General features: G+C 47.1%; 3 protein-coding genes across 6 annotated transcripts; 2 read left to right on the top strand and 1 right to left on the bottom strand.

Moving 5' to 3' along the window:
• Positions 1 to 3,312: 3,312 nt before the first annotated feature.
• FLNB (filamin B) lies at positions 3,313 to 74,672 on the top strand. 4 transcript variants are annotated; one of them, XM_054387358.1, is made up of 47 exons: positions 3,313 to 3,619; positions 27,463 to 27,711; positions 28,662 to 28,759; positions 29,609 to 29,756; positions 32,833 to 32,951; positions 33,730 to 33,807; positions 34,591 to 34,753; positions 35,992 to 36,189; positions 37,842 to 37,979; positions 39,187 to 39,313; positions 39,898 to 40,034; positions 40,379 to 40,572; positions 40,936 to 41,049; positions 41,582 to 41,725; positions 42,068 to 42,191; positions 42,448 to 42,608; positions 43,161 to 43,251; positions 43,481 to 43,650; positions 45,791 to 45,908; positions 46,398 to 46,660; positions 47,269 to 47,866; positions 48,082 to 48,255; positions 48,633 to 48,795; positions 49,187 to 49,347; positions 50,420 to 50,587; positions 51,184 to 51,273; positions 52,080 to 52,203; positions 52,476 to 52,632; positions 54,230 to 54,419; positions 56,215 to 56,462; positions 58,206 to 58,280; positions 58,993 to 59,095; positions 59,980 to 60,120; positions 61,654 to 61,782; positions 62,214 to 62,387; positions 62,542 to 62,700; positions 63,071 to 63,274; positions 63,847 to 63,999; positions 64,317 to 64,439; positions 65,010 to 65,276; positions 65,731 to 65,868; positions 65,958 to 66,073; positions 67,904 to 68,036; positions 69,087 to 69,263; positions 71,624 to 71,842; positions 72,762 to 72,965; positions 73,681 to 74,672. In XM_054387358.1, exons 1-47 carry the CDS (start codon positions 3,328 to 3,330, stop codon positions 73,866 to 73,868), a joined length of 7,902 nt encoding a protein of 2,633 aa, XP_054243333.1. In that variant the 5' UTR covers positions 3,313 to 3,327; the 3' UTR covers positions 73,869 to 74,672. The 4 variants fall into 4 exon arrangements, with proteins under 4 accessions (XP_054243333.1, XP_054243330.1, XP_054243331.1 ...); XM_054387355.1 differs by lacking the exon at positions 51,184 to 51,273; XM_054387356.1 differs by lacking the exons at positions 51,184 to 51,273; positions 58,206 to 58,280.
• Positions 74,673 to 83,838: 9,166 nt separating this feature from the next.
• On the bottom strand, positions 83,839 to 89,894 carry DNASE1L3 (deoxyribonuclease 1 like 3). The gene is made up of 8 exons (XM_054387516.1): positions 89,763 to 89,894; positions 87,983 to 88,071; positions 86,984 to 87,076; positions 86,573 to 86,685; positions 85,976 to 86,088; positions 85,466 to 85,623; positions 84,189 to 84,285; positions 83,839 to 83,967 (listed from the first exon to the last, which is right to left on the bottom strand). Exons 1-8 carry the CDS (start codon positions 89,892 to 89,894, stop codon positions 83,839 to 83,841), a joined length of 924 nt encoding a protein of 307 aa, XP_054243491.1.
• A 12,670-nt stretch (positions 89,895 to 102,564) lies between these two features.
• ABHD6 (abhydrolase domain containing 6, acylglycerol lipase) lies at positions 102,565 to 110,786 on the top strand. The gene is made up of 8 exons (XM_054387312.1): positions 102,565 to 102,698; positions 105,770 to 105,926; positions 106,339 to 106,452; positions 106,670 to 106,802; positions 108,061 to 108,218; positions 109,074 to 109,128; positions 109,611 to 109,711; positions 110,398 to 110,786. Exons 1-8 carry the CDS (start codon positions 102,580 to 102,582, stop codon positions 110,572 to 110,574), a joined length of 1,014 nt encoding a protein of 337 aa, XP_054243287.1. The 5' UTR covers positions 102,565 to 102,579; the 3' UTR covers positions 110,575 to 110,786.
• The last annotated feature ends 12,966 nt before the right edge of the window (positions 110,787 to 123,752 follow it).

The raw sequence follows: 123,752 nt of genomic DNA, 5'->3' as shown, positions 1-123,752 counted from the left end.
CTTTGTTTAAAATGTCTTCCAATTTTGTTCCAAAGGAAATCCAGGTTTTCAGGCCAAACATCACCTCAAGAAGAATCTAATCACTGAGCAGCACAGACAACTCTCTCATTAGTAGAGGAGTACAAGGCACTGATGCCAGAGGAGCTGCCTGGTGCAGGGGTCACTGCCACAGCCAGGAGCCACACCTGTGACCAGGCAGCTCCAAACATGATTCTTCTCCTGAATTCACTCATACAGGCAATGGGGTGCATGCAAGGGGCTGCACCTCTGCTGCCTGTCAACCAGAAATGTTGCTTAGACCATGTCTGTGAGGGTCATCTGTGAATGGGAAGGTGGAAGAAAGAAAGGAAACCAGATCTTTTCCTCAAAGCAGGAATTACTTTGCTTTTTTCATTCTCTTCCCATAAAGCAGGCTTTGTATCTCAATAACTGTCAAAACAATCAGGATGCAAGAGGCCAAATTCTATTCAAAAAGCCCTGCAATGTGGCAGGAAAAGCAGCTGTGACAATGGGCTGCTGCATCTAGACAACCAGCATCACACCAAATCTGTGCAGTACCAAGCAGCAATAGTCCTGACTGTGCTGCTGCCCTTCTCCTGATGGGGTGAGCTGGGCTTACAGCTCCTTGTCAGTGCTTCACTGGGCACTTCACGTCCATTTTAGTGCCTCAGTGCTTCTGGTGGGATGGATGGATAGATGGATGAAGTGGTGCAAAACCACTCAAAGAAACCACTGGTTTTATGCATGCAAAGCAATTAGTTGCACAATATGTTGTCACAATGAAAATGTTCTTTGCTGGATCTATGGAAAAAAAATTACTTTCATTGAATATTTTAGCTAAATGTATAAGCTAAAAAGTAAGGTCCTGAAACTGATTCTGCCTTTTTCCTATTTAGCTTTTATTCAATTCTTTTGTTACATAAAAAAAAAAGGCTCAATCTTGAACTTTCAGTGAGAGTTGAAGAAAGTGTGCATTCCTAGGTGCGGAAGTGGAAAGGAACAGAAATTAAATTGTTATAAGCAATCAGCTAATCCGGATGTGTGTTGCTAAGGAGTCCCAGCCCAAGCCAAAGTCAATAAGCAATTAGCATCTATTAAAAGATGAAGTATAGGATGATGGGAGAAAGCCCCTGAAAAAAGGTTCAGTCCCATGTTTCCAGCCTTCTTTCCTCTGGGCTGGACCAGCCCATGATAATGGCAGAAAGCTGCTGAGGGAGATACAACCCACCCTGGCTGTGGTACCTCCACAGCCTGTCACCTGTTTGCTCTGTAAATAAAATCCCCCAGTTAGAGCTAGTTTTTATTGTAATTATTCTTGCTGCTTGGCTCAATAATTTGAGGAAAGGACAGTGGCTGCTGTGCCATGAGGTACACCTCATCATTTCAGCGTATTAAAGCTGATCTCTGATTTCTTTGATAGGTGATGCTGGTTGGAGAACAACAGAAGTTTAGGCATAACTCCCACTTTTCCTCACCTTCATCTTTGCTTCTTCCTTATTTTATTGTGAACAAATTTATCTAATATAATTTAGGTAGTGTTGAGAAAGGAGCTGTCAGGTCACTGCAGAGAACCACAGTGCCATAGCTTAGTAAAGGCACTGGAATAAAACCCTTGAAAGAAAATAATTGGAAATCTGTATTCTAATTCCAGTGAGGAGTGGCTATGGTAATTTAATTCAAGTAGGTTTTATTGACTGTGTTTGAATGGATTTGTTGTCTCTGACAGACTCCTGGATCTTTCAGTGTTGCAGCCTTGATGTAAATAAGTTTGCACGCAGACACGTCGCTTGAAATTGGTGGAACGGATCCTGGCAGCAGAGCCAAGACAGTAAGTTTGTGTGGAATCAGCCTTAAGGGGAAGGTGAGCAGGTGGGCACAGACCTTCCCTGGGCAGGGACATGCAGGGACACCTCAATGCAGCTTTCGCTGACCCCATAAGCGTCATGAGACGCCTCAGCAACCTGCACAAAGTCAGTGTGTAGCAACTGCAGATTGGGTAGTTCTGTTGACTCTTCATTGTCATCAAATGAGTCAGCGGTAAGTCACACTCGTCTATGTCGGCTGGGAGTGGCATGCCAGGAAATCAGTCACTAAGCGGGGAGGAGGGGAGGATTCCAGCCTTACTCGATTGATTTTTGAAGCTTCTACTTTCTTTAAATGATTGATAAAATTCTGTGTACCAGAACGGAGGGTGCTATTGCTCAGCTGCATACTTCATCTTGTATGAGCACAACCGTGCTGAGCCAGGCTGTACTTTGCACAGTGCTCCTGATGGCTGCACTGTTCTACAGACTTGCAGAAATGGATCCCTACCAACCCACAGGACGACCCCTGCTGGGTCCTGCACACAGGTCTGCACTGTGAAGTGCTGGGTTGCCCACCCATGGCTGTATTTTCCACCATCCACTGCCTGGTGTTTGTCCTGCCTTTCAAAGAATCATTTAGGTTGGAAAAGAACATTGTCTACAGCCATTAACCTAGCACTGCCAAGTCCACTGCTAAACCATGTCACCAAGCACATCTACGCATCTTTTAAATACCTCCAGGGGATGAGGACTCCACTGCTTCCCTGGGCAGCATGTTGCAGGGCTGCCCCGAGTGCGCTCAAGTGGAGGTAGGGCTGTCCTCCTGCTTGTACTGTGGATTTCGGTGGTGTTTGTGGTGCAAGGGAGCTGGCATGCCTGCCACGCACCGGCACCAGGTAGGCTGCGCTCCTGTCTCTGCACCGGTGCCTTAGGGTGCGCTCCCGGCTCTGCCGCGGAGCAGTGCCAATGCCGCTTGAGCTCCCGCCCCTGCCCCGCCGGCCCCATCCCGTGCCGCGGGGCCAGGTTAGTCGGACTCCAGCAGTGTCGGGGGCCCGCGGCCAGATTGCGCCCGCCGCCAGGTGAGAGTCGGTCCAGCGGGGGCCCCCGGGGCAGGGAAAGCCGGGGCCACTCCCTGCCCCGCCCGGCCCCCGCGCACCCCCCCGCCCCCCGGGCCGGTACGGCAGGGCGCTCGAGGCTGATGCGGCCGAGGGCGTGCCGCTCCCCGCGGATAAAGGCTGGGCGGCGGCGCGGAGCCCGCGCAGAGCCAAGGAGCGGAGGAGCAGCGCGGAGCGGGCGGGCCGAGGCAGCGGGGGTGGCGGCAGCAGCAACAGCACCAGGCGCAGCAGCGCAGACACTGCTGATCTCCGCGCTCCCTCCCCGCAGGCGAGAGGGCGCGACCGGGCGGGCCGCGGGCGGAGCGGATCAACGAGGAGGCGGGGAGAAGGAGGCGGAGCGGGGCCTCGCCATGAGCACGCAGGCGCGCGGCCAGGGCGGGCGCAGAGCGGCAGATGCTGACGGCGAGATGCCGGCCACCGAGAAGGACCTGGCGGAGGACGCGCCTTGGAAGCGGATCCAGCAGAACACCTTCACCCGCTGGTGCAACGAGCACCTGCGCTGCGTCAACAAGCGCATCGGCAACCTGCAGCACGACTTGAGCGATGGGTTGCGCCTCATCGCCCTCCTGGAGGTGCTCAGCCAGAAGCGCATGTACCGCAAGTACCACCAGCGGCCCACCTTCCGCCAGATGCAGCTGGAGAACGTCTCGGTGGCCCTTGAGTTCCTGGAGCGGGAGAGCATCAAGCTGGTCTCCATCGGTGAGTGCATCTGCACAGAGGGTGCTTGCTTTTTTTTTTTTTTTTCTCGGTTTATTGTATTTTGTTGGGAATTTCTTTTTTTATTTCTTCGCCAGACGCAGAGCGTGGCCGAGCTGGGGGCGCTTGGCAGCCGCGGGGTGCTGCCGGCCGGGCCCCCCAGAATTGCGAGCTGAGGGATGCCTGGTCTAAAGAGTAAGCTTGGAAGCGTAGCTTAGCATTAGTCTAAGGCTGTGTGTGCCGTGAGGCTGTCAGGGCTGGGGTGCTCGCCTGTTCTGAGCTTCTCTTGCTGCTCTAAGGCAGGCGAGGCTTTGGTTTCAGGTCTTTTCCTGAAGAAGCCCCGCGCCGAAGTACGTTCTGCCCCCGTGCAGCCCATTTCCCCAAGCGCTGGCTCCTCCGACAGACACAACAGAAGATGCAGCTGGGACGGTGCTAGCTGGAGATGACTGGGCTGTGGCACGGTGCTGGAGCCAGGCTGTTGTGGATGAGCTGCGGGCAGATATGTGGTACTGTGGGTGGTAGAGGAGCGCGGGGAGACTTCTCCTGTTCGCCAGAGCCTAGTGGATGATGCTAGTGTTCAGGTTAGTTGGAACACTTCCCTAGGTATAGTTGTGGGTTTTAAGAAGGATTGCACTTCTTCATCTTTTTGCTGTGGTAGGTCGTGGGTGGAAAAGGTATGAGGACCTCTATTAACCCCAGGAGATAGGTGGCTTGAGATAATGCTCGTTTTGGCTGGCACAAGGATTGACTGTTCATTGCTGCACTGGAGGGTGCAATTGCTAGATAACTAGTGGGCTGCTCATGAGATGAAAGCTGTTGGCAAGCCTTTCGAATTGCAGATGATCCCTCGGGAATGCATGTGGTGACTGTTTTGGGAATAGTTTTGGGAATAGCTCAGGTGTGGCTGCAACCAAGTCTGTAAAGCAGTAATTGGAATGCCTGAGAGATCTGTGGGAAGGAATGTGAATGCGTTTTCTAGCTCTTTGCCAGATAACTCTAATTACTGCTTCTTGATGATTCTGGTCTCGATAAAGTTGCACGGCTGAATTTGGGTGAGTGTGGCTCTGCTTAGTTGCTTAAAACTCCAGGCTGTGGTGAAAACTGTTTCCCTTTGGAGGCTTTATCTACAGTAGTGAAAAAATACAAACTTTTCCACTTTGGAAGAGGCCTGGCCCCTTCTCGAAACCTGTGGCTGGGTGGAGGAGATGGGGGTATGCTGTTGTTCCTCAATACCAACATGTAAAAGCAGCTTTGGACAAAAGGGGACTGTCGGGTCTCCAATGGCTGTTTTTTTTTTTTTTTTTTTTTTCTCTTGAGGAAAGCAACTATCGAACTTGCAGCTGGGAGTGAAGCTGGTGCTAATTATTTACCAGAGATGCATTCTCTTCACACACAGTGGGGTTCAAGTTGCAGCTGATGACTCCAGCGCTGAGCTTGCTTTTGCTAAGATCTCAGCTCACCTTTCCTTTTCAGCCACTGGAATAGCTCCTTTCCAGTCACAACACTAACACCAGGCCAGTGCTCCCCTCCTGTTGTGCTGTTTCCCCTAAAAAAGTGTTGTCTTTCTATTTGTCTGTGGGACTTCTCTGGAGTTGTGGGTTTGGGAGATCAAGGTTGTTTGGTTAGGCTTGGCTTCCAGTGACTTCCTGTCTAGAAATGCTATTACAGCAGCATAGCTCCTTTACAGGATTAGGCTGTGGGGTGACCATAATTGTTTAAGATTTGACAAACTGTTTTGCAATTTACCTGTGTTGGGTGTTAAACCCAAAACCTCCAAGCAAACAAAACCAAAGAAACCCCAAACTCCAGAACTTTGAAAAACTTGAAGCTCTGGGAGAACTGAGTGACTATGGCGCTAGTGCCTTTGTAGCGCAAGAACCCTAATGTCCTGGATAAACCAAGCCACTCCTGAAAAAACATCCTGAACTCACTTTCCAAAAAGTGTTCCAAGTAAGCTTTGCAGTGCTCTGCTTGAAGGGGCTAAAGCCCACAACCTCTTTCTTGCAAGTGCCCATAGGCTGAGGCTGTTATCCATCTGAGATGGGATGTCCCTGGAGATTCTGAAGAACTCAGGGCTTTGTTTTTGTACCTAGTTTTCAGTCTTGTCTTTTGTGTTATTGAACAAACATTAAGGCTACTATGGGGTCTGGGGTTATGAACCACTAAAGGCTTTAAGGTAGAGAACTTTTATGTCCAGGTTTGTCTTCAGGGCCTGGGGTGTTTGGGGTCAGCTCTGAACTAGATCAGCTGGAAGATCTGACAGCTGTGGCTGCTGTATTTCTGGCATTAATAATGCCATCAGACCTCTGCTAAGTGGATGCAGTGCCTGTTCCAGTTATTATTTAACTTCCAGGAATGTTTTGGAAGCCATGTATTATGGCTCAGCTACTGCTGCTTTACTACAATAACACTTTTCAACTTTCAGTAGCGAGCTTTTGGCATTCAGGTTTTCTCCATTTAAAATAAGCTTGACTATACAGAGAGAAATCAGTTAAATTTATCTTGCTTGATCACAGCCCTTTCTGGCTGGACAACTTCTGCTGTTGCCCCTTGTTTTCTCTGCTCAGAGTTAGCTAGTTTCAAGATGCTTTTCTTCTATTCATGAAGCTCCTTCAGTGCAGATGTGATGACATGTGTGGTCTGCTGTAGAAACAGCCATCAAGTACATAGATGCTTTCTGCCATCCAGCAATGATGGCATTGAAAGTTCTGTGAAAGCTGCTGTGAGGAAAGGTGGCTTGAACATGGAGTCCTCAGCTCAGCATGAGGTAGCTGCAGTGCTACTCACGTGTTAACAAGTGTTAAGTCTGGCTTTTTTATTGACTGCTAGACTGAAGATAATTTCAGATTCCTGGGTGCTGAGTGGCTGTGGCGTGACAGGCACTAGAGAGTAGGATGCCAGGAATGCAGAACACAAGGGCTTTGCTCTTGGCTGAAGGAGCTGATTGACTCTGCAGATTACTTTGTACAGGAGCCACATCATGCCTTGGTAAAAGCAAGTGGCAGAGAAGAGAGGTTGAAGCTAATTTGGCACTGAGCTTGCCCCTACAAACTGTGATACCAGGCAACAGGAGCCAACTGATTAGGCTGAGAAACAGGAGTTCAGTGTTTGAAGCTTGGCAGGTGGTTTTGGGCTGTGACCTGCCAAGCTTGGACCCAAGCTTGCAGCTGACAAATCCTAGGTGTGTGCTCTGGTCCTGTTTGGTGCCTGTTGGTGGTGTCCTTGTAGCCACTGCTCACTTAGCAGCCCTGCCTCGCTGGCAGAGGCAGGATGGCTACTCAGTGGCTGGGTTGTTTGGTGTGACTGCAATCTTAGACTGCAGCAGTCAGATTGATCGAACTGAAAAACGTGTGGTTTCTCTTTGCCCGGTTGTGGTTTCACCAGATAAGGGAGCTGATCTGGCTTGCTTCCCAACTGCAGGGTGTCACTGGGATCTGGTGCTTGTCTCAGCTGCAGTGCTGTGGCTGGTTTTCAGGCTTGTCTTTGTGGTGGTCCTGAGTCCCACTGCAGTGCCTGGAGGAGGTTGAGTTATGCCAGGAGGGAGATGGATAAGAAGATGAGTTTATAAACATGGTCTGTTAGTATTTGCCTCATGGAGACCTTGGTGGTCTTGGGATGTCTCAACTGCAGGAGTACTTCTGGAAGGGTTATTTTTCTCTGACCAAGCCTAACCTGTATATCAAGTGGGTTTTGATGAATACTTGATATGTACACTGTACTCTAGTGCATGCTCTAAAGATGAGAATATCTTGACCTGTAAGTCATTTGAGTACTTTTGAAATCTCTCGCACTGAGGAATGATGAAGTGAATCTTAAATATTGAGAGGAGAATTTGTCTTTTCAAAACTTGGTGAATGTCCTGTAATGCCTAGAGCTAGGTGCTTGAAAACTGAAAAAATGGAAATGTTTGCAGCCTGTATACACTTAGGGTCTCTGTCTGTCTCACTCCAGGTGCTATTAACACATCATAAGGAGGTAGTCAAAATACACTTGCGTTTTGTCTGCCACTTGCCTGTGACTTCCCTGGAGGCTGTTTTCTGGAAAGTATCCAGTGTGTCTTGGAAGCAGGTTTCTGCTTCTTGGAAATGTGACACTTAATCTTTTCCCTCGAAAATTATTTTTGATAGACTGGCAGTGGGCCTCACTGCTGGAGACTGGAGGTGACTTTGGTTTCTGAGGGTGGCTGGTCTCCTCAGTACCTTCTATTTCAGTAGTTGGACTGCTGGTTGAAAGAAAAAGTAGCTTTGCATAAGCTATTTGCTCCAAGTTACAGGAAACTTGAAGGTAGGTTACACAGACTGTTCTTGCATTCTTTTACATATGAACGGAAACTTGTAAAGTGATCAAACTTCAGCAGAATTACTTGAGCCCCGTTAGACTAATGTGCTAAACAGCTTTTTTACTTAAGGCACCAAATGCCATGCCAGCTATTCAAGGAGGGCTGAAGTCTTAACTGCTCCATATTCTAATGCCATGTCCTGTATTGACTTACATGGAGCTGTTTAAATCTAAATGGGTCAGGATAACTCTTTCCCTAGCCTACAACTGTAATCTAAGAACATGCTTAGCCTTGTGTGTGGCCGTGCTGCCGTGTTGCCAGTATTGTTCACTGTCTGCTCCAAATGATGGGAAGTAAAACCATGATCTCTAAATCTCCCAAGCTGCAGAGTAATCCTGCTTTCTCTCTGCCTCTCAGAAGCAGACTTTGATGTGCAGTTTGGGATCTGAACAGGAGCCCACCAGGTTTAAGCCAACAATGCAAGCTAAGCAAGCACACCAGAGTGAAATAGCATGTTGCAGGTGATGCTGATGCATACAGACCTCTGCTGTACTGGGGCACTCACCAGGTCTCTGCCACCAGCATCAGGTGGGCCTCCCTGTGGACCTGTCTTCCTTTAATGCCTGGCATGGTGCACAGCTCATGAGTATGGTACCTGACCTGTTATTACAATGTGATGTGAGAAGCTCAGCAGCCTATGGTCTGGCTCTGTTACTGCTTGGTACTGATATGTCTGTAGAGCCTGTCCCAGTGGTGTTGCTTACAAAGCATCAAGCCTGATATTGATTCTTGATAAGGTGTGCAGGCTTTCTGTAGGTCCCTCTGAAAACTTCTTGCTTTTTGTGTGTGCGCTTCAACAGTACTGTGAGTCCTGTTCCAGAGCATCCCCTTATGGGAAGGAGGTCATCTTGATGCAAGTGCACCGAGGTAGGGATGAACATGCATGATAGGTGGAAGTGGGTAAGGATGTGTTGCTGCCATCTCCTTTGATCTTGGCAAGAAAAACAGAATCAGATGTTCCAAGTGTGTCTGTTCTGGAGGAAGGAAATGCTGTGTAGCTGACTGTTAACTGTTGAGGAAAGAATCCAAAGCGAATTATCTGTAGAAGAGACTAAGGGAAGGCACTGCCCCTTCTTGTAAGGAGATCTGAGCAATCTTTGGCTCAGCATTCATGGTATGGCACCTCTCACAAGATTTAGTTTGTGCAGGCTAAATTCATGCTACTGTTGGGGGAACAGATGTGTACCTTCACTTTTTTCTTTGGAGAAATAAGTGTAGCAGTCTTCATGGAAGTCCTGTCTGAAACCTGTGCTAGCTGTTTCTCTATTGCTTTTTAATTGCATTACTGGTGTGTGGCAGAGGTAGATACCCACCCTTCTTGTAACTGCTGCCTGGGTGGGGTGAGTGGAGCTACCCTTGTTCTTCCTGGGAACTTGACCTTGGGTTTAGAGTTGAGTCAACCCAGATCTGAGGTTATCTCTTCAATGGACTAAGCAGCTCTGCTTATTGACTTAGATTAATGCAATGAAACTCAAGTCTAGGTCTTGCTTCTGGGGACTTGATGCAGATTTTTAAATTATTTTTTTCCCCCCCACAAGGCAAAAATTACTGGAGCTTGCCTGTTTGTGTTTCTCCTGAGCAAAGACCAGTGCCCTGTAATCTAATAAGGAAGATGCTTTATTTTTTTTTCCAGGTTATCATTAGATGAATCCTAGTTTCTTTCAGGTCATCATTAGGAGATGAATCCTAGTTTCTGTACTTGAAAACCTTGGTGTAATCAAATTGTGTGTCCTATCCAGATGGTTCTCTGCTCTCTGATGTGGTCTCTAACCTGTGTGTCTCTTTCAGCTTTCTGTTCCTCCTGCAACTAACCTTGAGTTTGGGGGGTATCTCTATAATGTCTGCTGCATCATAGTGAGGTTTGGGTTTGCTGTGGTAGGCTTTGAGCTCAGCTAAAGGATTGCAATTCCTTGCATATATGTTCTTCCGCTGTAAGCAGTTGAAGTCTAACAAGTTGAAGTGAGGTGTGTGCCATGTCTAGTTCCTACTGTGCTGGTGCATGGCAACTGTAATGCTCACAGCCATGTCAAGAATAAACTGGATTTTTCTTGGGTTAGTGAAAACAAACTAGGCCACTTCAAACAGCCAAAGGAAGCTTTGCTCAAGTTCCTAGAGAAGCAAGGGTTGCCTTACCTGTCCTCCCTTGTGCTGAGTAACGAAGCAGACAGTGCCCTGGAGCTATCTGGGGGTGGGTAGAGGATGGAACAGCTGATCCCTGTCTCCCCTGGTGTGATTGGTTGAAGTTTTTTGGACCTCCAGCAGATACTGCCCTTGGAAGGAAGCAAGCATGGCTCTCAAAATGTCTGAGAAGATTGCACATGCACAGCTGTATGTCTGCTTGCTGATGGAATGTTTCCTCTGAGTCAAATAGGTGCTGGTCCTTGCAAGTTGCAGAAGTAGACTGCTAATCTGATGGGAAGGAACTGTTAAATACTGGAGGCAATCTCTAAATTTAAAGCATAAATTCAGTGGATACTTCAGAGTTTTCACTAGGTCACTGAAATATAGGGAGTTCTACTGATCAGGCTTGTAAGTTGGTAGTGGCAGTGCTTTGAGTGTCCGGGATGGGTTTTTTTCTTGCAAAGGCACAAGCTGTTTTCACCTAATGCAAGCTGCTGCTGTTAACTCTCCTGCCAGTCTTACCCAGTAAGAGCACAAAACTGGCTGTGGACTGCAATGACATCATGGGTTGTGGATCCTTCTCCCTTGCTTCGGGGCATGCTGTAAATCATGACGTGTTTATTTGTCAGAGCAGTGAATTGCTCCAGCATGAACTGGTGAGGCTGTGTGGTAGCACAGCACCCAAACCCTGGGTCCTCTGAAGGTGAGGTGGCCACAGATTGCCATTCTGATATCCAGCCAGCCTGCGGGCAGTGAGGGGAAACACTGGGCAAAGGCTGTCACAGCAGCATGTCCCAGCATTGCCCAGGTGCACACTGGCAGGTGGTGCATTGCTGCAGATGTGCTTGCATGGCATGGGTGCTGCACTGAGGCTGTCTTGCCATGCTGTCAGGGAGGCTCTTGGCATCTTCTACAAGCTTGAGTGGGATGCAAGCACCCTGGCCACAGGCACTCTTGCACTGCTGTAACTGAAAACAATGGAACCATCACAGCTGGTGTGTTACCACCAGCTTTGTGTGCTGAAATCTGAGGTCACTTCAAACTGCCTGCGAGGTGAGTTCTGGGTAGAGCTATTAGATGCTGCTCTGAAACACCAACTCCTGCGCCTTGCGTAGGTGCTGCAAACACGTCTGGACCTGGGGGCTGCTCCAGCCTGGCCTGGGGGTGGATGCTGGCTGCTGGCTCTCCTCCTTGGCTCTCAGCCCATGGCTGTTTGAGGCTACCCTGGGTGGTTGTGGCTGCCTACTGGTTTTGATTAGACTGTGGCTGCTCTTGTGAGAAGACAATGCATGTGTCTGTATTTCTGAGCCTATATTAAAGGGCACTCTCATGGTTGGTGGTCCTAAAATGAGCCGTAGGTGGCAACTGGTGAGGCATGCTGTGTAAACAAGCTCTGAAAGGTATCCTCTGGAGCCCTGCAGCAGAAGGCTCGGTGTATGGAGCTGCTCTGAGCAAACACCCATCATATGTGCATCTGAAGGTTATTCAAACACAAAAGAGGAAATACTATTCCCCTTGGCTAGATACTAATGTGCTCTATCTCTGCTTCCTTTAATTGGTATAATTAACTGGTTTACATTCCCTTTTTTTAACAATCTTGCAGCAGTGGGTGCAGTATGGTTTTGGTGGACTTCCCACAAGCAAATACTGACAAGCCAGCTAGTTTGGAGCTAGTTTAGATTCCAAGGCTAAAATGTCTTGAAGGAGACTTTCACCTTTGTGCAAGTCCTCCCTTTATGAGGCAAATGGTAGTAGCAGATCCTTCTTGCCGTGGACCGCAGAAGCTAAATGCCCAAGCTGGTGGTATGTGCAAGGTTCTGCATTTGTCTCTGATGCATTTTCCTGGCTGGGCACTGGCAGTATAATAATTATACTTTATATCTGTCATGGTCTAAGACAAATCTTGCATTAACTTGACTATTTCTGAGACTCACTACAGAATGGGGAACTCTGGCTTGCTAAAAGTTGGTGTCAAACTGCCATCTTGATGGTGTAAGAAGTGTTACTTCACCTTTATGGCTAATTAGTGAATTCCTGGAAGGTTTCCTTTTCTCAGCAAAGTAGCACTGCTTGTTGGTCTCCTAAATAATCCAAAGCCCAGGCACCTTTGAGCCTGCTCCAACACCTGGATGCTCCTGTGGAGCTACTGTTTTCTAGAGTCATTGCTAGTCACTGTGGCTCTCTGAGCAGTTGTGACTTTAATCTTATTATAACACAAATTATTTTACGATGTATTATTTTATCTCAAAACCCTCCCAGTTTGTGCATATTTTGAATAACTATATAAACGCTAATAATTTATATTAAAACCTTATATTATTATCCACTCTATCACTAATAATACAATCTTTACCATAACAGCACTAAAACTCCTAACTCTCAATTAAATAATCTTCAATAAAAAAATTTCCACAACTTAATATTACCCCATTCACTTCTTCTACTCCCCTTTATTATTCATTCTCCATATTATTACAATCCCCATTATCAAACATCTTATCTACCTTAATTCATTATACTCAACTTTCCCTACATTATAAAACCCCCCATTTTCTTCCATACTATTATCCCACCCCCCCACACAAAAACCCCCAAACCCACCCCCCCCCAAAACACCAACAAAAACCCCCCCCCCACCCCCCCCCCCCCCCACACCCCCCCCCACCCCCCCCCCCCCCCCCCCCCACCCCCCCCCCCCCCCCACCCCCCCCCCCCCCAAACCCCACCCCCCCCAAAAAAACAACCCCCCCCCCCCCCCCCCCCCCCAAAAAAAAAAACCAACCCAAACCCACCACCCCCCCCCATCACACATACCCCCCCCCCCCATTTTTTCCCCACCCCCCCTTCCCCCCCCCCCCCCCCCCCCCCCCCTAACCCCCATTTGTGGTAATGTAGTCTGTAAATAGTGGTGGCTGAAGTGAGCTGACCCTCCTAAAGGAGGATGCATGATGTGTGCTGGACCATTAAAGTGCTGCATCAAATATGGATGGCCAAAAGCTGGAGGGTAACTCTTAACACAAGTCCAGTGCAGCTATGTCAGAGAAGACCCTGGCTGCCCAAAATTGGCTGCATGTTGATAAACCTGCTCTTGTACTAATAGTACTTCCCTGACCTGTCCTGAGAAGTAAGCAAGAGCCAAGATTGCCAGCTCAATCAAGTTGCCAAAGAGCATGTGAGCATGTGGCTTGAGTAGCCACAAAATCAGGCTACTGAGTAGTGCTTGCAGATCACTGTGGCCCTGGGCTGCAACATGCCCTGGGGCTCTCCAGAGCTGTGCAGAAGCAGGTGCAGCTTGCAGGTACTCAGTTACTGTTTGCATCCAGAAAGTTAGAAAAGTCTGAGATAGTCTTCCAGTGGTCCAGATTCTCCCCCCAAAACATGAGTACAGAAACACCAACTGCGCTCACCCTGCTGCCACTGTAAAGTGGGGTTAGCTCAGCCTTGCCCTTGATGCTGTCCCACTAGACAATTAGTGGCTGCTGAGCATTACTGAGCATGCTAATGACTTGCAGACATTTGCAGTTATAGAGATAGGGGCATGTGGGAATCCTGGACAAGGATATTGCAAACATCTTGTCCCAGAGAATTAACCATATGGCTGCTGGGATCCTCACTTGAGTGTATCCTAGTATACTGCTTTCTGGGAGGAAACACTTTGGAGCTGGACTGCAAGGGTCAGCTCACAGGTGGTTTGCTCTGCTATGAAGGCACAAGGAGCAGAAGACTCCTGTGAGGAGCTGCTAGTTCAAGCCCTGGAAACAGCAGAGATTTCTGTGATTTCCCAGGTGGAAAGCTTTGCTGAAGAACCCTGACTCAACCAGGAAAGCCCCCTGAATTTAGTGACATAAAAAAACCTACTCTGATAAATCTATTTCAAATTTTGCTGTGGTTCTGTAGCCTAGCTCTGAGTTCAGTGTTTAAAACTCAGTAAATACTGCTTCCAATATAGTAAATAACTGAAGAAAATTACCTATCTTTAAAAAACACTAATTGCAAGGCAGAAGATTGAGCTCTTTCTCATGGAGTGCTGCAACTATCGGTTGAAAACACTGCCTAAGGCAGAAGCAGCTTAAATATTTTGATTAACCAGCTTTATTACTTAAGCATAGACTTTACCAAACTGTAGAGTATTTCATACACTACCTGCAAGAAAAGTAGCTCAGGCTTCTGAAGCAGTACCTGGACAGTAAGAACGTTCAACCTCAAAAGCTGAAAGGAGCAGCCTGTTCTTCATCTAGGAGTAGGACTAGCACCTGAGGAGCTCTTATTCTGTCTGGGTGGAGGTAATAGCATGTCACTGAATGTTTTTCGTGGTGAAATAGAGAAATTGCACCAGATAAGGTGTCTTAATGCTGTACCTAACCTGGTAAGTACCCAGAAGGGGTATGGGAGATCAGGCAGAGCAATGGAGCTTGCAGTGTTACTGCAACTGTTCCAGCTGTAACAAAATTGCCCCTACAGCAAATGCTTTCTTTGTTGTTTTGCTAAAAATACAAAATGTAATAGGCTTGCAAAATGTGAACAATGTGAGACCACAGATTAAAAATGAGATCTTGCAGCTGGTGAGGATTTGGGTAATTGCTTGTACCCTGCTCAGTCATCGTGTGTGTGGTGGAAGGTTTTCCCTGAAGACTAACGTGGTGGGTTGAAATCTCCTCCCCAGATTAACACCACCAGACTAGCTCAGCTTGGAAGCAAATGAGGCTGTGAGCTTGTGAAGTTTGGAAGGACTTGTGTGAGCCTACAGTTGGAAGATTTGAAGTCCATCCTCTGCAGAGGAAAGGTGCTATCTCTCTGAGTGCTGGCTAGCTTGAAAGTGCTGTTGGCCTGTTATGGCCAAGCAGCTCCTGACAAAGTTGGATTAGGTTGATGATGTCAAATGACAAGAGTTGTTACTGCCTCTTGCTAATAGCAGCCTGTGGAGGGAAGAGCAGGATGATGGCCCCTGTGCAGCTTCAGGGGCTGGGGCTAGACAGTTTCCAAGAGCTGGTGTGAGCTGGAGGGAGGGTCCCTTAGGCTACACAGAGGGATGCAAAGCTCACATTTGAAGCAAAGCTTTAGTGTGCAGTGGGCAGATCTGGGTGGGAGGAGTGGGTAGTGGTCTGCACAAGTGTCACACAGCTGTGGCTAATATGTGCTCAAGCTGTACCAGTAATCCCATATGGTCCTCTTTAAGGTGCTTGGAGACCACCCGTGCAGACACTGCCTCTGCAGATTCACCACCACCACTTTCCTGCTCATGAAAGCTCCTCTCAAAAGAGTTCTGTCTGATAGTGGCTGCCACTGTTGGATGAATTACCTGGGCCTCAGGCCAAGTGTCTATTCCTTATATTGGCTACTTGTAACTGAAACTGTGTAAACACAGTGCTGTCCTGTGTGGGATGTTAAACACACAGGGCTGAAATCTCGACTGTGCTGGGGTGAGCCTTCTGCTCTCTGCAGATGGAAGCATCTTTACTGCTGGGTTGCACAAGCATACAAAAGTAGGTTTAAATGATTTCTCTGCTTTTTCTAGAAAGAGCACAACACTGAAGGTTTTTATTTAAAGGTTGATATTGCAGGAAGGAAGTGGCCTCCCTCCTTCTTGGGTAGGAATGGAGATGATTTCCAGTGGAGAGGGAGGGTAGGTATTCCTGTGTGAATACTCATGAAGAATATACATCTAGCTGACTTAGGCACAAAAGCATAAGACATCTTCATAGTGGTCATGGAAAAGCAACAGTGCTTGCCAGAACTGCAGGGATGTGAGTGGATGCACGTGTTTGTAGTGACTGTAGAGCTGCCCTGAGCTTCTCCACCTGATCCATGGCTGCAGAAAGCAGTCTTGCTTGTGCAGATGTGCCATCACCTCCTGATGGGCAATTGCATGGCAATGGCCAGAGCTCAGAGGCAGGACTACAGCTGATTTGAGGCAGTTTTCACATCATGGCAGCACTGAATTGCAGTGATGTGGCAAGATGTGTTCTGGTGGCAGTGTGTGTGGGTTTAGGACTGCTTTTGGTGCAGTATGTTTAAGAGCATGTACTTATGTCTGAATGTCAAAATGAATTGCTGAAATGGCTTAGATGTTGGAGGGAGATTGCTCACCTTTCCTATTGCTTCTCTGGAAAATGGTAGGACAGATAGCTGACCTGGTGATAAATTCTGTCGTAACTTTGTCATTAAGGCACAGCATCTATAACAGGGTACCTGTGCTTAAATGTTTCAGAACAAACATGCATGAAGCCGTGCTGTCAGGGGCTCAGAATCACAGGCTGTCAAAACTGAGACAAACCACAAATCTTTTTCATCACTGAAGTAACTAGCAGGATATTTTCTGATGTGTTGCCAGTGCTGGACCACAAAGTATGCCCCAGTTCTGAGCTGTTTGGTGCTACAATGTGGAGTGGAGATGGGTTGAGCTGTACAGGCCTGCATGAATGGGGATTTCCTTCAAACAGCCCAGTGCACAGTGAATCACCAGTCAGTGCAGTTATTCTAGTTTCAAATGGAAAAATTGAATCTTCTTGTATGTTGTGGCCAAGGATTTCCCCAAAGAGTAATCACTTCTGATAATTTCCAATGTGTTGGTTTTGGCTTCAGAAGCTACATCCATTGCAGCTTTTGTGCCTGGCGTCTGCTGCACAGAAGACGTTAGACAGCCCTATCTGAATGGGCTCATTTATCTCGGCAGGATTTTACATGCTGTTTCTTAAAACTATCTTGACCTACCCCCCAATGTGAGTAAACACACTCTTTAACACAGAGGTCACTCTGGTGTCTGGAAGCCTCTGGATTACTTGTTGCTCTTTGGCTTTGCCGAGACTGTTTTTTTGCAGCCATACCTCTTGCACCTTTTCCATCTCTAGTCCATGATGGTGCTGAAGGATGGATCTTCTTGTTGGTCCCCTGCACTAAAGCTTGGAAATCTTCTTTCAGTAATGTAAGCTACAACACAAGCTAATGCTTTGTCACCCAATGTCTCTCCCAGCCCTGGGAGATCTGTGTAAGAACTAGCCAGATTTTTAACCTGGATGCAGCCTGAAGTGACCTGGTGAGATTTAGGATTGCTTTAATCCTATGGAGATGGTTACAGCACTCTCATGCTTTGTAGACAATTTTTTTTTTTTCTGGTTACACTTGCAGAAATATGACTCTAGCATTTTTATTAGTTCAGCTTTGTTGATCAAGGCTTGGCTTGCTTGTTGTGTCAGCATGTGTTGTGAGGAGTTGCTTTTTTGTTTGCCTGCATGCATGAGGTAACCTTCAGTTTATCAATTCCTAGACAAATATTTCTTGCTAAGGTTACACTTTCTCATTTTACTAAAATGTTAATGCCTTCAAGTGGAACTTTTTCTTTGAATTGAGTGGTGGTGGTGCTGCTGACTCGGGTGTAGCAGCCCTCTGTGGTAGGAAGGCAAAGCTTTGCAGTGCTGTGGCAATAAATGTGCTGACCCCCGCGGAGCAGAATTTCCCTTTTCCTTCCATCCCATACTTGGAGGAGAGAGGTGTGGTTTGTTTCACTTGGTTTCAAAAGCTAAGCCAAGGGTTTCCTAGCAAAGCATGGCAAAGACAGGAGGACTCCTTTCTTCCTGCCCCTCCCTGCACCATTTAACAGAAATCCGCTTTCCGGAATGTTCACTCCCCACCGCAGGGACTTTCCTTCAAGTCATTCCCGAATGATTAATCATCACTCGGGCAGCTTCCACCATGTCCCCATAGTTTCCTGGTGCTTCTCTGCTCTGGCCAAAGACCCCAGGCAGTGGTGAGGCACGAAGGGGTTGTAAGCCTGTTCCTGCCCTTGCCACCCAGGTCCTATTCCTTGCTCCCCCAAAATGCAGTGCATTGTGATTGAGGGTGCTGAGCTTCTGCTCATTCAGCAGCAGCAGCGTGGGCCACTTCTGTTGCCCCGGCAGAGGCAAACAGTAGCCACAAGGTCCTGGACGGGCCGGCACCAGAGGAGCGGTGGGATGAGCTCAGCAGTGGGGAATGCGCCATGGGGGCTGCACTCACTGGGCCCATTGTTGGGGCAGTTTTGGCAGCGGTGTCACGGGCAGCAGCATGCCGTGGCAGGCCTCAAGTATAGCCGGAGCTTGCTTCCTTACCAGCAGGCCATGGGGAGCCACAGGTGGGGCACAGGGGTTTATGAGAGTGGAGGAGTTTGATGCCTCCTGCCCTGTGGCCATGCTGGTTAATGAGCTGAGCTGGGGGTTCGGGGTCAGAGTGTGACAGTGGAGCACTGGCCAGCTGCCCTGCCGAGCTGGCGAAGGGTTCGCTTGCTGTGAACAAAGCAGCACTCATGGAAACTTGCTGCCGTACAAAGGCAGAACGTTCAGGCTTTTTTTTTTTTTTTCCCTTTTCCTGAAAAGGATCTCAAATAATTAGCGCAGCATTCCTGTGCGTGGCCTGGCTGGGTATCTGCACTGCGGTCCTGCAGCTGTGAGAGGGACCTGCTTGGCAGCGAGTGGCTGAGCCTGAAATAGCTGGTCTGAATGGCAGCTCTTGTTCCTCTATGTTTTGCATCCTTGCTTGCTGCTAATCCCATCCCTGCAGCATGGAGTCATGCTTCTGGTGGAGATGCTCCTCAGGAGTACTCATGGCAAGAGTTGGATGTGCACTAACACCTACCTGGGGTTTTTTCTGAACATCAGATCAACACATTCATAACATAACTTGGCGTATGGCTCCTAAAAGAACAAACTGTAGGCTTCCAACTGAAAATATTAAGGAATGTGGTCATAAGCCACCCGCAGTTTGACTTGTTTCCCCACCCATCCTAGCAATTTCTGATTTTGAAATTCTTGACTTCTTCCACCCCCCATGGGTGTTTTCAGTTTCTTTTGGAGAAGCTGAGTTGGTTGCTGTTGCTGTTATACTGCTGGCTTAGTCTTGCGTCATCTTATGCCTTTGTTCTTTGGTTGTGAGACATGAGTGATCTCTGGATGCCCATTAAGAAGTTGAACAGGACTATTTTCAGCTGTACTTCACTCCAGTGAGCTTCACTGGTTTGATTGTTTTTAATACAGAAAAGAATAAAGTCTGTTTTGTCTTTTTTCTTGCCAAATCTACATTGAAAGAACTGGATTTGAACTTATTTTTATAGTTGCCTGCTCCATCTCAGAAATCCTTTCTGGAGGCCCAACATGCACCAGTAGACAGTACAGGGTGGTGAATGCAATAATGGCCTGAAGTTCTCTGATCTGAATTGTTTCAGATCCAGTTGAAGTGAAAACTATTGAAAACCTTTGAACTGTAATGTTTAATTTATCAAATCCTAACATGAGTCTCACAAAACAATCTTAATCTTTTTTTAATAACCAGATGTCCTGGTAAGTGTGGAGGAAGATGGTTTCTGCTGCCTTGCAAAAAAAACCCCACAAAAACAAAAGCAAAAACAAACCAACAACCCCCAACCCAATTTTTTTTTTTTCCTGTCAGCACTCATTTACTGTCCTTACAACCCTTCAGTGAAGTGCAATCCCTCCTGAAAAACTCACCTGGTAAAAGCTTAGTGGATCTGCTGTGTACATGGTGTATCACTTACGCTTCCTGAAGATAAACTTCCTCAGGTAACGAATGCTCTGAGGCTCGTTAGTGAAGCTGACCACTGGCTATGCCTTGTCAGGGTGCAGGAGCTGAGCTGGGAGCCTACCGGCATTCAGGTAAGCTGGATGCTGAGGAATGTCTCTCCTGTGGGTCACAGCACCGGTTGCAAAGGCTGCTGAGGAGCAGAGATATGATGGAGCTGGAACATGCTGCTGTTACAGGTCAGCAGGTCAGTTAGCAATCCAGGGAAGTGGTTGCAAGTGAGCTGCTGGTGCCAGTTCTGCACAGTGAATGCAACTTGTGCTTTTGAGAGGTGTGCTGGCTCAGCCGTGTGCTGAGCCCTGAGAAGCTGTGAGGTGGGCCTGGGCTGTAAAGGTCACTGGCAGAAATGGTTGCAGTATGTTCTCAAAGCACAGAGGAACCTGCATAATTGATTTAAAGACATATCCCTACAGAGGATGTTGCTAATGTCTTTAGCAGGCACAGTAAGCCTGTGAACACATACTGTATGCCTCAGTGAAGAATTTCCTTAGACAACTTGCTTGCTCAGCTCTGTCTCATTTGAGTACTTCTGTTTGGCATGCATGCAGTGCAGAGCAGGGCTTTGGAAGAGCTTGGTTCGGTGTGGAGTTTTCACTGTTGGAGCAGATTAAGCCCTAATGAGAGCTTAAATTTTCTGTTCTCCAGTTGCTATAGCTGTTTAACAATAGGTGAAAATAATTAGAGGTGGGCAAGTAGTCAGAAACTTCAATGCATCAGGATTTAAAATTCCTCCAGTCTCTACATAAATGATCCATAACTGAGATGAGCTTTATGTTAGACAAAGTTCCTTCATTGTCTGGAAATACAGAGTAAGGGCTGTTGAGACCACTCCTTTGTTCTGCATTAAGGACTATGTGTTTTAGAGTTTTTCCTTCATAGAATGCATGAACCAAAATTGTAAATGGGCAAGATAACACTGGAGAGGGTGCCCGCTTTTTAGAGAGGCTGGGTGCCGAGATCAGTGCCACTTGTGACAGAACTTCTAGGTGTGAAAATCGAAACTTCTGAGATGACTGCTCAAACTAAACAAGCAGTATTGACTGTAGCCTCAGGCAGGGAACTGCTTTATAGAAAATAAATTAGTACTCAAAAGTTGCCTTTTCAGTCCTCAGTCGTTTCACAAGACTTTGTACAAGTCTGTATTGCTAGCTCGATTTAGCAAGGAAGCTGTCTGCTGCGGTAGCTTATCTTGCTTCCACTAATTGTCCAACAGAAAATGACTTGCAGCTCTGCTGTAGGGCAGAGTTCAAGGAGTGGTGCTGCAGTTCGGATAATACTTGTGCCTAATCTGAATGCAGAGCAGGCTTGCACATGAGCAAAAGGTACTGTTCACAAAGTTGATTGTAATTGTAGGGTAACTTAGTGTTGTAGAGATCTGCTAAAGGTTGTATAGGTCAAGCCATGTACTTGGAGCAGACCCAACTTGATCAGGTTCCTGAAGGATGCATTCAGTTAAATTTGCCTTGGAAGATGGAAACCTTGTGAGCTCTCTGGATGTCTGTTCCAGTAAGTGACAATCCTCATGGAAAAGACTTTTTCCCCAAAATCTGCCTGGAATTTTCCATATTACAACTTGGAAACCGTTTTGAGCAGATGATTGAGGGGGTTCCTAGTCTGCAAGATCTTTTGCATTTAATTCCCCCCACCCCTGTCCCCTCTGGTAACAGTGCTTCTTCCAGTATAGAGCTGACTGAACTAAAGGATGTACACTGGACTGGGAAAAATCAGAGCACAAGTGGAGCAGTTCTGAAAACTGCATAAAGTCACAAGAGTTTATCTTGCAGCACTAGCTCTTGAAATCAAGTAATGATAAATAATCTTACAGCTCTGAGAATGCCTAAAACAAAATTGTAATGTGCCCCTGGGTGCCTAGGTTAAAGGCAAAAGGTGCTGAATTTGCTTAGTCATGGATAGTGTGACTTAAAGGCCTGAAAGACAGCTCTGTTTAAAAAGCCAGCACCAAGTTGGATCTTACCATGCTGCTGGCTATGGCACAGCACTCCAGGTAGACTTTAGAGATCTCTACTCAAGTAGATGAATTTACAAGCTTCAGATCAATGCCCGATTTCAGTTCTGGTATTGGCTTCTGAGGCAACCGCAAACACAAAAAGAGGACCTGGCTGTATAGCATTGGTGGTTTTCCACATGGTAAGTTGGGTTGGGAAGTTTTCTGTGTGGCCCAGGCTGTAAAAATGACACACGCATGTCTTGATGGTCACAGCACTGGCTTAGGCAAGTCTTGCTGCTGGCTGAATACTAGGCACTTTAATGCCTTTGCTATGAGGAGTGTGATACTAACAGTCCAAGAGTAACATACCATATTAATATTTACTACAGAACAACAATTATAAATCAACTTCAGGACTTAAAACTTGGTTCCTTTTCAAGACAGACTGGTGGTGTGCGCTGCTCGCCTATAGAATTGCCATAATCCATATTTTTGGCCAAATGCCATTTAGTTAATAGGATAATAAAAATGTAAGGATTACAATCTAGACTTGGAGGTGTGATGGGGGAAGCAAGTAAGCTCTGGTTCAGCCTGTCTTCCTCTTCACCTTCCAGGCAGCCACTTAAATCCTAATAGGTGACTAAGGAGCAGGCTACTCCTACATAAAACTTAATATTGTTAGCTATATATAGCCTCTTTTCTTTACAGAGGAGTAAGTGCTCACTTGTTCAACGCTGGTATTGATTCTGCAGAGCAGCTTAAGTCTTCTTGGCAGGTTTTCCCCAGCAGTCAGGGTGCAGGTCCTGTTGAGCTACATCCTGACACCAGGATCTCTCAGCAGTGGGCTGGCAGCAGTCTGTCCCCACAGATAACATCTCTCTGCTGCTGAATGAAGGCTGCAGCTGACTTCATGGCAGTTGCTCTTTTGTCAGCATTGGGTTGCTGTTGGGTAGTTTTAGAGGAAGAAAACAAGTTAGTGGAGTAAACCAAATTTAAAATGTACATTGAACAGTGTATGTGGGAATGAAGATTTTTGTTTGAGCCAGACTTTAGTGTTTCAGCTTCTTGCTGATTCTGGAGCATGTGTCTACACATAATAATGTGCAGATTGCCTAAAAGTGGTCATCTAACAGCGTCTGCAAATTTGGAGTCTGCTGCTGAGTATCAATCAGCAGGATTTGCATGTAACAACCCAAAAGTTCTGAGTTCTAATGAAGAGAAAACACAAAACGCACCAGAACCTCTGAAACCCTTAACCTTTGACTGTTCTAGATGGCACTTCTAAAGCTGGTTCTGTTTCCAGCTGAGCTCAAGTCCTAAGTACTGTTCTGGGTCAGGTGAGAGATCCTGTTATGCCTCATCCATGGATTCATACTTTGTGCCTGGGCTCCTCATAAAAATGTTGTCTTTTCATTTGAAGCCAAGGAGAAACTTTTTTACTTTAAGGGTGATGGAGCACTGGAACAGGCTCTCCAGAGAGGCTGTGGAGTCTCTGGAGACTTTCAAGACTTGTTTGGATGCATCTTCATGTAACCTCATTGAGGCATATCTGTGTTAACAGGAGGGTTGGACTAGGTGATCTCCAGATGACCTTTCTAACCCCTACCATTTTCTATCATTCTTTGAAAATACAAGTCCAGTGGCTGTCAGCAGGTCTCCTGCTCTGCTGCTGGTACATGACTCAGCTGTGCAGAACTTTAATCTCCAAAGCATACGTCTCCTACCGGATACAGTGAACCAGTGAGAGAGTGTATTTCATATGTGTAACTGCATCTGTAGATGTTAAGTGTTGTAATACGAATAAAGGAAATTATGCAGATGACCACACTTTCTCCAAAAAAGGCTAGATTAAAGCTGTCTACAATGGTTCTGTGAAGAATTTGTTCAGCCCTGCTAAATTATCTTGGCGGATGAGATGTGACAGCTCACTTCCTCCAAGTGCGGGAAGGCTCACATCAACAACCCTTGTCTGCATGGAGAGGGCTCCTTTATTCTGCAGAAATGCCCCTGGTGCCATGGAGTAAACACATGCTTTTCAACTGAAAGCAGACTATTTCTTCCCATCTACCTAATTTGTCAAAGCTGAAAACCAAATGCTGCTGCCAGTGCTGGAGGCACATCCTTGTGAGACTGAAGCACTGACCGCAAGTGAGCATGGCTGCTGTAAATTTACAAGGAGCTCCAGAGAGGGAATTAAGACATATAGCTTGAAAGGCTCTGTAAAGCTTCAGAGCATAGATTGTGTGAATAATTAGAATGCATAAAAGTGATGTTTGTCCTAAGAAAGCAGTGCTGTAAGATCATATAGTCCATTTTCCAGCCTCCAAGAGCATGTGTCTTGAAGCAGACTAAGGAGTGAGAGGAATCCAGTGGAAAGCCAGTTGAGCTGGGGTACATAGCAGCACCTGCACTAATGATTGTTGGTGCTTAAGTGTTGTTAGAAACACTTTTTTTTGTCACTGTTCTAAAACCTTGGCAGTATTAGACTGACAGTGTGCACTTGGAGCTGGTGGAGGATGCCTGCAAATCTGGCTCTCGTAAGAGGGCTTCAGGGTTCTCTGGGCCAGCTTTGTGTTCCTTTTGCAGGACCTGGTAATGGATGCTTGTCTTCCTGGGCTCTGCTTGCTTCTTTGTGCCTGGGAGACCTCAGTGTTTTTAGTAATTTGATTAAAAAGGCAGCACTAAAGCAGAGGCTTTTCTGGAGAGACTGAATGCTTGGGTGGGAGCCAAGCTTGACACCAGTGCTTTGGAAGCCAACCCTGCTTTGAACTGTACTCTTCTCCCTTCTTGAACAGGGAGAGTCCTTTAATATGGTGACAGATTATGAGCCAGAGTTGAGATGCTGGTGGGATTCCCTGTAGCCAGGAGTAGAGTGCCTGCATTAAGGGCATGTGAATGGCACTACTGAGTGCTGATTAAGGTCTCCTGTTCTGCCTCAGGAGGAGTTCTCAATCCCTCTACCTCACTCCAAATGAAAGCAGACAAGCCCTTCCACAAGCAGGCTTGGAAAAAATTACATCATGAGATCCCTATGCCTGTCAGGAAGCTGGGAAGCTAGAAGAGCTTGTTAACTTTGGTAACAAAATACAGTTGTGGGGATGGCACCAGCCCTGCAGAGGAAGAGCTGTCCCATTCCTGTGGTGACCTTTTCCTGTCACCAGAGCAGTGGCCCCATGCCTGGCCTCTCTGGACAAAGCTGATGAGACTGGATATTCTTGCTCTTGATGTGAAGCTGTCTTCTATATGAGTGCCTTTTCCCTAGGTCAGAGAACAGCTGTGCCCTTGGAGATAGTGATGGGGTGCTGGTGGATATTGAGCATGTGGGCTGGTTGCTGCAGTAATTACAGCACATCCTCCTATAGACATTGTGCTGTAAATATGAAATAAGTTTTGGGTTTGGTTGTTTTTAATCTTGAGTAACCTGCATGTAGCAGTGTGCTTGAGGTGCCTCTATTCTGGCTGGCTTTCCTCCCTGTGAATGCTAGATGGCTTTCCAAAACAAGTTTACTTACATCATGTTAAACCAGTTGCTATGTCTACTCTAGTAAAAATGCTGATGTCAGTATAAAGTGGAAGCCTGGAGGAATTTCTGGTGCAGGCATGTGATGGCCAGTGGTGTGAGTAGGTGAGCCTGCTATGGGGATGCAGGATGGAGGGGCTGCAGACATGGGGAGCAGGTGGGCAGTGGAAGATTGCACCAGTGGTCTGGGTTTTGCACACTGTAGCCCTTAATTCCAGTTTGCAGAACTCAGGTGCTGTGGTGAGCCTGCCAGCCAGGCTTTGCTGCCTCCCTCTTATGTAAAATGTGGCTCTTCTTTCTACTCTGATAAGACTTCTTTCAAGAAAGCTTTCTATCATAGGCTGCAAAGGAGCATCTTCCTTTGGCTGACCAGTTTGCAACTGAACTGCTGAGAAAGGGGAAATGTGTAACAGCAGAAACTGTTTAGTTGTTGCTAGGAGACATCCTGCTTGAGTGATTCAGGCTATTACCTTGGAACTTAATTAAAACCCAGCAAGGCTTAATCATCTCATAGCTATATATTGCCTGTCTCAGACTGGGTGTGACATCAGCAGTGAGCAATCAAGTGGCAGACACTGATTTATCATAATCCTGTAAGATTAGTCAAAAGTGATATTTAAAACGCCAATACAAAGCTGAATAGAGAGCAGATGTTAACTGTCCAGAAAGGCCAGAGGCCACACAAGGTCTGAAGTTGCAGCATTATCTGTTCCGGCCCTACCGCCCGGTTGTGAAACCCTGTAAATATTAACCACTTTGCCTAAGCATTGGGTTAAAGGGAACACCCTGGTGCTTCCTGTTCTTGGTTGCTGTTGTGGGTTAAGGAATAGCTGTTTAACCATAGAGAGGTCCTCCTGGGGGACTGGACAGCCTGTCAGTCCCAAGGGGGATGGCACCAGAAATTGTTATTCCATCCCATAACCTTGCATTTTTATCTTCCCTATATAAACTGTTGTTTTCTCCCCTTTTTCCCTCTTTCCTGCTCCCAGCACAGACTCCTATCTCTTGTTTAATATTTCAGGGGAGGCTTTTGGCCTTGAGCAGCTTGGCTAATTTTTACTGTGTCATTCGGTCCTGGGTAGGAGGTATGGGGGTTGGGGGCTTGAGACCTGGTTGCAGGGGGGAAGGTATTGGAAGGTTATGGCCTAGTGAGTTTTTGGACTAGCCCAGACTCTTGTGTGTTTTTGTATTGTTGTATGTAGTTGTGAATAGTACTCCCATTTAAATTTTCAGTTCTTTGCAATCCTGTGTGGAGTGTTTTCTTTTACTCCTTTGGGGAGGGGTGAAGAGCATCTGTCTGATCCCTAAATCTACAACAGTTGCTATTCTGTGTAATCACTTCTTTTGAAAGTCAGGAGATCTTTTTGTGTTGATAAGATGGTATTGGGTTGCTGCTGTGGTCTCTGTAGTTGAAGAGGAGCAAGTAAGGGCATGCCAACCACCTGTTGGGCATGGTGAGGTTCAGCTTGGAGGACTCTACCTCTTAACACTCCAAACTTGAACTGAATAATGCGATCCAAGTATTGAACACTTTTCCTTTGCTAGCTAGAACTCACTAAAGAAGCCCTTAAGATGCCTCGTATATCTTGAAGTAGAGCTGTGATATGGCCTCTGTGGTGATAAACTTATGCTAAGCTAGAGTGTGCCATGGAAAAGCCAGAACTGATTTCCATTTTCTTCCAACTCTGTAGCATGAAGAGATGACTTTTTGTGTGGGCAGGAGTGTGATGGTGGAAAGGATGCCTGATAGGCTTCTGCTCTCCACTTTGCTCTGTGTACTCAGGTCATCATATGTGCAGACTTTGTTTTAATTCTGAACTCTGGCTTTGCTGGATTTAATCATACAGGACTTTTTTCTGCTATTATTTTTAATGTGGAGGCACATTCCTATATGTAAATGCAGTTTCATAAACAGTGCTTTTGGGTACATACTAAGATATTTTGACTCTTCTTGGGATGTTCTTGTGAACTCCACTACGTGCTGCCTGGCTTCTTTCAAAAGACGGAAATGCAGTTAAAAATACAAGGTGGTACTTATGGTCCAAATGCAAAATACAAGAGATCTTGAACTGTAAGTACTCCTGACCTCAATGTCGTAAAGCTTCAAGGGCAAGTCACACCACCCATGAAGAGAACTGAGCTCTCCAGACAGCTGGAGAGCATGAGTCCTTGGACTCTTCTTTTTCTAATGCAAGGCATGAAGAATAGATTCTGCGTGAGCATGTGCCTGCAGTGACCTAGGTTGCTTCTCTTGTCCTTGATTACCTGGACATGAGAAGACACAGTATTTTAAAAATAAGCCTCTTCCCTTTAGGCTGGGAATTACCACTTGTCTGTCTTTTGTCTTCCAGACAGTAAAGCCATAGTTGATGGAAACTTAAAGTTGATCCTTGGCCTGATATGGACCCTTATCCTCCACTACTCCATTTCCATGCCAGTGTGGGAGGATGAAGGCGATGATGATGCAAAAAAGCAGACCCCTAAGCAGAGGCTGCTGGGCTGGATCCAGAACAAAATTCCCTACTTGCCAATCACGAACTTCAATCAGAACTGGCAGGATGGCAAAGCACTGGGGGCTCTTGTTGACAGCTGCGCTCCAGGTAAGTCCTTTGCTTTCTGTCCTTGCGGCTGCTCTGCTGCTTCTATGGGAGGAGGTTTTTACTGCTGAGCTGGATACGAGATTGAGGCTTTCAAGAAAACCCAAGTCTGAAGAGGCCAGTTGTGGGTAGCAGCAAGTTGTAAACAACTTGGCCAAGAGAAATACTGGCCCAAAGCAGAATGTGTGATTGCATTATTGGAGGCGCCACGTCTAGCTTTGTATTGGGTGCAAGGGACAAAGGCACAAGTTCTGGCTCCTAAATGCAAGAAAGCCTTGTTCCCACAGCAAGTGCCAACAACCTTTCAACTTCAGGGCGCAGCAGGAGGCTTCATGTGTTCCCTTGAAATAGGATTGCAGAGGGAGCACAGAGCTGCCAGAAGCTGCACACTACCTGAAACTTCAGTGTTTAGCAAGCTGAGGCTGTGCTCCTTGTGGCAAGTCATGCAATGAAATGTGAAAAAGGCACAATTTCCTCACCTTCTTGTGAAAAAGCCTTCCTTGTGCTTATCTAATGCAAGCTGGGATGCTATGGCAAGCAGTTGAAATTTTCTTTTGCAAATTTGGTGCAGGAGAGCCAGTGAGATATAAAGGGTGGTTATATGTATCGGTACAGAATTTGGAGGGTCTCTTGTCCAGCTTAAATTTAAAGCAGTGGAGTTGTGTGGCTGACGGAAAAGCTACTTACCTGGTATGTTGTTGGCAAGCAAGGTGGGTGGGAGTCTCTCTGAACTGGCTGTTTGTGCCATAAGGGCTTGTGTTGATGCTAGTTGTTGTCACAGAAGCATTTCAGTGAGCAGCCCATGCTCATCTTGTTTTGGTTACTTCTGCAAAGCTCTGCATGTCTTTTCTATATAGTAGTATAATACAAGTGGCTGTGGGGTTCGTACTCAGCTTCTTCAGTTAAGGAAGCTCCTTTGCAGATAACACCTAACAACTGAAATGTATTTACAGGCCTGTGCCCTGACTGGGAGACCTGGGACCCGAAGAAGCCTGTTGACAATGCTCGGGAGGCCATGCAGCAGGCAGATGATTGGCTGGGTGTGCCACAGGTAAGGCTGTGCAGGCAGGCTGCCCGCAGGAAGCACAACAATTGGCTTTGTGCTGCAACTCACTGTAGATTGAAGAAGGCAGGTGAAATTGCTTGTACAATTCCAGAAGTTAGTTTACTCATGAAATTGCCTGAGAGAGGTCTGGTTGTTAGATTTTTGTGAAGATGTCTTTGAAGACAGCTGGTGTGTAGCATGTATGGTAGGGGAGTATGTGCATGTGTAGTGGTATTTGATCTGTTCGTCCATGGAATGTTTGTTTTGCTGCATTGAATTCCACGGAAGAAAAAGCCACTGGCTTAGGAAATCACCTGCAAAGATGACTTTCAAACACAGAACAATGAACAATGTATTTGTAAACTGGTTTGTTTTCACACTGGCCAAGTTGAACAGAACTGCTGAAGTCTCTGAAGCTGTTAGAGCAGCTTGTATTGTGGGAGCAGAAGAGACTGGTCACAAGTTCCATTTTGCAAGCACTGCAGTTCAGAGCTGTAACACACAGGGTTATGAATTACTAATTCTTTTAGTTATCCTCATCTTGCTTTTGGGGGGGACCTAGCTACTGTTGTTCTGCCTTGTTGCTGTTTGGTTTGTCGCAGTCTCAGGAGAACCCTTTCTAACTAAGACACAACAAAAAGCCCCCAAACCATATTTGGGCCGTAATGAGCTGCTTGGTTTGTCTTGACACGAGGTAATAAATGATGTTTTGTGTATCAAAGGGGAAAATGGATGTAAGAAATCTCATTAGCATGCGGGAGTTTTGAAAGTTAGGACTCTGTTATAACTGTGTTTCTGTGTTGACATGGGGTAACCAAGCACTGATACAATGTACTTAATTGTGCTGTCTTTCAGGTTATTACCCCTGAAGAAATTATCCACCCTGATGTGGATGAGCACTCTGTAATGACTTACCTGTCCCAGTTCCCCAAAGCCAAGCTGAAACCAGGAGCTCCTTTAAAACCCAAACTGAATCCAAAGAAAGCAAGGGCTTATGGCAGAGGTAAGGACTTGGTGAGCTTATGCTGCACAGAGCATTTAACTCTGTAGAAAACTGGGTGGGGTTTTTGCTTATGTTGAACTCCAGACCTACTGTAACTGACTTCAAAGTTTCACTTGTATACTCTTGGTGTGGTGCCTAGTTTCAGAAATACGTGGATATCATCCAAAAGACACTCCTAGTTCTAACATGTAAATTCTCCAAGGTCTCTGAACCTGTTCTGCAAGCTGCCAGCCTTGCAGTCCACAGCTGGAAGAAGCAGCATGTTATGGCGATAAAACAACCTTGGTGTGAAATTGAAGCTAGCAATATTACTGCTCAGGGTCTAGCAGTGAGTGCTGCTTGTGGTAAAGTACTCCTTTAAAAGACAGGAACCCTCCTTACATCTGCATGTCTCTTTGGGCAGACTCCCTGTAGAGGCAGGCTGGGTGGGAGATGTGTATTGACATCAGCTAATCCTAAGTAAGCTTTTTTTAATTGAGCATTAGGTGTGAATTCTTCGTTTGCATAGGCACAAAGGTGGGTCGATAACCCTTAAAACTTTAAATAGTGCTAAGCTTTTGTTATAAAGGCTTTGTTTGCTAATTGGGAGGAATTGTCCATAGAAGTTTATGCCACTGGTGATCTACATAGGTATTCATATTGTTAATTAGCCTTTAAATTGATAATTCCTATAACTTCTGATGTGGTTCTATTCTAGACTGGAATACAATCACAACTAAATGAATAACATTTAATGTACTTGATGTGTAGCAAGACAGCACTTATGCATTACAATTTGTTCACCATTTTATCTTTGTTTTTAGATCTGGGGCCAGCTGTGGTCCTTGGAGGTTTTTAGAATTAGTGAGATTCAGAACTGGGTGTACAAGAGTGTAATGGAAAGAAACAAAACTTTTTTATTCTTCTGTTTAAACTGAGGGTGTTCTTTTCAACCTGATTTTTCTACTGAAACTTTACTAGTGGAATGAATAGACTCGGATGCTATCTCTGCACTGACAAAACAGTTGCTGTATCAAAAGTAGGTTTAACACTTCCCACTTCTTGGGGTTATGTCTTTCACTGTTGCCATCCACAGCAAATCACAGTACAGACATGTTTGTCAGATCCCAAATGTATAGACTGCCTATGCTCCCCTTACTGTATAAATGACTGAGCAGCCTGCCTCAGTCTGGCAAATCTGGCTTTAGTCATATTCTTCTTTCAAAAAATGGAATTATTTTCTTGTCAGTTTTTGTACATGCGGTGCTCTGGAGCTTTTGTAATGGAAACTACAAAGGGTGAGTGATTTTTCTTAAATGATTGATTTCGTTTTTTCCTTTTTCCCCAAAGTTAATTGCTGAAATAGTCACTAAATAGAACTGACAATTCTGACTGCTAACACACGTCAGAGCCAAAAGGTGACTCCAGCAGCAAGGGGCTCGCTGCCAAGCTGAGCAGCTTCTTTTGGACAAATAAGCCACAGATCATGCTTCCAGAAAAAGGTGGAAGTTGGTCAGTCTTAGCTTTATTATTGTTTATCCATGTACCACAATAAGTTATTCATAATCTCCCAACGTGAATATTAATTGTAGCTCATCACCCTGGATACACCACCCTGCACTTGCCTGCTCCTGTAGTGTCTGAGTACAGACAGCATGTGAAGGGAGCCTGCAGACATGCTGTACGGAATCATGCAGATTGTCACTGACACAGTTCTCACTTACTTAGCCAAAGCAGATAGCTGAGAAGAGAGTGAAATCTGGAAGAATAAATATAAGGAAGTGCTGTGACTAACACTGTCCTGGCTGAAGCTGTCTTCTGAGCATAAGCAATCCTCGTTGTGCTTGCAGGAGGAGTAATACTTTACTTGAGTACCATGTCCTGGTTCTTGTGTGGTGGACTGAAGATAGGCAGAGTGAATTTATAGCTGTTTAAACTAGATGATAATCTAGGGCTTAGCTTGAAAGAATGAATATGTCAATTGTTAACACCTTATCAGAATGCTCAGATTTCCTAGTAAAAACATGGTCTTCCTTGCACTGCTCTCAACTTATTGTTTTCTGAAGATAAACAAGTTCAGGAATTCTGTTGTTCACAACCACTTCCTTTATAATCTATCAGACATTGCACTTTCCACTAATTGTGCTATGGACCACTAGTGCCCATGGTTTTATGAATAAGCTGAGGAGTAATTCTCTTGGACAGAAGGGTACATATGTTTGGGCTAGTCTGGAACCAGCAGCTCTGGGAAGTTCTTCCACCCACTCAGTCTGACACTACCATGACAGGTGTCATGACCTGGGGCTACATGCAGGGAGATGATGAAACTTTGCTGGGAAACGCATGCTGCAGCAGGCTCTGTGCTGAGGAATAAGGAAACTGATTAAAAGTGGAAGTGGCGTAGAACTGCAGGGTTTCCATGGTTTAAACAAGCTCCTGCATGCCATTTGTACGGTGTTCACTCTGGCACAGGGATTTGAGCACCCTTCAAAGAAGAATACATCTCAGCAGTGTCTGTACAGCTGAGTTCTGAAAGTGCAGTAAAATGGGACGCTATATGTAAGAACTGTCTTGCTGTCTTTTGCTCTTGGCTCTAGGGTATGTCTTTATCAGAAGGCTTCCTAGAATTTCTTTCCTGTCTCCCTGGTTGCACTTCCTGCAGCGCAGTCCTGTTGCAGCATTTAGATGTGTGAAGAGCAGCAGCTACTAAACGATTAGTGCACATACCCTACCTGCTGTCAGCCTCATCTTGGCACTCCCTAGCTGTAGGGGTGACCCTCATTGTGTTGCTCAGGTGAGCAAGGTAACTTGCTTTCACCTGAAACCAGATGCTACCTGGATTCCAAACCTGGCTGGAGATCCTAAGATGAGTTGAGTGCCAATGATTCAACCCATTTTCAAATATGCTTGTGATGTAAGAAGAAGGGTTACTGTGAATATGATGCTCTGGGCAGCTGGTGAAGTGTCATGGAATGGCCTGAGGAAGTTGGTGTGGGGTCTTGTGTGGGAGGACAGATTGGACATCTTGTAGGTAGCTTTCAAACTATGAACAACATGTTTTGTAGCAACAGTTAAGGTGCTGCTGTTTGTCTCTCAGGAATTGAGCCTCATGGGAACATGGTAAAGCAGCCTGCTATCTTCACAGTAGACACCATCAGTGCTGGGCAGGGAGACTTGATGGTCTTCATAGAGGATCCAGAAGGAAACAGAGAGGAGGTATATATGTTTAAAGTACTGTGTAGAATAGTAGTGTGGAATTGTGTGGAATAAACCAATAAAGCTGGTCTGAACACTGCAGTTTTTGTAGTAACTTTCATCTTTCACAGTGAAGATCTTGACAAATAAGTAATCTAAAAACAAGTTGCAAAATGCCATCTATCAAAAGTGCAAGCTTCAAGCTCTTGCTCATAATTGCTTTATTGGATGAACTTGAATAAAATATCGTTATCTGCAACTAAGCAACTCAACTCCCATGTCCGGTAGTTGCGGTGCTTTAGTTTGGCCAAGTACATTCTGACATGCTTTTAGATAACATACTTCACTAAATCACTGTCTGTCCTTAGTCATTCTTCAAGAATGGCTAAAGCAGCTATTTAGATGCCATGAATCATTTTGAGTTAAAAGCACTGGTTTTAATGTTTATAGAAACTTCTCATCCAAGTGCTCCACTTGATCATGTTACATTCCAGAAAAATACAGCTGTAATGTTGGACTTAATGTCTCCTCAATTTTGGCCTGCCTTAGTAGAGCTGTTAACAGCAAGGGAAGTGGCTGGGCAGGGGAGAAGATAGCTTGCTTTGTCTCATGTAAAGGCAAAACCAATGGGATTTTTTCTCCATGTGAGAAGAGGAGGTAGCAAGGATCCCTGCTTCCACAGCCACGTCTCTGACATTGCTGACTCTGGAAATAGTTTTCTCTGGGTAGCACTTGATACTGGAGTCTTAGGCTGATGTGTGTAGGCACAGCTCAATGATGGATTTTTTTTCTCTCCTAGGCAAAGATAACACCATCCAGTGACAAAAACAAGACCTATTCAGTTCAGTATGTGCCAAGGGTTACTGGACCTCATAAGGTAGGCTGTGAATCAATAACAAGAATTCTCTTGCTAAACACACTGCTCTGCTGGTTAATGTAGCCCCTGTGGGTTGCTTGTTAGCTGATGGCATAATAGCCTCTCTGGGCATACTGAAGAAAAGGTAACCTGTTGTGGCCTAAGTTTTCCTTCTGGGCTATCGGGCTGCCTCCTTCAGGGGGAAGGGGATGTGTGTTGGCAGAGTGTGTAGATGTTTTGGTATCAGGTGTTGCAGCTGGCTCTCCTCTCATGTGGAGCTGCTTCTTGTAGCTCATGAGGCCAGTTTTATGGGTCATCACAGACAGAGGAAAGTATCTTTTTTTTTTTTTCTGTTGGGCACGTCTTTGCTGATGATACTATGTACTGTAGGGTTTTTGCAGAGAAGGTTCCCCACCCGGTTCTGTCCCCAGATGCCTGCAGAAGCAGGTTTATGATGGGTGAATTCCATTGCTTGTCTGAGTGATTGGTCACCACAACCAGCCAGACAAGATAAAGGAAACTTCTGCCATTTCATTGCTGGATGGTGATCTGCCTCTTCTGGGCACATTCTTTCAGACATCTCTGCTGGTGTAACAGACCCTATGATCAGCAGCACTGTAAAGAGATGGCCAACAGTTATGTTGTATGGATAGGATGAAGGTTGTGGCATAGTTTGCCTCTCATGTGAGGCATAGACTCTCTGTGCTAGGAACACTGGTGCTTGACCTCATGCGTGGCTATATGGTGCTGTCGTTGAGCTCTGCTTCTGCCTCGTGGGTCAGAGCTGATGCTTTCTGTCTCCAGGTTTCAGTCCTGTTTGCTGGGCAGCACATCTCAAAGAGCCCATTTGAAGTGAATGTTGACAAAGCCCAGGGAGATGCAAGCAAAGTAACAGCAAAGGGACCGGGACTAGAGGCGACAGGGAACATTGCCAACAAGCCTACCTACTTCGACCTCTACACAGCAGGTAAGCAGGAGGAACGAGTGCTGACATCCTACATCTTCCTCGAACAAACAAAATAAAAAAAATGAAAAATGGGTGAGGATTAGCAGCCCCTTCAAGTTCAGAGGTAAAATAATAGCCAGGCTGTTATGGAGGCTTCAGCTGTGTATGAAACATTTGAAGTGTGGAGCTGAGCTGGTGCAGGAAGGTACTAAGTATTACCCAGAAATTTGCCATGAGCTTGCTGAATGACAGCAGGTAGGTTCCTGGCTGGTTTCTCCCACCAGTTAGTTCTAAACAGGAATGTGAAATGCCCACCTCTGAAGTATGAACTGTGAGTAAATTGTGAATGCCTAATATGTTCTGTATTGAGCTTTATGAGAAAATCTGCCACAGTGCTACTTAGAGTTCATACTTCAATGACAAACTTGTTAGAACCTCTACCATAATCATTAGAGGGCCACTACCTTCATTAGGGCATCTTCATCATATGACTTGTTGCTTCCAATTAGGCCAATGCTGTAGCCTAGAGGAATTGGTCAATAAGATGCTATGACTGTTAATTCATTTAGAATGTTGTGAACTACTTAGGGCACTTACTTGAAGTATTTAAACACCAAAATATGCTGAGTAGCATATTCTGGATTGCCTTCTGCCTGAGGGTTCTTTGCAATAAAATTAATTATAGTGAGGGAAAGTGTTATGTTCAGCCTCTAATTGGGAGAGGTCTGAATCATGTAGAGACATGTCAGGCCTCTGAAAGTGTCTGGAAAACTGTTGCTGTTGTGTGATGAGTTAAACACAGTGTGAGAGGAGCAGGTGTCTGAAGAAAAGTGAATTCATACAGTCTGACAGATAAGGATACTTATCCAGACCAGCCTGCATGTTGTCTGAGCTCTTAATCTAAGCTGCTTCAAAGCTTGAGAGACTGAACTGATGGGTGAAGTTGTCTAGTCTGTGACAAAGGTGCCACAGGATGGTAGCAACAAGGGTAACCAGGATTCATGTGTATCCAGTGCTAGGGTGCTGAAACTGTAGCAGGAGCTGCAGAGACCTGGCAGTTTGATGTATTCATTGAGATGCCACCATCCTGTTTCCCCTTCCCCACATCCAGTTGCTGTCAGCAGAAGCTGAATATTTAGGCTGTGCCCAAAAATGGTAACAGGGTGGCTGGCTGAGGCCAGAGAGCTGGCTGTGATCCTAAAAGCAGAGCATCTTGTTGTGAGGGAGCCAAGGCTCAGCTGTGCTTGTTTCCTTTGCAGGTGCTGGTGTGGGTGATGTGAATGTGGAAGTGGAAGATCCTCAGGGGAGAAGCCTTGCTGAAGTTGTGATAGAAGACAAAGGCAACCAAGTGTACCGTTGCACATACAAACCTGTTCAAGCTGGTCCTCATGTTGTCAAAGTGACTTTTGCTGGGGAGGCGATTCCCAAGACTCCTTGCACTGTTCTTGTCGGAGAGGGTATGCATCTTAAAACTGCACCTAAATGTAGATGGCCACTTTTCTTCTTGGATGTGATCACAGAATATGCTTGAATCTATACCTTTCAACGTCTCAGGCCTGATTCAGTGGGTCACCTGGGTACTCACAGGGTAAAACAGTGCTCTCTAACAATATTATAGCTTTTTGTTGCTAGAGTTTCCTTTCTGCCTAGACGTCTGAATAAGCTGCCCTTTGTATTTTTGGAAGTATTTTATGCAGCTATGCAGTGTCTTGCTGTTTTCCACCTCTGTTCCTCAAATGACTATATTTACTGTTTTCCTCCTTAACTGACACCTAACTTGCTTTCTGTTCCATCCTACGTGCTCCTATGCTTTTAGATCTCTGCTCATCTCTCCTGAGCTACCCTACATTTGTGGAATTTTGGACTTCACTGCTAATGGCTTCATAGTTGGTAAGAGGTGTGCAGGGTGCTCTGTTGTTTGCTTTTTGTAAGCTTCTAGCCTGCAGCTTGTCCTGGCCAAAAGGGTTTTGGTTTTGCTTGGGTTGGGGAAGAAAGTTAAAAGTGAGCTGAAGCAGTGTGACCCAGTGAGTGAAACTGGCTTAACCACAATCTGCCTGATCAGTTGTGTAAGAGCTCTGCAAGCTGTTCCCACTCCACATTTGTATGCTCCCACCAAGCTTCCAGAGCTAGCAGATGGCATGTGATCTTTGCTTACACCATCCAGTGCAGAACGTGGAGCAATGTTGGCTGCTGCAGGGTGAGGGTGAAACTTGCAAGCTCTTGAAACAAGTGGATACTTAATGAGCAACTTGGCAGACCTGTGCTTCTGCTGTAAGCAGGGTGTGTTTTGGGGAAATGCATGTTGGGCTTACACTGCTGGGAAGCTGCGATTGTTTGTAAGTCTCTTGAAACCCTGCAGGTCTTTTGGAGTTTAAGACCACATGATAGCTGAGGCTGTGTGATGAAAACTGTTCCTAAGGCCTGGAGAAGTGCTTGGAGTAAACTGCTCAAGTCTAAGCTTGAGCTCAGCCATATGTAACCTACTGCCCCTACCCATGGCTGCTTTGGTCTACCGAAGGCTTGATGGCTTCTGAAAACGTGACCTGTGGCAAGCAGGGAGTTTTGACATGACACTCTTAAAGAAGCACATGCAGAAATCAGCTTTGCTAATAGCAGTTATTCCAATCATGCGTTTCTGAAAGAACAGCACAGTAATAGTTTAATGGAGCCTACCTGCAAAAGGAAACTTCACCCCATGCTGCAGTGTCCCTCTCAGTGTGAAAGGTATCTAGAAGATTGTGCCTAGCATGGTGAATATCTGTTTGTGATAACAGTGCACAAGTTTTATGTTGATAATTAGCATCACATTGGAAAGCAACAGGGCCTCAGTGTTTGCTTTACTTAAAAAAAAAAAAAAAAAAAAAATGGCCACTGCAGGGGTTGGTTTTCCTGGCTGCAACCAATGCTATTGCCCAAAAGCCATGGGATGTGGACAGTGGCTAGGCAGATTTCTTTCTGCCTGCCTTAAAGCTATAACATTAAAACTTGAGCTGAAAGCTAAGCTGAGGTTGCCCTGAGTCAACATTAAACTGAAGGTTGTTGCAGGCTGGCTGAGCTACGAGTGTGTGGAGAATCAAAGACTGTATTGATGCCTGAAATTCCCTTGCAGCCTGCAATCCAAATGCCTGCCGTGCCACTGGTAGAGGCCTGCAGCCCAAGGGCATCCGCATAAGGGAGACAGCTGACTTCAAGGTGGATACGAGAGCGGCAGGGAGCGGAGACCTCGGAGTGACCATAAAAGGACCGAGTAAGTGTTTGGGTGAATCTGTGCTGTGGTTGTGTTTTGGAGAAATGGGGGAAGCAGACTGGGATGAAAGAGCAGTGAGGACACAGTGGCCTGATGGAACTGATGGGTTCTGTATTGCCATTAAAAGCCAAACTTTCAGAAGGATTTTCTGGTACTTCATGTCTACTGTGAAGGTTTTGATCTGCAGGGCTGAGTAAAACTATGCCTGGTTTTAGGTCTCTCTCTCTGTTTTAATGTATATCAGTCAGCAAAACCAAGAAAATCCATGTGTCTGCCTGTCTTGGCTTCTAAGCTTTATGGGTTTGCCTTGCATCTTTGTCTAATCTGTCAGAGCAAGTCATGCTCCAGGGTCTTGGGCAGGGTGGAAATCCTGCTCTCAAAGCTGAGCGTGGTTCAGAGAAGCACTCTGAGCATCTCATGCAGAAGTTGTGTACATGAACAGGGGAAGAGAGGGACAAGGAAAGCTTGTAGGCTGACATGGAGACCTTCTCCTAGGATCTGTCCCCAGGTCTCTTGTGTCCTGAGCTCTGGATGTGGCCCTCTGCCTGGACAGTGGCAGGCTAGGGTGGTGGGAATGCCAGCAGGCACTGGCTTATGCAGTGGGATCCTGTGTCTGCCAGTAGCAGTGGCTGTGCTGCTGCGCTTGTGTAGGACTTGAGAGCCAGTCACCTCCCCCTGACTGAGAAGGTTTTAAAAGGTGCATTGTATTGCCTTCACTTCCTCCACAGGCACACTGCTCTGACTGTGTGGCTTAATGCTGTTGCGGGGGGGAAAAAAAGCAACAGACGTATCGATGTAAATTTTAGCTTATTAAGCTTTTTCTCCCTAAATTCTTCATCTTGAAGAAAATGAAAAGTAGGCATTCCCTGCATACTTGTGGTTGCAAAGTCTGACAAATGTTAAGCTTTTTTGTTTTAACATATGACATGCATCATACTGCAGACTAAGAAAATAAAACACAAGGGAACCCATTAAGTCTGGTAACTTAAAATACTTTCTGCTGTATTTCTTCTGGAAGTGTTTGCTGTCTTTGTCCTACAGGGCAACTAGAACTGACTTGCCTTATAAACTCACCTTTTTTTTTCTTCCTGATGGAAGAAATTTATTCTTGCAAACTAAAATAAATATGAGAAAACATGAACTTGTCTGAGTAATTGAAAGCAGGATGGAAGCTGTTAAGTTTAATACTGTACTGATCTTTCAACAGAGGGCTTGGAGGAGCTGGTGAAACAAAAAGGCTTTATGGATGGTATATATGCATTTGAATACTATCCAGCTACCCCGGGGAAGTACATTGTCATGATTACCTGGGGTGGGCACAACATCCCAAAAAGGTGAGTTAGAAGTAGCTTCTTTTTGTGTTTGTCTTTGTTTTTGTTGTTGTTTTTTTGAGTTTGTGTCCTTTGGTGTGTTGTGTGGTTGGTGGGCTTTTAAAACAATGCTGACCTTTGTAGAAACTCTATGGGTTCAAAATTAGTGGCAAGCGCGTTTGCTGTGTCAGTTTATCTACAGTCTGGTTTAGGGCTGCAACTGCTTATACTGGGAAAGCTTTGAGTGGTGATTCACATCAGTCTTGCTAAACTCAAAATGATGAGTACAAAATACTTGGTGGATCACGCAGCTTGGACTTCGCTGTGTGTTTTTGAAGGGATCTTTTATTGTAGTGTCCAGGGCTACAGCAAGTGGTGCAAGCCAAGCACTTGGGATCTGTGGTGCAAGAATGATGCACGTGATGGACTGGATGACCTCTCAGCTTAGAAGGACAGTCTGCTGGGCACTGTGCCACTGCGTGATAGAATCTATTAATTTGGGAAATCCAATGTAAAGCCTCATTAAAATGCCTGGGGAAAAATATGGGTGCTGTATTTGTCCTCATTTCTAATCCTGTGCTTTGCTTTTTTTTTTTTTTTTTTTGTAGCCCCTTTGAAGTTCAAGTGGGTCATGAAGCAGGTCCCCAGAAAGTGCGAGCCTGGGGGCCAGGACTGCATGAGGGGATTGTGGGGAAATCAGCTGACTTTGTAGTAGAGTCCATTGGCACAGAAGTTGGCTCTCTTGGTATGTTACTTAGTTTGCCTGAGATATTTATATATTGCAGTGCTAGCAACAAACTCATGAGAAACAAGTTTCCCAGGAGAAAAAAAAAAAAAAAGCACCATGTCTAGTAGATGTTTTGGCCTATACACAAGCTTAAACTATCAAGGCAAGTTCTAGGGACATGAATGTGTATGAGGTAGAGTGTTACTCTGTGGTTTTGTGGGATGAGATCCAGAAAAGTGATGGATTATCTCTTATATTGCTGAACATTATAGCTAGGGCTAATACAAAGCAGCTCGGGGAAGTGGTGTCACATTAGCAACCACCACAAACCTAACACAAGGAACCTACTTGTTCACTTTCAGGCTTTGCAATAGAAGGCCCTTCTCAGGCTAAAATTGAGTGTGATGACAAGAATGATGGCTCATGTGATGTGAAGTACTGGCCCAAAGAGCCTGGTGAATATGCTGTGCACATAATGTGTGATGATGAGGATATAAAAGATAGCCCTTACATGGCCTTCATCCGACCAGCTTCAGGAGACTTCAACCCAGATAAGGTGTGTAAGAGTTCACCCATGGCATAATGCATCTTTGATGTAACTACAGTAGAGATGGTTTCTGAAGGCAGCTTGGCTTTTAAGCTGCCTGTACTTAAAGTTCTGAATTTACCATGCTCCAAACAGTTATTACTCAGCTTTCTCTAATAACACTGTTGTGGTTTTGATTTAATGTAATGAAAACCTGCTGAATTATTCCAAATTCTCAACTTCAGCACTAGCCTCTACTTGTATCCTATGCTTCTTGGGTTTTGTGAGGAGGGGAAGGTCTTAAAAATTAATTGCTTAGTTTTATTTGTCTTTTTGAACTGCAAGCTAAGACTTTTGGTGTGGGTTTTTTTTTTTTTGTGTGTGTGTGTTTAGGTGAAGGCTTATGGCCCAGGCTTGGAGGGGACTGGCTGTATAGTGAACAATCCTGCTGAGTTCACTGTTGAAACTAAGGATGCTGGCAAAGCACCTCTGAAGATGTATGCACAGGTAAAAAGCCAAAGGCAGCTATTTGAAACTTCAGCAATGGGGCTTTAACTCTGGTGATGAAGATGCATTAGGTATTTCTATGTACTTGCACACCCATTGTGGGAATGTGTAATTCTCCCAGAGCTCTGTGCTTTGGTCTGTGTAATGTAGTCAGGCAACAAACCCAGCTCAATACAAGGTGACTTCTCCCTGGCAAATGAAACAGCAAGGCTTTGCTTCCATGCTTGGAGTCTCCTCAGCTCAGCAAACTGTAATTTCCTAGAATTGTTATTTGGAAGCATCCAAAGTGTCTGTGAGCCTGTGAATTTCAGGAGAACTTGTTAAAATATGTGTTGTAGGATGGTGTTAGGAATGAGCAAGCGTTAGATGAGAAACTTTTACAGAGGTATGATTTGCACATTCCTTCAGTATTTGTGAGCTGCAGTTCTGGGCAAAAAAAAACAACCCCACATTTTGGAACCATGTTGGGGTGCTCAGACTACACAAACCCTTTAAAGTACCTGAACCTTGTGCTTGTATTGCTGGATTTTAGGATGGAGAAGGAAACCCTATTGATATCCAGATTAAGAGCAAGCCTGATGGTGTGTTTGCCTGTTCCTATGTGCCAGTTAAACCAATCAAACATACAATTTCTGTTGTCTGGGGAGGAGCCAATGTGCCTAATAGCCCATTTAGGGTAAGTACAGAGATGGATGTTACTGATTCTAGCCAAGTAGGGCACTCATGCTCACAACTACTTGTCATTACAATTACCATGATAAAACCCTTCTGTGAACTTCAAGGAGATGTGTTCTGCTTTCTTCAATTTTCTTAGGAATCTTGTTCTCTTGAAAAAAACTTTGTTCTTATAAGCTCACATGTCAGAGGTCTCCTGTCAGTCCAGCTACAGCCTTGGGGAGTTAGGGCGATTCACTCCTACTTTGGTACTGTTTTGCTGTAGCCTCTGTTCAGGCAATGCTCTGACTTGACTGATCTCAAGCAGGACATGTATGATTCTGACTTTTGTGAATCCATGTAGGTCCTTATAGGTCAAGGGAGTCATCCTCAGAAAGTGAAAGTTTTTGGACCTGGTGTGGAGAGAACTGGCCTGAAAGCAAATGAGCCCACACACTTCACTGTTGACTGCACAGATGCAGGAGAAGGTAAAGGCAGGCTGGGCTATTGCGGTGGTATCAGAGCCTCAGGTCCTGCAAGGGATTGGGGTGTTATGTACTGTTTCATACTGGTTTTCCTCGTTTTGTGGAAAAACTTTGGGAAGAAGAGCACTGCAGTGAATTGTAATCTGTTACATCAGTTGACATGGTGAATTGAACACTACTGCAAATGGGAATGTGCTTGGCTGGCCGGCTAGCAATGTCTGTACTGTCCAGAAGCAAAGCCTCCATCTGCTTTTCCCAGGTGATGTCAGTGTTGGAATTAAGTGTGATGCTCGTGTGGTCAGCGATGAGGAAGAAGACATCGATTTCAACATTATCCACAATGCTAATGATACCTTCACAGTGAAGTATGCACCACCTGCTGCTGGGCGCTACACTATTAAAGTGCTTTTTGCAGGAGAGGTTTGTAGCCTTTGTTTTACAGCCTGATGTTTCTAGTCTGCTCTTTGATCACCAAGCGTGTGCCGGTTCACCACTGGCTGTGACAGTTTATAGGAGGCTGCTTCCATTTCAGCTCACATACACTTTGGTCACTGTTATGAAAACACTTCTGTAAGTACTTGGAAGGTACACAAGTGAGAGTAGTTGGCTGGGAACACTGAAGTTCAGGTGTGTGATGTGTTAGGCTGGCATAACGATTGTGGCCTCAGTGATAGGGCAAAGCTCCTTTCTTAAAGGGTAGAAAACCTAAGTGGTTCTCCAAGGAACACAGAAAAAGGTTTTCCTCTTAAAAAAAAAAAAGGATGGGGGAGAGGACTCTGCAAACTCTCCAGCTGGTAACTTTGTCCTAGAATTTGCTCTGCCTTACTGGTTAGTCTCAGAATGTTTTAAGTGAGGTCAAACATGTTCAAGATGATGCTGGAGTAGAAGAATTAGTATCTTAAAATGACTGTTTAGTTTTGGCTGGTGCTGTAGTTTTGGCAAGTGATGTTTAGAGCTTTATTTCTATTGCAGGAAATTCCTACCAGCCCATTCAGAGTTAAAGTGGACCCCTCACATGATGCCAGCAAAGTAAAAGCTGAAGGACCTGGGCTGAACAAAACTGGTGAGAACTGGGTTGAGATAGTGTGGACTGTGAGGGGCTCTTGCAGGGTAGCCTGATCATTGCTGGGATGCAGGGATGCAGTGCTGGATACAGTGGGAATGGGGGTTGCCAGACGATTGGGAACAACTCTGTTCCCTTGACATTTTGCTTGGCTGGGCTTTGTAGGTACTGCATGCTTTCTGGGAAGAGTTTGTGTAAGAACTCAGCATAAATTAACATTTTTCTTCAGGTGTGGAAAATGGCAAGCCAACACACTTCACTGTGTTCACCAAGGGAGCTGGAAAAGCACCGCTGGATGTGCAGTTCAGCAGTGCGATGCCAGGAGAACCAGTGGCAGATCTGGATATCATTGACAACTATGACTATTCCCACACTGTTAGATACACTCCAGTACAGCAGGTAGGTCCAACCTCTGTAGAAATACAAGAGTGAACAGATCACGATGCCATATTACTGTGATCTTCCTTTTTCATAACCATGCACAAGGGAACGAGCAGATAGAACTTACTGGAGTGTTCTGTTCCCCAGGATCTCTAAAGCCTACAGGACAGTTGGGGTTGGAAAGCAGTAATACAGTTTTCTGGTGTAGTTAGTGATAGCTTGTCACTGTTTCTGGGAACAAGTGAGATAGTGAAGCAGTAGTGTGTAGCTCATGTTGTTGTTCTGCACCTTATCAGTCAAAGAGGGAAGGTGGTAATTCTTTTAGGGGTCTGAAATAGACCTAGCTGCTGCGGGCTACCACAGTCCTGCGAAGTTGGGTCTGTAGTGCACCATCCCTCAGCAAGCTGCTGTTATCAAAGGAGCTGCAGTGCAAACCAGAGCAGGGACAAAAAGCATAGTGTTTGGGTGATGGTACAGCAGCTCCCCAGGAGAAAAACAAGTTGTTGCTGATGAGGGAAGCTGGGCTGCAGATTAAATGCATCAAAGTATTTGTATTTGAGGTTTGCCCTTGTATTGGGAAAAGATTGAGTCTAACTTGTTTTGGTTCACAGACAGGTCTTCCCAGCAATACCATTAGCAGCTTCTACTTTAAGCTGTTTAATAGCTAGAAGTGTGTTCCCTCGTGCTGTGCTTGTGTGTTTGTAAAGGGCCATTAATGCCAGAATGCATGAGTCTCGTGTATTTCTGAAGATGTGGGTGCTGTAGTATTGAGATCAATGTTTTGCTGCTGAACAAACACGAGCTACTCAGTCATCTGCACTGACTTCCTTGAACGTAGCTGTACGAAAACGGATTGATATGGAGAACTGCAGCATTAACTCTCTGATGATGGTGGATTAGCATTCTTGGAAGTACTGTAGAGCTAGCGCTTGTTTTTGGATAAAGCAGTTGCATGATCTCAGGATGTGGCTGGCATGCCTGTTTGGAGAAGCTTTGGCTTGTTCAGCCAGGGTTGGTATGCAGAAGCAAAGTCATCTGAACTCTGCACGCATGTGTGTGAGTAGTACCAGATTGTTTCACAGAGAAGCAGTGGTGAAACAAGCCAGGACACCCAAACTAGATTTCCCATCAAACTAGGTCTTCTCTCTGGAGGAGTCTCTTAAGTCACAGTGGAGCTGCAGGCTTAGAGGAGATATTCCCAGGTAGCAGTGGCAGGAAAACAATTGTTAGAGATGAAAATGGATTGCACAGTAATTAGAGTAGCCTTATGGTCCTTCCAGACTATGAGCATGCAGGTCGTTCGTGGACCTTGTCTTTCTCTGCTTTATAAGCAGCAGTTTACAAATGAAACTCTGGACTATTCAGTGTGGGGGGAGGACAGACTAGGTAGTTAAATTCCTGAGGGACCACGTCAGCAGCAGAGGAGCCTTGGTTTAGTGCTGTTTACTCAGCCTTATCTATCTTGCGGTGTTGCTACAGCTACCCGTGTGTGTGTTTTCTAAAAACAACCAGGAATAATCATGGAAGCTATTCACTAGCTTGTGTGAAACATCCATGATTATTTCACTTGGGAGCTGAGCTGGCCAAGAATGAAAAGTAAGCAAACAGTGAATATAGCTAAAATATGGACTGTGGTAGGAGAGAATAAAAGGAGCACACATTGTGGGCTGGAACTTGCCATGGCTGTGCAGTATTACAGCCAAAATACACAAGAGTATTAATCTTTCTGACTTGTGGAGCTTAAAACCTTGGTATTTCAGATGCTGTAATAATATGGCCCCTTTGCAGGCTTCGCTTTGGCCTGGCCTCTTCATGCAGTGGAAGGGGATACCTGGTCTGGAGCGCTGGGACATTGAGATGTCAGATCTGAGCACTGGGAGAGTGGGAGGCAGCCTGAGACAAAGGTTTTGCCAGGCAACTTGAATATAGTCTTAATTAAACATTGGCAAGAACTGTCTTTTTCTCTCTTCCTGCACTAAATAAAACACATCTAATGCTGTGAAAGGCTGCAGTGGGATGAGAGCTTCAGAGTCCATAAACTATTAATTTTGTCTGTGGTCAGCTAAAATGGATTAGGTGAAATAGTTATGTACTGCTTGGATGTTAGTGTGTCCTTATGCAGTAAGTAGCTGAGCTAACTTGTGGATTCTCCAACCAGGGTCCAATGAAGGTTTTGATAACTTATGGTGGTGATCCCATCCCTAAAAGCCCTTTCACTGTTGGTGTTGCTGCTCCACTGGACCTAAGCAAAGTTAAACTCAATGGACTTGAAAACAGTAAGTACCTTTGGGCTGGAAGGTCCCATAACCTGCCTCAGAAATGTCTCCTGAGTCTGGGTAAGAGCTAACAAGTCCTGATGGAACAGAAGTGGGCAGAACAATGTTAACATGTTATGGTTAGGCATCAAACAGCTCCAACTTTGTAGTGTGACCATTCTGACTTAGCTATTCCTCTTAAAGACTTTGTTTTTTAGAAGTGGAAGAGCTTAGGGCTGTGAAATTGAATTGCCTTTGATACTGTCATGCCACGTCTTACAGGCTTGTTTAGTGCTGTAGCTTTGTAGCTCTAACTAACCAAAACACCTGGTGGCTTTTTTTTCCATACTGGTTTGTATTTTTTTTGTTTGTGTGTGTTTGCATGCAGAGGGATGCAGACCAGGCAAGGTTGCTTTGCTGCTTGCTTCCTTGGTGTGTGCATGAACTATTTCTTGGACACTGTGTGATGTTTAAAACTTAACATAGTAATACAGGTCTTGTCTTTTTCAGGAGTAGAAGTAGGGAAGGATCAGGAGTTTGTAATTGACACCAAAGGAGCTGGTGGGCAGGGTAAACTGGATGTTAGTATTTCCAGTCCTATGAGGAAAGCTGTGCCATGTCTGGTGGAACCAGTTCTGGGTAAGGAGTGCAGCACTGCAAAGTACATCCCAAGGGAAGAGGGATTGTATGTGGTGGATGTGAGTTATGATGGCAACCCAATCCCAGGAAGCCCCTTTACTGTAGAGGCCACGCTACCTCCAGACCCTTCCAAGGTAAGCAAATGGTTTAAGGCTGTAACAGCAACTGATGGCTGAAAACTGAATTGTGGACTATTGCATGAGGCTTGGCTCTGTTTTGGTCAAACCAGACCCAGGAACATAGGAACAACCTTACTCAGAGTGCTGAGTTGTTCCTTTTGGAGGCTTCATGTTTTATGGAAGTAATTTCTATAATCCTGAACTAAGTGTACTGCAAACATCCTGCATACTGTAGCAAATACAAGCATTGCTTCTAATTTAGTAGAAGCTGGCCTCATGAACATGTCAACTATATTAATTGAGATGCTTCTTTCTGAAGAAATGGATTTCAGGAAAGCTTATGTACATCCACCAAATATTTTAATAGTTCTACTTCTTATATCCTATGGCTATATATAAACAGCTATAATGAGGGTATGAATATCCCTGCTTGGAAATCTCTTTGGAGGAGAGATGCCAACTTTCCAGTAAAAGCAAGAGGAGCTGCTAAGGAGACATTGCTTTCTGTGTATTTTTAAGAGCTTGTTAATTGAGTCTCACATACAAACAAGTCTGACTAGGTAGTTTTTGCTGGCAATAACATGAAAAAATTTAGTTTAGCTCAACTGCCCATTCTCTTCTAGGTAAAAGCTCACGGTCCAGGTCTTCGAGGGGGCCTTGTTGGAAAACCAGCCCAATTCACAATAGATACCAAAGGGGCAGGAACTGGAGGTTTGGGTTTGACAGTAGAAGGTCCATGTGAAGCTAAAATTGAATGCTCAGACAACGGCGATGGAACTTGCTCTGTCTCCTACCTCCCTACAAAGCCTGGAGAGTATTTTGTAAACATCCTCTTTGAAGAAGTTCACATTCCTGGATCACCATTTAAGGCAGACATAGAAATGCCATTTGATGTCTCTAAAGTCATTGCCACAGGCCCGGGTCTGGAACGTGGTAAAGTGGGTGAGGCAGGGCTGCTGAACGTCGACTGCACAGAAGCAGGTCCTGGGGACCTGCGGGTGGACATGGTGTCGGATACTGGTTCCAAAGCTGAGATCCAGATTGATGATAACAAGGATGGGACTTATGTCGTGACATACGTGCCGCTGTCGGCCGGCATGTACACCATCAAGATGAGATATGGAGGAGAACAAGTGCCTCAGTTTCCAGCCCGGGTCAAAGTGGATCCAGCTGTGGACACAAGCAGAGTTAAAGTGTTTGGGCCAGGAGTGGAAGGGAAAGGTGAGGATAAATGTTGTTATCAGTTTGTAGGACTTGTGGTCCTGTATTCTGAGCATTGAAAGCCATAATAGCCTTGCATGTTTCCATGGTGACCCTTGAACAGGGGTGTTTCGATATGTTCCCAAATGAGTTGTTTATCATGCTGGTTCACAAAATGTTTTGTCATCGGAAATTCTTGCAGTTCTTGAAGTGACTCTTCAAAATGTATCCTGCAGATGTCTTCCGAGAAGCTACAGCCGAGTTCACTGTCGATGCTCGACCTCTAACAAAGGCTGGTGGTGACCACATCAGGACTCAGGTCACGAGCCCGTCTGGCTCCCCTGCTGACTGTCTCATCCAAGACAATGCCGATGGAACATACTCAGTGGAGTACACGCCATTTGAAAAGGGTAACCTCTGGGGCTTTTGTGTGCCTTTTTTATTGAGAAGGGAAAACAGAGAGCAAGCAGCTGCTCTTACACTGTATTTGGCAAACTGCTGAGGTCTGCCAGTAACTTGTTGGCATCTTAGCAAGATTTTTGACAGCAGAGGAGGTAGTTCTGTAGGAAGTAGCTGTATTTTAACCTGAACTGACTTCTGTGGTAACTTGGCTTCAGAAGAAAAGTCTGTCGATGGCATCTTGGTTAGAAACTAGTCAAGTCTTGTGAAATACAGGAGGAAGCTCTTAACAGTATACTGATATTTAAATCTGTGTCATCTTGTAGAAGTCATATTAAATGATAAAAATACTTATGGAATTTGGGACATGTTTTCCTCTTCCGAACAGGCCCACACACAGTCAGCGTAATGTATGATGGTGTCCCTGTGCCAAACAGTCCCTTCAGGGTGAATGTAAGAGAGGGCTGCCATCCATCACGTGTGAAGGCGCAAGGACCTGGACTCAAAGAAGCTTTCACAAATCAGCCAAATGCGTTTTCAGTTGTCACCAGGTAACTGAGCCTACTTGATCTGTATCTGAGGGAGTGTAGTAGGCTGCATGATGCAGTAGGCTCAACACAATACAAATGTTTATAAAATTATTGAAGTGTTTCTAAAAATTAGAAAGCCAAGCTGTGTCCTTCAGGTTACTGTGTGCTACTTTGTGCCTTACTGAGGATTTTGCTCTGTAGAGATTTGATGTTGATAGTGACTGATGATAAAATTTTAGGAAAATGCAAGTGAAGTTATGGTGAGTGACTTTGTATGCCAGAGCACACTGAAGGCTGGACATCAGAAGTTTCTGCTTTTTCAGTAAGGATAAAAATGGAGCCAGAGCATGTGAAGGCAGTAAAGCTGTTGTTCAAAGCAGATAATTCTAACAATATGTGGTTTCTCTTGCAGAGGGGCAGGCATTGGTGGCCTTGGAATAACTGTTGAAGGACCTTCAGAGTCTAAAATCAGCTGTAAAGATAACAAGGATGGGAGCTGCAGTGCTGAGTATGTTCCTTATGTTCCAGGAGACTATGATGTTAACATCACGTATGGGGGAGAGCATGTTCCTGGTAAGTGGTCTTACTCAGTGGCTTTCAAAAGAGGGAAGGTGTTGAGCTAAGAACTTGATGTCTTGGCTGCATCTCACTTGTGTGAGGGCAAAGCTGAGGTTTTGGCTGTCTGCTTTTCCAGAGAATTTAAGCAGAAACAGTGGTGGTGTTTGTCCTCATACGCAGCAGGGAAGTGTGGAACGCTTTGTGCTGTGATGTGGTAGTTTTGAGGAAGGGCTGCAGTCTCTTCTTGTTTCTGAAGTAGCTTCTGTGGGGTTGTGGAAGAGCCTCATCAAGGCTGTAGCACCCACAGAGGAGAACAAAAGAGTAGATACAGATGGGTGGGCCAGTAAAAGAGACAGTAGCCCTTGACAAGTAAGTGGTACGTAATACATTAAGTCAAGAAAATAGCCCTTTTGTATGTGGATGCCTTCAAGACTTCTCCAGTAACATGGTCCAATGGGTGATCCTATCATGGGGATTATATTAAACACTGCAAGTTTCAGTCACTGCAGAAAGCACAATAGGCATTTGCTAAATCGGACCTTTACCTGTGCATGCATCTGCACTGGGTGTTAAGCTGAAGTGAAGTAGGTGCCATGTACATAGGACAGCCAGCAGTTCATGGTTAAAAGAAGGATATTTTGCTTGGTGTCAAGAATTAAATGTTCCTAAATGCCAGATATGTTTTGCTGCAGTGTTGAGGTTCTTGCGTGTTGTCATACTGGGGTGTTCTTTCCTAGATGTTGTGAGTGAGCCTGTTCTTTCCTTTTGGTCTCAATCATTTATCAGCATACTGAACTTAGTAAAATGTGAAGGAAACAAGTGCCTGTGTTGATGCTTCATTTGCACTTCTAGTTTCCTCCATGCTTTTTTCCTGAGGTGTGAGAAAGAGATCACAAATGAGTCATTGAATAGACAATAGTGATGTAGGAGCACCATCATTACATTTCTGTCTTTTGCAGAAGCAAAGCAGTGGGGTTGTCATTCCTGCCTGAGATTGAGGGACAGTAATAAAAAAGCCCAAGGAAAAGACCTTTTGGTTTTCTGTAACTTTACTGTGGTGTTTAACATTTGCTGTGTTAACTTCCAGGCAGTCCTTTCAAGGTTCCTGTGAAGGATGTTGTGGATCCCAGCAAGGTGAAAATAGCAGGACCAGGTCTGGGAACAGCCATTCGAGCCAAAATCCCACAGTCCTTCACTGTAGATACCAGCAAGGCAGGAGTAGCACCCCTCGAGGTGGTGGTGTCAGGACCCAGAGGTAAGAACTAAAGTAATCTGTCCAGCTGTGCTCCCATCTCAGCATTTGGATGGGTAAGATACCCATCGCTCTGCTTTCAAAGGTGGTCATACCACTTGAATGAGTGTTTTCCTCTGTTCATATGGTGTATGCATCTTGACAACTGACCCATGTGTCATGCTGTAAAAGGAAAAGGGCTGTCAATCCTGCTTTGGGCAGTGTCTTTGCCTTTATTCTAATCTGCAGAGCTGTGAGAAGTGACATTAGTAACCACCACTGGTGAACAATTGTGCCTTAGATTTAGATATCAAAAACTAAATCCTAAGTCTCACACATGGTGTGAGTGGTTGCTTGGGAAAGCTGTGTCACTGGGTTGCAGGAGTCTGAAATGTGGTGGAACCCTTCAGCAGTCCCTAGAAAGCAGCAAGGCCCTCAAGTGATAGTGCTAATGATATTTGCATTAGCCTAGGAAGCTGTATCTCGGTGCCACAGTATCTTGGCAGCAAGTACCTTATGACTGCAAGTCTGGGCTTGCTAGAGGCAAGAGCTGCTTCCCCAGTTGAGTGTCAGGTCATGCTGGAGCAGGTGCCCTTCAGGTAACCCTTCTTTAATTTTAGTGGATGAGACGGATTCCCAGGGATGGCGCTCCTCATTGAAAGCTGTTTCGGGTTTCCTTAAAGGTGATCCAAAGGGTGACACTGAGACAGGTTTGCACTCCCAACTACTTGGCAATCTTGGTTCTTGGAAATCCAATTGGCAGCAGCAAGAATCATCTGGAAGAGGGAATGGGAACCAGCCCTGTCGCTTTTAGGCTTTGCATGGCAACTATACATTGCTTTACTGCTAATCCACCTTGTGTTTTAGAGCCAACTTGTAATCATGGACTGCTTTGTGTGTTGATCTGAACTGGTGTGTCATGTAATCCACTGTAGATTTAGCTTAATGCGAAGGGAAATAATTGATCTTTCTGTCATAGAGCTTTGGCAGCTTGCAGGTCTCTCCTGCCTAGGCAGTGAGCCTGCCTGTCTGAATACCTGATTGTGAAAGGCTTGGTTGGTGAATGCTACATGCCAGCTGGCTTTAGGGCTCAGTTCTGTGCAGTAAATCCCAGTAACAGTATGTAATCTTGTCAATGGCAGTTCAGGCAGTGATCACCATTACTCATTTTCTTTCTCTAATGATCTTCAGTGTGTTTTGAACAATTGCTCCTGACCTGTACAGAAAAGCAGATTTTTCTCCACTATTACCACGTGAAGCTTTTGTTTGCAACGGGAAGATGGGAGCCCAGAGAGCACTGGATAACTAATCTAAAGTCAATGGCCTTTTGAGTACCAAATAAGGAAAACTGATCACTGATCCGTACCCTTTGCCTTCATTCAAAACAATGAATTTGAAATTTAGCCTGTTGTGAACTGTGTATGAGTTGTACATCTTGCAGCTTTGTGCAGCAAATGGCTGGTGTGAAACTGAGTTCTAATAGAGCAGCTGAGAAAATATTCTCTTGCCTTTTTAGGAGTTGTGGAACCTGTTGACATAGTAGACAATGGAGATGGCACCCACACAGTAGTCTATACCCCTACTCAGGAGGGACCATATATGATCTCTGTCAAATATGCTGATGAAGAGATTCCTCGCAGGTAAGGTGATGAAGATAAGCATAGATGAACTACAAATTTAATAACTTGATTGTGCACTCCCAGCACACAAACTCTGTTTAAGAGCTAGCTGTGGACCTTTCTGCTGAACCAGTGCAGCTCTTTGCATGACTTCGGGGCTCAGTGGTAGGCTGAGCCTACTGCACTTGCAGCAGAGATGCCGTAGGGGAGGTGTATTCACACCTCAGCATGTACTGCAGTAACTATGAGCTATTGACTTAGGAGGAGGGTGCAATAACTGGTTTCCCTTTAAGTCCCTTCAAGGTGAAGGTGCTTCCTACATATGATGCCAGTAAAGTGACAGCAAGTGGACCAGGTCTCAGTTCCTATGGCATACCAGCCAGCCTGCCTGTGGAGTTTGCTGTGGATGCTAAGGATGCTGGGCAGGGGCTTCTGGCTGTGCAGATCACTGTAAGTAACTACAAAACCAAGCAAGAGTGAAAACACGTTGTTCTAGGGGGGTGTGAGCGTGTCCCATCAGAAGTGTCCACAGCTGTTTTCTGGTATACTCAGTGGCCTGGATTCCAGGGCTGGACTTTAAGGTCTGATACAGGAAAGTCTTGCACTCTGTATTTGTGGGACTCTTAATGCTGCTTTTGTGGGACTTCTGTCTTTGAAGTCATCACCCATGCTATATTTGCCTAATCTTGTGCCCCAAGTCAGATATTTTCTTCTAAGATTATTGAAATGGAGACAGCCGCCTGACAGCTGTCTAGCAGTGTAGCTCAGCAAGGCCATGAGATAACATCCACACTGAGCATTGTACAACGATAACTTAACAAAGAAGTCTCCCTAAGTTTGCCAAAAGTCATAACCTGCTTAAGGAGATACTAGAGGAATGCTTTTATTTGGCTCTTCCTGAAATTCTTGGTGCCTCGACTGTGGCCTCAGGAAGAAAGTCTCTGGTTAGTAGGCCATAAAGCACATTTCTCAGCTCTGGCATGCCTAGGTCATGGCATGGCTGGTTGTACTTGTCCTTCTGCATTCTTGTTCTCCTGATGTCCTGTTGTCTGCTCACATGCAGCAAAGCAGTTGCCCTTATTCTGGCATGCAGGTGTGCTCTTAAAGGATCCAAAATGCTTATCAGAGCTGCCAACCTGGCCATAGCTTTGAAGATCTAATTCCACAAGTCCTGCATTGGTGGGAGTGCATAGGTGATCCTCCTCACAGTATTGGTTTGCTTCTTGTTCTGAGCTGTTGAATGTCAAAGGTTTCATGAGCTTTCCTGAAAGAAAATAAGCTCTTTGGTGCTCTACCTATAATCTCAAGTCTTTTGCAGCTTATGTTGTACTGCAGACAGTGTTAAGTTGTAAGATACAGAATGAGGTCGGCATGCAGTTCCCTGTAAGCAGGCCTGGAAGACTTCCTAAAATGCTTCATGCTTTGCAGCTGATGATTAGCACTGAAAGCTGAGGCTGGGAGTAGCTCTGTTTGAAACAGTATGGGTAGTGCTGATCTTGGTTGTAGACAGGAAAGCTTGATGTTGAAGCTCAGATCTGTATTGTTTGTGTTGCGAACTCTTGTATTCAGTGTAGCAGCTCTGGGACCTGGATGCCTCATCCCAGAGTGGTGATATCTGAGGTTGGGGGAAGCATTACAGAAGTCTGCCCTTTCAGGGAGCAGCTGGTCAGAGCTTCCTAGTGCTTTGTCAGGATAGAGCTGCATGGTCTGGCTCCTGATCTGTACCACAGGGATTTGAAGTGTTCTTCATTTCCAGCATCAATATGACAATGAAGTCTAAAACTTCCTACAATTAATATAAAGTTCATTAAAATGGCTTTCTGCATTTTATAAGCTTTCTCCTATCAATTAAAGGGTAATTAATGATCACCTTAATTGTCTTAGACTGGTCTGGTACCTTCTTGCTCCTAATAGTCTGTTCCTGAGTGAAATATATTTAACCCTCAAAAAGCTATGGTTCTATATCTGTCTGAGGCTAGGGTTGCAAACCATAGCGTTGCTGCCCTGCTAAAGATGTTCATAAAGATGTTCTGGTTGCATTCCTCAGGACCAGGAGGGCAAACCCAAGAGAGTGGACATTCATGACAACAAGGATGGCACTTACACAGTCACCTATGTTCCCGACAAAACTGGCCGCTACACGATTGGTGTGAAGTACGGTGGAGATGATATCCCATCCTCTCCCTATCGGATCCGGGCTTCTCCAGCTGGGGATGCCAGCAAGTGTTTGGCCACAGGTGAATGTTGGCTCCTCTGTTGCTGCTGTTTGTACATGGTGTACTTGGCCTTCTAAGCATGGTACAGCTGATGTGATGGGTATAGCAGACTCTGGAGACATGTAATCTGACAGCTCTTATCGGAGCTCTTTCCTAAAGAGTAAAGGAGGAATCTCTTGCAGTCTCTAGCAAAACCTTTCAAATTGCCTGGGTTGTTATGAACAGCCAGATAAAACTGGAATCTGATAATTATTTTGATCTAGGTAAATCCTGCTGAGAACTGCAGTGAGGTTGCTATAAATACCATGCGTCAGCCCCCGTTCACTGCATCACGCGTCTTGTACTGCGAGTGTTGCAAGAGGGTTTTCTTTCCAACCAAGAACAGAATTAATTATGAGGATGCAAATAGCTGGCTGTATGTTTCTACATTGGCAAAGCCTGTTCAGGTTGGGTGTTACTGGTGAAAAGTTCTGCTACTATTGTCTGGCTGGCTAGGGTCTGAGTAGACTTTGGGAAGGTCTGTGTGGATGGAGATAACATAAAGACGAGATGTTACTACAACTCAAATATTACCACCTCAAAAAATCAGTGCCTTGGTGTAGGGAGAGGGACTCAATTTGTTGCTGAAGGAACACACAACCTCAACCCTTACCTGTTCTCAGGGTGGATGATAGTCATGCAGCTTTTGACTGGCCACTGTGGCACTCTGCCAACTCCTAACCAGCCAGAGGCTGTGGCAGGGAGCAAAGGTGACCAGGAACTAGTTAAAAGAATGCCAGTGAGTATTAAATCCTGTGATTTTTAAAATAAATAAATTAGGCAAGACCAAATTGAACAGGGAAACAGTCTGTGGTTGTAGACATGTGAGATTATCTATCTGGGCACCATGCATTGTGCAGCTAGAGCAGACCTGGTGCCTTTTCAGCCTGCTTAAACAAATATATTCCTGGCACAATGGAAAACAGAGTGGCAGTATCCTCTTTGCTTCAGAATTTGTTTAGAAAGGGCCTTAATGGCTGAATCTGATACTCTTCCTAGTAACTGAAGTCATTGACTAATAAAACTGTGATGGAGATTGTCAGATACCAGCTTAGATTTCCCCTTTCCAAGAAGTGCCTGACTCTGCTGCAAAGCTGAAATACAATCACCATAGGAGTAGAAGCTGGAATACTGACAAGTTATTAAAACAGCACTTTCATTGCCACTTGAAAATGAGCCTTTTACCTGGTAACAAGTGCTGGTCAAAACCAAGAGCATTAAATATGTACTTCAAATGTAACTTAATAGTTCTCATTTAAACACAATGTTCTTCAGGCTGGATCAAATTACTACAATTTGGGTATTGTTTCACAATTTTTCTTTTGGGGTGTGGTGGAATGGTGGAAAATCATGTGTGGGAAATGTAGGAGGAAGCAGCTGTGGTTGCTACTGTGTCCTTTCATAAGTTTTCACACAGGGAGGTTTATGTCAAAGCAGCGACAGCAGTCAGTGGCTAGGGCAGAAGGTAGTGCCTTTGGTTCTGGTGAAGGAGGACAGTAAGAGTATGGGTTAAGGCATTGTTGCTTCAAACTTAGCTCTTTTTCCCCTCTGTTCTTGTTCAGATTTTCTGATTGCAGAGAAGGAAAGCTGGTGGCCAGCTCTTGCCGCTATGTTGACCAACACTACAAATGTCCTTTATTGTGCATCTGTTCCCAAAATCCCATCTGTGGGTCCCTGGAATGGGTGACTTGTTGCTGGGCTTCCCAGGTACCTCGTAGTCAGCCTGCCTGGGAAAACTGTTCTCTGAATGCTTTCTGTAATGAAAATTGCCTTGCAGGTCCTGGAATTGCACCCACCGTGAAGACTGGTGAGGAGGTTGGTTTTGTGGTAGATGCCAAATCAGCAGGGAAGGGAAAAGTGACGTGCACCGTCCTGACACCGGACGGGACAGAAGCTGAAGCAGATGTTGTTGAAAACGAGGATGGGACTTACGATATCTTCTACACCGCCGCCAAACCAGGAACCTATGTGATTTATGTCCGCTTTGGTGGGGTGGACATTCCCAACAGTCCTTTCACCGTCATGGTAAGCCAGCTCTGCTCCGAAAATACCTCCCACTCAGATTCCTGTTGCCACATTTTTATTTAGTGCTAGGTTAACTCTTTATGTCAATGTTTGTTTAGGCATTTACTAAACTAGCAGGAGCTAATGAATCCTTGTTGCTTGCAGACCTTGTTTTGAGCAGGCAGCACAGTTAAGTGAAGAGGGATAGAAGCCATCAGAGGATGAAGACTTGGTTTCCCTAAACTTTTCATTTCCTGACCATTAGTTCTTTTTCTAAATGCTGTAGGGGTGGTTGCAGTCAGCTTCTATGACTAATTTCTTCAGCCGTTGTCAGACACACTGCTCTGACTTGTCCGTCTGTCTCTCACTCTTGGTAATGTTGACCCCAAAGTAAGGAACAGTCTGCTGACAGATCCCAGAGAAGGAGGCTGTTATGATTTGCAAGTGCTAGTTAAACTGTTACAGCCAAATTCCCCCTCCTTCTAATTATGTTCAACGTGCAGTACTTCAGCATGTTCAGGTTTAAAAAAAGCAAACAGAAGTCCAGCCTCTCTGAGGATCAGACAAGGTGCCTCTCGGGGCCACAGAAGCCTTTCACGTGAGGACCAGTTCTGTGTTGGCAAAACAACTTTTGGTCTTACGGTCTCTGAGGTGGTCTCTGGTGTCTCTTGGCCTGTGAAACCACATGGCCCTGCTTGTGCTGAGTCTGTTTGGAATGTGTGGGTGCCTTCTTGGGGCCAAGCACAGTGGCTTTTCCTGCCTGCCACCCTGGCAGGTCACTGCCAGTGTCTGAAGATTTTCATGAGGAAACTGACTTTCTTGGTTGCTGCTCGAAGCTCACCACAGGAAATGTCTCTTGAGGTTAGGGAGCCTGCTCCTGGTCAGCCAAAATTCCCACTTCACAGCTGACTGATGCAATAGGTGTTTAACTTGAGTGTCTCAGCTGGGGATGGAGAACAGTGCAGCAGCAGTGTTCCTGTTTTCTCATTGGTTTTCTCAGTAGAGTTTCTCCATGTATATGTTACTAGTGGGTTGTTTTGTTAGGGTGGTTTGCAGTCATGTAGAAGGGCAGGACAAGCTAGGCTGGTTGAGCCCAGTGGAGCTGTGTGCATGAGTGTCAGTCCTGACTGCCTTTGTTGGGTTAAGTGGGGGAGATGGGAATTTGCAAGTCATCCTCTTGGCATGCCTGGTGGGAAGGGAGGCAGCGCCAGGGGAAAACACATTTGGTGTCTTGACGACGCCATCCCAGCTATGAATCAGAAGAATAGCTTTGCAGCTATGAGTGGATGTGGGCTGGGTCATTCACCCAAGGGCATGAGCTGGGAACAGTCTTCCCACGGCAGCAGGCTCCCCAGCCTCCTAGTTAGTGCACTATGTTGCACAGTGCTTGGGGACATGCATCTTAGGTTAAAAACTTTCAGTTCCTTCCCTGCAACACTCCCATAAAAAGCAACTCTGAAATTCGATTCCACCATTGTTTGGGCACTGCTTTCAGCTTCCCTCCCAAGCACCCAACAGCTGCATGTTCTGGCTTTGTCCCTTTGCTGGGTTACTGGTGGCTTCCCACTGTGTCCAATGCCTGTTTATACAGACAGTTTCCCAGCTCCCCAGTTGAGTCCACATCCTTGTGATGGTGAGAGGGCTGGGAGGGCTGCACGATGGGAGGAAGGTGTTGAGCTGGAAGGAACTCTATGTTCTGTACTGTGAAAGGTGGGAATGCTTCTGTGCCAGAACACCACCTAACCTGCCTTTACCCCTGCCCAGGCTGTAGATGCAGATGATGCCACCATACGGTCGCAGGAGCCAGTGGGCGCCTCCCCCCCCGGATTCCGCCCTTGGGTACACAATTTTTACATTTTTCAGCTGTTTTTCTCCCATCTGTGTTCCATTTCAGATGACAGCCTGCTTCTTGGGACTGCTTGAATTGCTCTGGTCATTGTGTTCATTCTTTCTGTTTGATCAATTGTTCTTGGGATCCAGACCTTGTTTTCACTTTGCTGCTTGAAGGGAGTCTTCAAATAAACTCTCATTTAAACATGAAGAGGATCATTACACCTACAGCTTCTACTTCTGCAATGTCTGCTGTTGGCAAAAGCAACCTGAGCACATGGCTTTTTCTCAGTAAAACAGTGTCTTGAGTCCAGAGTCACATTGTGAAATCCGTTTCTTTTGTCCATTTCGTGTTGCAACCACTCTGCCCCATTCAAAGATCACTTTCTCTTCCAGGCCTTAAGCAACTAAATCCTTTCAGGTGGAGCCACTTTGGGTCTTGTGTGTGCTATGTTGTCTTCCATCCCTTTTGTGTTCCATTTTTATCCCTTTTTTTCCAGCATGTCTTCCATTTGCACCATGTGTGATTCACTCTGCTCTGCGGTGTGGTGCTGTTACCGAGGAGAGCTTGGCCAGATGCTGCTCTGGCTGAGCCCAGTCCTGTGGCTGGCTGCAGTAATCATCACCTGCTCTCTTCTGCTTCTGCTCACCATGGCATTGCTCAGTGCTCATTTGGGTCTGACATGCTTTTTGAAATGTCCCAATCTTTTGCTTCCTTTAGGTCACAGAAGAAGCTTATGTCCCAGTTGGAGACATGAATGGCATGGGGTTCAGGCCCTTCGATATGGTTATCCCTTTTGCTGTAAGGAAAGGGGAAATAACAGGTACCTGGAGTGTGTGTGGCCTTTTGGGGAGGCTTTGCTTTTCGTTAGCATGTTTATCTGTTTGTAGCTAACAGTCTGGGTGGTCTAGACCACAGTGTGTGTGTGGGAGGATTGTATCCTGCTAGCAGCTTGGTTGTTTAATTTGAAATGAAGTGGCACCCACTGAGGATGAGTAGGATACGCCCTGCTGATGGTTTGAGTTAAGTGAGGGGATTCTTGGTGCTTCTGGGTTCTCAGTTAAGCTATGAGCTATGGCACTGTTGCTACACTTTCATCTCTGGAGCTGGGTACATGCATCCTTGATAAACATTGTTATGTTGTACAGATGCTGCAGAACAGTCTAATCATGCATTCCTATCACATACCTTCACCAAAGCAGGTGACCCTTCTTCCACAGGTCTGGCAGCTGAGAGTATCACCCCAGCAAGATCCTAGTTGCACTAAGCTCCTGCACATAGAGGCTGTGTCCCCTCCTACTCTCTAGCTCAGCAGTCCCACCCCAAGCCCTGGTCTGTCCCTGTTGAGGGGTCAGTCCATCTTTCCTTTTCCGAAGAGCTGCAGGAGAGGGATTGCCTTTCAATGAGGTGCTTTTCCTGGGGCTTGCTGTGGAAATTTCAGTGGCTGAAGCAAACAGTCCTTCCTGTAGAATTTGTAAGGTCACAGGACTGTTTGCCAGATGTCTACTGCTGCATTGTACTCTTGTAGCTGAAGTAGAAAACATGTCTGGTTAGTGTTCCCATTAGTCTCCTATTTGTGCCTGTGGGTAAGGAATTTAACAATTTTAAATGCTTGTTTGAAATGGAAGTGGCTAGACAATTCCTTGTGAGTGGGAGAGGGGAATCAGGCAGCTTCTCCTCATGTAACTCTTGGGGTGGGTTTTGTAGGTGAAGTGCACATGCCCTCTGGAAAGACGGATACGCCTGATATTGTGGATAACAAAGATGGCACAGTGACAGTGAGATATGCTCCTACTGAGGTTGGGCTGCATGAAATGCACATCAAATATATGGGAAAGCACATCCCAGGTGAGTCTGACAAAGTGGGTGACACAAATCCGAGTGCAGCACCCTGCTGATGCTTCCGCTATCTGTTAAGCATAGTTGTGTACGCTGCAGTAAGAGCTGCCCAGGACGTCTTGCCGTTTAGCAGCAGTTTGTACGTAAGCAGTCCAGCGAGAAACTAAAGCAAAGGAGTAAGTACTGGCACATGTGAGCTTCCATTGTGGTTTAATAGTACCAGCCAGGCTTAAAATGGATTTTGGGGTTGGAATCTGGCTTTTCTAGTGTCTTATTATGAAGAAGAAACATAGAATTTTCAAACTGCTGGTTTTTTCAGGTTGAAATTTACTACCATGGTGCTCAAGGAAACTAGTGGTTACAGTACACATTTATTTTTAAAATGGCATTGGCGTAAAGTCTCTGAAATGTGGGGAGGACTAAGTGGCTAAAATGCTATAGTTACTCTTTCCATCTCATTACAACAAAATAAAATACACATGCACATTATGCTGTAATTTTTCTTCCTTTCTGACTACTGCTTAACAAACAGAAACCACTGCCTTTCATTCCCTTTCTCTTCTGTTGTTTTCCTTACTTCACCATCTCCTGCAGCTCCCTAGACAAAGCTCTCCCTTCCCTGGAGGCTGGAGCTACCCCTAGGTTCTCCAAGTGTGCTGGCTGTGTGGGGCTGGAGCAATACCAGACAGATCTGTAGAAGGATGTGTAGACGTAAGAAAAACCTTCACTGGGCTGCTGGTCCTGTTGGTGTAAGACATAGGAGAGCTTTGGCTGAAGTAGGGAGCTCAATGTGTGGTGTGACTTCAGTATCTTCAGGATTTATATGGATGTAGCATTGACCTAACTGCCAAATGGTCAGATACGGTGGTTCACCCTGTACCTGGACAAAAGGATGGTGTGCTGTAATGCTTCCTTCTTGAAGGCTATTGTGATTCAAACTTGCTCTGGTCTCAGCTGCAAAATCAGCTGCTTTAGACTTAAGAGCTATCTGTGCCTTTTTTTGGGAAACCATTATTGGCTGTTGGTTACTGTTCTTTTTGTTCTTGTGCACCAGTTTAGCTAATCTGAGGCTGACAAATATGTTTCTTGGATACATTTCAAATTTGCTAGTTCAGGTTCATTGAGTCAGACAATATGCTGTGCTAGTTCCTGAGCTACCAAAATTCATGATCTGTGCCTCAACTGAAAGGCTGCTTCCAAGTTGTGTTCTGATTTAATGTGCTAAAAATAAACTTGTAATGCATAAGACTCTTTACAACATCATTGAAGCTTCTGTCTCGTAATTTGGGTAACACTGACTGTCATGACTGAAAGTGGAACAAATTGTGAAGTGCCTTTTGAAGATGAAAGGGGAGGCTTAATCAGTTTAAGTGCCTTATAGTCACATAAAGATTCTTCAAATACCTAGTGACAAAGCTATGAAGAACATGGCTGTCGATTAGCATAAGATCCCATTGGGTTGGAGGAGCTTGTTGTCTGTTTCATTCTTGTAGTCCAAGTCACTGATCCTTAAAAGTGCTTCTCTTGTTTGTTTCCCTTTAGAGAGCCCTCTGCAGTTCTATGTGAATTATCCAAACAGTGGAAGTGTGTCAGCTTATGGGCCTGGCCTCATTTATGGGGTTGCAAATAAACCAGCAACTTTCACCATTGTCACAGAGGATGCAGGAGAGGGTAAGTCTGTTCTTTAACTCCATCCTGTCCTAAACTAGGAACTTCTTGGAAGTGTGATCTGCATCAGCATTAATTTGCATTCATCTGTATTCATGAATTTCCAGTGTGAATATCAGACTGCTACTTGCAGTAAAATTTGGTTTATTGTCTCTTCCTGAGTGCAGTAGATGTACCCGGTGGTACAGGCTGCAAGTGATCTGTTTTTTTAAAAATAAACTTGGAGGCAGCTTAGATCTAGGAGATAACTGGAGGAGGAATCGCTCTTAGGTAAATCAAACAGACTGAATAGAGTTATGGTCTTAGTGGAGTGGCCTGAGCTCCTTTTGCTACTGTCCTTTGAAAACTCCATTTTCAGTACCAAGTACTGGATCTTCCTCTTTGGACTTGCTGTGCATGAAGATTTACAATGTGCTGTTCTCCTTGTTTCCTAGGTGGGCTGGACTTGGCTATTGAAGGACCCTCAAAAGCAGAGATCAGTTGCATTGATAACAAAGATGGGACATGCACAGTCACGTACCTGCCTACTCTGCCTGGAAACTACAGCATCCTGGTCAAGTACAATGACAAACACATTCCAGGCAGTCCATTCACAGCCAAGATCACAGGTATAAAGTTTAGACTTCTGGAAGTACTTCATAATGAGAGTTAAATTCTAATAGCATTAGGAACTTGGTTTGTGCCGGGAAAATGGAGTCCTCTGACTTGCTCTGCACGTAACCTTGTGATGTTTTTCTGATTCATTTGTCTTTATATACTCAGATGATAACAGGAGACGGTCCCAGGTTAAGCTTGGTTCTGCTGCTGACTTTTTGTTGGACATCAATGAGACTGATCTCAGTCTCTTAACAGCCAGCATTAAAGCCCCATCAGGTCGAGATGAGCCTTGTCTTCTGAAGAGGCTACCCAATAACCACATTGGTAAGCTCTGACAGTAGTATAGTAGCCCTTACTCAGCTTTGTTTTGCTATGTAAAAAAAAAAAAGACTCCTCTGCTGCTTCCCTGAAGAGTGTTGTCAAACCAGGTGCGTGACAGTTTTTTGGGACACTTGACCCAAGACAGAGGAGTATGAGGAATGACCCCTTGTGTTAGCCTGCTTGTGGCATGCCAGGTCATGATGGAAGGGTTTTTTGTCAGCATATGTGAATGGCTTTGTGGCCCATTTAAGAGCAGTGTTTGACCTGTAGGATTCTCTTTCAGTATTTAATTTCTTGGTGTAATTAGGGCATTTAAATCAAGTATAACACATACCAAAAGTGAGTAAGTTTGTTACATTTCTCTGCTTTGTAGGCATCTCATTCATTCCACGGGAAGTAGGAGAGCATGTGGTTAGCATCAAGAAAAATGGGAGCCATGTACCAAACAGCCCTGTGACAATCATGGTGGTCCAGTCTGAGATAGGAGATGCCAGACGAGCAAGAGTTTTTGGACGTGGCTTGGTAGAAGGACGAACCTTTGAAATGTGTGACTTCATTGTAGACACAAGAGATGCAGGTCGGTTCCTTCGCAAAGGCAGTGTGAGATGCTGTGAGAGTGATCTCATTAAGATGCATATCTCCCTCACCCTGTGACCACCAGGTCACAAGCCACAAAGCAGCAGATGCAAATAGCATATTAAGCATGCACAGGCATTCTTGTCAGTTATTAACTACAGACAATGCTATTAACTTCTAAAATGCTTAGCATTGTCATGACTGATGTCTTCTGTTACAGCCACTGAGGTACTGATGAAGCTGTTCTTTCATGTGCTGGTTCTAGTGTCATTGTGTACAGTATGATGGAAATGAGGACATCTTTCTGTTGGTTTAATGTGGAGCCTGGGCCACAGTCTTTGAATCTAATTTTTCAACAGTAATGAAATAAAGGGGATAAAAGGAATTTTTATGAGCTGAATATGTTATGCCTTGAATATATGACTCATTAGGGCTCCAAAAATGTCGTTAGGGCATCATGCAACTGCACGTTATGATACATTATGACTACCTACTGCTATGGGTTTGGACTACTTTTATGTCAAATTTATAATAGCCTCAGATTTCCGTAGTGCTAACTATGCTGTATTGTAGGTTATGGTGGGATCTCGCTGGCAGTTGAAGGACCCAGCAAGGTCGATATCCAGACTGAAGACCTAGAAGATGGTACTTGTAAAGTGTCCTACTTCCCAACTGTACCTGGAGTGTACATTGTGTCCACTAAATTTGCAGATGAACATATTCCAGGTAAGCAGAAGTGCTGGGAAACTTTTTGGTTAGTACAACAAAATTCTTACTGAGCTGGCCAGCGTGCTGGAACTGCAGGTGGCTGTGTGATTTGGCTCAGACTACGTCCCAAAGAAGCAAGACGACCCTACCTGTACCCTCCATAAGCCGCAAGCATCCAGAGCTGCTCTGGTTACATGGGTATATTTCGCTTGGATGTGACTGTTTGCTGTATTTAGAACTTGCTCTGTGATGCCCTACAAGGCAGAGGAGGTTTTTATTCCTCCCCTCGACGCAGTGTGTAAGGGGCAGAGGACTGACTTGTGTGGTGTTTACAGGCAGCCCATTTACTGTGAAGATAAGTGGTGAAGGAAGAGTTAAGGAGAGCATCACACGAACAAGACGGGCTCCATCTGTTGCAACAGTAGGAAGCATATGTGATCTGAACCTAAAAATTCCAGGTAAGCAACGTGCTTATCCCCAATGGGCATAACTTACACTTGTGCAGCATAGTATACTGGAAGCAGTGGATATAAACTTCAGTGTTGTTAAGGTATCCTCATATTAAGTTTAGGGCAGAAACACTGGTAGCGTGGTATCTTTTGAATGGGTAGAAATAAGTGCAACATAATGAGAAATAAATACTATGGAGGCCTTAATCTAGTCTGTGTACAGCAGACTGGAGAATGAGCTGCACAGCTCACCCTGTCTCTGGGGCTTTAAGATCATCATATTGGCTATTAAATGTTTGTACTGCTGTCTGGCAAATATGAGTCACATAGGCCAGTCTTAGCTGGCTGCACTTAACCAGCCTCTTCATCTGCTTCCATAGCACCTGGTGAGCTGCATCTTGCCAGGCTTCCTGTTTGACAGCACACATCTAGCTGAGCATACAAACTGGCACCTACATGCCTCTTCTGTTGTTTGTACTGTGTAATCACTTGAGCTCAGGTCCTGCTTCTGAACACAAAATACCAAACTCCTTTGTCACTTTCTAATCTGCTTTTTTTTTTTAATTCTCTTCTTGTTAGAAATTGATTGTGGAGATATGACAGCCCAGGTAACTAGTCCCTCTGGAAGAAACTTTGATGCTGAAATCGTAGAAGCTGACAAAAACACCTACTGTGTCCGTTTTGTACCACAAGAAATGGGGGTCCACACTGTGGATGTCAAATACAGAGGGCAGCCGGTGCCAGGCAGCCCCTTCCAGTTCACTGTGGGGCCACTGGGTGAGGGAGGAGCCCATAAAGTGAGAGCTGGAGGCCCAGGGCTGGAGCGTGGAGAGACTGGTGTCCCAGGTAAGTCCTCTGCTCTTGCTAGGCTCCAGTGCCTGCTGTGCACTGCTCTGCAGCAAAAGTGCTTTGGTTTCTGTTAGCCTCTCATCAAAGAGTTTGAGTAGAGCTTGGTGTAGCACTGTAAGGTCATCCCAAGCCAGGGTTAATCAGTGGAGAAACATGGAGAAATAATGCTGCCACTCATGCAGATAGAGAAGTCTGGAAGTCTACCTTTTGGAAACTGACTTCTCTCACAGGATGTGCCTGAGGGTATAAGTTGTGTTATACAGAGCTGATGGCCTAATTCAAGGCTAATAGGAGCCTCTTGGAAAAAATCCTGAGTATTACCACCCAGGATGATGAGACAAGGTACCATTCTTCATACTCGAGAATGGGATGCTGCACACTCTGTTAAGAAGAAGCTGCAACCCAGCAGCAGCAAAGTGATTCTTGTGTGTGCTCTCATGTGCTTCAACAGCTGAGTTCAGCATATGGACACGGGAAGCTGGAGCTGGAGGATTGTCCATTGCTGTAGAGGGGCCAAGTAAAGCGGAAATTGCCTTTGAGGACCATAAGGATGGATCTTGTGGTGTATCATACATAGTTCAAGAGCCAGGTATGTACTGCTAGCACCAGATCACACAAATAACTGAATGCTACTTTCAAAGAAACTAAGGACACTTATTGCTTCTTTTCTTCCTGCAGGCAACTATGAGGTGTCCATAAAGTTCAATGATGAGCACATTCCTGAAAGCCCCTACCTGGTTCCTGTCATTGCCCCCTCTGATGATGCTCGCAGGCTCACTGTCACTAGTCTTCAGGTGAGACATAAGGAAACATCTCCACAACTTGCCACACAGACTGATTTCGTCCTTGTTCTCAGATGAAAATGGTTATCCTTTCTTCTTAGTAATAGCCTTGCCTTGGTTGGTGCTTGTTTTCAAGCTCAGTGTGCAGCCAGAGAGAGCTTTTTGGCAGCTGGCCCCTTAGTAACTTGGGCTGGTAGAGGTGGTCTGGCTCTGGCTAGCCAGATTTTGAAGGCAGATTGTTCAGCTGAGTGTGTTACAAGTGTTAACGCTTGAGAATTAAGATTAAGAGGCCCTAGAAATAGTGTTGGAAGAGCTAAAACTTGCTTTCCACCGAATTAGCTAGAAGGAGGCCAAGGAGAATTGAAACGTAAATTTGAACCACCAGAGATCATGCCTGGTACTGAGTTACTAGGTTGGCATGTGGACTGAAGAGCTGGGTTTCCATGGGAAAGGCAGCGTTGGGACATGGCTGCAGCCTTGCTGGAGCGTTCATGTGAGCAGATGGAAGGGGCCTTGCTGTGAAGTCACAGTGCAGGTTTGCTCTGGCTGATGGCACAAAAACCGCACAGTTGCTCTTCAGATGATTCATGAACAGTAGCAAATCTCAGTGAATCACAGCTTTGTAGTTGCTCTGAGTTCATCTGTTAACCTCACCATGTCATTTTTGTGTGTGTGTGGTTACGTGCATTGAATTCAAGTAACATTAAAGGCCCTACTTAAATCTCCAAAGCCAGAAACTTGGATGTGAGACTGAGAATCTGTGTCTAAATATACCTTACCTCAGTACTCATCAAGTGATGGTAAGCAATTAGTACTAGTACCTAAGTTGAGGCTCTTTTTTTGGATATGTCCCAGCTGTGATCCCTAGAAGTTGGTTTGGGCTGCAGGATTACTCCACCTTGATTGTGTAAATGAATCATGACAACCTTATCCAATAATAGCTCTTCTAACCAGGAGTTACAAGGGCGTTAATTAGTCGCTGTGGTATTGATGTTTCTCTTGTGTTTCATTTAAAGACTCTTTGACAGGAATACTCACTTCAATTAAGTCCTGGAGAGGTAGATAAAGCTGAGTATTTAGTAATGGAGCACAGTGTGCATCAGCTTCTGCTAAACCTGCAACAGGGATTTGCTTTATATGTTGTACCTCAGTTCTACTCAGATGCATTTATTTCCCTCTTCAGGATTAGTTGAAAATAAACTCAGGTAAAGTATGTGCAATATATAACATTACTGCTGGGTAGCTGCATGGATTCCTCAGGTGAGAGGACCGTTGCAGCCTGGATACAGAGTTGCCTTGCCTTTCACTGATGGCCTGACAGCATGGCAACATCTGGTTTTGTTTTAAATTGCTTTCTCATGTCAAGACATCTTGTGGTGGCATTCTAAATGCAGCCTCTTGTGGTAAATATAAACATGCACATTACTGTTTCAGACAACTGGATTATCAGAGGCTTTTACCCCGAATAAATCTAGAATGAATGGGCTGAAAAGGGAGCTGTATCTTAAACATCCTTTAAATCAAGTGCCTGAATACTGGGGGCTGACTTCAGCAGTAACAGCTGAGTGGTCTTCTAAACCTCTCTCTGCCTGGTTTGACAGTCCTCTGTCTTCCAAAAATGATCTGTTACTAGGAGAAAAATCTTTTTAGGCAACACAGGTGACTCCATTCCCTAGGAGGGAGGGAGCTTCTGATTTGAGAGTTGATGCAAGTCACAACTTTATGCCTCTTGTTGAAATCTTAAAAAAAAAAAAAAAAAGCTGAAGTGGTTATTTCCCACAGATCTTGTGGTGTCTGAAATGAGAAGTTTTAAATTTGATAATCTGACTGTTGCATTCTCAGGAGTCTGGATTAAAAGTTAATCAGCCAGCATCCTTTGCTATAAGGCTGAATGGGGCAAAGGGCAAGATCGATGCTAAAGTCCACAGCCCCTCCGGAGCTGTAGAGGAGTGCCACGTGTCTGAGCTGGAGCCAGGTGAGCATAGCTTTATGTTGGCCAAAACGAACTGGGTGACCTCCAAAACACTCTTGCTGCCCTACAGCAAGGGGTTTAGTCCCTTTGGCTTGTGGACAACATATCCAAGGGATAAGCACCTTGCTTGGAGAATGAATTCTTGGTGTCAAGTGTTGTTGGGTCAGGGTGAAGTCCATACTTTTCCTATATAACCCATGAAATGACTGAGCCTTAACTTGTGTAGGATACAGATATTTAAGTCTTGGCTTGCCATTGAAGGTACAGCAACACTAGTCATAAAAGAAACATGATGTAGTTGTTGAATTTAGCCTGGGTAAGTTTTATTTTTTCAAAGCTATGCTTCCATCTTTAACTAATAGTTTATTTGTAACTCGCACTCACTTCTTCATACAAAATGTCAAGGAAGCTGAATATAAGCAAACACTACAGAAAGCTCAACACCTGTTTCAGCAATGAGCTTTTGTGGTTTGTTTCTTCTACTTGAAGTCTGAATGAGTTATGATCTGTACTATGAGCAGACAGCAGCTGTCCAGCTGGGGAAGATCAGTCCCTCCTCTGGCTTAACATGCAATCAAAAATGTTAAATATCAGCAAATTGTTAAACGGCTTTACTAAATGAAGGTGTGGTGTCTGGTGTCGGAGCAGCACAGTCAGCCTGCTGGTAAGCTTTGCCTTGCTCTTACCAGCTGCTTTTCTTCTCTGCACTACACCCTCAATCGCTGACAGGTTGGGCTGTGATTAAGCTGTCATGTTTCATGCATGTGTGAGGCAAATAACCTTAAAATTCACCCTGCAGACTAGATGACAGCTGAGAACAGGTCCTAGTAGACAAGGTGAAAATGCAACCCCGGACACCTGTGATAAATGCTGTGTTTTCCTACTTAAATGTGAGCTTAGCAGCTCGTGTCGCTGAGTTTGCTTGCACGGGCACCAGAATATGTTGAAGTGTTACAGCAGCCTTGCTTGGGTTGCTAGCCTGCCCCGTGTTGGGTTTGATTGCTGTTTCACTGTTGTCTCTAATAGATCAGCAAAGCCACTTCTCTCTTGCAGACAAGTATGCCGTGCGGTTCATCCCCCATGAGAACGGCATCCACTCCATCGATGTCAAGTTCAACGGGAGCCATGTGGTGGGCAGCCCTTTCAAAGTGCGCGTTGGCGAGCCTGGGCAGGCAGGCAACCCCGCGCTCGTCACTGCCTACGGCTCTGGCCTGGAGAGCGGTACCACAGGTAACCCTTTTACAGCTCTGACTGAAACCTGGCTGCGCTCTGGCTTTCTGAGAGACAGAAGCTGTTCCTAGGCATATTTTCATGTGACCTTGCCTGCTAAGGCAGCTTGAACTAACCCATATTCTTTGCTGACCTGAGCGCAAGCTAATTTTGCTTCCTCACATGCTCCTCCAGCCTTACAACCACCAGTTAGTGAGACTGCAAGCTGTATTGAACCTTAAACTTAAAACCTCTGTAAACCAGTAACTACAGCACAAGCTCACTTGAACTGGTTAGCAGCTGGCTGACAACTTTGCCAGTTAGTTTAGCTCCATATCAATGGTCCCTCAGAGCTCCAGAGATGCTCTGGCTCCCTTCCATGCCTGAACAGTGCTTGCAAAAGCTGGAGGCATTTGCGACTGCAGATACTGAGTTGGTGACCTAGTTGTAGGAATCTTGTTTAGCTTGCATACTCCTGTTAATTAAATGGGTATGTACCCAGTTACCTTTCTTCAGTGCTCACACCTCTGAGAAATCTCAAGTTGGATGTAATATGGTGTGTAAACTCTAGGGAGTGTGGTGGGTTGTTGTTTGTAGTGTGCTGTATGTGCTTTAGATGCAGCGTGAACGCTGACTCTCCTTGGAATTTGACACTTAGTTATCTGCTGTGGCTGCTTTATCTGATAGTTCTCAACACAGGACTGTAGAGTTTAGGGTTTGGTTTATTTTTCATGTAAATGATTTATGGCCTCAGAAAGTACGAAAATATCCCAAGATACACACTTCACACGCAGGTGAATAACAAAATTGATTTTCTGTCTTATTTTATTTTTCCTTTTGGTATGCAAGATGGTAGCTAGTTCCCTTTATCCTATTTACTTCTATCTTTTGTGGATTCCATTTTATCCTTTTTTTTTCCCCCTCCATGTTAAAAATAAATACTGCAGTTACTCAGTCAAAGCTTCTGCTGTTCTGGAGAAACCAAGCAGTTGGTTTTGGAAACACAGGGATATACGATATAAAATAAAGATATTACAGGCTGTGCTGCTTTAATTGGTGGAAACAAAAGCACTCATTAATACTAGCCACTGATGCATCAGGGACAGGGAATTTTTTCTTCATCTATAAAGGTGTTTGGGGTTGTTTTTTATATAAATAGACTGTTAAACTTCAGCAAAGTTACTCTGTGCCCCCTTGTTGAGTTCTGGCTGCTGCTGGGAGCTGCCCCTGGGAGCTGCTGAGCAGCGTTTCTGAACAATGGTCTAGTGTAGAGGTTTCAATTGCCAGTGGCTGAGCACCTGAAACGTCCCCCCAGGAGGGGTGCATGTCTGCAGCCTCCAACAATGGGAGCCTTCATTTGGGGCACAGGGGAAAAAGCAGTGACTGGAGCAAGAAGTTTTCAGTGAGAAGCTGTGGAGCTTGCTGGCTTTGGAAATGAATTTTCCTCTGGTTGAGCGATGCATATTGCAGACTGCCTACCTTACCTCCCAGGCCAGTGCTGCCAGTAAGATTTACTGCTCAGGCACTGGAAGAGGATACAATCCTCTGTGGGACCTGGGTTCTTCCAACATTGCGACACAGCAGCCTCTTGTGTGGAGGGGCTAGAAAGTTCTCCCTAGTTTATTACCATGCCTGCATGCTTCAGTTGCAGCTGTAGTAAACTTTCCCATAGCTGGTTTTGATTGAGTTCAAGTACTTTATTCCTCAGCCCAAATATCATAAATATTTTAAGCCAGATTTTGACACTAACTTATTTGGGGACTGAAAACTTTTTTGTTGTGTTGCTGATACTGTGTCATTGGCTTAGTATTAGGAGCAGTAATACAGCTGTGATAACTAGATGCTGTAATTAACCAACCTTTTGTTTCCACACACTGCTTGGAGCGCAGTTGCTGAGCAGTTCAAACACCCATCTCCTCCAGGAGACCTCCTGCCTCTCATTTCTTTTGGTTTCTCATAAGCTCTTCACTGCTGTGAGATGGTTCCAAGCTTAGCCATGCAGGAGGCTGTGTTGGCACAGGCTTTAATGCCCTTGAAAGGCTCTTGTTTTAAGAGTTTTCTAAGATAGCTTTTTTTTTTTTTAATGCCAAAATCCTGTCATTTTGATCCTAAAGAGCTCACAAGACCCTTTTCCCATGTACCCTACAGTCGCAGGATGTGATTGGAGGAGGGAGCAGGGTGCTGGTGCGGAGGCTGCTGGGGTGCAGGGCCCTCAATCAGGGTTGGCCTGTGTGAGGATGCTTGAGGGTTGGGGGGGGGCATGCTGTCCCTCCCTGCCTTGCAGCCTCATCTTGAACCAAATTCCCCATTCCCCTTAACAAGCTGCTGTTGTAAGATGGGGTGTGAGGAAGAGTGTGTCTTACTGTGCTACGTCTTTCTAGGACTGCAGTCGGAGTTTTTCATTAACACGACCAAGGCTGGTCCAGGTACCCTCTCTGTTACAATTGAAGGGCCATCAAAGGTGAAAATGGACTGCCAGGAAACTCCAGAAGGTTACAAAGTCATGTACACACCCATGGCTCCAGGAAACTATTTAATTGGAATTAAATATGGTGGACCTAACCACATAGTGGGCAGCCCCTTCAAGGCAAAGGTTACAGGTAAAAAGCTAACCTGTATTTTCAGTGTGCCTGAAGCAGTTGGTGTCATTCAGTAAATGTCCCTCTGAGACAGTACAGCATTCAGGTTTGGACATGAGAAGTGAAATGTTTCTCCCCATCATTTTCAAAGCCTAGATGAGGGTTCTCAGGAGAAGCTACAAGAGCATTAGTCATAGAGCTTGCCCACTTGACTCAGTGGAGGACCTTGCAACAGCTTTATAAGGGAGCAGTCGATCCTGACCTAGCAATAGGGTCATTGGCAGCAGGGAAATATAACCTTCTGATTTGCCCCCTAAAGCCTGAAACCTGATGACCTGTAGCATAAATGATGCCCTTCATGCTCTCTTTGGTGCAGACATCACCTAATCAAAGGTCAGTAATGTGTGGGAAGCCTTTAGATGTGAGGAGGCCTAGTTTAGGAAGCTCTTTCTCTCTTCAGTGCTGTGTTTAAGCACGGACTGAAGTTCAACTCTACTGCTGCTCCTGAGCTAGTGAACCCTCTCCTCATGCCTGTGGTGGTGTTCTTGGGAGCAGATGGCAGGGACTGCACTCCCCTGGGCTGGGACATGCTCTGCTTTCAAAATGTGTTGTTGCAAAATTGCACCTGCTTTTCTGCCAACTTCAGTCATTTTCAGCATTTGGTGATTGGAGCACAATTAACTCTTCTGAAGCAGCCAGCTTTGCTTAATGAATCCTGAAGTTCCTGTGGTCCTTTAACCACTTAAGAGCTCTGGGATGGGATTGTTGCCAGCATTGCTGGAAGATGTCATCTTAAAAGCCCAAGAAGGAAATTGCTCCTTTCCAAAAATGCATTTTGGATGCAGAATGCATGCTGTTCGTTAGGATTGGTTCAAAACCTCCTTGTGAATGCCTTTCAGATGGGATGAATCTGAATGTCAGAAATCTCTTCTGTTTGCAGGACAGCGCCTGGTCAGTCCAGGCAGTGCCAGTGAAACTTCATCCATCCTGGTAGAGTCTGTGACAAGGTCATCAACTGAAACCTGCTATAGTGCCATCCCCAAATCCACCTCAGATGCTAGCAAAGTGATTTCCCGGGGAGCAGGACTCTCAAAGGCTTTTGTGGGTCAGAAAAGCTCTTTCTCTGTGGACTGCAGCAAAGCAGGTATGGGCACAGGAACCAGCTGGGTGTGAAGGTGGTTTGGCTGGACATTTTTTTTTTTTTTTTTTGTCCTAAACTAACTTGCAGTGTTAAAAATAAACTGAGGTGGTAGTCTGATTCTAAAGAAAGACTTCAAATGCTACATGGTACTCACCAAATCAGTCCCAATGCAGAGGCTGTCAAGACACCAGTTCTTCTCCTAGTGGCTTCATCTGAGCCAGGTGCACCTGAAATAAACCATGGGGTTATGCCATGGGAACAAACAGGTTGCTGCATCACAAGAGTTGCTTAAGTTTGTTGTTGCATGTAATGCAAGGTGTTCCCATAAGCCTTAAGCACTGATCATCATCATCTGAGAGATTTGTGGTGAGTGGATTACAGACCAGCTGTGTTCACTGGTCTCTGCTGTTAACTTCTAAGTAAGTATTTTGAAAGACAGTTGGTTTCATGAGCATTGTTAATGTCTTCAGTACTCTAGTTAGATAGTGGCAGCCTGGCAGGCCTGGCAAAATGCACAAATAAACCCTTGCCTCTGAGGCCAAAGGCTTTTTTTTTTTTTTTAATAAAATTACTGCTTGTACCAAATGATCTTAGCCATACCTCAGACTACCACTCTGAACTAAACAAAATTCTTGTGCTCTGGAGCTAGTATGTTATGGGACAGCCATGCTTGTTCATTTCAGCTCAGGAATGCTAACAGTCTGTAATTTCACTGTAGGTTCAAATATGTTGTTAGTTGGTGTCCACGGACCTACAATACCGTGCGAGGAGGTATCCATCAAGCATCTGGGCAGCCATCAGTACAACGTGACGTACGTCGTCAAGGAGAGGGGTGACTACATTCTGGCAGTGAAATGGGGTGATGAGCACATCCCTGGCAGTCCCTTCCACGTCACTGTTCCTTAAGCTGAGGCAGTGTCAGAGTCGTCGACCGTTGCGCTGGCGGCGCAGATGTGGAGTTGTGCTGGGTGCAGTCCTGTTGTAAAACGCAGTATCTAGATACACATGGCTCACATTTCAATGCAGTCAGAAGTAAACTCTCTAACTTTGGGGTTTTTTTACAAGCATTTCACATCTATCCCCCTTACCAGCCTAATGTCAATCTATTTAATGTCCTCCTCAAATTGTACCCTGCAAGCAGTGTCTGGGTCACTGTTAATGTTTGGAGAATCATGTGGATAATGAGACACTAATTTCCCTTGCGGATGTTAAAGACTTTAGATGTTAATTGAAAACTGGAATTTGTCTTTGTAATTGGGTATCTTAACTACTGATTTTGTTGGACTGGAGGCTTTACGTTTTAGTTATGGAATATGACTTGGGCTGTCCCCAGTTCAAATTCTTTTCTGTAAAGAAATGAGGTAAAACTGGTACTATAATAGGTGCCTTTTGTATACTTGATCAGTTTTAACTCTTAACATTATAAAAAGCTACTAAAAGTGGCTTTACCACTCAAAACGTTTCTGAAAATGCTTTGCTAACGGTTTACATTTAGGAAAAGTTTTATCTTTTATAGCAAACCAAAAGCAGACTGAAAATTACTTCCTGGGAGCTTTCAACCTTTCTATGTTAATGCTTTGTAAATCTAGACAGGTAGCTTTTTGGCCATGATGCTAGCAATGCAGTTTTTAATTAGCTTGGGATTCTGGTGAGATTTCTGTAACTCCACAGGTAACTCCCCATGTTCTTTTCCATTGATTTTTTTTTTTTTTTTTTTTTAAGAACATCCTTTGGTTTGGCTGAGTTAAATAAAGCCTCTAAACTTGCCAAGCCAACTGTAGCTCTTGCCTCTGTTACCCAAAATTGATGCAGGTCAGAGCACAGTGATGTATTGAGAAGATCTGTGGGCTGCAGGCCAGGTGAGGAGCTGAGATGGTGCAAAAGAGCCAGCTTGGGCATGTGACCTCACATCTGTAGTCAGGTATGGGATGGGAGGGAGGGTGGATATGTGAATTTACCAGCCAACAAACCCTTCTTCAGTGCAAGTCATTTCATTATATCTCAGTCCAAGGATGCCTGAAGCATGCTCAACCTCTCCTTGAAATGCCCTTCATGCTGAGCGTCAGGGAGTTAAAACTTCCATTATAGCTTGTTTGTCCAGGATTACTCCATGCTACTTTCTAAGTGCATATCTGAATTGCTGTCAGCTGCTGGGGCTATAGTAAACTCTCCAAATGAGCTTTAACTCTGTGATTAGGAGATGGTAGGATTTGTTGAAAACTTGTTGAAATGTCCCTAGGGATAAGTTCATGCTCACCATTCTGTAGTTAACATGTGGATGCACTACTCTCCAGCACAGTCATTGAGGAAATAAAGGAAGGTTGTTTTTTTTAACTGTGCTTTGGGGTTTTTTGTGCCTTAATGTGAAATGCTCACTACATTGTAAACTAGGAAGTAAAAAACAAAATAAACTGGAATAAAATGCAGGATTGTAAAATTGTATCTTATAACTTATTAAATAGAAGTGTTTGCTTCATTAAAACGTGCATGTTAAAACCAACATTGGATTCTTTTCATATGTAGTCAGTGAAGTTCAGACTAAAACTACAGCAGGTAGCAGTTTCAGGCAGACCAGATAACCCCTGGCCCCTGAGCTGTGCAGGTAAACATGAAAAACTTAGGCATGACCTCAGTACCTTCTGCTTTTTGTCTCTAAAACATTTTTTCCTTTAATGTCTGGCAAAAGTTTAAACCATGGCATAAATGTTCTGGGCAGAGCATGACATGGCCATGTCAGTGTTTCCCTGCTTAGACCTGGTTCCTGGAGCAGGGGAGCCAGGGAGCAGTTTTTCTTCAAAGGTAGTGGCAGGGTTATGGGTATGATCCTGGGGCACTGCTGGTGGCTCCTAACAGCTCCTCTGGGCTCTTAGGGGTTGTTTGCAGAAGGTGGTTCCAGGCACTGTACCTGGGGCTGGCCAGTTCCAGCACACAGTCATGGAAACCAGCAGCTGTTTTCCCAAACACAGCTCCCACTGAAACTTGACGCACAGTGGCTGCCAAGGACTTCCCTGCCCCAGGGTTATCAGATTATTTCATTTTTATAGTAAACTGTGTTTCATTAGCTTTGTGCTCTGTCAGCCTGAACCTCCTGTTTAATGGGGCTTTTTAAATGAAACAAACCAAAAACCCTGGATACAGCTGTTGGGTTGAATAAACCTTAAGAGCCTCACACCTGTGTAATTCCTACTTGCCCAGAAACCTTGCTCATGTCTGGCCTTCTTGCCTGTTCCTACTTACTGTCTTGGTCCCGTGACAGTGCCTGAAATTGATGGGAGTTATGTGTGAAGTTGACAGACGTGGCTACCTCCAGCAAAAGCTGAGCTTGGCTTCAGGTGAGCAATACTGCCTTAGAATCATAGAATGGTTTGGGTTGGAAAGGACCTCCAAAGGTCATCTACTCCAATCCTGCTGCGGTGAGCAGGGACATCCTCAATTAGATCAGGTTGCTCAGAGCCTTGTTGAGCCTTGACCTTGAGTATCACCAGGGATGAGGCCTCAACTAACTCCCTGGGCAACCTGTTCCAGGGTTCCACCACCTTCATGGTAAAGAACTTTTTCCTAACATCCAATCTAAATCTACTCTTCTCTAATTTATAAACCATTCTTCATCCTATCACTGCAGGCCTTTGTAAGCAGTCTGCCTGCAGCCTTCTTACAGGTCCCCTTCAGGTACTGGAGGGTCACTATTTAGTTTCCCTGGAGCCTTCTCCAAGCTGAACACCCCCAGCTCCTTCAGCCTCTCCTTGTAGAAGAGGTGTCTAGCCCCCTAGTCATCTCTGTGGGCCTCCACTGGACCTTTTCCATCAGGTCCATGTCATTCCTGTGTGAGAGCTTCAGAGCTGGATGCAGTACTTCAGGTGAGGGCTCACCAGACCAGAGCGAAGTGTCAGAATCCACCTCTCTTGTGGTGATGTCCCTAACCTGGGCTTCAGGGAGACAGCAACCTTACCTGTGGGAAAGGTCTGCAACAGTCAGACAATGCAAATACTGGAATTAGTTTTCCCTCTAATTGTCTGTGGAAAGTAAGATTGTGACATTTCCAATCCAGAATCTGCTTTTTTTCCTCTACTCAGTTTCAACTTCTAAATCTATTAAAAAAAAACAAACAAAAAAAAAACTGCTTTGTTTTCAGATTTTTTTACCCCACATAGAAATGTACTTGCAGAACAGACAATGCACCTTTCTTATTAAAAAAAAAAAAAAAAAGAGGCAAACTATGTATTAATCACACTTAAAAAGCCTGTCCAAAGTCTGAAAAGCAATCACTTGGCAGAAACTGGGATGGAGTTGCGTGAAATGTATTCAGGGAATGGCACAGTGCTTTTTCACACAGTTTACTTTTTGAAGAAAGCCTCTTTCCAAAGTATTTGTTATCATGACAGCTGCCTGTGCTGTTCTTCTCACAGGCCAAACGAAACTGTTTGCCCAGTGTGGACTCTGCCAGGTCAGGGACAGCTCTGGACCCACTGGCATACAGGGGATGGGTCTAGCAAAGCTGCTGTCAGCATCCCCTGGTGTTTATACTCTGCTCTGTGCCATCTGCCTTGCAGGATTTTTTTTTTCTCTTTTTTTCTTTATTTTATACACCTCTCTGCATCTAGCCTAGGAGGCAGAAGTGTCTGAGGTTTTGTGGCCAGCAGCACAGTACAGACTGTGCCACTGAAGCATCCAGCCCCACTGTATTGCTGGGAGCAAACCCACCTGGTACTTGCTCCTGCCAACATCACACTCCCCAACTCCTGTAAGCAAATGTTTATTTAAAAAAATATTTTTTTCTCTGTGTTACTTGGAAATATTCCCAGCCCCATCACACTGTGAGGTGTCACATCTTCACAGCTCCACCTGAGCTGGCAAGCAAGCACCAGGATGTGCCACAGCAACTTTTTTTTCTTCGCAGCCTGCGGTGATGGTTAATATTCAGCAGGTCCGTCTTGCAGAAGGTTATCAAAACAGCTCCGCTGCCAGCTCTCCTCCTTGTGCAGGGCTGTTTTCTCAGGGCCTCCTGAGAAAACACTTTTAAATGGATTTTCTGAATTTCTCAGACTTTCAGAGTTAATTTTCATAGTTGTGATTTTATATTGCGCTCTTAGTAAAAACATTGTCACTAGGTCAGGCTGGATTTATAGTCCATGTCACTATTAATTTGACAAGGATTTAAAGCACATTCTTTATATAACATGAATGAGTGGTTAATAAATATGATTAAAAAAAGAAGAAAGAAAGAAAAAGCCAAACACCAAATTATAAGCAAAATACGATTTAGCAGGACCCAGAGGTATGCTTGACAGCTCTTTCCTGTGGGACACTGCCTTTCTGTATGACCTTGGTACTACAAATATTTACATCTATGCTTAGCTGGAAGACTGTGAGCTCTCTAAGCCCCACAAAGGAGCTGGCCTTGTTGGAGGGTATGTATTTCTCACATTGATGTCCTGCTAGGGATTTAGGATTTTGTGGGGGGGTGGGATTTTATTGGGGGGGAGAGATAGGGGGAAGGTGTGGGTTTTGTGTCTGGCTTCTCTGCAAATGGCCAGGGTCAGGCCCTGCTCTCAGCTGGGACACACAGAAAGTCACGTCTTCAAATGCCAGCATTTGCAGAGCTTTTCAGGAAGGCTTTCTAATTCCTTTGCTAATATGGAAATTAATTCCTTATAAATCAGTCTCCTGACTAACAGAAAATACTCTGCAACCACCACCAGCTGAAGCACGACATTTAGAATGCCACTAGAAGTATTTAACCTTGGTTTTCACACTGGCTGGGGAAGCAGACTGCTACGAAAGGGCACTTATATTTTTATAGCAGGTGATAGTGTAGAGGTAGTGTCACTTAACCTTTGCGGGGGGGGAGGAGAGTGAGTTCAATCCAGCCCTGACCCAGACTGTAGTGTCCCCCCACAAGAAAGGAGAGGGGCTTGATGGCATCTGCTGCAGGTGAGCACAGTAGAGACGGGCTCTGGTCCCAGAGCAGGCTCTCATTGCTCCCCAAACCAGGTACAAACCAGACACACAGAAGGACATCTCAAAGGGCTGGGCAGGGTGCAGGGCTGTAATTGCTTCTGGACTAAACTACCTTCCCTGATGGTCCTGTGGCAGATAATACATTAAGAAGTGCCCTGGGTGGACGTGCCCTGTGACCTACTAGCACCTGGTTCTGGGAGCTGCTGCCTACAAGCAGGGCAGGCTTGTGAAGGTCATCATAGGGTAGTGTGTTTCCTAGTTAAATAACTGTGGGCAATGAATAAACAGGATTGGAGTCAAACAGTGTGCCACCTTCTCGTTGCAAAACTCATTTACAGATACACCAAAACCAAGGGACAATTTGGGGTCGGCTCCGGCCAGCTTTCAGCAACAACATGGGAAGATCCCTATGGAGGAAAAGAGGGGACTGAAGATCCGTGAGCTCCCAGCCAAAGGGTGGCATCGCCGTTGCTTGCCGCAGGCGGGCTCGCAGGCTGGGCTGGCTGTACAGGTGTAAGCACCGCGGCGCCCTCAGGCACCGGGGTTTGCAGAGGTGCCACCAGAGGGTGCCCTGGTAATACTGAACGTGCGCACGGCTCCGCGGCCCCGCGGCGCTGCCGAGGGCACAAACCTGCTTTGTCCTAGTCAAGCGGCTGAGGAAATATTCTTGACGACCCATAGTCGGAAATTAAAAACCAAAGAATATTCACTTTGTTGTTGTTTTTTCTTTTTTTTAATAAAAGCAGGGGAAAGCCGGCAATGTGCCCTCACGGCCAAGAAGACAATAGCATGCTAGGGTGCATGAAGAGTGTGGCCAGCAGGTGGAGGGAGGTTCTCCCACCCCTCTACCCTGTCCTGGTGAGGCCTCATCTGGAGTAATGTGTCCGGTTCTGGGCTTCCCAGTTCAAGAGGGACAGGGAACTACTTCAGTAGTTGTGGCAATGGAGGGCCACAAAGGTGGTTAGTGGAATGGGGCATCTCTCTTAGGAGGAGAGGCTTAGAGAACTGGGGTTCTTCAGCCTGGAAAAGAGTAGACTGAGAGGGGATCTTATAAACGCATATAAATATCTACAGAGCGGATGATGTGAGGATAGATCTGGGCTCTTCTCAGTGGTGCCAAGTGATTGGACAAGGGGCAACAGGTGCAAACCAGAACACAGGAGATTTCACTTGAACTTATTTTGAGGGTGATGGAGCACTGGAAGAGGCTGACCAGAGAGGTTGTGGAGTCTCCTTCTCTGCAGACTTTCAAAACCCTCCTGAACACGTTCCCATGCAACCTGATCTAGGTGTACTTGTGTTAGCAGGGAGGTTGGATTAAGTTATCTTTAGATATCCCTTCCAGTTCTATGAGTCTGTGATGACTGCTGTCCTCACCATTTGTTTCCTGTCTCCTTGGCTCGCTCAGCAAAGAGCTCCACCAGGGACCTCTGAGCACTAGCACTGTGCTAGAAGGATGTTGAAAACAAGCACCATGTGGGTACGTGTGAGCATTTCCCACAAAGCCCATGCTCTGCTCTTGGTACTTCTCTGCATCCATGAGTGGCCAAGTCCAACCTGGGACACAACGATCCCTCCAGATGCTGAGGGAGCAGTTAGTTTGGGCAGTCTCATTCTGGTAAGCTCTTTGATTTTTCTGCCTGGCATGTTACTATCAGTGATGCCAGCTCTGCTTTGTGATAGCACAGTACAGGGCTGCAGCTCAGTTTCTTGCTGCACATCTGTATATGGCTGTACATCTGTACCCATGTGCATGTATATGTCCAGACCCAGGATGCATACAAATCCCAGTCCAAACCCCATCAGTGGTACTTTGGCATCTGCTGCTGTTCGCCCATCACCCACATGATGGGAAAGAAGCAGGAGCTTTGGAAGGTGTTCAGGCTTGAATTGCTCATGTCTGGGTGTATTCATGGACAGTCAAACCTTCAGGAAATCAAAACAAACCTGGATGTAAACTCAGCCAGGAGAGGCTGTGCTGCACATGGGTACTGCTGTGTCAAAGGGATTAAGAGCAGGGGACACTATCTGTGATGCAGGGAGGGGATGGTCCATGGTCCTGCTGACTCCTGCCCGTCTGTGCAGTTTGTTAAGGAGCACATCCCAGCACATATGCTTGCTGATGGTTTATATATAACTTGTTTAATGCCCCCTAATGCTGTATGCTCAGTCACAGTGCATGCTCCATCCATCTGGCTTTGGAAATATACAGACCTGAACAAAAAAGCTAGGTGGATCCCTGAGGAATCTTATACCAGCTCTCCTGTGTCCTTATTGTTACCTCTACCTAAAAGGAGGCAAAAGGTATGCAGAGCCCTGCCCAGGGCCAATGGGGCTCTTGCCATGTGGCACAGACAGAGGGCTATTGGGGCCTTTGGAGGTTAGTGGAGAGCAGTGCCAAGCCAGGAAGAGAATCTGAGCCCTATTTAGATAAGTCCAAGATGGACAAACCTAGGCAGTGGAGATGATGGAGGCTATGGAGAAAAAACAGTCCTGCCTTGGGCTGCTGCAGTAGGTTCTTGGGAGAGTCCCTGACAAAGGACTCACTCCCCCAGGGCAGCAAACATATTCGTGTGAGTTTTCAAAGGGCAAGGGACAGCCCTGACTCCACCCTGGGCACAGGGACCTTCTGTGGGGCTGGGGATGGGAGAGGACTCCGTGAGGCAGTGGAAACCTCAGGTCTGCAGGAAGTGAGGGTGACTTCAGCATCATACATTGGCTTCCCAAAGACCCAAACCTGGCAGACTGGGGAGTCTTAAAACTTTTATGTTCAAATGAATCCCATCTGCTCTGTGCTCTCACCAGAGGTTTCAGCTTCTGAAGTGCCTCTTTGTTTCTCTACCAGCCATGAACTGAGACCTGTCTTGCATCAGACAAATTCTCTCTAGGCCAGTTCAGACTCTGAGTGTAATACTTCTGTTTGATCACCAATAAAACTTAAGGAACCTTATTCACTGAAAGAGAAACTTTGTTCTGGCTGCACAATATATTGAGGCTCCTGCAGGCTGGAACAACTTTAAAACTGCTTTGCAGCTGGGATAGGTGGGTGAAGATCCCCTGATGGGGAAAATCTGGTCGTGACATGAACTGTTAAATGTTTGAGGATGTATTTACAATAGTGTCTGGTGAATGCAAGGGACATACACAGGAATATCTGTGGAGACTGACTGTGCTGACTGCATGAGCTTTGGACACCTCCTTGCCTCTATCAAACATGATGAACTGAGTACAGATGTTGTCTGTCTGCTGTTAGCCCCACAGAAGTGTGTCCCAGCTGTTCATGGTGGAGTGCCACTTTGTATTAAGGTGTCTTTCTGCTGGTCAAATGCTCAGCCTCTGCAATAGCATCTCCAGACAGTTCGATAGCCACTAACATCATAGCCAAGGCTGCAGCTGCTGCAGCAGCAACTTTCTGGCCATGTCTCTTATCTTCACATGCTGGGTAAAGGATTATATTTGATGTCACAAATAAGGACAAAGTTTTTTAGTAAAATTTGAGCCACAATTGCATATTTTTAATGAATGACAGTATCAATTTTTGCTTTCCTGAAGTGTGATTTATTCCTTTGTGTGCTGCTGCTTGCTGAAAGCCAAGAAAGTGTAGGGACTTATGTAGGACAAAGGTATGAGGCCAGACTCTTAGCCTGATTTTAGCCTTCACAGAACCATCACTGCTGCCAGCCAGACAGTGGCATTTCTATAAAAATCTCAATGCAAATGTTTGGTTTAAATTGAGCTCTTTCCTTGTGCCTTGACTGGAGTCTAACTGAGGGAGTTTATGAAATGCTGTATCGTTTCAAGATTAATTGCTACTGAAACTTGGTGGATTTGTGGTCTGCCCTGCATGTACCCCACTGGGGTGCATTTCTTCAAATTCTTTTCCCCCAGTAGGGAGTTCTGCAAAGGCCAAACTGTTTTCCTCCCCTAAAAGCCATCTTGTTTGCTAGCTCTCCTTGCCACATCAGCAGATAGCCTGGGGGGTGTTGATGAAGGGAGATGAGCATTTGCCTCTACTAACAGTTGGATTTTTCCCACTTCTCAGATGCCATCTGTGTGACAGGGTTTGGTTTGCACTAAATACAGCCTGTGGGCTGAGCTGAGAAAACAGATTGCTACATCACTAAGTTAAATAATCACCATTGAAGGCTGGTGCATTGAAGAACTCTAGGCTGCCATGGAGGAGTTTTGAGGAGCGGACTGAGTGGAGATGAAGCTCATTTATATATCAGGATGCTGAAATCAGATTTTAATGTCAATTTTATGACATGTTGGCAGTGCTGTCACCTGGGATCCACAGGACTTCTCACCTGAGGCTTGCAGGCAGGGGTGGGAGACACTAGTGTTGTCTTCCGGCTGCTTCTGACTGGGTTAGTGCAGAAAAAGGTTCTCACTGCCTGTCTTTTTCTGTCTTTCCCCAAACCCTCAATGCTGTGAGCAGTTTCAAACCCACACTGACCAAATACTGAAAGTTCAGCAACATTTTATTTTTCAGATCAGCAGGCATGGCCTTGTGTCCTGCCAGTTGCAGCTCTGAAGCATCCACATGCACAGCACAGAAAGGTCCTTTTTATCCTTCTGCCCTTAAAGAGGAATGGCAGAGCTCCAGAGTTGGAGTGTGCATGTGGGGATCCCTGCCCTTTGGGTGTTACGGATAAAGCACACAAATATTTTAGTAGCTCTTTACATTCATGATCAGTACAGTATGCTGCATGTAGCTGATTTAATTTTTACATACATTACAAGGAAAATAATTTGAAGGTTTACTTTTCCTTCTACTCAAAATATTTGAATTTTAACAAAATATTTGGGTTTTTTTCCCACTAAGTATTGCACTTGCTGTGAGTATATGTGCACCAGTCTCCTACAAGACCCGTTGGCATCTCTGTATTTCCATGCCACGTGAGAAGACTTGGCACGTTCATGACCTCCAGTGGTGGCCCTTTCGTGTTCTCTTCTTCCTTGAAAACTTTGATTTCAGCCAGCTGAGGAAGCCACCTTTTGGTTTTAACTCAAACTCTACTGGGAAGTGGTCGCTTACTCCCAGTGCCTGCAAGACAAAGGCACAGAGAGGTTGGGAGCTTGCCACCCACGCTCTAACCAAACCCTGCCCCAGGGGTTTCACTGCGGCAGAGGGGAGGTGCAGGGTGAGCAGTGCGTCACTGTGGGAGGGTGCAATGGTTTTATGGCCAAGAACTTGTTCGAAACTGCCTGGATACCACTGGCTTTGTGCTCCTTGCCCCACTGCTGCAAAAGTCAGGCTGTGCCTACCTGCTCCTCAGTCATCCGAAAGTCCTTCTGGAAATCAAAGATGTTGACAGAGTGTGGCACAATGGCATGTATGAGCTTCTCCCCACTGACCACAATCCTGCAAGGAGCAAGGGAGCAAGGTGCTGTTAAGGAGTGCCTGAACAACAGCAGCCATTCTGCTCTAAGCCGGTGGACAGAGGTGGCCTTGATGGAATCACAGCTGTATATGGTTTGTCCTTACCAATAGGCTGTCAATTCAGAGATGCTAATATTTGCTTTCTGCTGAATTTGGCTGATTGCTTTCCTCATCAGTGAGACACCTAAATACCTGGCCTTGGAAGCCAGCATTAAATGACTTGCATCTAAATCCACCCCAACAGTGCAACAAAGTTCAGAGCCATAGTTTGGATACAAAAATCATAGAACACCAACGATTGCTGTCTACAGCTACCTAAAAGCAGGTAGTAATGAGGGGGGTGTTGGTTTCTTCTCCCTAGTATTAAGTGATAGGGCTAGAGATAATGGCCTCAAGTTGCAGCAGGGGAAGTTTAGATTGGATATTCTGAAAAATTGGAGGTGGTGGAGTCACCATCCCTGGAGATGTTGGAAAAATGGGTAGACATGGAATGTTGGGATGTGATTCAATGGTCATGACAATTGGACTCGATGAAGTTAGAGGTCTTTTCCAACAAAGCCGATTTTATGATTCTATGACTTGAAGCTCAGTCAAGTCCTGCTTTGATCCAGAAACTTGTTCTGCAAGAAGTTCAAGTCTTGACTAGCTCTGGGCTCTAATAAGCTGACGTATTTATTATCCCTGCTGAGGGAGCTGCAGATGGCTGCAGGACTCACCATATGCCCAAGGAAGGTGAGGTGTCCGAGCTCCTAAGCAGAACCAACCTTTGCATTTGTTAAGCCGAATTACAAATAAAAGAGTGAAAACCACGGTGCAAAACCACCATGGAGGAGAGAGGCAGCAGTGACTTCCACCTGGATGTCTGCAGGGCCCCTTGCAGATGAGAAGTGCTGCATAATTGCCTGCAATTTATCTCCACCTAAGCCACTGCAACAGCTGGTTCTTAAATGAAATCTTGCCCTTTCTTCAAAATTACTTTCCCACCAGCTTGCAAAGTGATTTGTGCTCCTGAATAGAAGTATTCAGATCTTGTTTCTCCTTGGACATTGTTTTATCTTTGATGGTCTCATGCACATTTGCTTGAGCTGTCACTGACACCTTTTTTTTTTTTTTCTTTCCTCAGAGTCAACACCAGGGAAGAGTTTTGCAGTGAACTCTTTACCTGTCATATGGGCAGCTTGTGCTTCTCTTCACTGTTGTGTCATTTTTGTCACCTATTAGCCAAATGAATTCAGAGTAAGTCCTCATCCGGATGTTCTTCCACTGCTTTTGGGGAACATAGCTACATCCAGCATTAAAATCCCCCATGAAGATGAAGTTCTGGAAGGCAGGTAGATTTTCAAAAGCAATCACAAGGTCAGCTCTTTAAAAGAAAAGTGGCAAGGACTTTTTTAGGGCCAACAGATGCTCCCAACAGCCATTACAGCTCAAATAGTAAGTGCTCATTGAGTGCAGCAGGGCTGATGTTTTGTGCTGGGCACACACTGATAAAACAGATTTATTGGGGGATCAAGTTTACTGATTAAAATGTGGATAACTCAAGGAAAATAAGGGATATCAAAAATCTGGGGCTTGTTGTCAATGCGTTTAAGGTTATCAGGCTGTGAGTAGGGAACAGTACCAGTGACTCAGTACCAAAATTGCTGTTAGTAGCATCGATGCAGCAACCAACCTCAGTTTTCCAGCGCTGTTTTACATCTAAATACACATCATAGAGCTCATCAATCTCCCGTACTGCTGTCTCTGGTGTGGTGTGCAGAGGGATTATAGCAAACTCTTTGACAGCTTAAAAATAAGGCAAAAGAACAGGGAGAAATGTAATTACTAAACACACACTGAATCACAAAGCAACAGAGACTGACTTGGAAGGAAGAAAGAAGCTTCTGTTTTAGCTGTGGCTCAGAGGTGATTGCTGTGTCATTGCACATTGCCAAGGCTGAGCAAGGCTGTGTCATAGTGAGGTGCTGTGTGAGGGCATAGCAAGCCCTGCTCTGACATCCTCAGCAATAGCTGCTCCTGTGCTCCTACCAGTGCATCTGCCAAACCAGCACCCATAGCAGCAGCAGAGGCCTTCCTGGGGCTGAAGTCTCCACTGAGCTGTGGCCATGCAGGGATAGCAGCCCCAAAGGCACATGCTGCTCTTGTGAGGAAATGCAGTGTGGGGTCAGGATGTAGCTCCTTCCTCTGCCACATGCTTGGATCCAGCTAGCACCATCTTGATCCATAAGCCTTGCCAGTGGGAAAACAATTTACTTCTGAAACATCTCACCGGTTTTTGGAGACTGGAACCAGACAGTGAAGGGCTCTCTGGAGAAAACATCCTCATCCCCAGGCTGGATGTCATGGTATTGGTAGGTTTGTTTCACTGATACTAGATGTTGCCTGCAGCAGAATAAACAGGATGAGGGACATCATGCTTATGGCTTGCTAGGATGTGTCTAACACTGACTCAGTCCTTTGACCTGGCCCCCAGGCTATGTTTCAGGACAGATAGAGCCAGGCTGGTGGCTACACCTGGAATCTTCCCCACATCCAGGTACAGCCCATCCTGCCCACTCAGCTTGCACCTCTCCCACTCCGTTGGAGCAAAGGCATCACCACGTGCAGCCCATCTCTACAGGGCTGCAGAGCAGGAAGGCAGGGTCAAGGGCTGGCTCAGTGGCAAGGGGAGCTCACTTACCTGTAGATGAAGGCATACTGCTCCTTGTAGCTCTTCCTTCCCAGCCTCTCGCTGACCACACATCTGTATTCTTCCTTAGGCCTCTTCAGCTGACTGGAAGGGAATCAGTATTCCTGACTTTAGTTCTGCATTTGCAAGGGGCTGAGGAGCAGATAATTTTGCCTGTATCAAAGGGTGAGACATTGCCTGCCTGATGTCAGAAGTGGGTGGTAGAGACAATAAATCCAACTCAGGACCTGTAGTCTGGACCTGTGCTCCATTGCTGGGTCTTTCATTCTACTTTCTCCCTGCTTACTGCAGTCTCTGTCCCTCCGTCAACTGGGTCTCACATTCAGCCAGGTGTACACTGCTCTTTCCTCTGGGCTGTTGGTCCAGGCAGGTAGTCCCTGGTTTAAAGCAATTCCTAGCCCTGCAGAAGAGCAGCTGCAATGCTGCAGCCCACTGCAGGCAAGTCATAGCATCATAGAATCCTTTAGGCTGGAAAAGATCTTGAAGATCATCACATCCAACCATTAACCTTACACTACTAAGTCTGTTGCTAAACCATGTCCCTAAGCAACACATCTACACTTGTTTAAATGCCTCCAGGGATGATGATTCAACCACTTCCCTGGGCAACCTGTTCCAGGGCTTTGCAACCCTTTCAATGAAGAAATTTTTCCTAATATTAATATTGTGTTGCTTGGAGAATATCTCTAAGATCACAATGTTCAACCTAAACCTCCCCAGGCATAATCCCTTCTGTTTTCCTTTGAGAATTAATCTTTAACAAACTTAATCTAACTCAGTCATTTTAATTTAAAAAATGTGTCCTACACTGGTCTGGAGCTGCCTTTGCTTCTGACCTTCAGCAAAGTTGCCAGAGCCTTGTCCTTCCTCGAAGGCTGGGACAGAGTTCAGATCCTGAGCTTTTGCCATGATAAGGTGTTGATGAGCAGAACACAGACTCTGGACAAGCATCTTTCACAATATTTTCCCACTTGCCTGTGGTCACCCTACCTGGAGAGCTTCTCCACCAGAAGAGGACAAACCCGGTTCTTGCTCTCCTTTATTTCCATCAGCAACACAATGTCACAGCGAGAAATGATCTGCAAGAGGAAGGAGCAGAAGCAGGCATTCACTTGATTTAGAATTCACATGAATTAGGAAAAGGTTAGAAAGAAGTGGTTACTAGTTCAGGGGAAGTCTTCTGTGGAAGAAGCAGCACCCAGTCTGGAGTCATGGGAGAGGGGAAGCAGCTGGAGCAAAGCCCTTTTACTTTCAGAACTGCCTCACAGCCCTGAGGGAACTGGTAAAGGGAACTTGCAGCAGAGCAATTTTGAGTATATTAAAAACCTGCTCCTGCCTCTGAGGAAGAAGCATGAAAGGGAAGGGGAGCAAGAGCTGCTGCTGTGAGCTCACTCTCCCCCCACCACTTTGGGGTTCTGTTCCCCAGGCCCCCCAGCCTGTGTTTGGTCACACTTCTCTCTCCCCCTTGCCAAACAGGTTTTCTTCTCTGCTTCAGATCAGTGCTGCAAACAAGCATCCCAACTCGGTGCCCAGATGAATATGGCAGGAGGATTTGGAAGGCATCAAGAGGAGCCAGTCAGGGGCTGTTATCAACTCCCTGCAGTTGTTTTCCTCTTTCTTGTAGTGCAGGCACCTCTGGGGTCCTGTGGCTATGCCATACCTTCCACAGGCTGCATGTGCTGTCAGCATTTGCCTGTCCCAGTCATGTGTGATGGACTCCTCTGAAACAGCCTGCAGAGCCCAAAGTGACCCCCAGTCTATAAATGGAGCCCTGGCACCCCAGGGCTGCAGCACCACTGAGAAGCTGCAGAGTGCTGGAGAGAAGAGAAGAGGCTGCCCCTGCCTGGCTCAGGCTGCCCCTGCAGGCACTGGGATTCCCCATGGGAAAGCCAGGCTCGCCCAGCAGCCTGGCACACTCAGAGACTTCCTTCTGCCCCTGGTTTTGTTTCTCTTCAGAATTTGTGGGTGATATTCATGAGGCAAAAGCCCCTATTTGCTGCCTGACACTTGGAAAAATTAATATTTTACCTACAAATTATTATCTATTGCCAACAGGATGGGAAGAATGGTTCAGAAATGCAAATGCTGGCAAATCCCTCTTCTCCAGCTTTTGTCTGCAGTGATTCCAGCCCAGCTAAATGGTGTCATTCCTCACTGCTGCTGTTTGGCACAAGCAGCCATCCTGCTCACACCGAGCAGTGTGTCCTCTGTTACTGTGGCATCTCGGAGGGGACTTGCAAAAGTCATAACTCCACAACATGGTTCTTTCAAAAAGTTGAGTTCTCTTGAGTTGCTGCAGAGGAAGCCTGATGGAGAGGGTTTGCTTACATAAACCAGTCATTAGGCTTTGGGCTTTCATACTACCCTTAAATGTAATATTCTGCTGTCCTGAGAATATGTTTAATTAGGCAAGAATATTTCAGAATAATTAGCACATAAGCAAGGTAAATAATTTATTACAAAACAGAGCTCTGTGGATTCAAAGTGAAAACTCTTTGTACAGTGCACAGAGATTTTCTTCCTTTCATAACACCACTTCCAAGGGACACAACAAACATTGTTTCTGTAACATTCCCATGCAGGCTAAAATACCACCAGACATCCTACTTAACCACAGGCTGATTTTTACTTTAAGAATACAAAATTATTTTAAATTATTAACTCTTTTCTTTTTCACTTGAAATTCAGCTGTGAGAATTGAAGTACAAGATTATGCATCTAAGAAATCCTCAGACAGCTCAGTCCCTCTCATCTAAGAAAACGAACATACCTTTACCACAGCATCGACGACTTCAGGTCTGGCTATTTTTGTTTCTCCAAAAGACCTCACATTGAAAGAGCAGATTTTTAGGCTCAGAGATAGGCTGAAACTGAAGAGTGAAAGCAAGATGAAGAGCAACATCTTCAGGGACTTGGATAAAATGAGTTGCTCCGAGTGTGCCTATAAATATGTATGTGTGCGTGTGTGTGTTTGTGCATCCGTCCCTCTGTGGCCAGGCGGGAGGTCAGGCTGAGCAGTCAGCTGTGTCAATCACAAACATGAACAGGAATCTCCATTTCCTCCTTTCCTTTACTTCCAGTTCCCAGTGCAAAGCATCATAGAGACTTTGAACTTCTGCCTTGGGGGAAAACCAGCTCCTTGCACCAACTTCCCCACACAGGGTAGCCAACTACTCCACCAGACTCCAGTGTTCCTCCTCACAGGGAGACCCTTGCTGTGGGATATCTGCCACGTTGGGCACCAGCCAAGACCCCCCAAGGCAGTGTCAGGCCACAAACAAGTTCCCTGGGCTACCCCAGGCAAGAGGCCAAGACTAGAAGGTGGATGGTGAAAGGATCCGAGGAGCGGCAGTGGGGAGAGGGGGATTTCTGGAGGGTACTCGTGGTGGGCACCAGAAGCCAGAGTGGTGGAATACCTGGACACAGGGGTTTTGACTGTGTCCATGTTTTGTTCTGCTTTTACTGTGATTGGAAAGTCATGCTGTGAGGAAGCAATGAACTGTCCATCCTCACAGGCCGCATGATTTTACCTGCTTCTCCCTTTACCCAGAGCTGTAGGATGGCCATGTTTGCTTGCCCACAGCTAACAGGGCCCAGTGGCTCAGCCACCCCAGTGCAGCCATGGGAATGTATGTGATGATCTCAGCACTGCTCCCAAAACTCCCAGCTAGGTGTCCCCATCATTGCAGTCTCAGGCTGGTGACCCAAAGTGCATGCACAGGAGTTTGGCCAAGATGACACTCAAGTGAGGATGCTGCAGCTGGGATAGCTTTTGCAGAGGATCTATGCCACTGCCCTCTCTTTCTCTTCCATCATGTGCCAGCCCTTGTCTGGAGATGCATTGGTCAGCTCCCTGATCGAGTTCAGTGCCCCGAGCTATAACAAGAACTCAGGCTAAGTGGGTCATCAAATGCCTTGGAATTTTCTCCCAGTGCTTGCAGGGTGCTTTCACAATCTCTCTTCTTTTCCTGAGAAGAGCCATGCAGCCTGTTTGCTGTCCTGCTTGCATGGCCACCTGTGCGCCTCTGGATGCAGAAGCACCAGCACATGGCTCCTGACCTTGCCTAAATCAGTTAAACAGGGTCAGGTGGTGCGGGCACAAAGCACAGTGCAAAGGGGTTCCCAAAAATGCGGCATGGCTGGCTGCAGTGAGACCCCACTCTTGCTGAGGAAGCAGCTGTGGCTCTCCAGGGAAGGTGCAGCAAATGTGGGAACAGGCACCACAGATCCATTTTGGCTAAGCAGGGATTTTTCAGCAGATGCTGTTAGTGAGGGATCTGCTGCTGTGTGGGTCTGCTCCTTGCTAATGAAGGCAGCAACCTGGGAAGTAAGTGTGAGACCCTCCAAGAGTCCAGGGGTTACACTGAACTCACTTCACTGGCTCTAATAAGCCAGCCTCAAGTAGGACAGGCTCTGGAGAAAACACAGAGGGTGGGAAAGCAACAGCTTTAGGAGCTGGAAATCTCCTGCCTGACCTTGCTAAAAGTGCAGCCTGAGCCAAGAGCTTGCAATAGCAGCTGCAGCCTTGGGGGTCAGAGTCATCAAAACCTGGAGCTCCCTTGAAAACCATGCTCCCTTAGGCTTCCCTGGCGTCAAAAAGCAAATGTTTGTGTGGTGCTGTGAGGGCTTTAACCCTGAACTGAAGAGACCTGCCTTTGTGGATGCCATGTTTGTCCCCAGGACTGCTCATTTATCAGCTTCCCCTTTCCCCTCCATCCCAGGCGTTATCAGCAGAATAGGCAGAGCCACCCTCCACAGGGACAGGCAGCAGAAATGTGACCTGTGGGGTGGGACACAGGGAGCTCACACTCATTTTTGCACCATTTTATCTTTCTGTTTACAGCACTTTCTGTGCAGATGCTCTTTGCTCCTTAACAGGCCATGAAAGCCACTCAATGCAAGTTCACAAACTGTGCTAGTTCAAGGCTATCCTGGTCTTGAACAAGAGGGGTGAAGCTGGTGGTACAACCAGCCTGGGCTGGGTTTTTGTCCCTACCCTGAGAGATGCCCAGTGAGAGAGACCACCTAAAGCTAATCAGCACCTGCAGGGCATTACCTAATAAAACTCCTCCTCAGCCTCTCTCTGCTTTCAGGGAGCAACAGGAAGAGGATGAGGCTGTTGAAACCAGTTTGGGCAAGAGCTGAGAGCAGGAAGTGTGTGCTGCCAGGCCCTGCCTGCTCCTTCTGATGGCTCTTGAGCCCATATTTGCTGACAGCCTATGCTAGGCTGCGTCTGGTGTGTTGTCATCTCTAGAGCAGCAGTGCATCTGGAAGTGTCATCTTTCCACTCTCAGGAAGGTACTGGGGGATGGATGAAGTGGGATGTGGTTCCATATCATATGCCTGCTAAGGGTCCCCATAGGACAGTGAGGGTCTGGCACTGACATGGAGGTTCCTCCTCTCCACTCAGGTACAGCCACTTCCTTCCAGGTGCAGCCCTGGTTGCCTCATGGGGCACCCACAGCTTGTTTTTTGCGGGCAGAGATGAACTGAGAGGATCTCTGATACTTCCTCAGCCTCTCTTGGAGAGCTGCAGGGAGAGACCACAGGCAAGACCACATCCCCTTCTACTCTGGCAGAGGAAGCCTGTTCTAGGATGGAAGGGCCAAAAGGAAGCACGTGGCTCTGGGGGAGCACTAGTAGTGTGGGCAGAGGGTGGTATTGGGGTGCTAAGCAGTGGTGCAGGGACCAGCACCTTCAGGCTGGTGCTTGCTAAGTGCCACTACATTTCTGTTTACTGGACAAGAGTGCTCCCCTTCCCTTCCCATGTACCAGGCTTTAAGCTGTTGAGCGTTCCTTAATTTTTACCATTTGCTATCCAAACTGCAGCTCTGTCAACATCCTCTGTGATGAGGGGAGATTTGTGAGAAAAGCCAGTAGGGCCATCCCTAAAGTCACCCATGTCACAGTAAAAGTAGATTCCTTTGAGCAAATAAAATGACCTTTGGGCTCTTAGTGACTTTATCACAACTATCAGGCAGAGTATTTTATCAGTCTCCTGGAATTTCAAGTTAATAAATAGCAAAGCACTTGAGTCATTTTGTATCACTAAAGTGCAGACTTTGTATGGTCATTTGGGAAGTAGCTTTGCTGTCAATCAAATGACAAGTGCCCTGGCATGACCCATTGGAAATTTGGTATAACTGAGGCTGGCATGCAAGATACATGAGATGCTTTGAATCAGTAGGGTCTTCTTTGATGCCTAATCTTTATTTTTAATTCTGGAAGATACATCTTCTACTTAAGAAGTTACTGTCAGGGTGTACTTCCTTTGCTGGTACAGGACTCTGATAGGGTTTTCTTTTCTAACTTACTACATCAGTATTGTCCAAGTAGTGGGTTAAAGAGGGAAAGCCTGCCTGCTAAAGTAGTCCAAGGAAAAATACTTCATTGGGTTTTCAGTCTTGAACAAGGCCACTTAGCTGAGATGCAGGAAAGCATATGATAATCTGAAATAAAGGTTTTGACACAGGATGATTAGATGAGACTTTGGAATTACCCCCCATAAAGATATTGCAGCCACCAAACAAGGAGGGTTTTGTGACAATAAGTGCACCCTTATTGCTACCAGTTAAAGGTGTAATTAAAATGTGTGTGATATATGCATTAGAGTGGGATTAAGAAAGTATTGTTTAAAGCTGTTAACAGGCATGCAGGTCTTGCTTTGTAATGTTTTAAAAGTCAGGAGCATTTGTTGCTGCATTTGTCCCAGGTTGTGCAATGGAGCCCCTGAAAAGTGACAGGCTCCTGCCCAGAGTGGTGCCCAGAGGCATTGTTTATCCCTGAGCTCACTGGGACCTGATGTCAGCAAATTGGGGTGAGCCAAGGTCTTATCCCTGCCCTGGGGGTTGACTTTTGGCTGCAGTATGTCATCAAAGTTGCCCTCTCCTCAGGGCACCACAAGACATTCCCCAACAGTGGGCCCCATGGGTGGGCTGTGGTGCCACACTAGGTTCGTGGGACTCCCACCTGTCCTGCTGCTCTTCCATTCCTGTGGCCCTCTGGGGATTAGTCACAGCATTGTTCCACAAGGCTGGCACCGTGTGAGTGGAAACAGATGGGGACAAGTCACCCTGGGAAGATGATTCAGTCTGCCAAAGCACTGTGCCGTCACTTGTTATGGCTGCAAACAATCTTGCTGTGCTCCCTGGGGACTCATCACACACCAGTGGAAAATAACATGAAAGCCTTTAACCTGGTGGAGAATGCTGTTCCTCAGTTTAGTGAGGTAGAAGCTTCAGTTGTCCCTGGACTGAATAGCCAAAGCTTCCACCATCCTATAGAAAACAATGTTCATGTGAAAGTCTTGCTGCCTCATCTCTGAGGACATAGGACAGCTAATTCTGATTATTTTTCTTTTTAGTGTGGCCACTCTGATTGAGAAAGGTGTTTTGTTTTTAATTGGATCACTCATCCTCTGCCCTGCTCACAGCACCAAAGCTATGTTCCTGTGCCGGTGAAAAAGTTGTCTCCTGATACTGGCATTAGGAATGAGGAATTTTCAGCTGAGGGCCAGGATGGCTGATGCTGAGCTCTGAAATACTGTCAGCCTCAGGGGGTGACATGGGAGTGACCGTCCTTGCTAAATGCCACAGCTGTGTGATGAGTTGCATCTGTGGGCTGAGAGAATTGAAACACAAGGGGCAAGTCAGTGCAGGTACTGGCCTTTAATTTCAGCTTGCTGTGCTACAACCATGCCCAAAATGGCTTTGCAGGGTCCTCAAGGAGGTGTATGCAGGAACTGCTGGGGCTTCCCTTCAAGCCTGAGGCTCATCTGCTTTCTGCAGGGAGGGAACCTAGCTGTGGTCTATGTTCCCCCTGTGCCACCCAGAGAGCCCAAGGTCTTGGCAGTGCTGGGATCAAGGAGCAGCCTTGGTCCCTGCTCAGCGAAGTCATTATTGTGCTGCCACCCGCCTGAATGGGGCTGTGAGCTGTTGAAACTGTGGGCTTGTTCCAGCAGTGGCTGGCTTAGAAGAGCTCTGAAGATCCCTCCTTCCCCACCAAAAGAGACACTTGATGACTCTTCCCTGCGGCTGCACACTGAGATTGCAAGAGTGAGTTCCACAGTTAGCTCATGCAGTGTTTTGACAGAAGACCACAAGTCTCTGCTTCAACTTCTCTATTTTAAGAGTCATGATTTGCTATGACTGTCCAGAGGTGTTCCCACCAGGTGGCCTGAAATAACTACCCGGTGGGTAACCCATCCCTGGTGTGAGTCAGTGCTGCCCTGCATGTGTCCCATGGGAGCCTGGGGCCACGCAGGAGAAAGCTGAACAAACAAACACAACTGCAAAAAACATCTAAAGGCTTGTGCAATACCTCCCATGTCTGCTGAGGTCACCATAGTGGAAGCTCCTTTTTGCTTATCCTTGCTTGACTGGGAAGCTCTTCAAACAAAACCTAAAAAAAATGCATGAAGCTATGCCTTGCCAGCAGCAGGCCACCTAGAAGCCTTGATTTCAGTTAGAAATTCTCTTGTAACAGCTCATGTTATCAAAAGGTTTTACACCAGTTCTCCCAGCCTGCCAGACCAAAGGGACACCCTTTATCAAAGCACAGGTGTGGTGATTATTTGACCCAGTTTGCTTGCATTTACTCAGGAAATGATCTCATTTCCAATTTAATTAAGTTTTCTCATATTTGGGGGCTTATCTTGAAAGTACATACCAAGATGAAATGTGACCCGGGGGAATGGAAGTAATTTGCTTAGAGCAAAAGTATTTTTGGGTGGCAGCTTTAAGAAAATTCAGAATAGGTTTTAAATGCAGGTTGAAATGCAGCTCTCAAGAGCAAACAGTATCATCTATTAGGAAGACAGAGCAAGCAGGTAACAGGCTTGTAACCTAAACGGCAGGCTCAGAAATACTATTTCAGGTGTAAAAGTATCAGTGGAATGCTCTGATTTCATCCTTTGTGCCTTTTCTGTGGGAAATGTAGCAGAGCCCTGTGCTCCCTGAACACAGGGACCTGGGAAAGGGACAGGCATCCCCCATGCCCAGACTTGCTCCTGGGCTTGGTGCAAAAGGTCTCTGATATCTGTGTCGGGTACAGAGATGCATTCCCCTTTGTACTGTTATAGCAGTTGCATCCTATCCTCTTTACGTCCTTGTTGTAACCACTGTTGTATCCACTACTGTATCTCCTTGCTGTAACCCTGTAGCAGCCTTATCACATTCTGGTTTTTATCCTTCTTGTATGCCCATGGCAATCTCATTGTACAACTTCCGTAGCCTTATTGCATCTCCTTTGTATCCTTGCTGGCCTCCTCAGCACATCCTGTTGCATCCCTGTTGTAGCATTCCCACTCTACCCTTTGCATTCCTGTCATGTCACCCCTTGCACCCTGCTGTATTCCCCTTCCCACCCCCCTGACTCCCTGTTACACTGCCTCTTGAACTGCTGCATTGCATCCCTGCTACATTCATCTTGCATTGCCTCTTGCACCCCCAGTTGGAGTGATGTTGCATCCCCACTGTATCACTGTACAGCTGCCTTGCATTCCTCTTGCACCCTTACTGTACCCTCTTTGTACTCGTGTTGCAGCCTCATTGCAGCCCACTCCCACCCTGTTGTGTATCCTTCACACTCTCTGTGTCCCATTGCAGGCCCTATGCACCCCTGTTGTATCCCCTGTATCCACCTGGCAACCCATGGAGACCCCATTACGTCCCACAGTTATACCCCTGTTACCTTCCCTTGGCACCCCACTGCAGCTCTATTGCTTCCTTCCCTTGCACTCACTGAAGCATCGTGACATCTCCCTGCTGCCACTCCTCTGTATACCCTGCTTGCACCTCATTCTAGCCCTCTTGTACCCACCCCCATGGAAGCCTCCTTGCATTCCCCCTCGGCATTCCTGTTGCACCCCCTCTATGCTTGCCTTGCGCCCCCACTGCAGCCCTATGGTGTTCCCCCACGTTGCACTCCGTTGCATGTCCGTTCTCTCTCCTATTGAATCCCCCTTTCACGCCGGTCGTATCCCCTCCACCTCCCTCCAACCCCCGCACGGCCCCGCTGAATCCAGGCCCCGCCGCATCCCCGCCTCGCCGCCGCGCTCCGCTGCGCCCCCGCGGAGCTGCAGCCGGCACCAGCGCGGAAGGAGAAAGGGAAGGCGGACGCCACGGAGCCGCCGCGTTCCACCGTTCAGCGCTGCCATTGCGGCCCGGCGCGTTTCGGATTGGCACGGTGAGAGGCGGAAGGAGGGATGCGGGGCTGATGGTAGCAATGCCAGGATCAGGGGAGACCGGTGGGGCAGCCCTGGACGCCGTTCCGGCGTCTGGCCCTCCCTACCCCATCCATCCCGGTCCCAACACTGGCATCGCTGGAAAGGGGGGGAGGGAGAGTGGGCAGCAGACAGGGAGCAAAGTCAAAATGCAAGAAATAATTTAAATATATATAAAAATGCAATTTTCCTTCAAATCCGCCTCCCCCCGCCAAAAAAAAAAAAAAAAAAAAATCAGGAAACAGGGCACAAAGGGTTGGAGAGTGGCACTGCATCTCAGCCGCTGCTCTTTAAAGGACATCATTTTGCTGGAGAACAATTCTTGCGGGGGGACCGTGTGCTGGGAGAAGGGATCTGGACATGCCCCTTGTACCCCTGCCCCATCCTTCTTCCTATCCCACTCCAGGAAAGGGCTGAGCACGGGCGCACTCGTGACTTCAGATGTGCCGTGCGTCCTCCGCTGCGTGCGTGTGCAGCACGAGGGGGATGGCGACGGGGTCTGGAAGGAGGACGGGCACCTTATGAACTAATAAACCAGCGGCTGGCTGGCAGCACAGCTGCTCCGGTCCTGCCGGTCAGCCACCTTGTTCCCAGGCTGGCTGGTAGGGACACTGACAGCTCGTCCCTCTGTGTTCCCAGCCCGAGGTGCAGTAGCAGGGCCGCGGTCAGCCTTGACTCTCTGGCTCACGTTTGAGAGCTGTGTTGCAGATACAAATGGGTCAGAGATGAATGTTTTGTGAAAGGGCGCTGCTGAAATAATGATCTCATTTCTGCCTCTATAAATAAATTAGGGTGAAAGGGCACATTTCCTACTGCCAGCCCTCTGGAGGCTGGATTAAGACAGACAGCTAGCTGGCTGATGGACAGAGATCTTTAACAGATCTGAAATTATAACTTCTTTGTGACTGGCATCTAAAAGATCATGCTGCAAAATATACCAGTGAGGATTCGTAATATTAGTTATGTTGTTGTTTATGTTCAGCGTTATTTTTCTGGTGATTGTGGATGCCAAGGGGGAGGTGGTTTCCAAGGGAAGTGACTTGCTTGCATGTAGTTTGTTTGTTTCCTACATAGTGGTGTGCATTGGGATTTCTGGGGGCTCCATATCAGCTGCTGAGGCCTATCAAAGCCCCCTGTTTCTGCAGTGGGACCTAAACATTAGTCAGTGTTTCTTCTTCAGTTCCTCCAAACAAATTACAATATGCCTAAATGTGCTGCTTAGCTTCCAGCTGTTTGGAGCTTTTAGATCTGTTGTTGGTCACACATGGGCTGCTCCTGGCACAGGGTGAGTGAAACACTGAGCACAGGCAGCAGCCCTGGTTTTGCATCCCAGCCTGGATGAGAGCAGCCTGATACAGCCCTTGTGCTTGAATCTTGGCACCTGTGGTTGGTGAAGGCACACAGATGATTTCTGCATTGTGCAAACCCTCCCTGGCCTTGTACCGGGTTACTCAGCGTTCTAGCTGCTCCTTTCCCCTTCCTAGCCAATCCCCTCTGCCCGCAAAGGCCTTTGTGCCACAGCCTCTCACATGCCTCCCTGGGCACCCCCTGTCAGCTTTCACCCTGTCAGAGGGAGTGGCTCTGCAAGAGATGCTGATCCTGGCCAAGAGCCTCCTGTCTCCCTGGGTAACAAGCTGAGTTGCTTTCACGTTGGTGGAATTGCTTCCTTTTTTTTTTTTCCTTCTTTTTGCTTGTTTGGTTTTTGTTTAGCTAAATGCAGGCTTTTGATCCCACACACTGGGGTCTGCTGCTGCATCTTGCATGGGGCTTGGGAAAAATTGATAGATACACCTGAGTTGCACCACTGGGTCTTCTCCAGCCTCTCTGGTATGAACCACAGAGCTTGAAAGAGAAAAAATACTGTCCAGATTCAACCCTTGCTCACAGTAATTTGTTGTCCTTTTGGCTGCTGGCCCTGAGGACTACCATCATTGCCCTCTCTAGCAACACACAGGCCCCTCCTGCCTTTTGGCCTCTCTGCAGGTGATGATGCCCTGCTTGAATCTGGCACAGGAAATGAAGCAAGAGACAAGTGGAGACATGGAGCTTCCCCTCAGCATCTGTTCGGGGTCCATCCCATTATCTGGGGTGGCTTGTCTGGGGGTCCTCTCAGATAGGATGCAGTGGTTAGTAGGTCGTTAGTGCCTGCAGCTGGGCTGCCCGCATGGGAACCAGTGCTCCCTGTTTGGCATCCCATGCTCTGCTGTGTTCATAGCCTGCCCCTATCACTGCTGTGATCGGTTGGAATTTATCAGACCTGCCTAACTGATGTTTGTGAGTTAATTTATGAGGTACTTAGAGATCCTTTCAAGAAGCAGTAGCAATGCTTGAGGCATTTTCTGTGACTCTTTGTCAGAGAGTACCTCAAAGTGATGGATGAGCTGTGGCCTGAAGTCTTACAGCTGTTACCAGGGAGCTCACTTTTGTTTTTAAGCCGGAGATGTCTCTCTAGCTAATAGCAAAGGACCATGCCAGGGCCTGGGGCGGTCCTGCCCTCTCCCATCCCTGGTACGGGTGCAGCACAGAGGGTGATCCTCCCCTGGGCAAAGCACAATTGCAGGGGATTGGCACTGTATGTGCTCCTGTGTGGCTTTGGGAAGCCAGTGTCCCCACATGCTGCTGGGGGCAGGGGTGGCTTTATAGTGCTGGGGACTGGGGTGATGGTGACTGCCTCCAACTGCGGAGCTGGGCTTGCCATCCTTCCTTTTCCTTCCTACTGCCTCCATCGAGGGTTGCCATGGCAATCAGTGGCGATACTCTGCCCATGCAGAAAGAAGATCAACAGCTGTGGGGCTCCCTGAGCATTCTCCCCCGGGGCACCCATGACCGACAGGGGCCCCAAGCAGGGCTTGCCGGGTGTGCATGGCTAGCATTGGGTGCCGAGACTCACGTGGTGAGCAGTAGCTGCCATGGCCCTGCCGAAACACTCCCCGGGTGCCCCTGGCCCTGCAGCCACAACAGGGGGAGGATCTCTCATGGGTTTTCTGGCCTGAAGCAGCCCCTGGTGCCTATTCAAGGGGCTCTGGTTCTCCTGCTGTGTCTCCAGCTTGAATTTTCACGGCCAAAAGCTGCCAGTGAGTTCAGATCAGCATTTTCTTGCCTCTCCAGTAATTTGCTGTGACTGTGCTACACTTCAGCCAGGCTTGCACAGGACGGCTTGAGGGGCACTGAGAACGCTTGGAAAATTACATTTAAGACAAAGAGGAAGAGGATGTGAAGCAGCTTAGCTGGCTTTGTTCTAATAGCTGTAATCACCTGAAGGACAACCATGAGCCCCGTTTCACTGGGTGTCGCACAGCCCTGCTGCGGCAGAGGCTGCTGGCATCAACTCTCCCCAGCTTTTGCTTCCTCTCTGATGGCAGCTTGTACTTTGCTCCTGCTTGGAATCAATGCCCTCCTTAGCTTTACTGTACAAAAGATTGTATTACATAATTAGGGGAAAGGTTGCTCAAGAGGTGAAGATGAGGGCTCTCGAAGGGAAGCCGGTGCCTTAAAAACTCGCAGTCTCGCCTGGCTACCGAATCTGAAAGGAGGAGAGAAACCAAGTAAGATTTTAACCTTTCCCCCCCCACCTCTTCTGACAGTGTTTTCAGCTGCCGCTGCTACCACAGTGAGCAGGACCTGTGCCGAGAGGAGGAGGGGATCTCTGCAAAGTAAGCTGGGCTTTTTAAAGGCTTTCCCCTTCTTGTTTGGCTTTCCAAGAGCGGCGGAGGCAGTGGAGGCGGAGGTGGTGACCCCATGCCGAGGAGCTCAGGGGCTCCCACTACCCGACGCTTTTCCTGTCCGTTCTTCTTAGCTGCTACCTTCTCTCGTTACGGGTCGCCGATGGGAAAGATGGCAATTTTCTGTGCTTAATTTCTCCCCTGTTTTAGTGACAATAACGAAAGGCAGAGAGTGCTCTCGGGTGGGCTCCTCTGCAGATGTGCTCTCACGTAGGAGGTTTCTCTGTTGCACAGTGTTTATCTAAGAACAAGCCGTGCAGAGATCAAAGATCTTTCTACAAAATGTTAATTAAACGAATAACGGCATGTTGTTGAGGCTTGAAGAGGGTAAACGAGGTTTAGCATTGTTAAGGAAGTGCCCGGTGAAAATATTTACGGTATTCCTCAAATTTCAGTGTTCCTACTTTCCCCCCGGGGGAAGAGGGCAAAACCTGGCTGTAGTTTCACAGGTTCTGTAAACCGTTTTTCTTGGTCATGCACAAGGGGGGGGAGGTGTGGGGGTGTTGATGTGATCCAGTGTGACAGCGTCAGGGAGGGAGTGGATGTGACTGCAGCAATTCTGTTCCTGCTTCATGGCATAACATAAAACATACCACATACTGCCGTGAGTCTTGCGGGAAGCAGAAATCAGTCTGCCTTCTGTGTCATGGAGAAACGTGGTGGTGGTGATGGGGTGGGATGGCTGGTGGGAGAGCAGGCATTGAGGATGTTTCGTTTTATAAATGTGTGACAAAAGGGAGAGTGCAGAGGAACGGGCGAGATGTAAGTTGGTTGGCAGGGGGAATTAGAGGAGATGTGTGTGCAACAGGGTTTAATCTCTTAATGAGAAAAATATATCCCAGCTGCCTGTGGTGAGGCAAGTTCAGGGATGAGTGTGCCATTGTGTGGCAGCTCGCCCTTGTACCCTGTGTCCTCCACCTGCCATCCCTGAGATTTGTGTGAAGGGAGGCCAGAATGGGGACCTGTGACTGATAGCAAGGGCAAAACGGCCATGGAACAGGAGTAAGGATGTGGGAGAGGGCATGAATTTGCCTCAGATAAGGGCTGGTCGCCAAAGAGCTCCCTGCCAGGTTGTTTTCTTCAGTTCCCAAGTCCATTAATAGGCTCTGCTCCCTTGATTAGTTGGTGCATGTGCAGAGCAGTAATGAGAGCCGAGCTCAAGCCATCAATTCTAGGTCAGTGATTGTGTGCTGGGGATTTGGGATCGGGCAGGGGGAGGGGAGCCGGAGCTGGACCTGCCTCCAAAAAGCAATGTGTAGCCTGCATTAAGGCAGGCCTGCCTGCACTTGTCTTGGCTGAGAGGCTGCCTGCAGCCAAGGAAGCAGAGTTGTGCTTCCCCCCTCTGCTGAAGTACCCCAGAGGCCAGTCGTACCCATCCACCCTGGTCATGGTATGCACCTGTTAAGGAGGCTCACTGCCTGTTTGAGATGTGCTTTCCTGAGAGGGCAACACTGTAATAAATCGATCCATTAAGGAGACAGAAGAAAAAATAGCATTTTAAAGCTGAAAGACACTTTTCTCTCCTTGCCACACTCCCTGGCAGCAGAGATCTCATTTAACATCAACTTGTCATTGTTTTTTGGTGTTTAACCTCCGATCGTTCCTTAAATGTGCACAGGTGAGGCTGGGTGGTGAAGAGCAGCATGGATCTAGATGTGCTGAACATGTTTGTCATTGCCGGTGGCACCCTGGCCATCCCCATCCTGGCCTTTGTGGCCTCCTTCCTCCTCTGGCCTGCAGCACTCATCCGCATCTACTACTGGTGAGTTCATTGGCCTGGCTGCTCTCATTTCAGTGCAGGGGTGGGATTACTGCTGGTCCTCATCGGGGCGCTGTACCCTGGCACACACAGAGGTATGTAAGCTGCCCAGAGGCAACAAGGACAGAGGTGGCTGTTCCTGTCTAGTATGGCAGCAGGAGCAGGTGAGGTGGGATTTCCTATGGGCATACTGGCTGTATGTAGCTTTAAGCACCTCTCAGAGAACAAAAAGGCATTTGCTGACAACTTCTCTGCTGCTGAGACTCAGATCTGTTGGGGCAGCCTCCTCTGGGATGTGGAATATCTCTGTATGTTTCTGGGTTGTTTCCCCAAAGGATGGGACTGTGGATGGGGAAAGCATTGCCATTGCAGCCCATCTCCCAGCCTGACAGGCTGGTGACCTCCTGCCTCAGCAGTGCAGCCATCGCCATGGGTGTCCTTGCCTCTGCCGCAGCTCTACTGGCTCTCATGTTCCCTCCTGGTTAAAAGCCTGCTCAGCAGGCAAGAACTTTTCTCTTGCTAGTAATTATGGATGAGGATTTTCTTATTCTCCTCTTCTTTTTGGGGTGAGACCATCAGAGAAGATGGATAGATGCTTTTCCTTACCCTTTGTCCCTTATCCTTTCCAATACAGGGAGGTAGTCCACTTCTATCCCTGAAAACAGTGATAAGCACTTCCTGTGTGGGTTTGTTGCTGGGGAGAGCGGAGTAACACTCCCTGCAGAAGCCAGGGCAGGTTCCATCATCAGCATGGGCAGCAGCAGGCAGCGCAGCAGCCTGCCCTCACAAGCTGCTGACAGATGGTGGATCCTGCAGTTTTGCTCATGGGGTGTGTCCAAACCAAAGACCTCCTGCGAGAGCAAGACATTAGCCCATCCAGCACTCAGATGCAGCAGGATGATGAAGCCTGTTTCTAATGGCACATTTATTAGCAACCTTTTCATCACAGCATCTGAGAGCTGAGAGAGGAGGGAGGATGGGATGAAAACCCCAGTGACTTGGATCAGCATGTAAGAGAATTTCATCTCCTTGTGCATTGGATGGGCAGCTGTGAGGCCAGACGTCACTTTGCAAAGAGCAGGCAGTAGACAGCCTCCTACTCCAGGGATCTGGGCTGCTGCCTGTCCAGACAGTACATTTGTCAGTCAAAAGGGTTTTTTCCCTTGGACATACAAGTGGCTGGTGGAACCCAGGGAGGACCTTGATGGGCTCAGGTTCAGAGGAGGATTGTTAAAGAAATGTTTGCCACACCAGAGCAGAGCAACTATGGTTAAGGTGAAGCCTTCAGGCAGGGCTGCCCCACAGGCAGGAGTGGCAGAATAAGTGTTGATGCTGGGAGTTTTGAGAAGCCAGGCTGAGAGGGAGGTAGAGAACACCTTGCTGCCTTGTCCTATAGGCTTGTAAATTAGGGGTTGAGTGAAAATGCACCATGGGTAGGTCTGTCTTTGTTCAGCTGAGGGAGGGAGAATGTGAGCAGAAATCAGCAGGGCTCTTTCTTTCGAAGCGTAAATGCGCTTATCTATGATTCTATGGTATCTCTCTCTTCCAGCATTTCTGGAAGCATTGGCATCTTCCAGGGGTAACTGCAAGGCTCTGTGTTCCATATGCACCTCACTTCTTAGGGACAGTGGGCAAGAAGAGTGGGTTTGTCCCTTACTCCTCTTTTCTTATTTGCTTCTTTCTGAGTTGGCTTTTTGGGGGTAAAATCGTTGTGTTTCCCCATCAGCAGAGGCAGGAGACAGGGCAGGCAGTATGCCATGCTGACCGTTCCTTTTCAGCCCCATGCAGCTCCAGCTTTATTGTACTGCTCCTGGGAGCTCCCTGAGAAGTCCCCAGGGATCCTTCTCCTTTCTCCCACCATTCACTGTCGTCCTTCTCCTCACTACTTGTCTGCGTGTCCTCAGCGGCTGCAGCCAAGGGTCATGCTGGGCCCCTGTGGCCCCAGTTCCTCCCCTGCCACTAATGCTCTCCCTGCCACATGTGACATCCAGGGCTGCCCCGCTGACCCCAGCCCCAGAGCCTGCCTGCTCTTCCTGCCCTGCTGCTCTGCTGCCAGGGGTTAATCAGTTTAGCCACTGCCACTAAGCGCGTTAACACCTTGCAAGGGATCAGTTCAGCTTTGCACAGATTATTTTGCCTTCTGCTGAATTGATCCATCAGGATCAGTTGCTAAAAATGTTATCAACTTGCCCATCGGTAGTTTACACCGGTGCCTTTGAGGCGAGGACTCTTAAGACACTTATTCAGAGAGAAATTCACCTCTCCTTGTAGGACCAGCACAGAGCCGAGATGCTGCTTAAGTCCCACTAACTCCCTCTAAAAAGGGATTATGCTAAAAGAGGATTGCACTATGCATAAGCTTGAGTGGGCAGAGAGCTAGGACAGCCTAGCAGTGTAAGTGACCTTGCTCTTGTGTCTCAAATAAATTCTGATATGGTGTGTAAAAGTATTTGCCTTTATCTTGGCCATCAGGAGTGGCCTAGTAGTTTTCCTGACAAGGGTTATGGTTGAGCATAGGGGAAATGCAGAGAAAGAGTGCCTGCTGCTCTGTCTTGGACTGCACGTACACATCATGTGTCCAAAGTGTCACCGATAATCTCTGCCCAGGTCCCCTCTGGCCAGCAGTTTCACTGCATTCTCCTTGAGCAGGCTGCAGGCATGTGCTGCAGGACCATGTCTGCCTCTGTGTTCAGGGGAACAACCCAGGTTCCCCTGGGATTAGCTCAGTATCTTCTGAGTGTTTTGACCCTATGTCAGGATGGTCCCCTCTGCTCCTGTGTGTGTATAAATTTTTTAAGATCATCTGGTTCATACATGGGGAATGGATTCTGTGGTGCTCCCAGATGACATGGTTGTTTTGGCTGGGACTCACCTTTAAGGGATCACTTGTAAGCATGGGGTCTGGTCCAGGGACCAGATGCTTAAAATTAGTCCCAATGGGGGCCATGACAGCACTGCTGTGCTGTAGCAAACTAACAAATCTGTGGCTGAGTTTGGACTTGTCATCTGGCCTATATTGCTGCTGGGCCCTGGTCTTGCCTCACTCAGTGATGTTGTTTCCATCTTGTTTGCAGGTACTGGCGCCGAGCCCTGGGTATGCAGGTTAGATACGCCAACTACGACGACTATCAGTTTTGTTATTCCTATAGAGGGAGACCTGGGTACCGACCATCCATCCTGATGCTACATGGGTTCTCAGCCCACAAAGACATGTGGCTGGCTATAGTCAAGGTCAGACTGCATTTCTATCAAGCGGTTACTTAGTTACAGTTGATAATCCTGGGCTTGAGAGCAGTGTGGGGATCCAGTGGTTGCATGCATGGGATGTGATGATCGTTGTAACATGCTGGAAACGTCCTTCTTAGCTCTGTACTTATTGCTTGTTGGATCCCTTTCATACCTATGACATGCAGAGTAGTGGGGAAAGAGCAGTATGTACCTGCCTCATCCATGGGAAGTGAATCTTGCCCATTGTTTCTCATCATGTCATCCCTCGTACGTGAGCTGGCTTGTTCTGATGCACGAATAACCAGGGGCTGCTAGGAGAGTGACCCCTGTGCTTCCACACACAGTTACCAGCTTCCATCCCTGGGCTTCACAGCAGTTCCTCCATGTCATAACCACCTCTGATTTGTTTTTGCAGTTCCTGCCAAAGAACCTGCACTTGGTGTGTGTTGACATGCCTGGGCATGAGGGCACAACTCGCTCAGCCTTGGATGATTACTCCATTAACGGGCAAGTTAAGAGGATACACCAGGTATAGCCCCCATCACCTCTGCAGGGGGATGCAGGGATGTGAGTGATGTGGGAACATCGGGGGTGCTAAGCTTATGAGCCCTGCCCTGGGTGGCCCTGCTTCCTCCTTTTCCAGGCAGCCAGAGCCACTGACCTCAAGCTTTTGAGCTGAATTTCTCTAATGACTCCACACCATTGCTTCTTCTCCTCTAACAATGCTCCTTCTGCTCCCCTGCCAGTTTGTGGAATGCATCAAGCTCAACAGAAGGCCCTTTCATCTGGTTGGCACTTCCATGGGTGGAAATGTTGCTGGCGTCTATGCTGCTCAGTACCCAGATGACATTTGTAGCCTGACCCTCATCTGTCCTGCAGGTGAGCAATGCAGGGGAGGAGGGATGGGAAGTGGGCAAGAAGGAGCTGGTGCTAAAGCCCAGAGCAATGTCACTGCCAAAAGAGGCTTTTAGTGCAAGGCATTTTGAAATAGCAGGGCAGGCATCCAGGGCATGGTGGAAAATCAGTCTTGTCCCGACTGCTCTTCTCCAGGCTTTGGAGCTTGCCTGCTGTGCTATGGTTAGCCCTGGGACTACAGCAAATGGGACTAGTCCTACTCTGTAGGAAAATGGGATGGCACCCGTTTCACATGGCATGCTGTAGCCTCTTGGTCTGGAAGGGAAACCCAGGCAGCAATGGAAAAACTCTCCCCAGTCTGGCTGCTTCTGGGGCCCAGCATGCAGGAGGGCAGGGGCTCTGGGGGCAGTGAGCTTCTTCCTCCCACGCTTGGGTGCTCCAAGTAGGAAGAACATTTTGAAGCCCGATGCAGGTCAGTGGGATGTCTGTGCCTATGCAAGACTCTTCCATTCTCATTGTCCCCTTGGCTGGTGGGCTTGGGGAAGACTGAGCATGACATGCTGCAAGAGGGACAGGGAATTTGGCAGAGAACTTCTCTGTTGGTAAGGGCTTTGCTGCATCACAGTTGTTCTAGCATCTCCTTCCACCTCCCACACAAGGAAAGCAGCTCCTAGATAAGAAATAAGTAATGAAGCAAAGTACAAGGTTACCTAGCTACCAGGCTCTGGGGGCGGCAGGGTGCTCCTCCTCTATGGAAGAGGGATTGGCCCAACTCTGGGTGTTTCTGGATGTGAAACCTCTGTGTGGGATGGCAGAGATGTTCGGAGTTGAGCTGCTGGGGAATTTTTCCCCTGCACTGCTGCATACACATGGGGCTTCTGAAATTTTCTGTCTGACCCTTTGTGGTAGCAGGCTGGGCACAGATATTAATGCTTGCATCCATTGTCCACATAAACATTAACACCAAAGTGTTCATGCCTGGCTACAGGGAATACGCTTCCTGTTGTGCCAACCCATGGAGGTTGGTGGTGTCAAGCCGTGGAACAGAGAGGTAGCTGCAGTACCTCTGAGCATTTATTAGGGTTGCTATATGTACAGACTTTATTTTTCCCGTTTTTGTTTTTGTTGTTGTTGTTGGTTTAGGTTGGGTTTTCTTAATGATTGAGCAAGTGAAAGGCCAGAGGCAGGCATGATGGAGGGCAGGACAGTGAACCTATGTGGCTGAGGCTGTTAGGGGTCTCATCTGGCTTTCAGTTAGTGCCTCCCTTCTTGTTTGACCCAGGTCTGCCGAGTACCACTGACAGCAAGTTCATTAAGCAGCTCCGGGAGCTGCAAGAGTCTGAAGGCATCGACAGGATCCCCTTAATTCCCTCCACGCCTGAGGAGATGGCAGATATGCTGAAGCTTTGCTCCTATGTTCGCTTCAAGGTGCCACAGCAGGTGAGGAGCCTGGTCCAGCTGTGGCAGTCATAAAAGAGGGGCTTGGGGCGGGGGGGGCAAGGCCGGTTTGCTTCTCAAGTCTGCACAGCAGCAGCTGAGGTGATGCTGGGAGCAGAACTGGTGCTGCCATTCTGTTGTGACCCAGGTAGATCGCTTCAGTCTCACTTTTTCCACTGCCCTCCAAGAGCCCTACTGAAATTCATTCTCCCTTGAGGTCTTTGGCAGTGGGCAGGGATGTCAAAGGGCTTTCTAGAAAATAGGGCTGGCAGAAAGCATTAACTAAGGCAGCTCTTGTCCTGCAGGAAGGGGGATTGTTTGTTGCTTTTTAAGCAAAGCCATGGAAATGTTAATTGTCTCATTGTTAGGTCAGAGAAACTTGGCCTGAGGCTGGCTATTAAACTGGTTTTCCGTAGGAAGTCTGGGATGAGTAGATTGGAGAGTAAGAAAAAAAAAAAGTAAGATAACGCCAAGACTTCTATTCTTTTGGAAAAAAACCACAAAACCAACCAAACAAAAAACCACCACCAACAAAAAACCAACACCAAATTAAAGGGAAGAAAAGCACATCCCTGGCTGAAGTAGCCTGCTGACCATGGGTAGCTGGCCTGGGGAGAAATCTGGGTCTGCATCATAAAAGACAGCAATGCCTGTTGATGAAACACATTACTTAAGTGCAGTTGCCACACCACATGTGCTTAGGAAGGAACTTGTGCTGGGGCAAATCTTTGCAGGGCACATCTGGGTGGCAGGGAGACAGTCCCAGCTCCCTGCCACACTCATGGGCATTCTTGGGTGTGCTTTGCCCTGTGCAGACTGCAGGTGCCCACCAGCAGCTCTCCTCTGCTCTCCCTGCAGATCCTTCAGGGCCTTGTTGATGTTCGCATCCCACACAATGACTTTTACCGGAAGTGTAAGTGTGCAGCTGCTCCTCTCTGTCCAGGCTTTCCAGATGGACCCCTGTGGGCATGGGGACAGACTGTTCTTGGGCGCTTGTCCCTTGCTACCATCTGTCTCCTGCACTCCCTGCTACCTTGCTGAGGGTGGGACGGGCCCCCATCATTAACAATTTGGAGATGCTCTAGGGTCGCTGTTAGCAACTTGTTGCCACCCTCATGGGAGATGGAGTTGCTGCTTCATGTTCACCCTCCCAGCTGAGTTAAGTAGTACTAATGTCTACGAGGAGATAGGCTTGGAGGAGGATCTCTCTGAAGAGGGGCTTGGTGGCAGTGTAGAACTCAGTCTCTGCAAGGGCTGCCTGCCAGGGCTTTGCCTGTCACCCCTGCCTGGGTTTCCCAGCAAGGGGGCACTAACAAGGCTGGCCCAGAGACCCTTGCAAGAAGGGAAGACAAGGCACCTCACCTGTAGGACTGACTCTTTTCTTGGCTCCACTAGTGTTTTTAGCAATTGTAGATGAAAAGTCCAGGCACTGTCTCCACGAGAACATGAGCAAGATCAAAGTGCCGACACAGGTCATCTGGGGAAAGCAGGACCAGGTAGGTGGCCTACTCTACCTCCCCCATGGGACCTTGTCTCCATCTCTGCCTGTGTCCACTCACGGGGGCATGGCATGGGCTGGCACATGTGTGTTCCTGACCTTGGTGGGCTTGCACATGGGGGTTCAATGGGGTGATGGCAGCAAGCTGCCAGACATCATGGGGCCAGAGGGAGGAAAGGACAGAGCTGGAGCTAGGGAGGGTGAGGGGGCTGGGGAGGTTGAGGGGGCAGGCAGGGGGCAGATGCCAGCACCATGGCAGGAGTGGCATGAGAAGAGGAATAAAGTGCCAGCAAAGAGAGTTGTCCTACCAACTGGCTGCTTGTGGGCAGGCAGTGAGTCAAAGGCATGGAAACGGGTTCCAGAGGGAGGGGAAGGAGGCAAGCTGCAGGCGTGCGAAGGGCTTTGTAAATGCAAAGGTGCAAGCTTTTGCTTGCCCTTTGCACTGAGCTGGCAGCCAAAATGCATCCAGGAGAGTTCCCTGCTGCATGCTGAGGCCAGCAGCCTCCCTGTCCTGTCCTGAGGCACAAGTACCATGAGGTGGGGCTGGCATCACAAGGAGCATGTTTGCATTCCTGCTCAGCACTTCAACTGGACTTGCAAAAGTAACTCCCATGGGGCTTCTATGGTGTCCACCAAGACCTAGCCATTCCCGTGGGAGTAACTATTTCTTCTCCTGCCACCCAGGTCCTGGATGTTTCCGGTGCGAGTGTTTTAGCGAGCGCTATCCCGGACTGCCATGTGTACATCCTGGAGAACTGTGGGCACTCGGTGGTGGTGGAGCGGCCTCGCAAGACAGCCAATCTCATCCTGGAGTTCTTGGCACTGCTGCACAGCATGGACAACAACAAGAAGCAGGCGTGAGCATGGCAAGGAGCCAAGCACCCACGCCAAGTCTTTTAAATTGTAAAGTACTGCAGCTTTGATAAGTTCTCAGGGATCTTGTATGAATCGGGGTGAATGTGCCAAAGTCCCTGAGGAAGGCAGAATCACTGATACCTAAACCTATAGCACCGCCAGCACAGCGACCTAGGGGTCATTGAGCAACCTCCATAGATAACAGGAACGGAAGCAGAATCTCTCCCTTTTCTACTTAGAGATAAAGTAGAAACAAGCTGAAAACACCAAGCCGTAGCCATGCCGTGTCCTGAAGCTCCTTACGCAGCCGCCCATCGTCCCCGTTACCGGCATGTAATTGTTAATGACATTTACCCAAACTATATAACAGATGTAGGAAGGAGGAAGAATCCTGGACTTGAGATTTAGAATATTTCTACTACTTAGAGTCCATCGCGTTGCATGCTGCCGTGCTGTAAGAGAACCCCAGTGCTCCAGGTGTCTGCTCGAGTGCTCTTTGTGTAGCTCCTTAACTCGTGATTTATGCAGATAATGACGGAAAACTTCATGCGTGGAAGTCGGTGACTGTACGTGCAAAAATGTTTACACTTTGAGTGGGTTTTTTAAATCCCCAAACAGCTCCTGTGTATGTGTATTGCCTTAATGTTGCCCAGGGCAGGGCATGTGTGGCACAGCCTGCCTTGCCTGGGGGATGGATCCCCCTGAGAGTGAACCTAGCAAGAGAGAACTGGGGGTGCAGACAGCAGCTTTGCCGTTGTTGTGTGATTCAGAGGGATGGAAACCGCCAGGACAGATTCAGTTCCCGAGCCCAAGTCAGCAATAAGCCCATGGGCAGGGTTCGAGTCAGCAAACTCGGGTGAACTCTTGTCTCAGCTCTTCTACCACGTACACTGCTGAACACATTGATGTAGATAATTTTCTTAATGAATTCTGTGAATTCTGCAAATGCTGACATCACTGAAAACCAGGCATGAAGCAGGGAGTGGGCTTTGTATGTTACCAGTGCAGGGGTCCAGGGCTCCTGGGCTGGCTGGGCAGTGAGAAGGGGGGGACAGCTCACCTGTAAGGTGCTGGGCGGTGGTATGGAAAGGTACAGTGTGCTTGTGTGTGCTCTCAATGATTGTAAGTCCTGAAGACGTGAAATTATCAATAGAAACAGGCAATGAAGATGAGCTACGCTTTGCAGCCTGCAGGATGATGTACAGGGATGGATCCTGCACCTCTCCGGGGCAGTCCCTTGCTGCAGGTCCCAGGGGCAGAGGACCTGTAGAGACAGGACCCATGGCTGCTGGAGGGCAAGGTGGCATGTGGTCCTCTTGGGGGCAGAGCAGCAGGCAGCCTTTGCTCACCCCCATCCCTCCTCAGGGGCTGACACCAGGTGCTGCTAGGGCCCGCCCGTGGCCTGGGTGTGCACGCTCGTGGTGCTGACAGCTCTCTTCTCGCCATCTTTCTGAGGAACCCCAATCTGTACAGATATCTGACACTCCTCGTCAGCTTCTCTGCTCTTTTTAAGAGAAGAAACATTGTTCTTTTAGAAAATGAGAAATTTGCTGTTAATTGCTTGATTATTGTTTCTACTACAGGAGTTGATTTAAAAAAAAAAAAGAAAAAAAAAGGCTGATAGTTTCATGTGGTAAAAGCCAGAAAATTTTGTTGGGTATCTGTATGGTTCCTCATATGCCACTGATTGCTGTACACAAAAGATTTCTATGGCTATTAAAATCTAGTGATTTAAGGAGTCCACCGTGCATTGATTATTTTTTGTTTGAGGAAGAAGGTCTGCTCCCACGTTTTCAGCTGCTGCTCCTTTGTCACTGAGCCTCCAGCCACCCCCCCAGGTAAGGCTGTGTCCCTGGGCTGTGCACGGCATTTGACAACAGGCAGAAAGTCCTCCCTTTCCTGGTGGGTTTAGGTGTCCTTTGGGCAGAGTTGATGGAACCACAAGGATGTCAGTGGACTCTAGTCACAGCAAGCCTAGGCACTGGGAACCTGCACATAACCTGAGCATCCTGGCATGGCAGGAGGGAGGGACTGCATCGGATTCCAAATATTTTTGTTACAACCCAGGACACTTTCCCACAGAACAGCTAAGGAATTTGACCCAAAGTCCTTCACAGACCTATATCTTCTGACCTAGTTTTCTGTTTCATGGCCTCAGCAACAAAATAAATATTTTTACAAGCAAGGATATTGCTTAATACTTGTAATTTAAGAATGATGGGCTCACTCAGTCAAAATTAGGGTTCAACCTTGTGTACAGTGAGCCTTGAAATGACTCTGTTCAATGGTTAATCTGCACTGCATTTCTTGCACACTGGGCTCTCGATTCAGCTCACTTTGAGCCAGTGGGATTATTTCCTGTATTCTCCCTAGACTGTGTTATAGATTAATCTGTTTGTGATACAAACTTGCACATCCTGATTACAAATAGAAAATGTATTTGTAAATATTCAGCTGAATGCACACCCACTGTAATATTGCAAACCTCTTTGAAAGAGACTGGAAAAGTCAGTATGTTTTGAACAGGTTTGCAAACAGGAGTTGTGCAAATACTCTGCTGAAAGAAAGTTTATGTCACAAGTTACTCATGTCACTGTCTTCTGTTCCTAGAGGAAGGCTCATGGAGGTAGAAGCTCACATAAAAGCTAGGTAAGGAGTTGACCCCTGGTTGTTACAGGTCTTACCAAGGTTGATTCACTGTGTCCTGAAAACAGGCTGCAAAACGCAACAGGCTGGCTTGCTAATACATCTAATAATGCCTCCAAGCAAGATGTTCTCCTGCTGAGCATCTAGGTCTATGGTGGTGCCCATCAACCTCTCCTGGGGTGTCTGCAGGAGCAGGAAGGACAAAGCTGATGGCAGCAGCTCCTGGGCACTTGATATGTGCCCAGCTGCTGAAGGGGGGAAATGTGGTGTTCTTGAAATATAGGCACCCATGGAAGCCTTGGCTGGTTCCTGCTCCAAACAGCTGCAGCCAGATCTTTGTCTGCCATGGAGAAGTATCTTTCTCCCCTTTTTTTCTAGCAAAGGAGCATAACAGCATCTGTGGCCTTGGAGGAGGTATGTTCACCAGCACAGCTCTGTGCAGAGCATCCTCTGTCAGAGTGATGTTCAGGGGGTCTGGCACTGTGGTTTGGGTGCTGCTGTGGGTGTCTCCCACCCCAGGAGCTCATCACCCAGCTGAACCTTCCCCTGACTCAGTGTGTTTCACAATCCTCTTAGACACAAGCTGTTTTTCCTACAGAAGCCTGGATGGGAGCACCCTGGGGCACAGTCTCTCTTGCCGACTGTGGGAGTGTGTCAGTGTGAGCCATCACAGGGAGGAGGCACCACAGCCCCCTACCCATGTCCCTACATCTCAGGGCACAACGGAGACACACGCTCCTGCGGCCGGTGGCTGCCCCATAATGTGACAAGGGTCTCCTGCTTGGACCCTTTAGCTGAGTCTTGTGGCAAACACAGGGGAAACATAAACCCAAACACCCACCAGATCCTTTATGTTTTGGTTGGTTTTCCTTCTGAGAGGCCCTTTGCCAAGCGCCAGCCTCTTGGGGGCAGTTTGAGATCATTCGATGAACGCTGGTTGGGCCACGGGCGCTGGTGGCTTCTCCTTGCTATTCCCTGCCCAACAGCGCTGCCTGTCTGCTGCGTCTCACCCGCAGCTTGAGACATTCCTTTCGTACAGAAATCCTTTGTCTTCAGGGCCACTGGCGCTTTTTTTTTTTTTTTTTTTTTTTTTTTTTGGTCCTTCACATGCGCAGCAGTTGGCTGTGCCCAGGGTGCTCTGACAAGGGCTCTGGCTGTTGCCCGAAGGCAGGTTGCCTGGCAGAGACAGAGGCATCTCACCTCACCGCTTTCTTCTCTTTTCACCCCACTCTTTCCCAGAAACCTCTATTTTGCTGGGGAGAGCAGAGCCCACGCACAGCCCTGGTGTGCTGCTCTGTTGGTTTTATTTGTTTGCCTGCATTCCGGGAAAAGCTGGACAGGAGCACTGGGTGAGCTGGCAGGTTTCTGGTAACGGCACAAGGATTTTTGCTTCCCTGCAGGGCATTCCCCTGGTCCAGGCTCTGCACCGCCTCAGTGCAGGTCACCTGCATTCCTTGGGTGGGTAACACAAAATCCTTGCAAGGAATAAGGCAAGTACAGCTGCAGGGGAGGCTTCACACAAGTTCACTGTGGCCTTTGCTGCCCAAGTGCTGCAGGAGCCCAGGAGAGGTCAGGCACCCATGCAGAGACTGTCTGTGCCCTGAGGGAGCAGCCTGTGCTGCTCTGCAGTCTTTTCATGGGATAGCAGTAATGTAGGACTGGGAGAAACCTTGAGAGATCATCCAGGCTACCCCTAGATTACCTTCTGCATCAGCCCCAAATCACCCCAGTGATCTTGGACATCCCACCACAGCTACCTGGCACCTGCCAGGTGTCCTAATGAGTATCCTGAATCTCTGTTGAAATTTAAGCTTGTTCTCCCATTCCCATTGGATGCATGCTCATAACTCCTGCAGTGCCCTCTTGCAGGTTTGCAGACTTTGTGTCCAGAATAGAACCCTCCAGGCTCTGCCAGCTGCTCCTCCTCTATGTGGAGGGATAATGCAGGCAGCTGGACAAACTGTGGGCTCAGACTTTGGCTTCAAACAGCAAGAATCTTGCTTCATGAGTGTGTTAAGAGCAAACATCCCATCAGTTTGGGTTTAAAATAAATAGATAGTAACAATAACAACCCCCCCAACCACCCTGAATGACATTGTGCAGCCTGTGAGTCACCCTGCTCTGCAGTCTTGCTCTCTAGTCTGCCCTTGCACACTGATCATTCGTGCCTGAGAGCAGAATCCTATGTTGGTCTTCCTAGAATTACATCCTCCTTTCTTCGCTCCTGCTTGTTTTAGTCTCTTTGCCAAGATCGTCTGTATCCTACCTCAGCTCTCCAGTACACCCCTTGAGACCAGCTCAGCTGTGTGTTCATTAAGCAACCTGTCCTTCAGCCTAATTAGTGAGCTACTGACAGAGCTGTGGTGAACAGTATGTCTTCTTCCACTTCCACAGGGAACCACTGGTAACAAGTGAGAAAACAGCCAGCTTGTAGGTTCGGTTGATCTTGAGTTTCCTTACTTTTCCAGCAAGAATTACACAGTCTCGCTTGACAAAACCCCTACTAAACAAATAGAGTCCCTACTGCTCTCTTTTTGCCTTGGGGGCCTGTTACCCTATTGCAAAAGACAATCGATCTGGAGTGAGTCATTCTTCTTATCTACCACCTTGCTGGTTTCCAGGTACTTTTGCTTATCCCCTGTTCTGAACCTCTTCTGGGACACTATGAGGACCACCTCCAGGTCTGATGGCTGGAACAGCCGCCTGCCTTAGGGGAAATAACCCTCAGTGATGTCTGGGAGGTTAGGAAATATTTGAAGTCCTGGCTTTGACCCCGTAGACAGGAGAGAGGTCGCTGGCCTGTTTGGAGAGCCAGGTGAAGGTTGTCCTCTGGAGGCAAGTGGGGCTAGTTGAGACTATGGGTGTTGAGGAGTGGGACATCATCTACTTTGTGCCCATGGGATCCCCGTCCTCCACATGCATGTCATCACCAGTTTCAACAACTCAGATCCCCAGCACTGTGGTGAAGTGGCACCAGGTGGCAGCAAGTGACCAGCATGGGGAGATTGGAGCACCCCAGGGGGTGCAGAGGGGAGTCCTGGTGCTGTACCCCTCCATCCAAAGTGCATCCACCACAACACTGGTGTCTTCCTCCTTGCTTTAGGCTAATGGCTGGGCAGGGTCTGGCTGCTTTTTCTATGGGACCTGAGTGCTCCATACATCCCTAACCTGTGTGTTACCAGTTCAGGGGCAAAGCCCAGCATTCCTGTCTTGTTTGGAGAATGGTGCTCTCAGGGTCAAATTGTCTCCTTCCATAAGATGTCCAGACTTTGAAGTTTAAGGGCAAGTCACCCCTGAAAGGAGTTAAATCATTAACTTGTTTTTCAAGAGCCTTGATTTGCCCTCCATGCTCCTGGAAAACAGATTGGGAAGGCTGTTTCTGAGTGCTGGCTCAGGGTGGGGGATAATGCAAGGGATAGAAAAGGAGAAAAGCAGGGGGTGCTGGGCAGGGGCATTGCCAGGAGCAATGACAGTGCATGCACCCCCTTCCACAGGGAGGCTGGAGGAGATGGGGGCAATGCGTGCAGGATCAAGCCCCTGTACCCTTGGTGAAGCAACGTGAGGCCTTCCATCCCACACAGCTGAGCAGAGCCTGTGCTGTATCCTTGGTGTCTGTAGTCCCTGCTCCCCTGCCAGCATTTCCCATCCACACAACCAGAGTGCCACGGCCAGGAGGGCTCCTGCAAATACCCCTGCAGCGCTCGATCGCTGAATTCGAGACGCACCTGACCACAGGCTAGCTGGAACCCTTCCCTGTCTCCCTGGCCTGCCTTTGTGTTTAGCTGTGTCTGAAGCCGGAACAGGCAGCTCTGGGTGGAGGCCAATGCAGTGCCGGTGCAGAGCAAGTGGAATCAACAGCCTCTTCCTGTTGTGCAACCACCATGCAGCCCACGAGAATTTTTGGGAGATTTGTCAGGGCTTTTGTGTTTCCAGATAACATTTATTTGCTTGTTTTGAGTAGTGGTTTCACAAGAAAGGGATTTAAATAGCACAGACTGAGAGGGAGTACAAACTTTGCCTAATCTGTATCCTGCTCGGGGGGCTCCTGTGCCTACCCCACAGCCCTCACCTGCCTGGCCCTGGCTTCCCCTGAGCATAGCTACCCTGTCCTGCTGGCTGTTAGTATTCTGGAGTTAGTATTCTGGCACAAACATTATTTATGGTCTCACCTGGCAGCCCACACATGTTCTTGCTTTTATGTAACAGTTCAGCCCTGGGTATAAGCCAGCCCGTCTGTGCCCAGCCTGTGCAAGGGCCTGGGTGTTGGGTACCAATACTCCCACCCCAGACCAACTTGTGCTGGGGATACGGGATGGCTGAGCTTCTCCCACTTGTGTTCCAGGCCCCAGGTGAGCTCTGCCCATGGGGCTTTGTGCTCCTCAATGGGCAGGGCTGAGATGTGATCTCCTTTCTGCTCCAAAACCTGTCCCTTTGCCACTTTTCGTTCCCCAGTTTCTGCTTGGTCCTCTCCTGATTGATTCTGGGGTGCAGCTGGGTCCAGGAATAATGTGCAGAGATGCATATTCTAACCAGTGTGTCCTAGCAAGACCCATATTTAATCAATTTCATGCGTTTTGGCTGCACATACCCTTGACCTTGCTGTATTTCTGCTTGTAGTTCCTGGAGCAGGCTTGGGGGTGCAGGGTGAGCAGTGTGTGCCTGAGCATGCAAGGAGACAGGAAAGTTGGTGGCCTGGTGGAAAAAAGCAGTGTAAAGGTGCAGAGACCAGGGTGTGAGGCATGTGGCTGACATGCTGTCTGTGGTTCAGGAGGTGTCAGGCCACAGGCAGTATTTAGAAAAATTCTGGAAAGCTTCCTAATTCTGATGGAAGCTTGGTGCCCACTGGCATCCTGGTTCTTGCAGGATGAAGCACTGCTGCTCATGGTGCCATTGGCACATGTGCTGTCCCCAAACCAGGGTCCTGTGTTAGCACTGAAGTGCACGTCAGCGCACTCTTCATCTCCTTGTGCTGGGCACTGAGAGCTGGTGGCATAAAGGCCAGCTGCAGAGAGCAGCTGTGCATGGCTGGTGATGAAGGGCTGTGGGATAGGGCAGATGGTCCCCTTGGCCTCTTGCTTTTGGTGCTTTGGGTGCTGTGGAGAAGGAATGCCCTCCTCCCACTGTCTCCAGCCCCCATGCCACACCAATAGTCTACCCGCAAAAGGCAGTCAGCTCATCAGAGGTCTCCAGGGTTGGGGTGGGAGCAGTGGGTCAGACGAGACAAGGAGCAGCCACCTGCAAAAATCTCTCTGCTTTTTCAAGCAACTTTAGACCATCCCCATGACCCCCAGGAGCTCGGTCACCAAGCCCTCATGCTGGACATGCTTAGAAACCAAACACTTTATCACTTGACTGTTCCACAGCTCTGGTACACTGCTCTGGGTGGGTTTGCCTTTAATTGAGTGAGTGAAATGCCTACCAAAAGAGCAGCTCAGGGTCGGCTTCAGCTTTCCCGGTGCTACCCTGTGCCAGGCACAGGAGGAGGGAGGCCAACATCTTGCCCTGCTGACCGAGGGAGGCTGGTGCTCAAAAGGCCACCAAGGGCTGTCAGGCACTGTGCCCAGGCAAGGCCATGTATTAAAACTGCCTGTGTCAGCAGCGGGGTTGTGGATCACTCCTGGAACTGGGAAGGTCGTTGGCTGCTTTCCCCCCATTACAGAAAGCTTCCTTGATAAGAGCTGCTGTAAATCAAAAGCTGAGCCACAACCAGCAGCTCTCCTGGGATGTGCCCACATATTCCAGACAGCAGGGATGCAATGTGACATCTGCACTCCTCTGCAACCAAACTCTTACCATACTCGTACCTCTCCACGTGCCAGGGACATGGCTGGTATCCTGGCCCCCAATGCCTGGAGGGACAAAGGTTGGTGACAGCAAGGTCTCCCACTTCCCAGACAGCAGGAGGTTTGTCTAAGATTTAGTCACTGGGTATAGATGCCACTCTCCCAGGGGCATTACTGTGGTTGGAGTGATTCCTGCTGCTTTATTGCCAGCAGGAGCCAGCTCCCCATTTCCAGGGTCAGTGCCACCTCCCACCCTTAGGGATCCCCATATCCTCCAGTAATCTGTCCCAAGGTAATTACAGCATTGCAGGTGCTGAATCCATGTGAAATGAGTTTGGGCACACCTGGCCTGACCTGGGGCATCTTCACACCTCTCCCAGGTCCTGTCCCACCGGGACCCTGTGCCTCCAGAGTTCATGCATGGAGATGAAGTGAAAGGGAAACAGAACCATGAGGCAAATGTTTCCCCTCTCTCAAAAGCCATGGATTCATGTGAGTGTTTTGGAGGAGTGCATGGCAGCTCCATAAGCTCCAATGGGAAAAGTCTCCCAGCTCCACTGGTTTGTTTTGTGTGGAAGCTCCCTCTGCTAAACATCTCATTAGAGGGCAAGTGAATGTTTTTGATATTTTTAGATGCTGCTCAGCACAGCAAACACAAACACTCACAATGCTATCATTAAAGCAACTCTTTTGGCAGTTGGATATTGCCAAGCTGGAGCTTTTAATCTGAAACCTCCTTCCCACAGTGCTTGTGCCCTGTCCTAGTGAGGGCACACAGGAGGGACCCACCCTTCCATGGGACAGAGGAGCTCAGGGGGTGCAGCCAGGATGGGCTCTGGGACCTGTGAATCTGGAGCTGTGAGCTACCTGTGCCACTGCTCCCCAAGCAGTGGGGACAGGAGTGGACCCTCTGGTCAGGCAGGATGGCACAATGGAGACCAGCAGGGCTTGTTCTGCTGTGTCTGCTCTGCCTTCAGTGCATCTGAGGTGTGTCCCTCTTCCATCTCCATCATAGGAGTCACTTGTCCCAGAACCTAGCCATGCCCTGACAGGTTGGGCAGAGCCTGTCTGAGCCAGCAAAGCCTATTTCTCTTCACAGGCTGAGAGATAAATGTAAATATATCCTTGTTATCTTCCACTTGATCCAAATCAACATCAGCCAGAGCTATAAATAGCTCTGTGGTGTGTGTCTAGGTGGATCAATGTTGGAAAGGATCAGTGGGGGCTGTAGGGTTGGGTTGCAGGGAACGGGAGCTCGGTGGGGTCATTGTCCCCCCAGGCGACTGGCCCTGCCACAGGGGCTTTCTGTGCCAGCCTGCAAAGTTAGTGCTTTGCCCCCATTGCAGGGCTGAGGGACTTGATGTGCTGGGAAGGACTTAACCCCCTAGGTAACAATGTGCAGCTGGGCAAGGAGCTTCTGTTCCATTGCAAAACAGGTACCAAAAATAGTTTGGGATGAGCACTGAATCAACACTGCCTCGATGTACCCTCCTGACGTGAAGCCTCGTGCAGCTTGTCACCTGAAAATCCCCTGGCACCATTCAGGCTGCAGGACCCTGGCCTGAGGTGCCACTGCAGGCCTTTTCCCTGATCTCATCGTGCTGCACTCTCACCTGATGCTGGTGTGCCATGCCATGCCATCCAGGGTTTGCTGTAGCCTCTGTGGTGCCCCTCAATGTCCAAAGGCAGGCTGTCAGCACCCCCTAGTTTAATACCTTCAGCCCAGGTTTGGCTGTTCCCCTGTGCCCACGGCTCCCCCCTCCCCCCTTCCCTTTGCCTCAGGAGGTGTTTCTCCTCCTAGCTACAAACGCAGAGAAAGCTTTGGAACAGAGGCAGTGAAAGAAACACTCCCTCTGAGACAAGAGCAGTGGCACTGGGCGGGTGGGTGAGGAATGGGCTGGGCAGTGGCAATGGGAACCTGCACTGCTCTGGCTGGTTAAGGAGAAATTACTGCACCAGTTAATCCCCTGGCTCAGTTCCTGGGAACAGCAGAACTGGGACAAATCCTTGCTTTCACAAGCTGTGCTTATGTGCTGGGAATGGGCTGCTCTCCCCTCACAGCATGCCCACCTCTCCTCATCCTCATCACCATGGAGCAATGTTAAGCCACTGCATTTCCTTTGGCCCAGCTGGAGGATGCCTGGTAGCAGTGGCAACTGCATGCCTGCCCACCTGTGCTCAGCCCAGCTGCTCCAGACTGGGAAATCCCTGCAGTGGAATGCTGGGTGGGGGAAAATGATGCCGCAATCTGCAGCATGCCAATGGGGTGCCTGGCCCTTGTTCTGGTATCTCCAGGCACAGGCAGCAGGAGGGCAGGTTTGACAGAGCAGCCTGGCACCACAGCAGCCACTGTGCCACCTACTACCAGGTTTGGAAACCAGTGCTCTAGGTGCTGCTGTCATGGTGAGCCCCCAATTTGGGACCATTTCAGGGCTCGGGGACACAAGCAACCCTTTGCAGAAGGGCTGAACCCATGCTGGCTCTGCAGCAGTGGCAGGGCAGGGAGCCCAGGGTATTCCCGGTGCCTCATGCTGGGCACTGGCCAGTGCCCTCCCACTCGCTTCTCTGCACACTGAAATTAGCCACTGACATCAAAAACGAGAGGGTGGGGGGGAAAAAAGACAAGTAGAGGCTTTGTTTAGTTGAATCAAAAATAATTTGTGGCAATGCATCTTCCTCCAAGGCAAACAGAACAGGAGCCTGTTTGTGCTAATTTGGGAAGCTGAAAGGGAGCTAAATAAAAACATGAACCTCTGACAGGGAGACAACTGATCTCTCGGGTTAAAACAGAGCTGTGAACGCCGGTCAGCTTGATCTGGAGGAGCTGGGAAGGGCAGGGAAGGTGAGGTGAAGTCCAGGGCAGCAGGAGGAGGCACACCCTGGGCGCTTAAGCACTGGCAATAAATGATAACATTACCTTGTGCTGAGCCCTGTGCCAGCAGCCAAGGCCAACCAAAGAGATTGTGGAGTCTCCTTCTCTGGAGACTTCCAAGACCCTTCTAGATGTGTTCCTGTGTGACCTGCACTAAATGATATGGTCCTGCTCTGGCAGGGGGGTTGGACTCGAAGATTTACAGAGGTCCCTTCCAACCCCTAACATCCTGTGATCCTGTGACGGGGAGAGGTCCAGGCACTGCTGCTGCAGAATGTCCTCTTTGATTGTGTTCCCACTGCAGCAACTCTGTGTGCCCCAAGCTGGGAAATGCCCTTGTGTGATGCAGAGTAGGGACCTGAGCTGAGGCAGAGGTGGCTCCAGCTCCCCACATTGCCAGGTGAAGTAGCAGAAATCACCACCTCCCAGGGTGGGACACCTGGGAAACACCCTCAGTGTCAGCACCACTAAGAGCTGAGGCCCTCCCTGGTGCTGCAAAACACTGAAGGAAACTCTCTGAAGTGTGTTGCAGAGGATGGGACCCACCATGTCTGATAGGGCAGGACAGGGGTGGGGGTCCAGCCATCAGGTTTACTGGGGCTGCTCTCATGCAGCTGCAGGAACACTCTCTGATAGGGATGTCATTGGGCTCAGCCCTGCTAAGCTCCAGTCCCACTGCACTTTTCCTGTGGCCAAAAGCAATCCAAAAAATTCTCATGAGATCAGGCACTTAATAACAGCAACTGGCCTCTCCTCCACACCCTCCTGGGAAATGGGCAAGGTCCTGCCTGCAGTGCTGACTGTGGGCAGGACTAGATAACCTGTAATGGTGGGACACCAGGGTACTAAGTACAAGGAGTCACAGAAACCCCATGTCAGCAACACTAGAAATTATTTTCCTCCTAGGTTTTCTGAATTAGTGATGGAGTTAAGCTTTGGCTGTGCAGGGGTAGCAATTCAGCTAGTGGAAGGATTTTGAGCCACAGAGAATTCATGTTCCCAGGAAGGTGTGAACTTCAGCCCTAAGTTTTCAAGCTGTCTTCTCACCTCTCTCACTTGGGAGGGTTGTAACTTGGCATGGTTTGGCTTCACCTCCTCACCTGCTCTCTGTGGAGGGGGAGAGGAAGTCCCATCTTGCAGAAGGGGATTAATTGCTTGTCAGTATTTTTAGCCAGCAAAGCCTAAAATCATCCGAAATTGGTGCAAAGGGGAACACAGTGCTGGGGAGGTCAGAATTGCAGGGGCAGCTGGCTGAGCTGTGCTCCTGGGTACATACCCAGCTGGAGCTGCAGGAATGAATACCAAGGAAAACAAGTGCATGTGCAAAATCCAAAGCAAACAAAGCCACCCACACCCCTGAAATCTGCACCTCTGCTAATGACAGGACAGGCTGGCTCCCAGGATGGCTGGCACAGCTTGGTACTGCAAAGAAAGCCTATGTGCATCTGCCCATGCCAGCTTCTTAATTGGATAGCAAGTGTGTTTAGTGCAAAGAAACTAAACCAAGAGTAGTTTCTCTCTGGTGTGATCCTGAAGGGGAGGGCTCCAGGAGAGCTGTGCAGGTGTGCCAGTCGAGCTGCATCATTGCCTCACCCATCTCACCATGGACCAAGACATTTTGCAAGGCTGAACCACACAGGCTGCTCTAAAAGCCACCAGTACCACCCTGACTTCTTCACCTGGGCTGAATGTAGGCTGATGTCATCTCTAATTATACCCTAAGGGTACTTCTTTAATTTAAAAATTGGGCTCAGGAGAGACCTTCAACAAGTGCAATTAATCGCTAACAGGAGCAGAGAGTTGTGGGATGTCAGCCCTGAGGCAGCGAGAAGGAGCCAGAGCAATGCAGCATTCCCTTCCCACCTAGGCACTTAAAAAAAATG

Source organism: Indicator indicator, chromosome 15 (assembly GCF_027791375.1).
Source record: "Indicator indicator isolate 239-I01 chromosome 15, UM_Iind_1.1, whole genome shotgun sequence".
In the NCBI taxonomy this organism is placed as follows: Eukaryota; Metazoa; Chordata; class Aves; order Piciformes; family Indicatoridae; genus Indicator; species Indicator indicator.
This window is presented reverse-complemented; position numbering and strand designations above follow the sequence as displayed.

Bases quoted from the DNA above. Each gene is read 5' to 3' on its own strand.
- FLNB (XM_054387358.1), top strand. From the start codon at position 3,328: ATGCCGGCCACCGAGAAGGACCTGGCGGAGGACGCGCCTTGGAAGCGG. The intron at 66,074-67,903 runs GTGAGACATAAG...TTGCATTCTCAG, and splicing joins TCACTGTCACTAGTCTTCAG to GAGTCTGGATTAAAAGTTAA. The intron at 69,264-71,623 runs GTAACCCTTTTA...ACGTCTTTCTAG, and splicing joins CCTGGAGAGCGGTACCACAG to GACTGCAGTCGGAGTTTTTC.
- DNASE1L3 (XM_054387516.1), bottom strand. From the start codon at position 89,894: ATGTTGCTCTTCATCTTGCTTTCACTCTTCAGTTTCAGCCTATCTCTG. The intron at 87,077-87,982 runs GTAGGGTGACCA...ATTCCCTTCCAG, and splicing joins CTGGTGGAGAAGCTCTCCAG to TCAGCTGAAGAGGCCTAAGG. The intron at 84,286-85,465 runs GTAAAGAGTTCA...TGCTCCTTGCAG, and splicing joins ACAAGCTGCCCATATGACAG to GATTGTGGTCAGTGGGGAGA.
- ABHD6 (XM_054387312.1), top strand. From the start codon at position 102,580: ATGGATCTAGATGTGCTGAACATGTTTGTCATTGCCGGTGGCACCCTG. The intron at 102,699-105,769 runs GTGAGTTCATTG...TCTTGTTTGCAG, and splicing joins CTCATCCGCATCTACTACTG to GTACTGGCGCCGAGCCCTGG. The intron at 109,712-110,397 runs GTAGGTGGCCTA...CCTGCCACCCAG, and splicing joins TCTGGGGAAAGCAGGACCAG to GTCCTGGATGTTTCCGGTGC.